Here is a 134,223-nt window from a genome sequence, read left to right as displayed (position 1 = left end):
TATATATATATATATACACCATTCCCTCCTTTCTTTCCCCGATAAAAGCCATTTATCTTTCAAGACCTGGTTTAGGACTCTAACCCGAGTCAGGTTAGAGTGTTTCTGTTTCCCTCGAGCGTGTATCCAGGGGACCCACGAATGTCTCTAGGTCACGACCTCTGCTTGGGTGTCTGTCTCCCCTCCTGGACTTACAGCATCTTGGGGACAGACCGGGCCGCATCCGTCCTTTTCGTCCAACTTGAAAGAGAGAAGTTGGGCGCTTCCCGTCCGGCTGCCCCTCACTTCTCCTCTCCCCACAGCACGGCTTCTGGACCCGCTGCTTTTAAGGGCGGTCCCCGTGCGGGTTCTCGGGCCGCTCAGCCTGCTCCAGGGGTGTCCCCGTCACTCCACCAAGAAGGCTCCCGTCAAGGTCACCGTCACCCCTGTGCAAAGCCTCAGATCACCTTTCCTCCCTGGACCCTCTCCCTCAGCTCCCAGGACACCGTACCCACCCCACCCCCCCGGGCTTCTCTCAACTGTCCTTCAGAGCCTCCTCTGCTGGCTCCTTGCCCTCCAAACCGTGCAGTGTCCCCAGCTCCGGTCCTTGGATCTCCTCTCTTTTCTGACCCACACTCACACACGTCTTAGGTGACCTCATCCAGTCTCCTGGCTTTAAATACCATCTATATGCTAATGACTCCCGAAGTTACGCCTCCTGCTCGGAATACTCTCTCCTGAATTCCAGATTCCATCATCCGAGTCCTTACGGGCTCTCCGCTCGGCGTTCAGCACACGCCTCACGCTTGGCGTGTCCGAGCCCAAGCTCGTGACCTTCCCCGGTGCCCCCACCCTGGCCCGCCCAGGCCAGCTCCCTCTGCCTCCCTTCCTGCCTCGCAGTCAACAACAGCCCCTCAACCTTCAGTGGGGCCTGACCCTCGGGGTCACCCTGCTGTCTCTGTCGCCCCTCGCACCTAACCCAACAATGAATCGCGGCCGTCCCACCTTCAAAACAAGACCAGAGTCCGTCCCTCCCTGCACACCCCCTGCTCTGCCTGCTTCCCACAGCAGCCAAATGTTCCTGTGCAAACCTGTCAGGCCGTATCATTATCATTCCTCAGCTCAGAACCCTCCACTGGCGACACATCGTGTTGATATTAAAAGCCCCGAGCCTTTGCGATGAGCCCTCAGGCCCCAGGGGCCTGACCTCTGCGCCCTGCACTCTCCTCCTTGCTGTTCCTCAAACACATTGGACATGTTCCCCCCTTGTAGTCTCTGCACCTGCTGGACCCAAGCGGTCCCTGGATCTCTGTATGTCCAGCTCCCTCCCCTCCTTCCTGCCTTTATTAAATGTCACCTCCTGGGTGGATCTTTCCCTGGCAAACCCACCCCCTCCCTAGCATTTCCCCTCCCCTTCCTGCTTTATCTGTCTCTGTAGGACTTATCATCACCTAACGTGCTATGTATTGTATTTATGCATAACGTTGCCTGTTTTCCTCCCATAAAGGTAGGGTTGTTCTGTCTGCGTCTATCCCTGCTGTTTCTCTAACGCCCGCTGCTATCCTCAGCACATAGTAGGCACTCCGTAAGTACTGGCTGCATGAATGGATGAGTCTCCGTAACCCAGCACCTAGCCGCTCAGTAGTGCGCATTCGCTGAACCCAGCAAGTCCTTCCAAGTCACCCGGTGCGGTGGCCGCCACTCCACTCACATGTAAATACAGAAACGTAGCCCCGAGCCAAAGAGAAATTACTTTTGTGTTCTCCCGTACATGGATTGCAACGCCTCGGTCCCATCCGTCACAGAGAACGGCCGTCCACTGGAATGTGGTTCACCCACAAACAGAAGAAACGACTTGAAGCCCAGCTACTTGATGAGCAAAGTCCTGGAAAATGCTCTCTTCAGAAGGAGACAAGCAGTTTCTCGCTCACCTGGGAAGACATTTCTGGTTTGTTGTGTTTCTCTCCAAAGTTACGGCTTTCCAATCCTGCCAGCAGCCACCAGGGGAGAACTGCCTTTCAGAGCAGGGTTTCCAATTCTGAAAAAAAATTAATTTTAAATAGAGACACATTACACCTCCCCGCAGAGCACTTTGCGGGAGAGTGCTGCTTAGGCTGAGCTTGGCCGCCAAGTCTGCCCGGGCTGGGGCCCTGCCGGTGGGTCGGTGGCTCCCTGGCCCAGCAGCCGGTCCCCCGAAAGGCCCTGCCTGGCCCCCCTCCCTTCCAGGGTGTCTGCACACAGCCCGGACTTCCCTCGCTCCCCGACAGCCAGATGCATGGCACAGAGAAGCATCACATGCCTGGTTTTCACCTCGCACCTTGCTGGGTACTGGGAGAAGGCCTGTGGACAGAATGAATGTGACGTCACTTCATTCCCTGGACTCGGAGAAGCCAGAGTACAGACTCCCTCAAGGACCATATCTTCGGGACCTTGCATCCCCTGAGGGCAGGCACTGAGCCTGGGCTGTGCCCAGGCCAGCACATTATGCACACACACACACACACACACATACTCAACAGATTGGACACTAAGGAAACGCATTAGTCGCCCGTGAGCCGGGAGGCGCTTTGCTGTGGCTGTGATAACACACCGTTCGGCTTAGGGCCATCGCCACCTCTTCTGTGCTCCAGGTGACTTCACTTGGTTTCCTCATCCGTAAATGGGATGATGACCCCTCTCCTGCCCGCTTCCCAGGCTATCGTTTGTAAGGACAAAGGTGGCATCATTTAAATCCCCGTTGCCTCTGGTACAGCTGCTGCTGATGGACACAATCGCTGTTCCGGAAAGGGACAGGCCAGCCTGAGCACTCCCGGAAGGCTTCTTGGAGGAGGTGGGCCTTACCTGGAGCCTGGGGTATTGTGATCATCTCCTAACTTTGCCCATCTGCAGTCTGACCTTTGCCCACTGTCTGTACCACAAGTCTGCTGGTTCACATCTTTGTCGTGACACGGGTCACTCCCCCGAGTCTCGTGGCGTCTGTGGTCTGGGACACCCTGCCCCATGTCAGCTCCTGCCGAGGCCTTGCTCGAACCCTGCATGCTGGCCGGGCGGACGCCCTCCAGGCTCCCCGCGCTCCCACGTCCTGGCATACACCTGCTGTTCTGTCCCGTGAGGCACCGGCAGCCGCTCCATTCACGCATCTCACGTCTAGTCCATCTACAAGGTAGAACTCAAAAACCACCTCCTCCAGGAAGCCTTCCGTCACGCCCAGGCTGACTTTCTTGCTCCTCCTCCGTTATCCCCCTGTGTCCTGTGTCCTGCCATGTGCTTCGGCCTCTGGCTCAGCACTCGCCCTGCCCTGTGCCTCCCAATCCCTTCCTCCAGCCTGCAAGCTTCCTGAGGCCCTAGAAAGCGCCTTCTCTCTGTGCCGCCCCAGTGCACGCAGAACTCTCTCAAACAGATACTTGCTAAATGACAATGCACGCAAAGGAAGAGAGAGACTCAGAGGGAAGACCTGAAAACCACCTTCCAGGCAGAAATACAGGCACAGGAACTGGGGTGGGGGTGAGGGAGGGGGGCACCGAGCACACCAGCGCCCAGAGCCCCTGCCAGGAGCTGACCTGAGGTGGGATGGGGGGGACTCGCAGGGCCTGGCGAGGAGGCTGCGCTCCGGATGTGATCCCACGGGTGTGGACGTGACCGGGGCTGGCCAGGGAGCGGAGCTGGGAGACACTTAGTCCGGGGACAGGGGGGATGGGCCCCGGGGGCCTGGCCTGTGTGCAGAAAGGGGGTCCGGAGGAGAAGCCCGGCAAGTGCTGGGTAAGAGTCAGTTGGGCAGTAATGGGGGCGGGTCAGACACGAACTTGGCGAGCAGGTTTTCCGGATGTAATGAAGGGCCTCGAGCCGTTGGTTTCGAGTTAGTCAAAAGGGAGACTGTCCTGAGTGGGATGTTCACTCAGATGAAGCCCCAGAAGGGGGAGCTGGGCCTTTGAGGAAGGAGCAACCAAAGGCAACAGAAAATCTGCTGCCTTCCAAGCCAGCGCCCCTGCTGTGAACCGCCTGGAGGGCTGGCTTCCAGAGCCAGGGGCCTCAGTCTACCCCACAGAGGGCAGAGCCGAGAACGCCCTCCCTCCAAGGAGCCCAGGCTCCAGACCCGCTGGTCCCTGCCCACCTGCCCCCAGGACCAAAGCCTTCCCATCTGCCCAGGCTTCTGACCTACAGAGCTGTGAGCAGGTCAGCGTGTGTCACGTACAACTGCTCAGTCCGGGGCACTTTGTCACCCAGCAGTAGATGACTGACACAGAGTGGGAACCAATGGCATAGCCCCTCTGTCCGGGGGTCCCCGACGTGACAGGCCTTGAACGGGCAAGGCCGCATCAAACCCCGTGTCTAGCGCGGGCTTCTGTGGGTCCTTCTGCATAGACGCCTCCACGGAGCACAGCCGCCCCCGGCCCCCGGCAGTTCCAAACCCTCCTCCCTTACCTTGCCCAGGTGTGGGGACACAGCCCAAGGGTCCCTCTCGGAGGGGTTAATAAACAGTGTCACAGCCATGACGGGGTGGCAAGCAGGTGGCCCCTGAGGGCTAAGGTGGAAGAAAGCGAGTGAAAACAGTGAATACGCCTGCTGTACAGGAGCTGAGGAGTGTTAACTGGGGTGTTCGTGTGGCCTGGCAGAAGCTGGGGAGAAGCGGCGAACGCTAATTCATCGGTTCCCTCCGAGGGCGGGGGAGGGGCAGGGTGCATGAAGGTGGTAACAGTGAGGGCCCTCAGTAGGGTCCTTGATATCCTCTTCTGGACCTATTCAAAATGGATCGATAATCCTGAAGAGCCAGGGTGTGCCTCAGACAGTCACAGAGAAAGCAGCCTGAGGCCAGGTGGGGTGATTGGACCAAGACGGTGACATTTGCTGGGAAACCGCGGCCTGCGTGTGATGGGTCCTTCCAAGAGGTCCTGAGTATGTGGGGGGCACGTGAGGGAGGTGTTAGCATGTGTCGTGCAGCTGAGTTTGGGGGGCGTCACAGTGCCTGGTCAAGGGCAACCCTGTTACCTGCGGGATCCAGGGGGCTCCCTGGGCTCCCGGGGAAGGTGTTATGGGCTGGACTATGACCCCCAAAGGCGCATGTTGGAGTCCTAACCCCAGCACCTCAGAATGTGACTGTAATGGAAATAGGGTCTTTAAGGACGTAATTAGGTTAAAATGAGATTAGGGTGGGGCCTCATCCAATGGGGCTGGTGTTCTTGGTGTTGTTAATGTTTATTTATTTTTGAGAGAGAGACAGAGACAGAGAGACAGAGGGCAAGCACGGGAGGGGCAGAGAGAGAGAGGGAGACACAGAACCCAAAGCAGGCTCCAGGCTCCGAGCTGTCAGTACACAGCCCGATGCGAGGCTCGAAATCAAACCGTGAGATCATGACCCGAGCCGAAGTCGGACGCTTAACCGCCGAGGCACCCAGGGGCCCCAGGACTGGTGTTTTTATAAGAGCAGGTTAGGACACACAGGCCCAGGGGGAGACCCCGGGAAGGGAGGGGAGGGGACGGTCACTTGCAAGCCGAGGAGCTGGCCTGGGTAGAAGGCCTTGTTGCTGACACATCGCTCTGGGACTTGTAGCCTCCGGGCCTGCTGGAAAGGCCAGGGCCACCCCGTCCGGGGACCGTTTCCGGCGGCCCTGGCCCACTAACAGGCGACTGGAGCACAGGAGGCCAGCTCTGGGGGGTCCTGGGAGAACTGGAAGACGGAGGGTGCCTGTGGGGAGGGGAGGACGCCTGGGCAGAAGGCAGCAAGTCTCCCCTTTCTCTCTCAAACTCCCGAGTCCCCAGAGCCGTTGGGAGCCCTTTGCTCAATGTCCCTCTGTTCTGCTTGGGGACAGGACTGTGCAGAGCTGTCTCCGCCCCTCCCCACCATCTGACGGCCCATTGTGCCCGAGGGGCTGGTGGGGCACCCTGAGGGGATCCCTCCCCTCCACCCAGGGAGGGGGCGCAGCCTGGGAAGGAGGTGCAGACTGGGGAAGGGGAGCAAACCTAGGGTGCTAGGGGGAGGGGGGCACAGCCTGGGGAGGAGGCCGGCCGTCTCTGACCCCCACCACCCAGCCCCACGGCAGCTGGGCCCGCACCCTCCCAGGCCCCAGGCCTTTGTGGCTCCAGTTTATTTGCCAGTTAATGAACCCGGGGGAGGCGGGGCCACTGCGGCTGCCCAGGGCGACGCTGCAATGCCCAAGGCATCTCCTGCAGGCTGCAGCCTGTGCCCCAGGCTGCCCCAGGTCACACCTGCCCCACCACCTTCGCAGGTGGGCCTCCCTCGCCTTCCCGCCCACCCCCTCCAGGACCACGAAGGGGCCTGGTCGTGGCTGGTGCTGGATGGGGCGGCGGGAGGTACCTAATGCCTCTCCCCTCCCCCGCCAGCTGTGTGTCCCCCAGCCAGTCATTCAAACTCTCTGAGCACAAGAGGAGCTTGGGAATCTGGGGTCCCCGCTCTTCCCCCAGGGCAGGAGGGTGAGGAGGGCGACAGGACGTAGATCAGGACAGACAGACAGGACACAAGCCTCTGTGTTGTGTCCGGGCTTGGCAACCTCCCACCTGTGCAACAGCGGCCAGGTTACCCAGCGTCCCGGGGCTCCGTTCCCTCATCTGTAAAAGGGAGGAAACCACAAGTCGCTGGGCGGGGAAAGCAGATAAATCACGGAGTTTGGAGCTGCAGACACGGAGCGAACTCCAAGCACCATCCACGTTACTCAACAACGTCTTACTACAACACGGACGCTGCGCCCAGGGTGAATCCAGTTTTGTGGGGCCCGAAGCCTGTCCTGTTTGGGGGGGGTGGGGAGAAGACCCCCTTAAAGGAAGGGAAATACAAAATTACAAAATGCAGAACTAGATAAAGAAGTGAAATTGTATTTTAAAAACGAGAAAAAGAGGGGCGCCTGGGTGGCTCAGTCGGTTGGGCGTCCGACTTTGGCTCAGGTCATGATCTCGCGGTCCGTGAGTTCGAGCCCTGCGTCGGGTTCTGGGCTGACGGCTCGGAGCCTGGAGCCTGCTTCCAATTCTGTGTCTCCCTCTCTCTCTGCCCCTCCCCTGCTTGCACTCTGTCTCTCTCTTTCTCTCTCAAAAGTAAGTAAACATTAAAAAAATCAAAAGGAGGGGCGCCTGGGTGGCTCAGTCGGTTAAGCATCCAACTTCGACTCAGGTCACGATCTCGCGGTCCGTGAGTTCGAGCCCCACATCGGGCTCTGGGCTGACGGCTCAGAGCCTGGAGCCCGCTTGGGATTCTGTGTCTCCCTCTCTCTCTGCCCCTCCCCCGTTCATGCTGTTTCTCTCTGTCTCAAAAAAAAAATAAAAAAAAAACAACTTAAAAAAAATAAATAAATAGAAATAAAAACGAGAAAAAGTTACAAGTTTTTAAAAGTTGGCAAAGGAAGAAAAATCCTTAAAAACCCAGAGAAATAACATTATCATTTTTATTACCTGCACAACACACCGTGTCCTATTTTTTCTACTTTTTTAGCTGCATACCCTGATTTAGGAATGTTTTGTTTTTAAGTTTATTTATTTTGAGACAGAGAGTGAGAGTGGGGAAAGGGCAGAGGGAGAGGGAGAGAGAATCCCAAGCGGGCTGCACATTGTCAGCACAGAGCCCGCTGAGGGGCTCCAACTCGCAAATCGTGAGATCACGACCTGAGCTGAAATCAACCATTGGACGCTTAACCGACGGAGCCACCCTGGTGCCCCGGTTTAGCAAAGTTTTTTATTGAAAGAGCAAGATAATCCCATCTTCCTCTGGTTTGGTTGATCGAAATTTATCTTTTTATTATTGACAGTGTCTAAAAGTGTCTTTCAACTTTAAAATTGCTATATAGATAATACCATATACAATCTTAGGATTATTGTCAAATTTGGGGGGAAATAGACACTTTTTTTCATCATTGAGTTGTGAGATTTCAGGACCGTTCAAGTTCTGTGATGTTATCATGGGTCTTGTTGTGAAGGACACGGGCCACTGTTAACCAGATTGCCCCTTGTCGTCATGGCCTTTTTGCAAATCTCATGCTGTCTCTGTCAAATCACCAAGAAACGTACAACTTTTTCCAACGTAATCATGTAAGTTATTCGTCGCTGTTAACTGGATTATTAGAAATCTATCTCTTCTTCTTAATGCAGTATCTCTTTGGAAATACTCTGAGTGTTGCCTTATAATTCACTTTTTAACATCCAAATAATGTGTACCTAACAATTTCATGTAAGAATACACAGGAGGGGCACCTGGGTGGCTTAGTCGGGTGAGCGTCCAACTCCTGATTTCGGCTCAAGTCATGATCCCAGGGTTGTGAGATCGAGCCCCATGCTGGGCTCCGAGCTGAGCCTGGAGCCTGCTTGAGATTCTTTTCCTCTGTCCGCCCCTCTCCCCAGCTTGCGCTCTCTCACTCTCTCTCTAGAACAAAATAAGACAAAACAAAACACAAAACCAAAAACACCCAAAAGACAAATACCGGGAAACATCTTTGTGTGGCGTGTAATTTCTACACCGCGTCACCAGGCGTATCCCTAGCAGAAGAGCTTGTGTTTTGACGAAGCATCAGCGAGGACCAAACCCACCACTTGTAGCATTACACGTCTGGCGATTAGAAGAATTTCCCATGGACTAGCTTCTGCCTCTATGTGTTTCAAATACTGCTTCCGGATCCAGGTGGCCCTTGCCACCCTGAGCCTTTGGGTCCGCACCTGCCTGTCCCGGTCTTGCCCGAGTCAGCCTGGCGGCCCCTGGCACAATCTTGAAGGCCCTTCCTGCGCCAGGAGACTTGGCATGATCGTATGTTGCAAGTTCTGTGAGCCACACCACACAAGCCTTTCATCCAACCTATATGGACTCTCAGCTCCATTTCCACTTGGGCAGAGCCCCTCAGAACGCCCGGGGTTCCTCCACCACCTGCCATGAAGGAAGGTGGGGTGGAGGGGAAGTCAGAATGAAAAGAAACAAGAGACTGCATCACTTGTGATTGTAATAGCTCACTCTCGCATCGTTTCTGCAGGGCCACATGGTACATCAGCAGTTGCCACCTGGAGCCTTAGAAGGGCCCCGAACAGGGAACATCATTAATTTCATGGTAAGTCTACCTCTGGCTGTGGACTCTTGGGAACATCATTAATTTCATGGTAAGTCTACTTCTGGCTGTGGACTCTTGGGTTAGGTGTCATTTCAGAAGGTTCTAGAAGGTTCTAGAAGGTCTTTCTATTGTACCCCCCCCCCCCGGCTGCCTATCAAGTATAAAGGTGTCTATAATTACACGGTCAGAAATGTGTGCTTTCGGTTAAAGCACGGCCCCAGCACTTGCTCTCTTTGAAAATACACCTGGGGCTGGGGTGGGAGTGGCAGGGGGTAGGATATATAGTCCTTCACGCTTTAGTATAAACTCATTCCCCAGAGGAAGTTAAGAGCAGTAGGAGAGCTCTTGAGATTGTGATACGAAGATTCAAGACAGAGAGACCGTATCACCGAAGGCTAACTTCCTTCCTTCCTTCAGTCCACGCTGTGCGTGAGGAATGAGTGTACTAGCTTCTGCAGCCAGTTTGGGGGTCACAAGTGACCCGTGGGAGAAGGTGGAAAGGGGGAGATTCCCTACAGCACCGGAGCATCATTTTTACTCAATTTTCAACCCAGAGCAATGATAGGAAAGTTAACAATTATTAGTAATATTAACAGCAATTTTTCAACAACATCACTCTGCTTGGTAGGTATTTTGGATTTAACCCAGCGTTTCAAGCCCCATGCTGGTGACCGAGCTGAGGATGAGCCAGGGAAGACACAAGATTTTTCTGCCCTGCCCTCGCTCGAGTCTCCCACCGTGACCTGCCCCCCTACTTCCCTCGGGGGGCACGTCTGTTTTCAGGAGACCATGACTCGGGCCCAAGCCCAGCTGAACTGTACCACCACCAGCTACCCCACCCACCTGGGGTAATTTCTACCTCTCACTTGCCCGGAGGTGAGCCTTTGGCGGCTTGTTGGGGACAAGGAGAATCTCCGTTCACCTTCGCTTCTCTTTCCACTTTGGCTGTAAACAGACGTGGTGGCAAAGTCCCAGAAGAGAATCCAGAGCAGAGGAGGGGAGAAGGGAGCCAGCGCTGTGAGGGCGGGTGGCTGCAGGGTGACTGTCCCTCTCGGTGTCTCCGCGGCCTCTCGTGCAGGTGAGGGCTCAGCCTCCAGAACACAGGCAGGGCCCCGGGCTGCTTCTTTGACAGCAGTGATTCCTGATGAGTGAGCCACACTGGCTACTTTTGAGGAGGCAGGCCGTCAGCGGGCTGTGTGCACTCTTTCGGGAGAGGCTACAAGTCCTGGGATAGTAGACAGAAGCCAGGCTGCAGAGCACACAGCCCAAGGTCTCCGGGAACAGAGCAGACACGGTAGAGTTTTGACATCCTGGTTGAGAATCCTATGGTCACCTTTACTAGCTGTGTGCCTTTGGGCATGCTACTGAACCTCTCTGTGCCTCAATTCCCCTACACAGAAGGGGAGTGGTGATGCCCTCCTTGTCATCCCGAGGATTGAACATAATGGCGGTACAGCTTCCAGCTCAGTGTCCAGACACATTGTAGACGCTCGAGGGGGACCAGGCTCACGGAGGGGACAGATGTGTGATTGAAAAAGCCTTCTCCAGGGGCGCCTGGGTGGCTCAGTTGCTGAAGTGTCTGACTTTGGCACAGGTCACGATCTCACCGTTGGTGGGTTTGAGCCCCTGGAGCCTGCTTCAGGTTCTGTGTGTGTGTTTCTCTCTCAAGAATAAGTAAACATTAAAAAATATTAAAAAAACAAAAGCAAAAACAAACGAAAGACGAAGAAAAAGCATTCTCTGAGCTTCTCCCCGTGGGAGGTTCTGAGCAGACCCTGAGGGAGAATCTCAGGCTAGTTTGTGGCAGAGCTGAGCCGCGTGTTGTGTGTGCCTGCCTGCGACGGTGAGCGGAGAGCCGGGAGCCAGTGGCATTGGAAAGAGGACGGCCAGGGACGCGTCATCCCCGGGGCAGGTCAGTGAAACTGCTCCCTCTGAGCTGGGCTTCGGAGGAGGAGTTCTGCTTGGGGATTTATGGCAGAAAAGGACACCCCGTGGAGGGGACCAAGGAGCCCGGACACCGGGGCAGAAACCTGGGGCGCTCTTTGGGGAAGGTCCCAAGACTGGAGATTAGGGACCACGTGGCATATGAATAAGGCTGGAAGTCTGCCCGTGGAGCTCGAAGGTAGGTCGGGACAGGGTGGAGGGGCGCAGGGGTGGGGGGGGGTTTGCATGTTTTCAGTGCCCGCCTAACCGCTCAGCATTCACAAACCTCACAAGCGGGGACCCTCTGCAGTTTTCAAATGCTGGTGTGCACAGAGACCGCTCCATTCTTCAGGGCTGGCGAGTGCCCAGAGCCGCGGCCTGGCCCAGCCTCGCCAGACGAGGACCGTGGTGGCAGCGAGTGGGGGAACGAGGGAGGGCAGGCGGGCAGGAGAGGCACGAGTGAGTTACACCATTATAAATACACTTTAGGGCCCTGTGACTCGGCCGTAAATCTCTGCGCTGTGCTCAGGTGATGTCACCCGATGCTCGACTGTATTTATAGCTTCGTTCGCTGTTCCCTGGGTTGTTGTTGTTTTTTTTTTTTTTTTTTTTGCCCCTCCGGGGGAGCATGTGTCCCCCCCCCCCCCCCCCGCCCCCACTCACCCTGAATGAGAGGAGGTGAACTTTCAGGCCACTCCCAGTGCCTCGGAAGCATGATTTCTCAGAGCCGCTTAAATGCCTCGTTGGCGGGGAAGTTCCTCCTGTGGTCTGATTGGCGGCCCCGCGGCTCTGTAGTCCGCACAATGCGGCCTTTGCACAGTTCAGCAAAGGGACGTCTCTCTCTTTGTCTCAGCTCGGGGAGCCCACTCCACGGGAGGCGCTAGGGTCACCGCCATGGACGATACCGGGGCCGCTCTGCCTGCACAGGCCTTCCGAGTCAGCAGGGGACAGACACTGAATACCTAATTTCACGTGTGATTGATGCTGCGGTGGAAATCGAGGGTGCTTGAGGGCAAGAACAAGGTGACCCGGCCTGTCGGAGGAATCAGAGGCTTCCCTGGAGAAGTGACATCTAGTGGGAGGGCTGAGGGAGGAGGGGGTGGGGTGGGGGCAGGCCCGGTGGGAAACAGTCCCGTGGGCGGGGGGCGCAGGGAGGAAGCCCTGGGACCCCTTCCAGGTGCCGGAGAGAGCCCGAGAGGTGCAGAGAGCTGGAAGGTAAGGGGCAGGAGGCCCGGGGGGAAGAGTCTGTGTCCGATCCCACGGGCAGGGGGAGCCACCAGGGAGGCTTGAGTAGAGGAGCGAAGCAGTCAGACTTGAGCTTGAGAAAGAGCACGGACGGGGATGTGGAGGACGGCTCCGCTCGAGGAGCCCGGGGCAGACCCCAGGGGCTACTGTGGGGGGCGACCCTGCACACAGAAGGAAGCGAACCCTGCCCTCCAGGAGCTGGAGACTGAGGCGGGGATACGGACCCGGGGAGGAGCCCTCGAGGGCAGACCTGCGGGGCCTGGGTTTGCACAGGATGGCCGCTGGTGTCTTCCTGGTGATGCTGAGGTGTGACCGACCCACAAGAGGCTGTGCGCATTTAGTGCCTGCCGCCTGGTGAGTTTGGAGACGAGCGTGCATCCACAAAAGCGTCTCTGCAGTCGATGCCAGAAACTTTCGCATCACCTCCAGGAGTTTCCTCCCGCCCCCTTCGTTTATCATTGTTTTATTTTGTGATAAGGACCCTTGAGCTAAGATGTGCTCTGAGCAAACGCTTACCAAGAGGACACGACACCGTGCTGTTAAGTCCGGGTGGGATGCGACACCTGTCCCCGGTCCTCCGGGGCCTCTAGGACTTACTGCTTTTGTGTAAAGGAAACTTCGTACTTTTGACTACTGCGTTCCCTCCCCCTCCCTGGTCCCCCGGCAGCCACCGTCCTCCTGGTGACATCCTTGGAAGGAGGACCCTGAAGGAGAAGCCAGGTTTCTGCTGTTGGTTCTTTTTCATGGGAGGCCGGGGAGGGGGAGGCAACATTTTCCTCTGGACTTGTGTTTTCCTAGGGCTCTTCCCAAAGCCTAGACTTGGGCTCTAGGTGGAGAGGACTTAGGGATGGGGCCGGACGAGGGTGGGCGTCGGGAGGGAGGGCTGCAGGAGGAGGCAAGCCTGCCGTGGCCCAAAGGGTGGGCACGATCCCAGGGCCCCACTGTTGGCCGTGTCTTGGAGAGTGGAAGAGAGGCACTGGAGGGACATCAAATCGACATCCTCTATCTGTCCACTTAGGAAATGCCACCAAAGCCAGCAGCCAGACCCTGCCTGGGAGGCGAAGCTGGGAAGCCAGTGGGAACACGCTCCAACAGACCGCACCGCCCGCCCCGAGGGAACCCCTCCAGGGAACGGCCCCCGACTCCTTCTGAAAGGCCAAAGCGCCACAGTGTCATGGGTGTGTCAGCTGTGGCAGGAAACTGAGGCCTGGAGACGAGAAGGGTCTTGGGCCACACCTCTGACTTTGCCTGGGGATTCCCAGCTCTCAACTCCAGGAAACTTGCGGTGCCTCCAAGGCATGTTCCGTTGCTCCTGGTCCGCACTGGTGAAAACCGGGGGCGTTTTTCTCTCTTGGCACCTCCCGCCCCAGCTCTAATGACCTGTCCCTCTTTCCCCCCCCGAGAGCGGCTCCCGGAGAACAAGGGCGTGAGCCTTCCTCATTTCCGCGACCCAGCGCTTAGCCTCCTGTTGGACACAGAGTCGGCTCGGGACACGTGTTTGTGAGGTGAACAGACGGGTGCGTGAATGAGCTCGTCGTGACCCAAACCCTTCGCAAGCCTGTCCAGGGCGTGTGGGGCTGCAGTGGCATGGTTAAGGGTCGTGCTCTAAGTGAACGGCCCCTCTTCCAATAAGGGTACAGTGAGCCTTACCTTTCGATTCCATTCCTACGGACTCTAAACCAACCACGATGTCCGGTGACCTTATTGCAACTTCGGGCCATGATGCCGGCTGCTGGCATGATCTCCTCTCTAGTTCGGGTGCAGACATAAGCCACCGTCCTGTGTCCCTGTCTTGTGTAAATGGATGTGATGATGTGGGGTTTAAGTCTTTGAAGGAGCCTCGGAGAATGCCAACGGTCCCGGGTCTGTGGGCTTGGGACCAGCATCCCCACCAAGCTAAACCAAGGGCCCAGGGGAGATGCGGGATCCCCCCTTCCTCCTCGGGATCACCCACCTTCTGCTCCCTTCGTTCCCATTTTGAGATACCAACGGGAGACCAGAGCTGTCTGGACGCTGGGGGTTCCGCTGATGAAGCATCTGGAAGGGTTCTGGGGTGCAGAGGTGGGAGTTAGCGAGACACATGGGGGTGAACCCTGGCCTGGGCTCTGGACCCAGCCCCGCTGGAACCTGCTTGGTGACCTTGACTCAGCATCTCACCAGTCTCCAGCGAGGACTGGACTCCCAGTTGTCTGGGGCCCTCCTGGTTCTGAGGCTGGGTGTTTGCGTCACTGGCTCACGTTACTGTTTCCATTTTTTCCTAATTAGTCTCTTCCCTGCTCTCCCTTCCTCGGCGCCCACACCCCCTCACCCCGCTCAGTGCCCCCGCCCCTGAACCTGAACCTCCTTCTCCTTTCCCCGAGCTGGTCTCAGCTGGGCTGCTCATTTGAAGCAGGGGGTCTTTCGATCCCTGGGAGTTCAGGCCATGAAATCCTCATTACATCTAACATGAGATAACCGGTCCATTTAGCACAAACTGTCTCCCCACGTTGGAGCTGCAATCTGAGGGGCCGGAAAGGGAAGGGCTGAACGGCTGGGAAGGGATGGGGCGCAGGGGCTCGCCCTCGAGGCTGGCGGGCGGGAAACAACCCCTGGGAGCCTGTCTCTGCCAAGGTCACCCTCTCTGAGCCCCGCCTGGGAGCAGCTCCCAGCCACTCAGACCTGTCCCTCGATACTGTGGACATTGCTCCTCAGCAGGCAGTCCCTTCTGGGTCTGGCCTTTAGTCCTGCTTCAAGGGGAGAACTGCTCCCTCAGGTGCCCGCTCACACCCTAGCCCCACCCGCCAGCCTGACCTCCTTGTCCACCTCCCCCAAGGGTCCCCTGAGGTGGCCCTTCTTCCTGCCCTCACGGTGCAGATCGGAGTCTCTCCCCACGGCCGGTGAGGCTGTCCTCAGGCTCTGCTGTTATTCTTGTACCTCTCAAATCTCATCCTACGGAGAAAGAGAACAGGAGAAAGTGGGCCTTTGTGTCGGCCGGAAAGCCAAACCCCAGGCCTGACACCCGGAAGGGTTTATGCAGCCACTGGGGCCGGAGGGCGGGAAAGTGGGGAAGGGACCCAGAGAAGCCTCTGTGCTGGGAGCAGTTTTGGAGGAGGAGGGGGGCTGCGCTCGCGGCTCTGGGCTCCAATCTCTGCCAGGGGTGCGGACATGACGGCCCCTGGCTTTGGGGCCTCAGGTTATTTTCCAGGCTGAAAATCAGGATCTCGGCCCCTCTCTTCTGCGTCTCTGGCAAAAGCAGCAGGAACGCCATCCTTTGCCCCTTCTAGGGGGAAAGAGGACAATTTATAGAATTGTTCTGCTGTCCTCAGCCCTCATTGAGACAAAGCATTCATTTCTGTCTCTCAGGGTGGCGTCTCCTGTGGGTGGTCATAAATTGCCTTCCTGCTCACTCTTTCTGACCCCCTGAACTTTTTGCTTTTGTGCTCAAAAAATTATTAATATTTCTCTTAACTCCATGTATAACCTTGGGCCGCTTCTCTCCTTTCTCTGGGTGAAGGTGCGTCCTCGGGGGTTATTCCCACCGCCTCCAGGCGGCACACTTCTGTCCAGGCAGGGCCCTGTGTCCGAGGACAGACACCAATCCAGCAGAAGGAAGGTTCGAAAGTCCCCGCTCTGGGAGCTCCCACAGAGAAAATAGTCACAGCCAGCGTCTCCTTTGCGCTGTGTGCCTAGCGCTAAGAGCTGCACAAATACTGACTCACTTAATCCCTCCAACCCCCTCCGTGGTAAGTGCTCTTATCCCTGTTTTCAGACGAAGAAGCCAAGGACGTGGAGGTTAGGTAAGTAAACTGCCGAGATCACACAGAAAGTGAGGGACAGATCTGGATGAGGATCCTCCCGGGCTGGTTTCCCGGTCCATGCGCTGTCCGTCTGTTGGGGAGAGGGGCTCCCCAGTTTCTTCCTTGCCCTCGGGAAATTGCAGGCTGAGGGGACACGCACAGCCCTTGCCCCCAAGGGGGCCCTGATGGGGGGGGCCGATATGCAGTCCTGGGGAGGTATGTCTAGTCTGATGGAAAAGACACAGGCTTTGCCTTTGGGAACATCCGCCTGTTACTGGGGGCTCAGCCCCAGGATGCCCCCAGTTTGATGCGAGTTATGTGATTAGACTCTAGGAGACTCAGTTAATTTAATTAAAATTGTGAACACTGGTGCCAGAGAGAAGAGACTGGAACAAAGGTAGGGGGCCGAAGGGGAGGACGGTGATGGAGGACCGTCAATCAGCAGCGATGCTGGAGGGTAGGGCCGGTGCCCTCGCGGAACGCCGGCTTGCAGAGGGCATTGCTTCTCAACCCTGGCTGCCCGTTGGATTCACCTGGGGAGATGTTTAAAAATACCAGTGCTTCGGGCTTCACCCTAGAACCATCAATCTTTGGAAGTGAGGCCAAGGCACTGCTGTGTTTAAAAAGCTTCTCAGGAGATTCTGTCACCGCTCGCGCTGAGGGCCACTGGTGGGAGCTGGGGACTTCAGCACTGGAATCTGGGATGCCAAATGGCTTACGTGGAGGGGATTCTGGAGAAGCGTGTTTGCTATGAACTGAGCTGGTCAGGATTTGAGATTGAAGAGAGAGGTGGAAGGAGGGTTAAGGGGCTGGGCAAGACAGGTGACGTTACTGCTTTGGCTGGGTGAATTTGGTTCTGCTGCTGCTGGGGTTTCGAGGCAACAAAGAGATAAGTTTTGAAAACTCGGGCCCTCTTCACGCTGAGGCTCACCGTCAAACCCGAACAGAAGCCAGGAGAAGGTGGGCAAAGAGAAGCTGAGAATATTCTCTCCCCTCACTTCTGGGCTTTTTCTTCTCAACATTGCCCTAAATAACTACCACCGGGGGCCTCCCTTTCCTGCACCTTTATGCAGACTGAAAAGGAGAAAAGGCAGCCTCACTGATAGGCCCAGAATACCTCTACCTCAGGGCCTTTGCATCAGCTGTTACCACCTACCTGCTATTTTCTCCCCCTCAGATGCCTGAATACCCGAATCCCTCAATTTCCTACAGCACAGCAGCTTTTCCTTATTACTGTTGGTCTCCCACAGCATTTACTACAACCTGCTATATTTTGTATTTTTCTACCGCCTCTTCCTCCCCTCCAGAATGGAACATGATGAGGGAGGGACTGTGTGTGTGTGTGTGTGTGTGTGTGTGTGTGTGTCATGGTTGTATCTCCAAGGCCTGCAATTCCTACTGCCACACAAGCAGGCACGAAAGAAATATCTGTGGAATGCATGATTAATGAGCGAGTAAGTGAAAAGCCCTTATGTGTCTGCACATTGGTGTGTGGCCATTTGAATGTATTTACGATTATACGCCTATTTCTTTGGGCTGGGTATGGCTTTTATTAACACTGTGGGTTTGCCTGTGCATATGTGCTTTTGCGCACACGAAGGATTCGCTGGGTCTGTGCACAATACGCTTCTGAATACGAGCTCGCGTGTCTCTCTGCCTGAGTATCTGTGCCCTCCAGTTGTGTGCGGATGTGTCTGGACTGTTCAGCCCGGGGTCAGGTTCCTGGAAGAAACCGCCTCGCGCCGGCAGAGGGCACCGGAGAGCCACGCGCCTGCGTTCAGGGGGCCGAAACGGAATTCTTGGCGGGTAGTTTTAGGGACCCAGGAGACCGAGAATCTGGTGGAAAGAAGTGGAAAGCTCTCTAGACCAACAGAGCACTCTAAAGTTGTGCGATTCCTGTGCAACTTCTGTGGCTTCCCCTCAGCTCCTCTCTCGGGACCCAGACGTCCAGGCACCCCCAACGACACTGTGAGCAGAAGCCTCTGTGGTTGGGGTTGGGAAGGGAGCTGGTCGCCAAGCTGGGCTCATAGGAAAGAGGAGGCGCCTACGGGAGGCCCCCCGTTCCTCTCACCAGGAGCTCCCTCCCCTCCCAGTTCCCGCATCTCTCAAGCCCAAGGATCTCCCAGCTCCTCCGTGCTTAGAGATCCTCGCGTGGCTGCCCTCCCCGTGGCCCTTCCCAGCCGTGGAGTTGGCTACTTCTCCCGCTGGACGGTACCACCCAGGATGAACAAAGGCAGGAGGCCCCTGCGCCCCTGCCCGGCCGGCTGCGGGCTGCGACACCGAGGCTGGCCCCACTGTGTGCCGGGGGAGGCCAGGGCAGCGCTCCAGGTGGCCCCGGGAAGCGGCTTGCGGTGCCCAGCCCCGGGTTTTGTAGGTGGGGAGAGGAGCGCTTCGCTCCCCACCCCGGGATTCATTAGCCATTTGAGAATTCCCAATTTGGAGAATCTAGGGCTTAGATTCCGGGTGTGGGATCAACAAGAGAAAAAAACAAAAAACAAAAAACAAAAAAAAACCCCCAAGGATTTTGTGCTTTTTGACTCCGTGACCCACCACCTGCCCATCGCGTCCCCCCGCCCCCCCGAGACACACACATGCACGCACACGGCCTCCCCATCAAAGCCATCCCCCGGCCCACGGGCAGGTCCTCGCCCGGCCGCCCCCTCGGCAGCGGGGAGCCCCTGCCAGTGAGTGTGACGGGCGGGGCGCGGTGGCCGGTCCCGCGTCCCCTCCCCCCCACCCCGGGTCCCGCGCCGCGGGCATCTTCGTCCCGGGGAGGGGTGTGCGTGCGCGCCGGGGGCCGGAGGGCTGGGGGAGGGCTGGGGGAGGAGACGTCAGGAGGGGCGGGGAGGGAGGGAGGGGAGGGGAGGGCCCGGAGGAGCGGAGAGCGGAAGAGCCCCGGAGAGCGCGAGCTGGGCGAGCGGCGGCACCGGGCGCGGGAGGGCCGGGGCGAGGGCGGGACCGCGCGGGCCGGAGGGGCCGGGAGGGAGGGGGCCGCGGGCCGGGGAAGTGAGTTGGTGCGCGCGGGGGTGCGCGCGTGCGAGTGTGTGTGCGCGTGTGCACGCGCGTGTGCAGGGCCGGGGGCGGGCTCCGGCCCCGCCGCCTCCTCCCGCCCGCGCCCCGCGCTCCGCCGCCAACTCGGGGCCCCGGCGCGGCGGGCGGCGGGCAGCATGCTCAGCCTCCTCGTCTGGATCCTCACTCTCTCCGACACTTTCTCCCAAGGTAAGCCCCTCCGCCTGCGCTCGGCGACCCGCCGGCCAGGCAGCCCGCCCCCCCCGGGGCGCGGGCCCGAGTTTCCCGCGGAGGCGCCCAAGTTGTCCCCGGCCGCGGGCGCGGGGGTCGGGCCGTCGCGGGACCCGAACGCGCACGGCGCCCTCCGTAGCCTCCGGCAGCCTCCCCGCCTCTGCCGGCCGAGGCCCGGAGTCCGCACGCCCGGTTCCTGCGGGGGATGGGGGGAGGAGGAGGAGGGTGGGATTTCAGATTTGGGGTGGGAGGTGCGTGGAAAGCTGGGGACCCGGCTCCCGAAGATGCGGCGAAGGGAATCCCGACTCCAGATCAGCCCCTGAGTGTGTGTGTGGCGGGGGGGGGGGGGGGGGGGCTCCAGACTGCCTGGGCCGCCCCTTCTGGAGGAGGGGAGGGCTGCCGGAAAGGGGGGGCTCTGCTGGGACCCCTGCCCGCGGAGGCGCCGGCTGGGGAGCGACTTCCAAAGGCAGCTTGGGTTGGCTGGAAATGCCGCGGGGGGGGGGTGCACTGGGGGGGGGTCACATCCCACTTGGGGTCGGGAAAGTGTTGATGTTGGGGGGGCTTCTTTGGAACTGGCAGGGGAGAGGCTGGGGGAGATGAGAATGGTCGTGTATCTTGAGGCTGGGGGTTGGGGGCACGGCAGGGCCCAGGCTTCAGCCAGCACCGGGGTCTGTGGGTGTGCACCCTCGCCTCCTGGGTCTCACTCTAAGAGTCAATCCTGCCAGAGCTAGCCGCCCCCTGCCAAAAATAGAGCTGACACCCAGGCACCAGAAACCAGTCATAGACCCGGAGACAGACTGCTCACCTACTGAGACAGATACACCCACAAGCATCTCCCAAGCCGAGACAGACACACACACAAAGACACTGACACCCTGGGGAACACACATTCCTCCCCCGTGTCGGCTTGCACATTCATGCACCCAAACATATCAAAACTCACCCAGACACGCCGCGTGTGTGCAGGCGGGCATTCACAAGGACATGCCACACACACGCTGAAGCCCTTCTACAGATACCGGCCCTCCAGCAAACAAAGAAACTTGAACAGACGTTCATATAGGCAGACACCTATGGGGATGTACAGACGACATCATGGAGGAGGTGGTCTCTTTTCGGGTGGAGGGGAAGTCAGCTTGGGCAGAATCCCCTCAGGCTTTGCCCTGTTCTCAGTTCCCTTCCGGGGCTGGTGTGTGTGTGTGTGTGTGTGTGTGTGTGTGTGTGTGTGTGTGTTTAGGGGTGGGATGTGGTGCTGGACCCCTCCTCTCCTTACCAGGCCCCTCCCCAGCTCCCAAGGCAAAGCCTGGCCGACTTAGTGGAGGGCTGGTTTTGATTCATCTTTCCAGTAAGGGCCCCCAAGCCCCCCAACGCCAGCCCGAGACCCGGGGAGGGTGTGCATCCTGGGTGTGAGTGGGGTGGGAGGCGGTGCTGGGGAAGGAGGCCTGGCCCTGAGGCTGGCAGGCCCAGCAGCCACTTGGCAGAAAGTTGGGAAGATGACTTAAGTTCTGACTTTGTTGGGCTGGCTGCTAGGGGGGTGGGGGGGGGGCGGAGGGCGGCTGGGTCAGTATCAGCGCGTGTTGGGGGCAAGCGGGCATCTGTCCCCGGTCCCGCAGCCCTGTGGCATGTCAGCAGTACGGAACAAAATGAGCTTCAAGGAACAAAAGGTGCGGTTAGCAAACAGGAGAGCCTTGTGGATTGAATCGGGGACTAAACGGTCAGAGACTGAGGGGTATGCTGTGGGCCTTTCTCCCTCTGGGGAGGGGGAGGGTCGGGCGAGCTGAGCTCCCACCTCCCGCCTCCGAGCCTCCGACTGGGCTGAAAGCGAGACCCGACGACGGAGTGTGCAAAGTATTTGTGTGGGGGAGGGGTGCCAAAGAAAAGGAAGGGGGAAAATGGACAGAGGGGAGAGGAAGTCACCGCTGGCGGTTCCTGGGGGGAGGGACTGGGGGGCTGGCAGGGAGGGAAGGAGCGGGGACCTGGGGACACGGAGATACTCACAGGGTGGGTGACCTCTCCTTGGCCTCCATCCTTAGAAAGACAGAGGTCCAGGTCAGGGACTAGGGGAGGTGGAGACGGAATGGGGGAGAGGGAGAGGGGTGCAGGGTGGGGGGAGGCTGGTGGGGAAAAGGGGAGAAGGGAGCAGAAGGCAGTCATATTGAGGGGGGGCAGGGGGGTAGGGAGAGACTCAGCCCAGGCAGAGAAATAAAAATCGTATTTTAAAGAATTTCAATGGGCTTCATCAATCTTCATTTTTCACTAAATAATTTTCTGTATCTTATCTAAATGAAAACCATTATCCTTCCCCCCGTTTCCATCATGTGCCGGCTCCTCAGACTGATTGCGCCGAAAATTGAAATATTTATTCCTTTTCTGGGAGATTTTCTCGCTCCCCAGTCTCGGGGAGGAGAAATTGAAAAAGAAAGATTATAGCTAATCAGAGCAATGTGGGCTGACAGGCCGGCTCGGGGCGGGAGCTGCCTCCAGGGGCTGGAGGGGGAGGTAGGAGGAAAGTCAGTCCCTCCAGCCCCCAGAGGTCCCCAGGGCCCCCCAGCCCCCTTGGCAGGGGGGTGAGGAGCAAAGAGAAGAGTGCCTCAGTGCTGCTCCATCCTGGCGAGAACAGGAGTCTGGAAAGACCAGTAGTGGGGAATCCGCTGTCGAGGGGACAGCTGCACGCAGGCTCCAGGATGCCCCACTTCTGCCTGCCCAGCCCAGAGCAGGCCCTGAGGGTGGGGAGACAGGCAGAAATCAGGACGCCAGGCCCCCCTGTGACCTTGATTGGATTCCACCTTCCACTCACTTGGAGCGGAAGGGAGGCTGTGAACCCACTGCTCTGGGCTTGGCATCACCCTGGATTCCAGAGAACCTCGGACCAGAGGAGGAGGCCTGTAGGCCCTCGCTCCCACCTCCTGCTGGTCACCAGGCCGCTGACCGGTTGTCCTGCCCTGCCGTTGGTTCTCCGGCGGGGAGGGGGCGAGGAAGCCGGTGCTGTCTGCCACACTCCTGTCACCCCTTGTCTTGAGAGCCCAGGGCTCTGATGCGAGCTCCTCTGGCCTGCGTACCCTCGGGGACCAGGTCTTCGTCTCTCCTCCATCTCCCGTCTCTGACACAGCGCTCCGCCCTCAGTAAGCGCCCTTGAATGTCTGATCAATTGATTGGTCTGATGCACGTGTCAGGGTCCGAAGGACGCAGTAGGAAACGGTGATTACGTCGCGGGCTCGGCCCCTTGGTGGACGCGTCACGTCAGCTTGAACCAGGTATGCGCCTTCTCTGGGCCTCACTCTGCCCGTCGGTAAGGCGAGGCCAGAAACTGCGCCTCGAGGGGTCAGGATGGCAGTTAAATGTGCCGTGCGTGCGCGTCAGGGCGCGGACCGACGTCTGGCCCAGACAGAGGTGCTCAGGAGGGCAGCCGTCAGGGGGACGGCAATGTCCGGCAGGTGGGCTGTGTGTGCCTTCCTCGGGCTCCTCTTTATGCTTCTCTGTGCTCCCTCCAGCTGCTCGGGCTCCTGTCCTGACCTTCGGCGCCCCCTCGAGGACCTCTCCCGGAGAGGACTGGGCTGTGGCCGACCCAGGAGGGGGACCCGCAGCCTCAGCTGGCCAGAGACCTCGGAAAGCTGTGGGGCTGGGAAGAAAGCAGAGTGGAGCAGGAGGCCGGCCTTCGAGGGAGAAGGATGCAGGGCTCTTGAGGGCAGTGGGGAGTGGACACTCGGCTGAGGCGACCGCATTTATGAGGCTGGAAATAACAGCGATCATTTACGGAGCCCTTGTGCTAACTACCTGCTATGCATTATCTAATTTAATCTGTGCAGCAACCCCTGAGGTCAGCTCTGTAATTATCCCCCCTTCATGGATGAGAAATTGAGGTTTAACAGGTTAAGTGTCTTATTGGTAGTTGTGGGAACCAACTGACCTCAGAGCCTGCACCCTCCGCCCTGCCCCTGCCCCAGTCCAGGGACCCCACGTGGCCGCAGGGACAGAGGCTGGACCGGCACAGGTCTTTCCTGGTCCTGAGTGGAATGGGAACTCGGGAGGAAAGAGAATGAGCATCCCATGAAGGTAAACTCATTTACATTTTAAGAACAATCCTTCATTCGGCAATTCTGTCTTTCCACAATTTTTGGTATTGAGTGGTTTTTCTTGGATGGTACGATGGTGTTTATAAGTGGCTCTTTTCAAAAGGATTTTACTTGGCAGATAAAGAGGGTTGCAGACCTGTGTTTGTTTCTAATATTGAGCACAGCCTTGCAGGTAGGTCTGTGAACTACACTGGGGGGCTCCGTGCAAGGCTGACTCCTGAGAGGTCCAGGGTCATACAGAGGCAAGGGCCGAGCACTGAGCGAGGGCACAGGGTGGGATCCCAGGTAGGCCACCTCCAAGCCAGGCCCTTCCCGGCAGGCACGGAGGCTGGGGTCTGGGGTGGCCTGTTCCGGTCCGCTTCGAGATGCCTGTCCAAGCATGGGTGAAAAGTGCTTGTGGGAGTGGACCCCACACCACAGCATCAAAATTACCTTTTATTGAATTCCTACTGTGTGTTTTGCACATTATCCCTTCTGCCTTTTAACGGCCTTGTGAAGTTAATGTCCGCCCCCCCCCCCCATTTTAGAGATAAAGCAACCGAAGCTGAGTTTAATTAACTTGTTCAAGGCCCTACCTTAGGTGTTAGATCCCAGATTAAAACTCTCTTTGTGTCCCTCTGCCAGGCACCTGCACGTGCACACGAGTGCAGGGGGGCCCCTTGGAGCTGGGGCAGCCCAGAGGGACAGGCGGCCTCCTCTCCTCCTGCCCTCAGTGGCGGGCGGGCTTCTCCTGGTGGCTGGCCTCTCTCCATCTCCCCGCCCTGCCTTGATGGCTCTCCTGTCTTATTCCGTGGGGGTCACAGCTGTGCGCACCCTCTGTCAGAAGGAGGTTTTCCATCTGTCCTACCTCGAGAGTCTTTAACTGTGGGTTTGTGTTGTGCCTTCCAATTTCAACGTTTTCACATGTACTATCTCATTTAATAGAGATATATGACCAGCCTGTGATGCGGGCAGGGTAGTTCTTGTTCCTCCATTTGATAGATGAGGAAACAGACTGAAAACTTAAATGACTTGCTATGAGCAGAGGTTGGGCCGGACGGAAGGATGGGGCAAGTTCCGTCATCTCTCTAATTTCTAGGGGCTCCTTCCAGCTGAGGGTAGGGAGATCCCTCTCCGTTCCCCCCTGAGCTGAGAAAGCCTGGCCCTTTCCCGATCTCCCTGCTCCTGCTTGGTTTCTCCCCCAGCCTCCAGGCCGTTTTCCTAGGGGCTCTGGAAACGGCTGGGGGTGTGGGGCTGGGTGGTTCAGCAGTGGAGGAGAAGGACGCAGCCCGTGTGGTTGATCCTGAAATGTGAGAGGCCAAGGAAAAGGCAGTCTCGGGGCTCGGGGCTCACCCCAAGTGAGGGAGAAGGCCATTCACCTCTGTGGCAGACCCACGTTGTGTTTTGTACGCGTTAGCACCTAACCTGACACCGACAGTCTGTTAAAGGTGGGAGCTTCGTATCCTCGTGTTATAGACGCACGAAGAAGTTAAGCAGATTGTCGGAGACGACAGAGCCCGGGCCCCAGCAGGGAAGTTGGGGTGGGGTCGGGAATATTCTCAGGAGAACGGTCCCTGAAGGTCAGCGCTTTGCAAGTCTGGGGACGCAGGCCCGCCTCCACCGTGTGTGCCGGTCCGCACGTGCGCGCACGCACCCCGCCCCCACGTACACGTGTCACGGACCCGTCTCTCGCCCCCAGACGCGTGTGGACACGGCCTGTCCGTCCAGCAGAGCGCTGGTGTGCGACGTGGCCACGTTTCTGGGTACCACGCGCGTCCTTGAAGGCACTGCAGCTCGTCTGTCCGGCGTGCTCTGGGTCCCCCGTGATAGACGCCCACGCTCCAAGCAAGGTTAAGCGTGTCAGGACCCCGCGGTTCCGGTTCTGTGGCTCCAGCCCCTCTACCCCGCAGCCCCCAGCTCTGACACCTGCCTGTGCCGCCCCGGTTAGGTCCTCTGAGCGCCCAGGGTGAAGGCCGCTCTAGCTCCGGGGCATCGCGGATGTCAAGGTTTGCTTCTTCTCCCTCCGGCTCGCCACCCCCCCCCCCCCCCGCACCCCATGGGCTCCCCGAGCTCCCACTTTCTCCCTCCCTCCACATTTAATTTCTCCACCAACTTTTATTAACCTCTGTAGTCTCGGGGGACTGCCGCCTCATTCCTCTCTGCCCTCCTTGAGCCCATTTAACAAAATTGGGATCATATTGAAATAAATGGGCCTTGCAGCCAGCCACCCTCCTCGGAATGAAGGGTCTTCAATCCAGGGGTGGAAATCTCTAGCCCTCTCTAGCAAATTCTGTTCGTGCTCAGGCTTCATTCCTGTTGGGGGGAGGTTGGAGGCTGGCTCTGGGACAGCGTGTGTGTGGGGTGGGGGGGGGGGGGGGGGGTTAGGGTATCTCCCAGAAGGCAGCTGGGCCTGGTTTTGAGACAGAGAAGGGACAGCAGGGTGGGGCTGTCCCAGGAGGCTGTCCCACCCCACGCCAGGTGAGGGATGCAGATTCTTCTGGACTGGGCGTCTGATGCTCTTGTTCCGTGCCCTTTATCTCCTGCAGCAGTGTGAGAGCTCACCCTCGCTGGAAGGTGTGCGTCAGCCCTCTGTCCCTTCACGCAGCAGAAATGTGTTCTGTGCCTACTGTGGGCCAGACACCGGTGTCACAAACCAATAAAGCCCTATCCCTGCCCTTAAGGTCTCACATCAGGATTTAAGTGCAGATGGCTTCACTTCAGTAGGCCTCAGTTTCCTTTTCCATCAAATGGGGAGAATTAATTTTTTTTAAATCAATGAATGTTTATTACTATATCCAAAACATACTGGGAGGCATTATGGAAAATTTTTAAAAACGGACATCATGGGGCGCCCGGGTGGCTCCGTCAAAGTTAAGCGTCTGACTCTTGATTTCAGCTCAGGGCATGATCTCATGGGTCATGAGTTTGAGCCCCCCCATCAGGGGACATCCTGCTTCGGATCCTCTGTCTCCCTCTCTGGCCCTCCCCTGCTCGTGCTCTCTGTCTCTCACGCAAAAATAAATAAAAGCATGTAGGGGCGCCTGGGTGGCTCAGTCGGTTAAGCGTCCGACTTCGGCTCGGGTCATGATCTCGCGGTCCGTGAGTTCGAGCCCCGCGTCGGGCTCTGTGCCGACATCTCAGAGCCTGGAGCCTGTTTCAGATTCTGTGTCTCCCTCTCTCTCTGCCCCTCCCCTGTTCATGCTCTGTCTCTGTCTCTCAAAAATAAAAATAAACGTTAAAAAAAAAAAAGCATGTAAAAAAAGTGACATCATGTGGTCTCTCCCCTCCAGGAGGCTAAGATGTGCACACAGCCGGATTCCGGGTGCCGGGAGAGCAGGGTCAGGTCAGAGCTGGAGCGTTCGGGGCAGGGGAGCCGCGTGGGCAGACGAGGCCAGGAAGGGATCCAGGGAGGAGGTGGGTCTAAGGATGGACAGGATGTGGATGTGGCAGGAAGAGGGAGAGCATTACCAGACCCGCCGAGCTTTGGAGCCAAGGTGTGGCTGCAGAATGCGCGAGGTCCGTTGAGGCTGGTTGCAGCTGGGTGTCTGGGTTGGGGAGAAACAGGCGGGGTGATCCAGAACAGACCAGGGCCGGACCCGGAATGTCTTGAAAAGCTAGGCCGGAGACTGTCCTGTAAGAAGCGCGGGGCCAGGGGCTTCTGTCGTCAAGTATGATCCCTACCTCACTCCTCACCAAATCGTCCCCTTCTCTTAGACTCCTCATCTGCTGGGGCGGCCCCTTCAGTTCAACGAAGAGGTGAAGTAGACAGGTAATCAGGGTTTGACCAGTCAGAAGTGAGCAGAAAACCCGGGGGAAGTCCCTCTTCTGGCCTGGGAAGTCTCAGATGTGTGAGCTGAGTTGGGGAGCCTCCCAGATGATGAGCAGAGCCCTCAGGTTTAAGAGATGCGTGGGGGCAGAGTTCAGTGGAGGTAACCAAGGCCAGCGCCCTGCCGTGTCAGGGGGCCCCCTGTGCCTGTCGGTGGGCCTGTCTTGAGTCTGGGGGTCCCTTCTGCTTGCAGCAGAGGGCCAGGCCCAGGCTGTTTCCTCTGGTGGCCTCAGATGTGTGTGTGTGTGTGTGTGTGTGTGTGTGTTTGGGAGCTGAGCCTAGAGATTGTCAAACCTCTGGGAGCCCCTGAGCTCCTTTTATCAAATGGAAACCTTTGAAGAAGGTTCCCACCAGCGGGGAGGGAGCCTGTGTGCAGCTAAGCAAAGTGTTGTCTTCATGGCTGGGCCAGGCCTGGCTCTCGAGGAGGCACCAGGGTAGAAAGGTAAGTGGAGTGTGGTCCCTGTCCTTGGGGCTCTCCGGTCCCGGGATAAACACAGTGACAATACTATATGACCAAGGTTGTGAGGCAGGAATGTGAAAAATGCTGAGGTCTGAGCGCGGGCTGGTGGCCGGGAGCCTGGCCGGGGGAGGGGACAGCCCGCCTCCACAGATGTGAGGCTCAGGGGCTGCGGCCCGGAGCTTCGGAGCTTCTGGAATGCAGCGCCCTGGACAATCCCCGATTGTGCCCCCCTGCTCCGGATGGAAGGAGCCGAGGAATCTGAAGGAGGGAGCCGAGGTCCCTCCCAAGGATTATGATTTCCAGGAACAAAGGCTGTTTCTCTAAAGCCCACTTTCCCCAAATCTCCTCACCTCCGGGGTTCAGCTTCCTCCTCCCCACCCCCACCCCACCCAGCGGAGCTCATCTCTAAATTAACTTTGTCCTTGTAATCAGCTTAGCCGAGTTGTTCCCCCTCCTTCCCGAATTCTCCCAGGAACAGCCTGGGGCCCTGCCCGCTCCATTACCCAGCATTGTCAAGCCAGGAGATGCTTGCATGGCTCTACCCATTCGATTCGCTTAACTGGGAGGTTATTACTAGGAAAGGAGCTGAGATGGGCAGATGGGGGCAGAGAGAGGGACCTGGGAGTGGGGTGGCCGTGGGGGCGGGGGGAGAGGCATTTTCAAAGGAATGGAAACCCAGGGACGGGCAGGCTGGCAGGGTGGAGCCCCTGAGGGAAGGTTGAGGTTTTCGCCGCCTGGGTGCCCTCATCCTCCGGAAGGACTTTCATCAGGACAGCGGGACTCCTGGGTTTTAATCCCAAACCCTGAGCAGTTGGCTTGCTCTGCGCCTGCGACCCAGCCTCCCTGGGAACCCACCAGCTGCCCTCGGCGGGACGGGACGGGGTGCCTGCGCTCCCCGCACGCTTGTGGGTCACGGCTGCTGCTCCATAAGCTTGCCGCACCCACCCCTCCTCACCCCTGTGGATCCTGGACTCTGGTGCCTATCACCCTGCACGCACCCGGAAAGTCGCCCCTCACCAGGCGGTGGGTGCAGTGGGGATACACGCTCATTTTAATGTCAGTTTGAGCCAAATATAATTAGAAAGGAAAATCTGACTTTGCAAAAAAAAATCAAACGCATTGCAAAGCCAAGTTGAAATGACTTCTGGATTATCTGCACCACCGCCGCTCTCCATTTGTGCAGAAAATTGAGAGCAAGGCTGCAGCACCCGTATCTAGGGGATTTGGTTTGTGCGCCCAGGGTCAGGTCATGGAGACTGGCCCCTTTCAACACAACCCCAGACTTGCGTGACCCCTGGAGTGCCCCGGGGCTTCGGAGGGGGGATGGCCGCCCCAGTGGTCGGGACCAAGCCACTCGGCCGGGAGCCTCAGTTTGCCCCTCCGTGCAATGGGTACAGTAGTGCCTACTAACCTCAGAGGGTTGCCGTGAGGACTGAATGAGGGAACTGTGTATTAAGGGGCAGAACGGGGAACACAAAAGCTATTCAATAAATCAGAGTTATTAATATTGCACAGTGCCTGCTTCTCACAGCTCACAAGAGTGAAGAGGACAAGAGTAGTTCAAATACAGAGACGTCCCCGGGTTCTGTGCCGAGGGAGGTGAACCGTGATGCCAGAAATTCCTAAGGTGATGGTCCCTGGGGCGCAGTGCGGTGGGAGCTCTGAGGCAGTGGCCGAGCGTGATGGAAAGCGCCCTGGGTCGGAGTTGTGAGCCTCAGTTTCTGCATCTGTGAAATGGGGCGATGGCCCTACGTGAAGCTTGGAAAAGCACTCCTAACGCGGTGCCCAGGAAGCAAGCCCGTCGTCTTCACCCCTGTCTCTCTAGCAGGTTTCAGCTCAGCGTATTAGAACGGATTCTCAGACTTGGGCGTGCTGGCGGGACACCCGGGGATCTTGATAAGGTGCGGACACGGCGCCTTGTGATTTGGAAGGTCTGCGGCAGGTGGGGTTTCTGCCTCGGCACCGAGCTCCCAGATGCTGCTGGTGCTGCCGGTCCTGGGACCGCTTTGGGAGGTGTTGGAAGACGCTTTCCCCTGGAGAAACAGGCCTTCGGTGTTCTACTGGGCGGCAAGGGACAGTAGAATCCTCCTACGTGAATGAATTCACCTGTCAGCCTGCTTTGTTGTATCACGGAGCCTGGATGGGTCATTGATTTAGGAGCTCCCATAGGTTTGTTTCAGGGAAGCAGGCTGTGGGGCAGGACAGGGGTGGTGCCCGCCAGGGCTCCCTGAGCTGCCCAGCCCCCTCCCTGCACCTCACCAGTCCCCAGCCCCCCTCCCATCTGCCCTGGACAGCCGCTGCCAGCTGCAGAGTTGAAAAGCAAGCAGCCGGGGTGTTGTTGGGAAACCCTCCATGCCAGAGTCAGTCGGTCATCTCCACTCCATTTTTTTTTTTTTCTCTTCTACGAAAAAAGTCCTCATAATCCAGCTCTTGGTTTGGTGGAGATTTGGGGGACACAGTTCGACAGAGATACCAAATGGGACCTTTGGCTTTGGCTCAAGCATCGGGTCACGAGCGAGCGGTGTGATTTGGGAAGCAGGGTGGGTCGTGCGTAGGCTTAACTGGGGGCATGTTTGGGGGCCCCTGTGTCTGGGCAGGTCAGTTTCTCAGCAGACCTGGTGGTGGCTGGGCCAACATGGTGAGCTTACTCGCTCTCTCCCGCCTGCCCGTATCCGTGTGCAGAGCCCCAGCTGTCGAGGGAGATCCTCAGGCCGGAGCAGAGAGAATCTGTCTCTGCCTTCAGAGTTCCGATTCCCTGGGTGAAGCTTAGTCCTTATGTCTGGGGAATCCCGGCCACTAGGGGAAGCAGGAATGGGCACTGATTCTCCTTCCTCCTCCCCTCTCCCCAGAACCACACACATTCTGCCATTACCCGTGCACACAGGGGTGCGTGCAGCCTGTATTCCTGGAACAGAGAACTGGGTTGGCAGTGAAAATGGAGAGAAGATTCTTTACGAAAGCGCCAGGTGTTTAGACTCTGTTCAGGTCGGACTCACCTGACTCCACCTGGACCTCAGGGTCCGTACCTGTCGGAGGAGAAAGGAAATGCCATAGCCTTCTGTGATCGCTCACTTTCACAGCCAATAGGCCCTGACAAGTGGGAAGTTCCTCTCTGCGTCTAACCCGAAGCCTTCCTGCCCCCGCATGGAAAGCTGTCTCACTGGGGGCTGTAACTGAATAAATGCCCAGCATTCTCTCCGTGTGGATAAATGATGTCTTCCCCTGGCAGGTTCATCTCCTCACCTCCAGAGAAGGCTCCTCGTGCTGGAGAAGCAAGCCCAGGGAGGTCACTGGTGAGCCAGAACAGGCTGTCTCTTCAGGGGTCAGATTTGTTTTCCGGGGAAACACCAAGGCTGGTCTCCCGGTGTCCCCAATCAGGGCCAGAGCCGCCATGCCCTGACTTGTCTAGTGTCCCCCCCCCTCTCTGCAGCTCAGAGCAGCTGGGGGCTGGGGGGCTCTGGCATCCTTCCCACTGTCTCTAGCTGATGGTCTGGGGCCCCCCTCACCTCCACGGGGGGCCAGGCCTCTGCTGCTGCAGTGGGGGTGTGGAGGGGAAATGGGGTAACCCCCCCCACCCCCCGGCCGGGGCAGGACCTGTTGTAGCTTCAGAGCGGGAGCGGTTTCCTCTCGGCATCTCACGGGGACATCCTCGGCCCAGCCTAGCCTGGGTGGATCCCTACGGAACTCCCTGTGGGTAGAGAAGGAAGGATCGGGATCTGCCTTTGGAGATCTCCCTGGGATACTGGGCCATATCTGACAGGTGCAGACTCTTAGCTCTGTACTTGGACTTGAGGGAGGAGCCGTGGTTTCTGCTACGGGGTAACTAATTACAGTAGGAGACATAGGCTCCCCATCTCCCGGGTCTAAACACGTACGAAGATTGTCTAAACGGGGGGTTGAACCCTGTTGTGTGTCTCCCGGGAAGAGGCAGAGATACGGGTGCCGGAGGGTCAGTTAGGAAGGTTCTCTGGCGGGGCAGAGGGAGGGCCAGACTCGGAGGAGCCTGCCAGAGGCTAGCAGGCTGCAGGCTGGGGGGGAGCTGGGAGCTGTGGCGTCACCTTGTCAGGTGTGACCGCTGCAGCATTCACACCGGAGGGCCGCTGACACACCCACGGAACAGGCAGCCAGCACCCCGGGAGGGGGCCCTGCTCCCCGGTGGACAGGGCTGCACGGCCCCCAGGGGGAGGAGCCCCCCGGGGGGACAGGAACAAGGTGTCTGGGGCACTGGTGCTGGGGCCGCGGCTGCCCTTTTCCGAGGTAGCCAGCCCGGTGTGCCTGGCACGGGCCAGTCTGCTGGCCGGCCTGTGGGTGCCAGCCAGCCACGGGCTCATCCCGGCCGGTGCTCCGGCCTCTTCCTCCTGCTGCCCTTCCCCGTCTGCAGGTCTGTCACTCGGCAGGAGTGAAATGTGCCCTGGTCCTGGAGCAGTTGGCGCTTGATAATTTGTGGATTATAGCTAACTCTCGATAAAGATTCCCCTAATTGCTGGGCTCACCTCAGGTTCTATCATCAAAGCAAAGCCGCAAGGCCCCCTCTCGCCCTCCTTTCCTTTTTATTATCTCTTAATTAATCACTCTGGCTTTCACACTTAGCAGATAATTACAGTCTCCTGGGCACGCAGCTCATTTTCATAACCTCCTGCTCCACGCCGGCAGCAGAGGGGTGGGAGGAAGGGGAGAGACATGCTGAGAAAGGGGGGGAGCGGGTGGGATGAGGCCTGGGGCAGCAGCAGGCACCCCATGGAGCAGTTGGAGCCCTGCACCAGGCCCTGAGGAGGCTCTGCCAGGGCAGGGAGGCCATATGCTCCCTGGGGGCAGCCTACCCGGTCCCCGACGCAGCTCCCCTGAACTGTGCATGGCTGGCTCCTTCAGCCTCCCTGGGTGGGGTAGGGTAGGGGTGTGGTGGGTTGGGGTAGGGCTTCAATGGGGGTAGGGGTGTTGTGGGGTGGGGTAGGGTAGGGGTGCGGAGGGGTGGGGTAGGGGTTCAGTGGGGGTAGGGGTGGGGTAGGGGTTCAATGGGGGCAGGGGTGTTGTGGGGTGGGGTAGGGTAGGGGTGCGGAGGGGTCGGGTAGGGGTTCAGTGGGGGCAGGGGTGTTGTGGGTTGGGGTAGGTGTGCGATGGGGGAGGGGTACATGGTGTGGGGTTGGGGGTTCCGTGGGGGCAGGGGTGTTGTGGGGTGGGGTAGGGTATGGGTGCAGTGGGGTAGCGTAGAGTAGGGGTCCAGAGTGGAAGGGGTATGTGGTGTGAGGTAGGGTTCCATTGGGGGCAGGGGTGTTGTCGGTTAGGGTAGGGGTGCGGTGGGGTTGGTTAGGGGTTCAATGGGGACCGGGGTGTTGTGGGATGGGGTGGGGTAGGGGTGTTATGGAGTGGGTAGCGGTGCAGCCAGGCAGGGTATGGTGGGGTGGGGTGAGGCACGGCATGGCAGGGTAGGGTAGAGGTGGGGTAAGGATTCAACTTGGTAGGGGTGAGGAGGAGTTCTGCAGGACACATGCACAGGTTGCTGGGCAGAAAGCTGAGTGAGGAGCATGAGTTGGTCCCAAGTGAGGTTCCTTCCCCGCGGGTGGGATCGAGCGGCCATGGAGAGGCGACTGGGGGGCGATGGTCGAGCAGAGTCGCCATCCCAGCAGGACCCAGGTCTCGGGAAGTGTACGTTTGGAGGTGAGCAGGGACACAGGGCCTGGGGCTTAGCCCAAGCCCACGGGGGTGACTCGGCGATGATGAGCCATCTGGTCGGGTGGGGAGGGATCGGCCCAGGCCACGTTCACACCTGTAGCGGGGGTCGCCGCTGTGCGAGGTGTCCACCCTGGGTGCCCACCTCCTTTCCCCCGGCTCCACCCCACAGACAAGCAGAGAGGAGCGGCGTCTGAAGGTGGATTTGAGAGGCTCCAGACACAGAGGCGTTTCCCCTCGGGGCCTGGACTCGGAGCTCCGGAACGAACCGCGTCTGCTCTTTGTGCGTCCGGCCGGGACTCCTGCAGGTCTGCAAGGAGGTGACGGAGGACGGGAGCATCCGTCTGTTTTTCCCTCTGTGTTGAGTTTTCCTTTGGGACCCTGGCACCCTGTGCTTGGTCTTTGGAATGAAAGACACTGGGCCGTTCTCCTTTTCTGCCTTCAGCTAGTTGTGAGACCTTGGAGTCATCCTAGAACCTGGGTCCCGGTTCCTTCTTGGACGAGTGGGCATCTTTGAGAAGCTCACAGGCGGCCTGCGTCAGACCCCATCCCTGGCATGTGACCGTGCTTGGCAGGTGCCGGTGTTCCCATACCTCTTACCGCCGTAGTACACGACAGCACCTTGCCTGTGGCCACGGAGCCACGCGAAACATGGCGTTTTGTTTACAGACTGGGGAGAGGGGAGGGGAGGGTCCTTTCCTTCACCTTCAACCCGTTGCTCCTTCTGGGGTGCGTTCTTGAGCAAAGCCTGCTGGCCTGGGCCCGGACGGTTTCCTTTCCATGAATCAGCTGCGTGCTCAGGCTGGGGCCTGCTTCAGCTCAGAGCTTCTTGGGGTCCAGCTCCAGGCAGGGCCGATCCACCCCGTGGCAGATCCCTAGGCCTCAGGCAGTCACCGCGCCTGCTGCGGGCAGCACAGCCCTTGTGCCGAAGGGTTAAATGTGGCGCGTCTCAGATGGCTTGTCACTTCTTTTTTAATGGAAAGTCTATTCACTGGTTTTTGGTTGTTTTTTTTTTTTTACTTTATTATTTATTTTGAGCCCCCTGGGCGCCCTTGGCTTGCTACTTCTGACAGTCCTCTGGCTTCCTGGGCCTTATAATAGGAATGTCTGTATGGGAGGGCGGGCGGGGGACACTATGGAAAGAGCACTGGCTTGCGAGTCTGGCTGTGGATGGTTAGCCCTGTTTGTGACCTTATGCGGTGACCTAGGCCTGCTTTCCTGCTGTAAAATCAGAAGGTTAATCTCCCAAGATTCTTTCTGGCTGCATGGTTTCCAACTCTTGGCCATGCTGTGGGAGTTCACAAAAAGGACTGATTGTTCCTGAGTGAGGTCCTGGATCTCCAGTTTGGTTTTGGGGGGTACTGGTTTCAGAAGGCCAGAGCTGGGGTACCCCCAGATAGTAGGGTGGAGCTGGGGGCGGGGGTGGGGGCAGGAAGCACACTTTGTCCCCCTTGTTGGACCGGGTCTGGACCTGGGGTAGGAAAGCATGGGGTGACCCCACCCCCCACCCCATGCACACACCGTCCACTGTCGTGGGGATGGTCTGTCTGGCTGCTCTGGGTGGGTGGGAGGCCCCGGAACAGGGCTGTGGGTGCTCGGGTGTGCATGTCTGAAGGGCAAGCTCTGGCTTCGCCCTGAACTTCAGCTTTGGTCTATGAAAAGATTTTGCAGAGTCTTGTGGGAACATAAACATTTGGCAGATTTCTTTCCCTGAAAGCTATTTCTTCCCTTTTCTTTTTCTGGGAACTTTCGCCAGCAAGATCAAGGCCCCTCCACCCTTCCCTCCTCCCTCCCCTCTGCCCAAGACACCCCACCCCGCGCTCCCCCCCCCCACAGTGAAAACAAAGTGGTCTGGTGGGGGCACTGGGAAACCTCCCCGCAAACTGGGCCAGAAGAAAGACGTGAGGCAAACAGCTGTCCCAGGAGGAGAAGTTAGCAGAAGGGAGGGAGGTGGAGGGGAAAAGGCAAACGGCATCAGGCATGGGGGGGGAGTGCGGGGGGGGGGGGGGAGTGCGTTCCCGACATTTAAAATTCTTTTGGTTTTAATCATCTCAGCCCTACCGGAGCCCGGCTGTGGGGGAAGGGAGAAATGAAAACCAGCTCCGCGGACTGCAGGACAGCAGCCTCCGCTGGGACCCGCCTCCCTAGCCTCCCCTACTGGGCTGCTCACCTCCCCGCATCCGAGGTTCCGAAGGGCGCCCTCCTCCAGGGGCCTTTCCTGACTTACCTCCCCTTTATCTCATTTCACAGGCTCCATTTAAAGCACTGACCTTTCAGTTTTCCGCCAGAGTGCAAGTTCCCCAAGGCCCTGGATTATGTTTTGTTAAAAACAAAACAAAAATAACAAATAACAAACCCCAGCCTCTTTCATAAGTCATGCCTGGGCCTCCTCTGCGGCGAGGGTCAGGGCCCTCAGAGAAGCTTCTGGGCCTGTTTTCCTCCTCTGTGAGCCGATTTGAAGCGATGGGCTGAGCCCCGGAGAGGCTCCAGGGGGGCGGGGAGGCTGGGAGGGCCCCGGGCCGTGTCGGGGTCTGCCCTGTGAGAGGCCTGGGGTCCTGGGCCACCTTCTCACCCCCTCCACCCCCCACCCCCGCCTCTGCCAGCCCAGGCCCCTGATTCTGACTTCTCTATCTTTTTTTCTTTAATTTTTATTTTAAGGAGGCTCCACATTCATCACGGGGCTTGAACTCACGGCCCCGGAGATCTGGAGTCACATACTCCACCCTGAGCCAGCCAGGTGGCTTGAGTTCTCTATTTCTTAACCCATCGGTAGGCAGCTTTTTCCACTCTCCTGACCCCCTGCCGTTTCTCCCCCTTGCCCTCCAACCTCCATCGCTGGGTGTTGGGACTGTGGTTCCCATATGGGCCCCACTCACTCCCTGTCGCCAGGGAGACGCAAACAGTGGGAGCTCCAGGGTAGTTGGAGCTGATCTCAGGTGGGGGCCGGGTGACCCGGGGTTTCCGCGTCTCTCTTTCTGGGGTTTATTTGGCTGTAAGACCGGGAGCTGATGCGGTGGCGCCCAAGGCCCCTCGCGGGTCCGAGCCCGGCCCCTCGCGGGTCCGAGCCCAGTGAGATCCTGTGCCGGGCACCCCACCTGGAGAAGCGCGCCCTGCTTTGTGGGTGTGGCACACACTGTGTCACAGCCCCGTGGGGACACTTGGCGGGGTATCCGGGACGCTTGAAGCACGCTGTGCGTGGCAGCTCTTACTGTGAAATCGAATCCTCACGTTCTGGGCGTGTAGTCAGGAGACCCGCGTTCACATTCCAGGGTCCCTCCCGACTTTCTGTGTCACCTCACACACGCCCGTTTCCCTGATTGTAGCCTAGGGCTCCTAAACCCTGTCTGTGAGTACACGTTAATGTGACGTCCTGGGCGGGAAGGGCCCACTCCGCCTTGGTCTTGCACCCGTACCCCCACCCCGCGCTCGGGAGAGTGCCAGCCGCTGATCCGCAAGGAGGACCCTGAGACTCAGGACCTGTGGTTCCCCCAGTGGCACTCCCCACCCGCAGGTGCGACAATAACAAAGCGTCTGGATGTCTGCAAGTGTCCCCTGGGCTAAAATCGCCGCCCTTGGGGGGGCGCCTGGGTGGCTCGGTTAAGCGCCAGACTTCGGCTCAGGTCATGATCTCACGGTTCGCGGGTTGGAGCCCCGCGTCGGGCTCTGTGCTGATGGCTCAGAGCCTGGAGCCTGCCTCGGATTCTGTGTCTCCCTCTCTTTGCCCCTCCCCACTCACACTCTCTCTCTCTCTTGCTCTCAAAAAAAATTAAACATTAAAAAAAAAAAATTAAACTCACTGCACTTGGGAAGCACGGAGCTGGTTGGAGGAAGAGCTGGATAGGATAGACCTGGAGGTCCGGCCTCTCTGCTTGGAGCCGTAGCTGGTTCTAAAACGCCACTCGCCTGCCTTCGCCCAGATGTTTGCCTTTGACCCACAGCCCGGACAGCGAAGAGAGGGGCTGCTGTCTGTCACCCAGGGGGAAGGAAAGTGTTCGGTCCCCCGCCCACCGCAGAGATGATTAGGTGTCCCCCCCCCCCCCCCCCAGCCACAGCCTGCCTGTTTATCCAGGATTGGGGCTAGTGAGGGGGCAGCAGGTGATGGGAGAGCCACCCGGGCAGCCCCCTAGCAGGGAGTGGCCAGAGCTCCTGGCTTCCTCCAGAAGCACCGCAGTGTCTCGGCCACAGCCGATGACAGCCCACGGTGCCGGACGGTGGTGCCAGGCGGTGGTGCCGGGCGGCAGGACTGACCAGGTCTCAGGTGTCCCGGCACCCCGCTCCCCCTCCCCCACCCCCGTAAATGCTGAGACTTCTCAGGTTTGAAAACCGCGGATTTGAGTTAGCAGTGAAAACCGGGACTCAGGAAGGAAGGTGACCCACTGCCCCGAGCAGACAGGGCAGTGCGGTTCCTGCCCCTGCCCAACACACGCCTCCCTCTCCACTCCCCCCTGCACACACCAGGAGGCCCCTTCTGGGAGGAGGGGTGATGAGATCGGGGACCCACTGCTCACGGAGGCCCAGAGAGGACTGGGGACACTTCTCTGGGACTGCTCCCGGATCCCCACGTCCCCAGACACCCTCCAACCTCCACCTGGAGCCCGGGGGTCCAGGGAGGGCTTAGGGAGGAGACAGGTGGAAGGAGGAAATGAGGGAAGAGGTAATGATAAGGAAGCAGCTGGGTGGAGGGCGCAGGGCAGAGGAAGGTGAAGGGGAGGGCGGGGATGAGAGAGAAACCTCATCCATCCAGGAGAGAAAGGGGAGGGAGGAGGGGGAGGGAAGAGAGAGAGAAACCTCAACTTTTATTTAAAATCAGAGAGCGCTTGTACGCCTGGAGTCGTTGCCATGGCAACCGCAAAGAAAAGGAGATAGAGGCCTGGTGAAGCCGAGAAAACCCAATAGGGGTAAATGTTTAAAGCCAGGAACAAAAACCATTCAGAGATAATTAAGTAACAGGCTGCAGGTTCCAGACTCCTGCCCATTGTCGGGGGACTCGCCCGAGACTCCAGCCCGCCCTGCTCTCCCTTCTCCACCCGGTGTCTGTCCTCCCTCGGAGCCTAGTCCTCCCTTACTCAAGGGGCTCCGCCCCCCAGTCTCCTCCCCTCTGGCAGGGGGCTGCCCTTCTCCGTCCTGCCCCAGATGAGGCTGGACAGGCTTTCTCCACTGTCAGGAAAGTACAGTCTCGTAGGGGAAACAGGAGGGACTTGGGTCAGATCCACGGAAGAATTTCTGGGTCACTAGATGGATATGACACCTAAGGTGTGGGCTTTCTTCCCTCTGGTGACCTCGAGGGTAAAGGGTGCAGGCTGACCTCTGTGTTGACCCTCGCCCTCCAGGTCTGAGGTGCTGGGGTCCCCCGGGGCTCTTCCTCCAGAAGGGGGGTACGTCCTAGCTGGGAGCTTTGCTGGAGCTGCTGACCTGAATGCTTCTTAGGGCTTCTCCAGCAGGACTTAGTCTTCCCAGGCCTCAGGATGGCTGAGAGCTGAGCTGGTGTTTGGGGGTTAGGTGTGCTCTGCAGCCATTTTTTTTTTTTTTTTTAATGACAAAGTACTTTTGTATGTTTTAAGTCAGTTTCACTCAGTCACCTCACCCCCCACCCCAGACATCACAACAGCTGGCTGGCCCCTTGCCCCACCTCCTTGGGACGATAATCCTCAGTTCTGCCTCCCAAGACATGGTGACTCTGAGAGCAGGTGGCAGTCTCTCCTCCCTCATCCGTAGAAGCCGCTCGAACTGAAGGCCCGAATAGCTACGTCGGAAGAGTCCCGTCTCCTGTCTGCAGCCCTCCTTCCTGCTGTTATGACCCGCTTCCGGTCCTTGCCTCCAGATACCCTAAATTTTATCCTTAGATTGCACCAGACCCTCGGAGAGTGGTAAACCGAGACCGAATGGCTCTGGCCTCTCAAAGAATTGCCTTCACTGAGCTGAGCATTTGGCCCCGTGCCACCGGCATGCACTGAAGAATGTTCTAAGGAGTAACCCTTGAGCATATTGTATTTATGGTAGGGATGTTGCCCACGTTATGGTTCAACACATCGCAGTATTCGTTATGTGAGGATCCTTGGAGAAAGTTCTGTAGCGGTGCTACAGATGGTTTTTATTTTATGGATACTGTACATTGTGTCGCTGATTTTGAATTTTTCCTTTTTGCACTTGCTGCTTGGAAGCTCTAGGCTAGCCTTGCAATTGGTCTCTGATGAAGCATGGAAGAGCTTGTGGCATGTATCGACTATATTAACTTTAGCCCCATCTCGATTTACTTCTCCAGTCCTTATTCTCTTTCCCTGCTTGCCCAGTCACCCCCACCTCACCCAATGTCGGCTTTCTTATCAAAATTTATTGGTTTTTTTTTTTTAATTTTAACGTTTATTTATTTTTGAGAGAAAGAGAGAGAGAGAGAGTGGGGGAGGGGAGAGAGAGAGGGAGACAGAGAATCGGAAGCAGGCTCCCAGCTGTCAGCACAGAGCCCGACGCGCGGCTTGAACTCACGAACCGCGAGATCATGACCTGAGCTGAAGTCGGATGCTTAACCGACTGAGCCACCCAGGCGCCCCTTGAAATTTATTGTTTATGTCATTGACGAAATGTGCACGTACTTTGCCTCGAATCTTTTATGCAGTAAGTAAATCAATTGAGTTAAGATACATAAAACATACAGCATAGTGTCCAGCAAATAATAAGTGAGCAGCTACTAAAACGTCAGCTGCTATTTTAAGTAACAAAACATCCAAAATTTTGGTCATCTTCCTTTTCGAGGTGGAGTCCCCCGGATTAAAGACCTGCTGTAAACATAGTGAACTCCCAGCCGCACCATGGTAACACCCAGCCACTGCTCTTTCTAATCTTTTTTTTTTTTTTTAACTTTGGAATACATGATGGTGATAATGACAAAGGTAATAATCAGATTTGCCTTGCTCATTACTGCTGACCGGGACTGCTATTTACATGAGGTCTAATTCCCTGCTTGCTCCAAGACTGACAACGAGAACATTCTGGGTGACAGAGGGAGGCAGCCCGCCCGGGATTAAGATTTTTCCATGGCTAATCTCTAAAGTGAGAAACCCAAGGGCCAGTAATTGAGAGCTGATTGCCTGTCTTTGGATCGGTTGTGCCTAGCCAGACGGGGCAAGAACTGAGCCCGCGGAAGGCAACAAGGTGAGAGCAGAAGCAGTTGACAACACATGACCTCTGGGAGCCTTGCAGAACCGTGTCAGGGGAGGTTGGCCCGTACTCGTTGTTTCTTGTCTGTTTCTTTTCCGACCAACCCTTCATTTGGCCCGGGGGAAAAGAAAAACAAAAGGAACCCATGGCAGCCTGTTTTGTTCAACCCTGCATTTATTGAGCATTTGCTGTATGCTAGGCCCTAATAGACACTGTGCCTGTGCACAGAGGAGGGTTCTTTTTACTGCCTCGGAGCGGGCTTCCGCTTCTTTCTCTTCTAAGTGGGAGAAACTGTCTCGTGGATATTGCAGCCCCATTGATGCAGACTCGAGTGCTCCCAGGGATGCGCCCGAGTGCTCCCAGTGATGCGCCCCTGAGTGCTCCCATTGATGCCCACCCTAGTGCTCCCAGCGATGGGCATCCTGAGTGCTCCCAGTGATGGACACCCTGAGTGCTCCCAGTGATGCGCACCCCAGTGCTCCCAGTGATGGGCACCCAGGTGCTCCCAGCGATGGGCATCCCAAGTGCTCCCATTGATGCGCCCCTGAGTGCTCCCAGTGATGTGCACCTGAGTGCTCCCAGTGATGTGCGCCCGAGTGCTCCCAGTGATGTGCATCCCAAGTGCTCCCAGTGATGCGCCCCCGAGTGCTCCCATTGATGCCCATCCTAGTGCTCCCAGCGATGGGCATCCGAGTGCTCCCAATGATGTGTACTGGAGTGCTCCCAGTGATGCGCCCCTGAGTGCTCACAGTGATGTGCCCCTGAGTGCTCCCACTGATAAGAACCTGAGTGCTCCCAGTGAGGGCATCCCTAGTGCTCCTAGGCAACAAACATCCTGAGTGCTCTGGGGCAATGGGCATCTTAAGTGCTCCCAGGGAGTGCTCCGCCTCGTGGGTGCCAAAGTGCTCCCACTGACAGGCGCCTGAACACTCCCCGAGTGCTCCCACTGATGGGCGCCCCAAGTGCCCTGTCACACGTCTCCTCACCCCTTCCTGCTTCTGCACTTCTCCCAGCCCCTCTCCTCTCTTTTCCTCAAGGTCTTTCTCTTGTTTTCCCTTAAACTAAATTTTTTAGAAAGAAAATAGCTCCATATTGGTTTTTTCTGTCTTTTATCCTTCAGGCTTTTTTCTTTTAAAAATTTTTCCCCAATTACTGACGGGGAAAAAAAAAAAAAAAAGAAAGCAGCCTTTCCAATCCCTCCGTTCTTTTGCTCAGAAGACAAAAGATCCTTCAGAATTGGGGGTGGGGCGGTGGGGAAGGATTCCAGTTAAAAATCTTCATCAGGGTCAAAAACCTGACAGAAAAAGCTTTGTTTAAAGGGAATGGGAAGGAGGAGGAGGGAGCTGGCAACCAGCAACTCTCAACCTCAAAAGGCAAATATCTTGACAGTTGAAGGAAAGCGGGAGAAGGATGCACATTCCCATGGAAGTATTGGAATAGCTCTGATTTCCTTTTGAACCAGAGTCGTCTCCTTCTGAGGCTTGTGGGAAATGCCAGGACTGGGGAGGTGCAGGAAGGACTGTTTGAATTTCACCCTGGGTCAGGATTACCAAGAGTCAGAGTCATGGAGATTGCAGAGGAGGCCCAGGCCCTGGGACCTTGGGCCCTGGAAAGCTGTGCCCCTGGGCCTCGGCTCCCCGCTCCCCACTCTCCGAGAGAGGGGACAAGAGGAGCACGGGGAGGGCGGTGGCAGTTGATGGGAGAATCCCGGGCCGGACCTGTGGGCAGTGGAGGCCACGTGAGAGTGTTGCCACGGACCCGAGATGGGGAGATACAGACGGGTGCCCTCCTGGGAATGGGGTGTGTGGGGGAGTGTGTTACGTGCAGAAACGAGGTTCCAGCTTCCAGCCAGGTCCTAACTTGGCAGAATTTGGGGCAGAAAAGATTCAGAAACGTCCACTGAAGAAGAATGAAGCCAAAGGGTAGCATGGGGCATTCGTGAGGGGGTGTGTAGAAGGGGGAAGGGAACACAAAGCCTGGACAAGAGGGAACACTGGACTCGAGAAGGAAGGGGAGAGGGGGCAGGAACCTGTCACTCACTGAGTCCATGTAAATACCTGCCTTCCCGGGAGGCCACGCTGAATGCAAGGCCCTGCCGGCCTGAGAACTATTTGTGGCAAGTGTTTAATTCCCAGGCCGCTCGTCCCCTGGCACCTGGGATCCAGCCATCGATCGATGTGCGATGGGGGAACGTGGGCCAGTTTTAATATGAGCCTGAGCAAAACGTAATCGGGAAGAGAAATTGTCTCCTGCTGTTCTGGCCACTGCAGAAAGAAGTTACGTAAGGGTTCATTCAAATGACAGGGGGGAATTCCCCCATTCTGGGCCCTGTGTCTCTGGCCTGAACCAAAGAAGTAGGAGCCCAGACCTTCCATTCTGTGTTCTGGAAGTCCCAGCCACAGACATGCTGCTAGGAGGGAGCCTGCAGACAGGCCTGGGGTTGCAGGAGTTTTGACCTCAGTACCCAGGGTTCCTTGTCTCGCCGCTTCGAGGAACGAAGGAGACAGAATGAGCAGCAGACAAAACGTTGGAGTCTTAGCAAGTCAGAGGAGTAGGAAAGCTCGCTCTGCAGAGAGGGGGCTTTCGAAGGTGAATGCCCACGACGGGAGGGGCGACGGGAGGCGCGACGGGAGGCGAGGGTCCTTGTTTTACAAGGTGCTGGTGTCCCTCCCTTCCCTCCCCCCGGTCCTTCTCAGGTGCCTCCCTTACTGGCCGGATGGCGCTGGGTGCTGGGCGCTGGGCGGGCCACTCCTGATTGGCTGGACTCCACTGGGTGAGGACTCAGACTGTGGTCATCCTGTCCCTCGTAGCACATAAATTTTATGGTTTACTTTTTTTAGTTAGGTATTTTGATTGTTGAGGGGGAGTAAGTGGTGTTTTACATTCTTAAGAGGGACCTTCCGCCCGCCGGAGGGGCTTCCAAAGTATGTTTTTCTCCACCCAGACACCTCAGGTCCTAACCTTTCCCTCTCTGCTTGTTTTGTCCTATCTTTTCCTATCATAGTCTCCTCTCCGAATGCATGGCTCCTAACTGCCGTTAGGAACGGGGATGACGACCGATTTTTTTTTTTAAATGTTTATTTATTTTTAAGAGAGAGAGTGTGTGTGAGCAGAGGAGGGGCGGGGTGGGGCAGAGGATCCAGAGTGGGCTTTGCGCTGACAGCACTGAGCTGACGTGGGGCTCGAACCCGCAAACCATGAGATCGTGTCCTGAGCTGAAGTCGGACACTTACCGACTTGAGCCACCCAGGCGCCCCACGACCCATCTTAATTAACTACTTCCTGCTGAAGGGGGTGATGACGGGGGAACGGCAGGGCAGGCAGAGGTCGATCCAGAGGTCCGATATAGTGGGAGGGTGTTTGGAACAGCTGGGCTAGCAAAATTTTCTTGGATGTCTTATTTTTCTGTTATGTGTGATGGCACCTACGGATGACATAGAAAAAGCATATCAGACCAACGAGCGTGAATATTCCAAAGGCAATGCCTCTTAGGGAAGAGGTCACACCATGGGCAGGAAAGACACATTGTGATCATCCAAAAAATCCCTGGCATGTCTGGTCATTTTTTTTTTTTTTTTTAAAGCAGTTTAACGGTAGTTTTTCCTCCCCCGTCCATATTTATTTGGATAAGCACTTGAACTAGTTTATGGTCCTGAATCCTCAGTTTCTCCTTTGGCCATCCAGTTTCCCTAAGAACAGCTCCATGAGGCATATTTAATTTTACCTCGAGCAAAGATTGATCTTGGATATCCAGATCGCTGTAAATTCAGGCAATTGTTTATCCGTCCTGGGGCGAGTGGCCCCGTTGTCCCAAATTCAGTCATTAATGTCCCTTCCTTGCAAGGGCGCGTTGCTCTCTGGCATTATCAGAGAAGAGTGTGGGAAAATCAAGTCTCCCCATATGCACCCCAGGGGCTGAGAGAAAAATTCAATCAGAGGTTTTCCGGAGATGCCTCTGATAGTTATGTGCATTCGGATGGTTGGCCGGGAGTGGGAAGGAGGACAGAAAGGGCGGCTCTGGTTTCAAGAAGGAAATCAACCGGTTTTCCTTCTGTTTCCAGTTACCCGAGGCTCTGGGTTTCCGATAGGTGGTTGGTTTGGGGGGGCCACCATCAAGAGCCCCGGGCCCACCAGTCCCTCTCAGGGACACTGGTTATCTGAGCCCTCACAGATTGAGGTCCCCGAGGGCATTCAGATCTCCGGTGACTGTCTCCACACAAGGGGCCTGGCTTACAGTAGGGTTTCAACTTCGGTTGTCCTCTCCGAGGACCTTCTTGTTTCCAGAGCCCTGAACGGCCACGTAAATGGCACCGGGTGCCAGGGCCTCGGGAAGTCCCATCTGACATAGTACGCAAGGCCGCGAGTAAAGCCTCAGATTTTTTCTTAAGCCTCCTTTCCTGTTCTTTATTCTTCTCTTGATCTCGGTTGTAATATACCCGATTGGCAGCTCGTAAGAGCTCCCCCAGGGTCCCTTTCGGGCCAACAGCCAAACTTTTGCAGTCTTCTCAGAATATGTGGGGCCGAGTGAAGGACAAATTCGTCCTTCAGAATCGTCTCGGCCTTAGGGGTGTTAGGGGAGATAGCCCTACATTTAATGAGAGCCTCCCTTAACCTTTCCAGGAAGGCCACCAGGCTTCCATCCTGTGTCTGTAAGATAGTGGCTAATTCAGTGTAACTTAAGGGCTTCACCTTACTCCTTTTTAATCCTTCCAAAATACAGGCTTGAAAATGGCGGCAACACCATTCCCATTGGGATTATCGTAGTCCCAGCTAGGATCTTGGGGCGGAACTGCCTGAGCTCCAGTAGGGAATTGGAAGTTCCCCATAGGACCTCCGGTCCCATGGTAGTTAATGAGTTGCTGGTCCCCATATCTCTCAGCCAGTGCCAGAAGCCCACGTTCCTCTGTCTCGTTAAGAATCTGATTCAACAAGGGATGCCTGGGTGGCTCAGCCAGTTAAGCTTCCGACTTCAGCTCAGGTCATGATCTCACGGTTCGTGGGTTCGAGTCCCGCGTTGGGCTCTGTGCTGACGGCTCAGAGTGGAGCCTGCTTCAGATTCTCTGTCTCCCCCCCTCTCTGCCCCTCCCCCACACTCACTCTCTCTCTCTCTCTCTCTCTCTCAAAAGTAAATGAACATTAAAAAATTTTTAAATTAAAAAAAAATTTTTAATTAAAAAAATGATAAAAAAGAGTCTGATTCAACAAAAAGCATTGTATCTTTCTGGGTCAATTCAAAAACATACGTAATGTTCCGAAAAGCCTCTGTATACTTATCTGGATCATCAGAAAATTTATATAGATCTCCACTTATCTGTCTTAAATCTCCTAATGAAAAAGGTACTTATAATCTTATCATGGTGGTGCCTCCCTGTGTCCCCCCTTCCTGCACCCTAGCTTCTTGTAGGGGAGACATGCCTGTCACATTGTGGGGAGGGCCTGGCTAAGGTAGGCCACAGGGAGAAGTGCATGTTTTTGTTTTTGTTTTTGTTTTTGTTTTCAACATTTATTTATCTTTGAGACAGAGAGAGAGCATGAACGGGGGAGGGTCAGAGAGAGAGGGAGACACAGAATCTGAAACAGGCTCCAGGCTCCGAGCTGTCAGCACAGAGCCCGACGCGGGCCTCCAACTCACGGACCGCGAGATCATGACCTGAGCCGAAGTCGGCCGCTTAACCGACTGAGCCACCCAGGCACCCCAGAAGTGCACGTTTTAACGTCTGGATGCACAGATCGAGGACTTGAGGAGGAGGAGGAGAAGACTTCCCTTCCTCCTTCTCTGGGTCTGCCTTGGGTATAGGCAAGGAGCCCTTAATCGTTTCCTCTCCTGACTGCGGGACTTTAGAAAGGGTGGCTGTTAAATCAGGATCCACCTTACGTTGCTTACACATATCTCGATTTTTTCTTAAGGCCCCAAAACATCGAACACAGGGGACTTCTCCCCATCTCCCCTCACGTTGCAAACCAAGTCCAGTCGTAGGATGGTATTTTAATTGATATTTCCCTCTGGCGGCCAGGCTTCCCCCTGCAGCTTGTATTGGGGCCAAGCCTCGGTGCAAAAGAAAATGAGTTGCTTTTTCTTCAGGGTTTGTGGATCAAAATCATCCCAACTTTTCACAAGGCATCCCAAAGGCATGTTGGCCTTGGTTGGGGAACTGCCTATCTGTAGGGAAAAGGAGGAAAGGCATCCCTTATCTCAGTTTCCTATAGCTGGCCAGGAAAATCCTCATCTCCTGACCCCCGTTGTTGGCCGGCTCTGAGACTGGCAGACGGAAGCCCGGTCAGTCTGGACAGGTGCAGAGAGTGGTCGTTCTTACCCAGGCTTGACCCTACTTCTGAGAGCTGACCTTGTCTTCCCCGATTTCTCCTACCTCTCCGTTTCCCACCTGTGGGACTTTGGGGGGTATCGACTGTGGCCAAGTAAGGCTCCCCTGGTGATAGAAGGATGTGTAACTTTATCTTTGCCTGGACAGTAGTTTACGTATCGATCATCGGCTGTTGCGGGGGGGGGGGGGCGGCTAAAAAGGCCAAAGTCGAGGTCTATTCCTCTGCCTTTTCCAGCAATGCCCACATAAATATGTTCCAGCCGTGTGGGTGTCCATTTTAAAGTCACTAGATTGGTACGAGTCAGCATACGCTGGGGTAAGTGTAGCACAATGGCTCCCGTGTATCCCAGTAAAAGCCCTTCATGTGTCATAGTCATCCACCCCTCATGGCGCGTCCCTCCATCCATCCATCTGCCTGCAGAAACAACACAAATGCGGAGCGTTTGGAGGCCGGCAGCAAGGACATGGCCACCATCTCCCCGGCCTTTTTTTTTTTTTTTTAAGTTTAAGTTTATTTATTTATTTTGAGAGAGAGAGAGAGAGAGCAGGGAGGGGCAGAGAGAGAATCCCAAGCAGGCTCCGTGCTATCAGCTCAGAGCTCAGTGTGGGGCTTGAACCCACGAACCATGAAATCGACCTCAGTCGAAACCAAGAGCCAGATGCTTAACGGACTGAGCCACCCAGGCGCCCCTCTACCCACGTACTTTTAAAATCCATTCATTTTAACCTTAGTCCCTCCTGACCATACATAAAATTCGTTTCCAAAGATTTCCCCTCATGAACCTTCTACCACATTCCTTTGTACTCAGATTTTGTCCCAAGTCATTTCTCTCCAACAACCAGTCTCATGTAGGACAAAAATTACTTTTTTTTTTTTTTTTACCGTCGCCAAAAACGTATTTGCATTTCTTATATCTTTCTTACACGTGTGCTTTTCCACATACAAAGCTGCTTTCCTTATCTCCATCAGTCTTAACTACATGTAGCAGAATTTTAACTCTTAGAAAACTCCGGTAAAGACTAAGTAGTAAGTAACTGTGAGCCGTTACATCAGAATTCCTTAGATGGCAAACGTATGAATCAATTAAGCATGTTTTCCAACAGGCCCACATATCCTTAGTTTCTCTGCAAGAAATCGGAAGCACAGACCTGTGTTTAGTAAGTAGTGCTTTCGGCATTCCATCGGATTTGGAAAAGGCCTAAGTGTCCAAAAAGTGTAATCCAGCTTATCATCCCAGCAAAACTTCACAGTTCCAGGTCATCAAAGGCCCTGAAAGCGAACTTAACAGTTGCCCGTGAAACCCAGGAGACAAAAAGAACCATCATGTGAAGCCATCATTTTGCGGACAACGCGTAACAGAGATATTCATGGGCTTATTTGGTTCTGTAAACCGAGGTGGGAGAGTTTCATATATTGAATGCTGGTAACTCTGAAGACGTGTCTCAAAATTAAACCAACAGGCTTCAGTGAGTTTAAATACGGACCGTGTTCCACACCTGCGTCCACTTATGAGTCGATCACTTGGTTCTCCGTTGTCAACTTTGCTGGGGCACCAGTGAGGAAACATGAAGCGGGCGGCGTAAGCCTGAGGGGGTGCTCTTTGCTCCTCGACAGCGAGGGGAGGAGGAGCCCATGGCTCCAGAGGCCCCCAGGTGACATAGGAGCCGGTCATGCTGGCCGCACTGAGGTGGTGTAGAAACAGGAGGAGTTAGGAGAAGGCAGAAAAGGTGAGGTGCAGCCAGGAAGGCCGGAGGCAGACGAAAGCCCAGAGGGCAAAGAACCAGGTCTCCGGGTCCTGAACCCTGTCAGCTCGGACAGGTGAGCAGATGCAGATTCCCCGCCCACCCCCCCTCCCCACCAACAAGTGGCATTCGGGCAGTCCGTGTCGGGCCAGAGAAGACTGGGAAGTTCTCCGGAACAAAAGGCGTTTCGGCAGCTGCTTGGGAATATTCCTTTACGTCCCCGTCCCGAGGCGGACTAACCAGGCCATCTGCGTCTCGTGGGGAGCCTGCCAGATGTCTTCTCTCCCATCCCCCCGTGGGCATCAAGGGCAGGAGGAGGGTGCTGAGCCCAGAGGGCATCGGAGTAAGTCCGCAGGAGATGTTTGAAAATGAAAATGAGAGTCCAAAAAATGGGAACCTGGGAGGTGAGCCATGCCAGAGGGTTGGAAATGGAAGCAGGGGGCCACCTTCCACTGTAGTTGGGAAACCTGTGAGAAGGGCGCCTCGGAAGTCACCCGCATCACTCCTAGAAGGGTATCTGAGGGATCAGTCTGGGGCTTTCCCACTATTTCCCAAAAGGAGAGGCTGGCCAAGACGGAAAGAGGAGAATTCTACCAGACACCCAAGCGGGCGGTCAGGGACCAGGTTCTGCTGACGGCCTTCAGGCCTCCACCAAAGAGTAGCCTCGATCAGGACCCTTCGGTTGCTGAGTCCGTGCATCTGGGCGTTCTTCTTGAAAGGAAATTGGGGCTCCGCCACACCGACGTCCCCAACTGTGTTGGGGGACCAGCTGGGAGGACACCCAAGGAGCCTGTCACCCAAGGCTGGAGAATGGCCGCCACACTCTTCCCTCTTAACTGGCTGACGGGTGCCCACTGTTTGGTCTGAGAGCTTTGTTCAGGATGGAAAGAAAAGAGGGGGTGCCAGCTGCTCTTTCCTTATAGTTAGCGTGGCTATCCTGGGATGAGCCCCCAAAGGCATGTTGCAGGATTTTTGACCTCAGTACCCAGGGTTCCTTGTCTCGCCGCTTCGAGGAACGAAGAGACAGAATGAGCAGCAGACAAAACGTTGGAGTCTTAGCAAGTCAGAGGAGTAGGAAAGCTCGCTCTGCAGAGAGGGGGCTTTTGAAGGTGAATGCCCACGACGGGAGGGGCGACGGGAGGCGAGGGTCCTTGTTTTACAAGGTGCTGGTGTCCCTCCCTTCCCTCCCCCCCGGTCCTTCTCAGGTGCCTCCCTTACTGGCCGGATGGCACTGGGCGCTGGGTGGGCCCCTCCTGATTGGCTGGACTCCACTGGGTGAGGACTCAGACTGTGGTCATCCTGTCCCTCGTAGCACATAAATTTTATGGTTTACTTTTTTTAGTTAGGTATTTTGATTGTTGAGGGGGAGTAAGTGGTGTCTTACATTCTTAAGAGGGACCTTCCGCCCGCCGGAGGGGCTTCCAAAGTATGTTTTTCTCCACCCAGACACCTCAGGTCCTAACCTTTCCCTCTCTGCCTGTTTTAGCCTATCTTTTCCTATCGTACTGGGACAAGGGCACAGATGAAACAAGTCAGTGCATCCTGAAGAGAGTGAAGGGGGAGAGAGGGGGGAGGAAGAGGTGGGGAGAGAGGGAGAGAGTCAGGAGAGGAAGAGAGGGAGGAAGAGGGGTGGGGGGAGAGAGAGGGAGAGAGGCAGGGAGGGAAGGGAGGGGAGCCGGGGAGGTAGGGGGGAAGGAAAGAGGTAGGGAGAAGAGAGGGAAGGGGGAGAGAGAGGAAGACAGAGAGGGGGAGGGGGAGAGAGGGAGAGGAAGAGAGGAGGAAGGGAAGGAGGAGGGAGGCAGGGGTGAGGGGGGTGGGGGAAGAGCAGCAGACCTGAATGGGAAGGAAGAAAGAGCAGAGGTGCCCTGTGGCCCCTGGCTCCTGGGTTGGGAGAAAGGAAAAGAAAGCAAAAACAGAGGCACAAAAAGACCAAATGACCCCGAGGCAGATGCAGCTGAGTCTGGTGTGTGTCCCGCATTATTACGGGCTCTGAGAGGGTGGAGGAAAGGGTGTGGCACGTTTTGGCCGAGGCCCTGGGTGGCTGGCAGGGGGGGTGAGGGCAGGGTGGCCGAGGGCGGCCCCGTGGGGACAGTCAGGGCCGCGGACCCCTCCCAGGCGCAGCGGAGGGCCCCTCGGAGCCTGGGTGGAGGGAGGCAGGGGTGGAAAGTCCAGGCCTAATTGCCGGGTCCCTCTCCGGCTCGCAGGGAGCGCGGGGCAGGAAATTCCTCGGATTCCAGGCCCGTAGGATCATTGCCGAGCGTAACCGCAGAGCCGGGAGGGAGGCCGAGGGCGGCCTCTCTCCATCTTTTCTGCAGTTTCCACGCCGGCCCACGAGGAGGGCGGGCCGAGGGGCCCCGGGGCCGTCGGTCCCCGGTGGGGGCGCCCCGGGACCCAGTGCGGGGCCGGGGCTTCCCGGGCACACGGGCTGCGGGTGCGGGGTGAGGCTGGGAGGCCCCGCCGTCTTGGCCGCATAACCGACTGTCCCTCCCCCAAGACCGACCGTACACCCCCAAGACCCCCCGCCCCCGCCAAAACGACCCCCCCCCCACCCCCCCTCCCCCCCCCACCCCCCCCCGCCCCCGCCAAACCTGTCCCAAGCCCGCCCGCCCCCCGCCAAGACCACCCCCTCAAGACCGACTGCCCCTCCCCCAAGACCGACCACCCCCTCCACCTCAAGACCGCCCTCCCCCCCTCCCTCCCAGGGCAGGGACCTGGTGGCCCTCCCTCTGCTCCGAGCTGGGCCTGTGGAATGAGGCCTGCCACACCGCGAGCGCACACAAGCGTGCGACACACACACCGACGCACAGTAACGAGTGCGTGTGCACAACTGCCCGCGCACCGTTTCTCCCACTCTCTCGCAGACGCGCCCCACCGTCACAGACACGCCCACTCGCAGACACACCTCACGCTCCGAGGGACACACTCACACAGACATGCGTGCTCACACGCACACACGCGTTCTCTCTCTCCCGCAGACGCACAGTCACACGCCCCCAGACACGCGCTCACACACAGAGGCGCACACAGTGCTTGCCGAGCGACCATCCGGGGGAGCTCGGTGGGGTGTGTCCGCCGCGCGGGTCCCGGTGACCGAGGCTTCGTGCCGAGCCCCGTTCCTCTGCCAGCTAACCTAGCCGCTTCTCACACTGGCACTTAATATCTGCTCGGAGAATGCAAACAGGGTTTTAATATTATCTCCGGTAGAACATAATTAGGTGCTGCTAAAAATTCATTATCACGCTTTCTAAAGCCGAAAGAAATGACTCGTGCATCATCCGCCCCACTGCCTTTCCTCGCCGGTGCCGAGAGCTGCGAGGGAGTGTTTTCATCATAACTGGTTGACGGGGGTGATGGGGCCTCCTTAAAGGGCAGGGGGGTTTCCTGGGAAGGGGGAGGGGGAGGAGGGGTGCCCCCTCAGCGCCAACCTAAAAATGGCCAGTGCAGGCTGGCCTCAAGGAGGCATCTCCAAAAACCCCAAAAACTCACAGTCAGAGGTGCCGTGTCTGGATTCGCTCCAGGACTGTTACACTTTCTTGGGACCGGATTATAAAATCTTTTCAGTTCTTCCTGAGACCTGCGTGTCCCCTTTTGTTACCAGATCTCTTTTCTGGGAGACCAGGACAGGTCTCTTCCTGAACTTTAACGCGGATTCTGCCCCGATAACACAGAATTCGGCCGGCCTCACAATGTTGAGATCACTCCCGGGTCTGGCTAATTCCATCAGCTGGGAAAAGGATGCACGAGGCCTTACCCTCACCTTGGTTTCCTTCCTGACTGCTAAGTGAGCCGTGTGGCTTGGGACAAGTTGCTTAACCTCTCTGGGCCTCAGTCTCCCCTAATGAGGAAGTCGGGCTAGGTAAAGGCAGAGGTTCATTTTGGCTGTAGCTTTGGGTGTTTCTATGTAAAAGGATTACGTTTTTCACCACTGTCCCTTACCTGGGGGACCGAGAGCCGGCCCCTTGAGGTTGTGTGGGCATGGCAGGTGCGGTGGACTTTATGAAAGGGGGCTTTCCTCAGTCCCTTCTGTTCCCTCCTCGGGTTTCAGGGGTAAATTATGCCTGTACTTACTAGGATACGTACATAAGCAGCTGAGGCGTTAGGAAGGGGCAGGAAATAATACGGGGTGTGGTGATAGATGATGCTGGTTTGGCCAGGTTTCCTTAAAGGTGTAGGTTTGGAGCAGGGCTCAGGAGGAGGGGACTTGGGTAGATTGCCAGGGGAGAAAAAAAGCACCGCAGTGTGTGGGTGGGTGCGGTGGGGAAGGAGGAGGGGCGCCGTGGGAAGCCCTGTGCACCTGGGTTTGAGGTGCGCCACTCTTACGGGTTCTCGAGAAGTGGTCAATGAAATGAAGTTTAAGAAGCTGCGTGCAGATTGCTGGGCATATGGAAGTGAGGGGACACAAAGCAGGAGGGAGGCCGAAGGGGCCGTTATCCTCTGAATGAGACCATACGAGCGGCGTGGAAAAAATATCTGGGGAGAAGGACGTCTCAGCACTGTCTCCGTTTAGTCATCTCACTTGTGCTAAACCCTCACTGTGTTCTGGGGCATCAGTTCTGGAAGGGTCTATTGCGAGAAGTAGGGACCAGATAGGGGATGGGCCCTGCCCAGTGGCACACAGCTGTTTCCTAACTCCCAGGAGAGCTAAAGACCAGTGCATTGCTTGACCTCAGTTTCCCTGTTAAATTTGCACCTAGTGCCTGAGGACTCCTTCAGGAGCCACCTTCACACACCCCGGGAGCTCTACTGTAGGGGTGTGGCTCCGCCCGCCCCACCCCCGCCACAATCAGAAGTCAGGACTTGCCCCAGATCCTGTGCCAGCTGCCCAAATCCCCGCCGGAGACTTAAACACCCCCCCCCCCCCCACGAGGCCTTCCTGTGCAGATTTCACAACAGATGCATCCGAAGGGAGAAGGTGAAAGTGTTCAGGCAAGCGTTGCTCCCCTGGGCTCCTCCCTGGCCTGTCCCCATTGGGACCCCGGTGCACGAACAGTGGAAATGCACCTGCTGCAGGGCACGGGCCTTGGCCAGCTTGCTGCCTCCCCTGTGGACTCCTACCTGCATGTACCTGGCATGGGTGTGTGCGGGAGGAAGCCTAGGATTTGGTCCAGGAGAGGCCGGGAGGACCCAGGAGCGACCACCCTAGGTGATGTCAGGGTCCATGGGTGCCTTCCAGAGTCCTCCGTGGAGCCCATGGAGCCTCTGCTCTCTCCTCTCCACGGGCTTGGCCCGTAGCCATGAAGATGACCAAGGGCGGTGAGTCTGCAGCCTGGGAGGCTGTGCCTGGCCCTCCCTGTCTGGAAGGGGCAAGAAGTGCGAGCTGTGCCCCCAGGGGCAGTGCCTGGTGGGAGCGGGCCCAGGGGGTAGGTTTCTGCTCTGACCCTGGGCTACAGAAGACCCCGTCACCTTCTAACCGAGGGTGCGGGCTCGGCAGGATTACCTGGTCAACAGAATGTTCTCCTTTCGGTTAGGTTTAGTTTGGCAAGCACTTACCGGGTGCCAGGCGCTGTTAGGTGCTGGGGAAATAGGAACGCAGTAAGGCTCCCTACGTCCAGGAGCACACAGTTCAGTGACTTTTTTTTTTATTAATTTTTTTTAATGTTTATTTTTGAGAGAGTGAGACAGAGCACAAGCGGGGGAGGGGCAGAGAGAGAGAGGGAGACAGAATCCAAAGCAGCTTCAGGCTCTGAGCTGTCAGCACAGAGCCCGATACGGGGCTCGAACCCACGGACCGTGAGATCGTGACCTGAGCCGAAGTCGGACACTCAGCCGACTGAGCCACCCAGGCACCCCGACAGTTCAGTGACTTTTTATTTGAGACCAACAACACCTGTGTCAGACGTGGGAGGAGAGTGACTACAGGGAAGGATATCTGGCGATCGAGACAGAGTGGCATAGTTTCGGAAATCCCCGGCCACCACATTGGACCATCCGTTCTCCCTAACGGACTGGGGAGGCAGCGGGGACGAGGGGACGGGCACAGGACGAGGAGTCCGGGGACAACAGCGCTGCCGATGATAACATTCCATCTGGGCCAGGCAATGCGCTGAGCGGCTCTGGCTCTGTGTCCTCTAAACTGAAATCATTTCTCTCCATCTTTAAGATAGAATCAATCCAGGAAGGCTTCCTGGAGGAAGTGCAGTGTTCGAAGCACGGGAAAGAAACATTAAATTATTGTGCTAGGAAAGGCATCGTGCTGTGCGGTGTCCCCTGGGAGAAACAGAGGCAGGAGTGAGTCGGGGGGAGGGAGGAAGTGGAGACCAAGGGTTTTGAACAGACGCTGTGAACAGCAGCATAAGAACTGGGGAAGCCGGTGGGGGAGAGCGTGCGGTCTCTGGGCCCAGTGCTAGCAGATGGTGCTACCTGAAGGCATACTGGTTTATAGAGGGAACCACAAATGGACCTGCTGGAGGGAACCAGATGTTTCTGAGGCAGGATCCTCCCTGACCTCAGAACTGGAGGCCACTCGCTGCCAGCTGCAATTTTAGGACAGAGTGGCACGGCAGAGGCCCTCAAAGGTTGGAACTGCTTGCCCTAAGTTAAGGAAACCGGACCAGAAAAGGGTCCTGCCTCAGATTTCCGCAGCCGTGGGCGGCCCGGGTGTGGCTGGCAGACGGCCCGTCCCAGTGGTGGGGACTCACTGTGGTCCTGAGCGCCGCACCAGTGTCCTCCCCCAAGCTACCCATTCCCTCCTCCCACCAGGAAGGGAGGCACAGGGCCCTCAGAGTACAGAGCCTTTCCCTGGATGGAGGCACCAGTTGTGGGGGTGGGGGAGGAGCAGAACCAGCCGGAACAGGTGGGAGGAGGGGAGAGAGAAATGGGGGCTAGGGAGAAAGGGGGAGCAGAAGGAGAGGCGTAGAACAAGAGAGGCAAGAAAATAGGGTCCTGGGGCCAGGGACGGGGGGCTGGGAGGAGCAGGAAGGACAGGTGGCCCGAGAATGAGGTCAGGAGACAAGGAGAGGCCTGGGAGAGCCAAGGGAGGGAAGGCGGGGGGGGGGGGGGGAACAGGATGACAGCACAATGCGGAGGGAGGTGCAGAGGGGCCAGAGAAGCAATGGGGGAGTGAGGGAAGCAGGGGATGGGGAGATGGGGGCAGTGTAGCTGGAGGAGAGAGCGGAGACAGCGGGGACCTGGGGGGCCCCACTTCCCTCTCCCCGCTCAGCGGGGAGGGGGAGAAGGGCAGGAGGGGTGCTGACCTGGCAGGATGGCAGACGGATGGCAGACAGGGACCCGCCAGCCTCCCGCGCACGGGTGGCATGCAGCCCCGTGGTGCGGGAGGTGTCGGGGGCGCCCCTACCCCCGCCTGGCACAATGGAGCCCCCGGCCTCCTGGAGAAGCCGCGTAGCCAAAACCAGGGGAGGAGGAGGAAGGAGAGGAAGGAGCTGCCGGCAGGGGTTTCTTCTCCCCAGGCCTTCCCCCCCACGGCCCCCCGCCCAGCGTCACCTACTCCAAATCTCAAAGGCGCAGGAAGCAAATTCGGGGCAGGCCCAGCATCCTCCTCCTCTTGTGCTGCCTGGTTGACGCGGGTGACGCATCAGCGGAGTGTACTACACGCTCGCCCTGGCCTGACTTGTCGGGGCTCACACGGTCCAACGGCCTCTAGGGGCTGGGGAGACAGTGGGGGGGGGGGGCGGGAGTGCACCCGTGTCTCTCGAGCGCGTTCTAACCCAGCCCGACTCGTCGCAGACGGGGACAGTCTGGAGAAATGGACAGAGAGTGGGTTTTAAAGTCAGACTAAGGGCGCCTGGGGGGCTCAGTCGATTGAGCATCCGACTTCGGCTCAGGTCATGATCTCGCGGTCCGTGGGTTCGAGCCCTGCGTCGGGCTCTGTGCTGACGGCTCAGAGCCTGGAGCCCGCTTCGGATTCTGTGTCTCCCTCTCTCTCTGCCCCTTCCCTGCTCATGCTGTGTGTCTCTCTCTGTCTCAAAAATAAATAAACATTAAAAAAATAAATAAATAAATAAAGTCAGACCTACTTGGTTAGCACCCCAGCTGGGTAGCATATCGGGTGCTGGGCGAGTTTCCGAGCCTCAGTTAGTGGTGTGCCGGCACCTTTCTAAGTGATGGCTGTGCATTTATGCCTGGTTCGTTAATGGCCTTCACAGTGGCACCGGGGGTGAGGTAAGTATTTGGCGTCCCCATTTTACAGAAGGGAACTCTGAGGCACAAAGATGTTAAGCGACTCGTCCAAAGGACAGGGCGTCTGGGGCTGGGGTCACGTGTCCCGCCTGGGGACCGTGCGACCGATGACCTTGCTCCAAGGCCTTTCTCTGAAATGGGGATGATGTGACTGAGTATGGGGCCGTGGGGAGGACTAGATCCATGGGGAGCACTAGGCACATAGTAGGTCCTCAGTGTGTTCGTATCATCCCAGAGCAAGGCAGTGGGTGCTAACCTGCCAAGGAGTAGCACAGCCAGGAAGCTCCGAGTGAGGGCAGATCGCCTTTGTCCAGGTGCCCAGCAAGCCTGAGCGTCCGGGAGAAGTGACAGCAGTTCAGTCTTAGACACAGAGTGGGGGCGCCCCGGGGAGGGAATGATCATCCAGAGACCACGTAAAAGGGGGCCAGCACTGCGACCTCCCCGTTACAGCCCCGTGACCTGCCCACTGCACCCCTGTGACCTCCCCAGTGCACCCCCATGACCTCCCCACCACACCCCCACGACCTCCACTGCACCTCCGTGACCTCCCCAGTGCACCCCTGTGACCTCCCCACCGCACCCCTGTGCCAGTCCTACTTCCTGGCACTGGTACTGCTTCTCCTCACTCCTCTGCTCCTCCATCCTGTCCCCCCAACTCCCTCCAGGTCCCCACCCAACACCTGCTCACTTACTAGTGGCTCAGGCTTGGGACCTGCCCCCGTCCTAGGGTGCCTTCTCACCCCACCACCAGCCTTGGACCTTCACCTCATGAAAAGCAGGCTCAGCGCCCCCGCAGGACTGACCCTGGCAGCCTTGTAGCTGCTCGGGTCGTCCCCACCCCCCCACCCCCCCAGTCCTTGGGGTCCACGGCCGCGTGTCCATTTGCACTAGTCCGTCTATGCCTGGAACAAACCCTCCCCAATGTGGGGAAACGTGTGAGGCGTGCTGTGATCCATCCAGGATGGCTAGAGGGCTTAGTGGGACATAACGGGATTGGAAGAGAAGCTGGGCTTCTTCCCTTCTCTCTAGCTGCTCCCAAAGGTGGGTGCAAAGCGACTTTCCATCGAAGCAGCCAGCTTTTTGCAAGGCTCTCTGGTGCGCCCGGCCGCTCGCCGGGATGCACCAGGCCCTCCGCCAGGCCCAGGGGATCAGGTGGAGACCGTTTCCGCTGCTGCGGATGGAAAGCTCGGGAGGCATTCCTGGTAATAAGGCGCCGGATGCTTGGACATCCCAGGCGCTGGCTCGGTTGTTATTTTTTACTTCTTCCTTTTTCCTGAGCGGCAGATTCATAGTGCTTTTCTGTTCACTAAGCGTTTCTCAGCCCGTTCGCTTGACTGCACCCCCGCCCCGCGAAGGGGCTGTTATCGTCCCCATTGCACCGAGAGGGGACCCTTCTGTTCTGGAGCCGGGTGGCGCCGGGGAGGGCCGAGGACGCAGGTCCGCACTTTGTCCAGGTGGTTGTGCCCGTTCCACTGCCCAGCGCTGTCCGCTGAAAGTTGCCCTGCCCGGAGGGCTCGCCCCTCTTTAAGTTGGAATAATGGAGTTGCATCTCTGTGGTCATCTGCTGCAACCTTTATTAAGCACATGATTGTGTCTGGCTCGGCGTGGGCGCGGGGTACGAGGTCCGTCCGGCCATCCCTGCCCTCTGGGGCCTGCGGTCTCAGCCAAAGCGCAGACGTGGATGAGCCCGTCCAGGGCCGTGTAGACAGCAGAGTGAAAACAACACCCTAACGTGGGCCGACAGCACAGTCTTCACAAGACTGTGCAAGGCGGGGGTAAGAGCGTTTTCGGGGTGGGGCGGAAGCTCTTGCCAGGCCACGGGGGTGCGTTTTCGGCAGCCACCCCGATTCTTGCTCGTCTTGCTATCACAGAGCCCGTGTGCGCACGCGTGCGTGCGTGCGTGCGCGTCCCCCTTCCGGCCGCCAGCGTGCACTGGGCTGGCTGTAAGGCAGGTGGTGACGGGCGTCCTGTGTTCAGGGGGTGATGGGGAAACGTCACCCTCCGGCAGTAAGATTCGCTGTCCTCCAGCACCCATCAAGTTTCTCTCTTAACGCTGAGCCCTTATGAGATGGAATGAGCACCTGTAATGTAGGGAGAGAGAGAGAAAGAGAGAGAGAAACCCAACAGCAACTTCAAAATCAGAGCGATAGGGGTTTTCATCCTAGACCTGCTAATATTTAGTCACATCCGTGACATCGGGCCACTTATCTGCGCTTTGCCGAGCCTCGGTTTTGTCGTATGCGGTTGGGAGAATTATCTGTAGCTCGCAGGGCTGCTCAGAGAGCGAGGTGAGGCTGTGTGTAAAGCGCTCTGTAACCCGATGATGTCATGTGTCTTTGTGAAGTTTTTTTACATTTTTTATTTTTAGCATGTAATGCACGTGGTACCAAATTTAAAAAAAAAATGCAGACGGGTACGTGGTGAAATCTCTCTCCCGTGGCTGTCTCCCAGCCACGTTTTGGGCCTCACAGGATCGCTCTGTGGTCATCCCTGTGTTTCAGGAATGGACACTGAAGGCCGGAGAGGCTGAACGGCTTACCTGAGGTCACCCAGCCGGAAGCCCGGCTCTCACTTCCCGCTGTAGGCTGTGGTCAGAGTGGACCCCGTTGCTGCGTCCTGTGCTTTGGGGGCTGTAATCTCTCTAGAATCTTATGGAGTGCCATTGATTCCCCTGCCCCCCCCACCCCCACCCCCATGCCATCCAGACCCACGCATAAGATTTCATGTGGCTTCTCCACCACTGGATCCCCAAACTATCCATCCCAGGCCTCTGTGTCCTCTGTGGGGCCCCTCTGGAGAGCCACGGCCCGCACACCATCTGCTCCCTGAGAAGCCCAGGGTTCTGCAGCCGGAAGACTTCACGTCTCTGCTCCCCGCCACAGTGTATCTCAGCTTCGTGACCTTGGACACGTCCTTGGGGTTCGAGTTTTCTCTCCCCAAAGAGTTGTCAATTAACATTAAGTCATTTTGGGGGCGCCTGGGTGATGCAGTTGGGTAAGCGTCCGACTTCGGCTCTGGTCATGATCTCACGGTTCGTGGGTTCGAGCCCCACGTCGGGCTCTGCACTGACAGCTCGGAGCCTGGAGCCTGCTTTGGAGTCTGTGTCTCCCTCTCCCTTCCTTTCTCTCTCTGCCCCTCCCCCCCCCCCAAAGATAAATAAGAAACATTAAAAAAACCCATTAAGTCATTTTGCAGCCTCTGAAAGCATAAACAAATCTAAGATGTATTACCCCCCACAAGGCCTGGAGGGAGTGAGAAACAAGAAGGTAGCTTCATACTTGGAATTTCCCCGCCTCCGGGCCTGGCCTGGAGCCTCTCCTGCCGGGTGGAGGCCATCCGGCCACCAGCCCCTCTCCGATCCTGCACCCAGAATCAAGGCCCCGGTACTGGGTGTGAGCACGACTCACACAGCCTCACGCATCCTGTCACCAGACCTCAGTGCCATCTGCTTGGCCTGGGCCAGGGTGAGCGGCGATCCCATCGTGAAGACGCGTCTCATTAAGAGGACCGGAAGATAGAGTCCCCAAGCCGCCTGGTGGGACCCGCGCTGCTGCCTGGGCAAGCGTCCCCTCCCCTCCCCCGTTCATTAATGATCACGGGAGGTTTTATTCCCCCCAACAAAAGTGTTAATTAGACATCGTTCAGAACAGGGATATTACACAGATGAATTAAACCCAGACCAATCAACAAGCCCGCTCTGTGCTTCGGGTCCCCCGAACGAGAAGGGAATGAAGGCGGTAATGGGAGGCAAGCGGTAGGATGTCTTCCCTAATATGGAATAACAGGGAGGAAGGTTCTCTTGAGTTCCACACCGCTTCTGTGACGGCAGGCACCTTTGTCCTTCTGCAGCTCTGTCTTCTCACCGCTTTCTCTTTGTCCCTTTCTGCACCACGCACACGCACGTGCACACACATCATTAGGATCGTGTTGTGTGCTGCTTCCCTGGTGTCTGGGCCTAGGGCTGGGTTGTCGGGGTGGGGATGGAGAGGCCACCCCAGTCAGGTGACTTCAGTTCCAACCCTCCCTGGGCCGTCCCTCGCCACCTCTCACTGCGGGCGAGCCCTCGATCGTTTAGAGCCAACCGTTTGTCTTCTGGTCAGTAGACCGGGTATATCTTGCTTACACGTTCCGTGGGTATGCAGTAGGTACTCAATAAATACCTGTTGCGTCCAGATGGCTGGGCGGCACCCGGAAGCACTTTGTGGCGTGGCAGTGAGTCCCTGGTATTGATCGCCCTCTGTGGGCAGCGTGGGGAGAAGCGGGGGGCAGGGTCCCGCTCCAGGGGGGTGACTAGCGAGGCCCCGAGTCTGTTGACATGAGGTTCTTCTCCCTCCTTCTTCTCTTTGATTCTGGATGCCTCAGTCGCCCACAGGCTCCTCTCTGACAGTTTCCATCCGGGTTCGTACCCAAGTTCTTGACCTTCTTCGTGTCACTGAAACCCAAGCTCTGATAGGCTCCTGAATGATCCCGTTCAGGTTTGACCTCTATATCCCTGAAACCCAAGCTCCGATAGGATCCTGAGTGCATCCCAAACAGAAGGTAATTGTCCAGTCTCTGTTACCTGGTCACCTGGACGTTTTACTCTGTGGTGTGTGTGCACATGCAGGTAAGCCACAGGCACGTGAGGTTGTGTCCCTCCCTTGTGACCTGCATGTATTAGAAGCCAGGCGGGGTGCCTTCAGACTCACAGTGTGCTCTCACCAGCTGTAGGAGCTTGGGGAGCTCGCCGAACCCCTCCGACATTCAGCCTCCTAGCGCTGAGTTTTATGGTTCGGAAATTAAAAGCAAGAGGACGATGATTTCTGAATTATGAAGCTGTTTGTCAGATGTCAGGGGTGATTACTCCTTGCCAGTTCTGTTAGTCCCTTACCAAGGCAGTCGGGGTCGAGGGAAGGAGGTCCTCGTGGAGGATCCACAGTGACGCAGCCGGTGTGAACATATTCTCAGGTCACGGGGGGCCGCCCAGCCGCTTAACTGCACATCACTCCTTGGTTTCTTATCCCACCGGGTATGGGTGAAAGACATTGAGGAACGCTGGGGACAGGAGCGTTTAGATCGCCTCTGCTCGGTGTTTGCTACCCGGCCAGCATTTATCTGAACTCTGTGTGAGGGAGGGTGTGTGTGCACCTGCGCCATTGTTTTGTCTGTCCTCCTTACATCCTTTTCTTCCAGCTCTTTGGGTGGGGATCCTGTTTTGGATCTGGGAGTTGCAGTGGGATCTGGTAGGAGCCACGGTCCTGGCCTCCTGGCTCCTAGCTCTCCAGGTGCCCTCCCCGCCTCTTGGCAGGGATCAGTTACTGACCATCCGTCAGTTTCTTTTGTCTTTTGGGAGGAAACCTGTTCAGAGCGGCCCCCTGGGGACTGGGCCCCGGGCAGCGAGTGTCACGGAGAAGGGAGGTCCAGATGCCTGATGCTGGCACACACCTGCCCGTGGTGAAGGCCCGAGGCCAGGATTCGGGATCCTGCCCGGTGTCTGGCGCCCTCCATGCACCAGAAGTGGGGGGCGGGGGTGGTGGTCCCAGGAGGGACGCAGGAGACCCGGGCCTTCACGCTGGGAGGGCAGATACAGAGCACGGACGGAAACCAAGGGACAGAATGAGTATGTAGTGGGTCCTACCCCACACTAGACATTCTGCTAGGTATCCTACTTACTGTTGACCCACTTAATTTAATTCTCCTGGAGCCTTGTTAAATAAAATGACGAATTCTCTTTTCTGGAAGAGGTGTGAAGGCCCAGGGAGGTGACGGTCGAGGTGGGATCAAACCGACCCGTCTGAGCCCTGCTGTGTTCCTCAGTCCTTGTCTCTCTGGCCTCAGGGAACCGCGCTGAGGAGGGAGGGAGGGAGGCCCGTTCCCGCTCCGCAGCGACCGCGGGGCCATCAGCCGTAACTGGGCGGTGCGGGTGATGCAGCACCGTCTACATCCCAGCCCGGCCTGTGACTCGGGGCGGGGGGGGGGGGGGACGTCCCCGGAAGAGACTTGCTGCCACCCAAACCATAGGTGTGGATCCCACAGAGCCCCGCGGAGCCAGGGGTCTGGGGCCGCACAGGTGGGTCTCTGCGCCGAGAGGCTACCGTCCGCCCAGCCCCGCCACCGCAGACACCCCGCTGCGGACGGACGCTTCCCTAAGGGAAGCGCCAGAGTCGGGGCTCCTGCGATCGCCGGGAGTGCTCCGGGATCGCCGGGAGTGCTCCGGGATCGCCGGAAGTGCTCTGGGTTGCTCGTTTTCCTCCCGGGAGGGAGGCTCTGGGGACTTTGAAAGTGGGGGTGTCCGTGGTGACAGTGTAGACGGCGCCCCCTGGAGCACAGAGCCGGAAGAGGGGGACTCAGAACATTTACCAATCCATTCGTTTATGAATCACTGTTCCAGACTTACTTTCTGCCTAACTTATTGGGACGGGCACAGGGGTGAACACAGAGCGCGGGCGTGCGCATCAGCCGGTGGCATCCTGGGCAGCCGCGAGGCTGCCGAGGGGGCTCGGGATGTCATGCGCTTCATGCCCAGGCAGCGGGGCACTCCACTGGGTAACCTGAATTCACACCTGGACCCCTGGTGACGGGCCGTGTTAGTCGCTAGGGCTGTCGTCACAAAGCTGCACTCACGGGGAGGCACAGGGGTGGCTGCGTGGGTTCAGCATCCGACTTTGGCTCAGGTTATGATCTCACAGTCCGTGGGTTCGAGCCCCGCGTGGGGCTCTGTGCTGACAGCTCGGAGCCTGGAGCCCACTTGGGATTCATGTCTCCTTGTCTCTCTGCCCCTCCCCTGCTGGTACTCTGTCTCTTTCTGTCTCTCTCCCTTAAAAATAAATAAACAGTAAAAACAAATTTAAAAAACCAACCAAAACACCAAAGCCCCACAGATTGGGCAGCTTGGGACGCAAATTCATCTGCTCACGGTGCTGGAAGCTGCAAGTCCAAGATCAAGGTGCCAGCGGACCTGGTGCCTGTGCCGGAGGCAGACGGCTGCCTCCTCCCCGTGAACCCACGTGGTCTGTCTTTTGTGGGCACACCCCAACACCTCCTCTTCCCACGCGACACCCGTCAGATTGGGCTAGTGCCCTCCCTCATGGCCTCATAGACCTTAATCACCTCTTTAAAGGCCCTCGATGGGTCACGCTCTGAGGTACTCGGGTCGGGGCTTCCGCCTGGAGTATGGGGGACACCTCAGCCCAAGCAAGGGGCACAGAGAACAAGAACAGTTGGAAAGGCTCCTGGGCCCGTCCACATGTGGGCAGGCCCCCCAGGGGCGAGAACGAGTATGTTTCGGGAGCGGCAGTGGTGCAGACTCTCCCAGATGAGCCACAGCCTGGATGGCGGGCCGGGGCCGGTGCCAGTGCGGCCTGGGTCAGCCACTGGGGCGGATGCCCCCCACGTAAAGGGAGGGTGGTGGCTCTCGCGTCTCCCGGTCGGAGCTTGAAGCGGGGGAGCCGGGTGGCTGGAGGGCTATAGGGGCAGAGCTGTGAGCCCGAAGCAGGGAGGCCGCGGGGAGGCCTCTGAAGGCTGGCAGCCTCGGCAGGTGCCTCTGAGAAGCCGTGGCCGGTCTGCAGTGAGCCTCCACGGGCTCTGGACTCCGAGGGGGCCTCGGCTACACACAGTCTCAGCTCTGTTGTGGGAGCTGGCTTTTCCCACGACAGAAATCCCAGAAGATGCCATGGCATCCCGGGGGCCACTGGTGCCGTGATGCCCACTGACGCCATGATGCCTGGGGACCCACTGGTGCCATGATACCCGCTGATGTCTGGGGACCCGCTGACACCGTGGCAGCAGCAAGTTCCGACGTGGGGTCTTCAACACCTGGGCTCGAGTCCCCGCGTTATAGGACCTTAGCCAAGTTACGTCACATCTGAGCTCCGCTTCTCCATTTATGGAAGGACTCCCTCATATCTCCTTCCCTGGAGTCGTGGGCGTTAAATGAACCGGTGTCCGCAAGAGGTTAGCAGGGTGCCCAGTATGCTCCGGTGTTTAATGAGCGCGCGCTATGTTAAATGATTAGCTCTCAAGCCCTTTCTCTCGTTCCAAACCCTGTCTGCAGCCCCCTCCTCCAGGAAGCACTCTGTAAGCTCACACGACTCCTCTGCTGAACCTGGGCTCCTGAGGCCTCACTTTGGTTTCCCAGGTAGCTTTGGCTTGTCATCCCGAGCGTTCCAGAAACACGGTCTCCAGAGTGGGGGCCTGTCTCCCGTCCTCCCCACATCTGTCCCTGGAGTCCAGCACAGATTCCCCCCTGCAGGGCCCACGGCTGAGCCGGCTGCCCCTCACCCCCGTTGCCTCAGCAGGAAACCGTCCGGACTCTTGTGTCAGCTAGACGCCGGGCAGGACCGGCCTGCCAGCCGCTCAGAAACTCTGGTGGAGTCGTGGCCTGGCTCTGTGCCCACAGACCTTCCCGGGAGGCTCTCTTCTACCGGCCCCCCCATCTGCCTGGCTGGCGGGGGCGGGAGGCCGGCCCCCTCTTTCCGGGGCGGGCGGCGGAGCCCGAGGACAGAGGCCTGTGCAGAGGCCATGTGTGAGCCGAGGCTTGTGCCTCAGTCCACGTGGTTGTGAACTCGGCAGATGTTTACGTGTCTCTGCCACGTGCCAGGCGCTGTTCTAGGCCCCAGAGATGCGCGGTGGGGAGGCGGATGAGGCTGCCCTGGCGTGGCGGGAGGGAGCCGGCTGGACGTGCTGGCAGGAGGTACAGGACGCTAAGCAGACCAACCAGGAACAGGGGCCGTGATGCTGGAAGTAACCAACTTCTGGTCCTTCTGTAGCTTTGCCTCCCTGGGCGCTAGGAGAGACCGCGCTCGGCCCTCCGAGATCTCACAAAGGGAAGACTGAACCCAAACGGGGCGCCCAGGGTCTGGGGAAGAGGGAGCACCCATGTCACACAGAGGAAGCCTTAGACTGGCCCACTAGATAGAAGCACCCCGAGGGACATGGTGCGTTCGCGGCTGTAACTTCGGAATCTCCAACAGCCGTGCGAAGTAGGTCCAGCTGGTGCGGACCGGCTCCAGAGGGCCCGGCGGGGGGTGGGGGGCGGGGGGATGGATGTGGACGTCGCAGAAGCGACAGAACTTCTGGACAACCTGAGCGTCCAGCGAATGAGAAGGGCTGCTTCACGAGGCAGCAAGCCCCGCGGCCCGGGAGGCTTCCGGAAGAGCCCGGAGGGCCGTGGGCTGGGCACGCTGGACCGGGGACTTCTGATTGAGGAGCACGTTGGCCAAGGTGACCTCCACCGTCCCTTCCAACACCGGGGCCCTGCCATTCCACGAGCACCGTGCGCGGGCCCAGCCTGCCTGGCCTCACATCATGAATGCCTGGACTTTGCTGACGGTGTCTGTGTCTTGCTTGCAGTAGGGCTGTCCATGACGAGCCCTGACGGATCAGCATTAAGAGGGAAAATCGCTTGGAAACGGGCTTCCCTTTCCTGACCCTGCAGCTCCGTCCCCGTTTTATTTTTCCGTATCCGATGGCCAGCACTGAAAGTGCTGGACGCCTCTCATTCCCACCAGTTGGCCGGTGGAGAAAACGATTAGCAGCATTGGCCCCAGACGCGAGAGGCGCAAGGGGAGGGGCGTGGGGAGGGCGGGGGTGGCGAGGGGGCCGGGACGAGCGTGCGCTCACGTCCCCACATGCCAGGGACCTCCCAGCCCGTGCCCCACACCAGCTCATCAGGCTGGTTTGCCTCCCAATTGTTCTTGGACACAGGGGCTCGGGGTGGGTTGTGCCTCAGCATTGTTCCCCTTGCCTCCCCACCCCTTCGTGTCCCCTGATGGGCCCGGGTTGTAGATACAGTCTGGCCAACTCTATCGATTTTCTGTTTCGAGGCCTTCTTGCCGAGCGACCTGGCGTTACCACCCCTGGTGGTGTGGGTCTCAGAGGCAGGTCCCAGAAGGCGAGGGATGTGTCTGTCTTGTTCTTTGTAGGGAGCCGTGCTTGTCACCTGTGGGTGTTGTTGTTATGTTTCGTGGTTTGTTTTGATGTGTTTGGTGTTTGGTTTTCGGTAACCATGCCGTCTCCTTGAGGGCTGTTGGTTTGCTTATAAAACAGAGCTCCGAAGAGAGCATCCGGTTGATGCTGGGAGCAGGAGGCGGGGTCCCCCAGGTGGGCCTCCTCTGGACAGTCCCTCGTCGCGGCTCACGCCTGGGGAGTGATGTAACCCCCAGTGCCTCCGTTCGCTCACTTGTGTGTCTGTTCGATTAACCATTTACTGGGGACCTTGTAGGAGCCCACTCCTGGGCTTGGCCTCCAGGAACGTAGATCTGAGTAGCCGTACGTGTAACAAGGGGTGTAGACCGACGCGTGCCGCAGACACAGCAAGGAGGCCCCATAACGGAGGTAGGAGGCAGCGGGGTGGAGGAGAAGGACCAGGGACTCCAGAGTCCGACAGACTGGGGTTCGAATCCCGACTCTTGCTTTCACTAGTTCTGTGATCTCCTTGAGCCGTGGTTTGTGGAGAGATTAACGTCTGTCTTCCAACACTGTACTGAGGAGGAATTAAACTAGATCATGCAGCAGCATCAGTGCCCCATAAATATGGGTCCCCCCTCCCCTGTCTGGGCGAGTATAACAGGAGTGGCTCATTTTGCCTGGAGGGCTTCACGGTGGGGGAGGCCGTTGAGCTCAGAGCAGGGATGGAGGGGATAATCGCTTCAGCATTTCCTTAACCCAACCCGGTACCGGAAAAGACTGGGCCGCTTCCGAGAAGGAGGGCTGCTGCGTGCTGGGGGTGGGTGGCCAGAGGCAAGGCGGGGAAGGGGGCGGGGGCCTGGCTGTGAAGGGCCTTGGGTGTCCAGCTAAAGATTTTGAATCGTATCGTGAACAGCAAGGACGGAATGGAGTTTAGAAAGCAGTGAGTTATGCACTCGATTTCGTGTTTTGGGATCATAACTCGGGGCGGGGGGCAACATGGAAGCCAGAAGGAGGTGTGGAGGAGGGGAGAGACAGCAGGGTGATGACCGACAGTCAGTCAACAAACGCTTATTGAGCAGTTATTATGTGCCAGGCACTCTACAAAGCTGAGTGAGGTAGGATCCCCGAGGGAGAGAATAGAGGACACGCTCTGGAGAGAGGCACGGGTTGGAGGGAGCCTGAGTGGGGACAGCCAGTGAAAGGCTGTGGACAAGGCTGGCATTCCTCTGTGCAGATGTCATTCACGCCGACAGTTCACGGTGTGGCAGGCGGTCCTGGGACTGAGATTGTCCAGGAGACCGAGTGCCAGTTAGAACCAGGGACGCTCAGGAAAAGTATTTTGGAGTTGGAACTGATTATGGATTTGAGGCAAAGATTGAGGGGAGGAGGAGATCCAGGCCCCCTAGGGAACGGCCCCTCGTGGGGGGGGGGGGAGGGTGACAGCAGGCCGGGGATCTAGCAGGGGGAGACTGCTGTGGGCCGGGCTGGGAGTCTGGGCTCTCCCCTCCACTGTCTGGGGTGGGCCTCTCCTCTCGGGAACCCAGGGCCTTCACAGAGGCTCGGAGGACTTGCTGCACTGCCCAGCGCGGCCAGCGCTCGGGAGGTAGGGGGCAGGGCCGGGGACAGGAAGAGAGCTCTTCACAAACCAGAGACCGGAGAGGTGAGGTCCGGGCAAGACCGGTGGTGGTAGGGCCTTTCCCCGGGGACAGGTGAGTGAGGGTGTGTTCAGTCAGATGGTAACTGAACAAGGCTTCCAGGTGAGGGGGGCATCCAGGGTGGGGGGCAGGCGGCCCCCGTGCCGCCCAGCTGCCTCCCATTTCTTGAGGGGGCGGGACGGGGGGCCGCAAATGTTCTTTAACACGGGCAGCAGGCTGCGTCCTTGGTTGTGCGTGGCGCCCCCTGTAAGCTGGGCCTCGGTCGCCCACGTGCTGCCATAGGGGAGGCGGCCCCTCCCTCCGGGTGCTTTGGGGACAGAAGCAGCTGCCGTGTGCAAGGGGCCACCCGCTGGGACAGCGGCCAGCAGCGTTCTCTGGGTGTCCCCCGAGTGCCGGGCCCTGCTCCGGCTGGACCCGTGCGCACGGCCTCGCCACAGAGTCACCTCCACCCGAGGTCAGCTCGTGTGCCCCTTCTTCCTGACGGGCTGTGCGCGGGCCTGTTGCCTTACCGCGTGTCCTGTGAAGGACTGACATTCGTCGGTCGTGCGGGCAGGAGGATGGTGGGGAGACCGCGAGCTGCGTGCAGATCCACGGGGGGAGAGTGCGTGGAAAGTGCCTTTGAAACAAACACGGGCACAGGCAGGGCACCAGCTGGCACCGCTCCTCTCACGGGGGGAGGACCGCAAGCGGACTCCGGGCCGCCCCGTACTCCTGTTGGCCTCCTCCCTGCCCCGGGCCCCTGCGCACTCCCTTCCCCCCTGCCCCACGGCCTCGCCCCAGCCAGGATCAGATATGGCCTTTGTCTTCATGCCTCGCCGCTCCCTTTCAGGGATAAAGGCCTCCGTGTCTGGGAACACTGACAGTCCAGGGGACCCCAGGGGGCAGGGCTCCCGCCTTTTCTCTGAATCTGTTGCCACTCTCCTCTGCCACCTGCCCCGTGCCTGGGCACCTCATCGCGGTGAAATTGCAGGGGCCACCGGGGAGGCTTCTGCCTTCTCGGGTCCCCGCCTTCCGGGGAGGAGAAGAAACAGAGCGGAAAACGTGCCTCCTGGAGAGGCAGTGAGGAGGCCGGGCGGGGGGCCGTGAGCCTCAGGAACAGGGTGAGGCTTCCTGGCCGGCTCCCCCCAGCTGCCACCAAGACCAGCCGTGGGGTGCCACAGGGCGCCGGGGCCCCTGGCAGCCCGTGCCCGGTGGCTGTGGCCACGTGGGCTCCGTGGATCCCCTCCCAGGGGCGGGAAGGTGCCCTGCCAACTAGGGTAAGGCGAACTGCGGGCCTCGGTGTGCACGACAGAGGGCTAGAGCAGCTTCAAGTCACTCTAACACCTGCCTCTGACGCAGCGTGCTGGATGGCTAAGCACGCGCCCGCCTCTACCCGCCTGGTCCTGGCAGTCGCGGGTGAAGACATTGAGGCCCCGAGGGGCGGCTCGCCTGTGCACAGCCACGTTGCCGTTGAGGCGGTACAGCCCGGATGCTAGGAGGACGCCCTTGGACGCCAGAAGGCCCAGAACTTAATCCTGTTTTCCCGTCGTAGCGCCGTAAGTCGCCAGCTTTGTGACGTTAGGCAGATTACTTCGTTTCTCTCACCCTCCACATTTCCATGGTAAGACGAGGCTGATTGCTGGCCGCGTTGAGGATTCTGTGAGACAGTCCATGTACGGTGATGCGCGGCCTGTCTGGAACGTTCATTCGTCCGTTCAGCAGGTGTGAATCGGATGCCGCCTTGGTGCGGGCACGGTGCTACCTGCTGGGCCCACAAGAGTGGGTGCGGCGGATGGGGACCCTGTGCTCCTGGAGCAGGGACTGTCTGCACGGCCCGAGGGACACCCTGTGCACAAAGCATCATGTGAAAGGCGGCTAGAAAAAAGTGGCAAAGGGGCGCCTGGGTGGCGCAGTCGGTCGAGTGTCCAGCTTACCCTCAGGTCGTGATCCCGCGGTTCGTGAGTTCGAGTCCCAGATCGGGTTCACCGCTGTCAACGCAGAGCCTGCTTCGGATCTCTGTCCCCCGTCTCTCTGCCCGTCCCCTGTGTGTTCGCTCTCAAAAATAAGCTTAAACACGAAGGGGCATAGCCGGAGGGGAACCCCCTGCTGTCTGCCTCCAGTGCTGGGTGTGAAATTCTCCCTAGAAGAAGAGGAGTTCCTCTGCACCGTCCTGGGGGACCCACGCCAGGCAGCATCCATCCTTTCTGGATACCCGGCTCGATGGGAAGTAGGCCAACTGGACGGTAGTAAAGCTTCTAGAAACCGTAACACTCACTGTTATTCATCTCGTATCCTTAAAGTACCAGGCACTTTTTCTGGGCGCCGAGGATACAGCAGTGAGCAAAATGTGTGTGTGTGTGTGTATTTCTACCCTCACAGATCTTATAAGGCTTCATGTCAGGGAAGGAGACGATAAACAAATTAATACATAAGATAAAAGGTAACTTGGATGGTGATATGCGCTATGGGAGTAGTAAAACAAGAGAAGGGGCTTCCGGAATGTCGTGGGCAGTTGTGCAATTTTAAGTGATGTGGTTCAGCAGGAACTCACTCAGAAGGTGGTACTTGGCACAAGGTCTGAAGGAGGGAAGGGAACAGACATACCAGGGGGAAGCGTTCCCGGAAGAAAGAAGAGTAAATGCAAAGGTCCTGAGGTTGGAGGGTCCCTGCTGCGTTTGAGGAAATCCAGTATAAATGTACCAAAGTGAGCAAGGGAACGAGTGGTAGAAACAATGTGTGTGTTTGTGTGTGTGTGTGTGTGCACGCGTGTGTGCACATACAACATGCACGTGCATGCAAATCGTGAGGGGCCACACGCACGCCCTGTAGTTCTGATACTAACCATCCAGTGTTAGCTCAGACCCCACGTGTTCAGGGCACAGCCCCAGCCAGGGTGGGATCCCAGGCCACCTCCTGAGCGCCCTTCTGACCGCGGCCCCTCAGGGGCCAGGAACGACTCTAACTTGGCAAAGTGCCTTCCTTACAGCTCCGCTAGAAAGGACGCAGATCGGGACCAACCCGATGAGGAGAGGAGCCCCCACTGCCCTCCCTGCAGAATCAGGCCATCACCCTCCCGGCACACGGAAGACTTCACCAGCTGGAAAGTTCCCCTGAGCCTCAGTGTCCAGTGTTTATTGGGGTTTGGTGAGTGAATCACTGGCCCTACGATGGAACCCACTGAACCCTCTTCCTCTCCCGGGTCTCAGCAGGTCAGGCCCGTGTCTGTGGCCCGGACCCCAGCCCACCGACCCCGTGGCTGGTCCACCAGCAGTCCCAGCCCCCACCCAGACTCACTTCCTTAGCACAAACCCAGGTGTGGTCCAAGAGCCCAAAGACACCCATATCACTGGGGAAGTTCCAAGGCTCGAGAGCCTCTGTCCCAGGAACCCAGGACCAGGACCGGACAAGTGGTTAGGGGACAAGAACCTTGAAGGAATCACAAGGACCCGGGTTTTCACTTCGAATGAGACGGGAAGTCAGTGCTGGGTTCTGAGGCCTAATTTCTGTGTTAACAGAGTCACTCCAGCTGCTGTGTTATGAACAGACTGTGTGCGGACAGGGGACCCATCCGGTGGCTCCTGCGGACGGGGCTCGTCTCTGGAATTATTTGAGGATTAGAACCGGCAGGATGCACTGATGGAGGGGAAGCAGTGGGAGAGAGGAAGGGAAGGGCAGAGAACAGAGCTTGTCTTGAGGACCCGGAGGAAGAGGGTGGTCTTTGCTGCGGGGCCCAGGTTTGGGGGAGGAAGATGGGGAGCTCCGTTTTGGAGGGAAGTGGGAGACGCCCGTGGGACACACAAGTGCAGCCGTGAAATAAGTGTCTTGGCCGAAGCGGCCGGAGCTGGGGGAGGAGGTCTGAGCTGGCCGGAGGCGGTGGGTGTGCGCCCGGTGAACTCGCCAGGGAGCGAGGGCAGAGGGGACCACAGCAGGCACAGGACCAGGGTGAGCCCCGGGAGAGCACCAGGCCGCCAAGCCCCGGGGGCAGCGGCCGGCCGTGCCAGAGGCTGCTGGTCCGTGCAGCAAGGTGGGAGCCAAGGTGAGGGTAGATGTTGGATTTAGCCGCTTGGAGGTCCTTGGTGACCTTGACCCCGGAAACCGTGGCGTGGGGCCCCGGGAGGAGAGCCCCGCGTGCAGGAGCTCGTGGTTCGCTGTGAGTGGAGAAGCGGGGCGGGAGCCGGGCCAGGGGAGGACACCCAGCCGGCGTGTGCGCAGGGCCCGTGGGGAGGAAACAGCCGTTTAAGAACGCGGGCTGTCTGGTCACGAGAAGAGGAGACTCTGGGGCACGTCATAACTCTGCTCACATGCTTGAAGCCCTGTCATGTGGAGGAGAATTAGATTCATTTTATGTGACTCCAGAGAGAGGAACCAGCCCAGGCGGTTAGAGGCCGCGGACGGGGGGGGGGGGGGGGGGGGGGGGGGGCCGCCAGGGGGGGGTTTTGTGCACCCGCTCGTTGACTCTCTGAAGATAGCCACGGTGCGTGCCTACTGTGTGCGTGACACTGGCCTGGGCGCCCGGGGTCGAGCCCTGCGGGAGACTCAGCCCCTCGGGCTGGCGGGGAGGGCGACCCCCCCGGGGTCCGCCTGGGGAGGTGGTGCGGAGAGAGGTCAGGCTGTGCGGGGGAGCCGTGAAGGCTCGTGGAGGACGGTCACCTTCCGATGACTGAGAACCTGTTTGGCTTAAATAAATGAGGCTTAAAAAGGTACTTGAACCTCAGTTATCAGGTACATTTTCTGGATGGCTAGGCTGTGTAGTTACAGCCTTAATAACAACGAGGGCTGAGAGCTGGGTGCCGCTTTGTCATTTACTGAGCACACGTGATCCCGCCCAGATCGCTCTGCTGTCCCTGTTTTCTAGTTGGTGAACTGAGGCTCAGCGCAGTGAGCCCTGCCTGAGGTCGTAATTACTACAGAGCCGGGGCCACAACCACGTTCCCGAGTCCCCAGTCCCCTGTGCACGTCCTTCCCGGAGCGGCCAGGGGCTCAGCCACACTGGTTATAACCTGCCCTGACCCGCGCACACAAGTGTTTCAGGGCCAGGGTTCGGGTGTCCTGTGGAATGTTCCATAAGCCGTGCCCCCTCCCCGGTGTGGCTCCCACAAAAAATGAGCTGCTCTGAGGGAGCTGGCAGGTCCCTTCCTCTGCCCAGGACTTTCCTGCGCCTCCCCCGGCCCCGACCCTCCCTTTCTCTTGACCAAGAGATCTCTGGAGCCCAAAAGCAACCTAGCCCTGGGCTTCCGCGGGCTTCCTCCACCAGCACTCCCGTCCTTGGCTCCTTGGTGCCGATGACACTTACCAGGTCCCCGAGATCAAAAAGGGTGAGGAATCCAAAAATGAAATAAGAAAGATGGAAGGATCAGGCAATCATCATCATCATCATCATCATAATCATAACAACTAAAACTTACCTGGGGCTTAGTCTCTGTAAGGAAATACTAATATCACGTCCCTTTTATAGACGAGGACACTGAGGCACAGAGAAGTGAAGCACATGGTCCCAGGCTGCACAGCAGAGCTGGCTACTGAGCCAACTTAGCTCCTAGAAGTGCCTACCTCCCGTGAGAGGAAGAGGGGAGAAGCAGAGACCAGGAATGGTTTCCATCCAGCACGATTTTTCCAGCCTCCGGTGTACGAAGCCAGGAGGGAAGAAATAGATGTAGTTCCTGCCCCCAGTGAACCCACAGCTGCAGACTCACCCAGCATCAAAGCGGGAAGGGATCTCGGAGCTGTCGCCCAAAGTGGGACACAGAAAGGTGCAGAGAAACACCTAGAAGGAAAAGGGAACACACACCTTTGCTCGTGTACAAAAATAACATAAAACACACACGTCAGCAGTTCAACACAGGCCCTGAACAGCCGTGACCGGGCACCTGTCACAGCCAATACACGTGCGGTGGGGCTGGGGCACAGTCCTCGCCCCGCGGCTGGAGGAGGAATTGCAGGGGTAAGAAATCTTATGACGTTGACCACAAGCGCAGGAAGCATTTACTGCCTTTGAGAAAGAACGAGCGGGCTGGTTTGGGAGTGGAGCTCACTCTCGGGAGAGAGGCAGCAGAGGTGCTAAGCCGTGTGGCACAAGCTCAGGGGTGGAGGGCGGCTGTCAGGGAGACCTTCTTGGAAGAGGGGGCATTTGCGTGGCACAGAAGAAGAAAAACTTGGGTTAGCAAGTGAGGAGGCAGAAGGAATAAAATGTATTTGTAGGGCGAGGGAGGAAGAGAAGATTAACTCTGGGGTTCAGTTCAATTCCACAAGCGTCAGTTGAGCGTCTACGAGGAGATGGGCGTCCTTGCTCAGTACAAGGCTGGATTACAAACAGCGTCTGTCCTGAGGTGCTTGTAGCTCAGTGCTTCTCAGTCCTAGGGCTGTAAGTACCCTGTGAGCTCAGTGCTGTGCGGGCTGGGGGTCCGGGAAGGCTCCTGGGGCCCTGAGCCTGAACTGCTCTTGGAGGAGGAAGAGGGGGGGAGCCCGGTGGCAGGGGAGGGGAGCATGCTAGTTGGAGGGCTGAGGCAGGATGGGCACGGAGACCCCTGGCATGCTGGGGTCTCTGCAAGGCAGAGCGCATGTCCTGGAGAACAGAAGACTGTGGGAGCAGTGAGGTTGGCCGGGACCTAAGCTAATTTGAGCTTCGTCCGAGGTCACTGGGGAGCCACTGAAGGTTTCACACGGGGTGGCGATAGATTTGTGTCTTAGGAAGATCATTCTGGCAACTGTGTGGAGAATGGATTTAAGGGGCGCGAGCTGGAGGCGGGGGAACCAGTCAGGGGTGTTGCCATAGTCCAGGGAGCAAAGAGGGGGCTTCAGCGAGGGAGGTAGGTGTCGGGGACAGGGATGACGGAGACCTGTTGAGGAGGCGTGTCCGGTGCTGGCTGGTGCGAGGTAAGCCAGGAGGGGTCCGCGGCAAGTGCCCGGTTTGGGTGCGGGCGGAGAAGTATTGGGGTCAGTGGGCAGAAGGACCAGGAGACCAGGCTGAAGGTGCTCGGGTCACAACGGCCACTGCCCGCTTGTGACGAGGGCTGGAGGCGCAGTCACAGCCCTCCCGGACTGAGCTGACCTCATGTTCCAGTGAGCGCTCCCTGGGAGCCCCCGCTTGGGGGCCGTTGGCCGTTTTTGAGGTTTAAAGCTGAAAATCGTGTCTGGAGGTGGGGCTCGGGGAGAGGACTCTGTGTGGCTGGAGAGAACATCCAGAGCATCTGTCCGAGAGTTCCCGGGCCCCAGGGCCGTCGGCACCTGCCACGGGCAGTGCTCCTGGGCTCCAGCTCAGCCCCACCTGCAGCCTCCCGGTGAGAGTAGAGGCTGAACCCCAATGCCCTCCGCCCCAGGGTTCTGCAGGGGCCAGGCATGTCAGAGAAGGGGCTCGGAGGCTCCCGGAAAGACGGGACTGGATCACTGATTACAGCAGGAGCCACGTGACCTTGGGAGGCCGCTCAGCCCTCAGAGTGCAACACCTTCAATGTTCAAGGGACCTTTCTGGTGACAGGCTGGGGTAGAGACTGCACCCGAGGCGCCCAGAGACGCCAGAGCTGTGCTTCTGGCTTTGCTGGTGACGGTCACTGCACCTCTCTGGGCCTCGGGTTCCCCGCCTGTGAAATGAGAGAGTTGGTCTTTTCCGGCCGTGAGGTTCCGAGACTTGGGAATGCGGTCGGACAGCGGCTGTCCAGCTGGCCCATCCTGCCCTCACCATGTTCGCTTTCCCAAAATGGTACCTTCTCCTGATTCCTTCCTGGCTGCCTCCCCTTCCTCCTGCTTCAGAGATGGACATGTGCTCAGCAGTGCTCAGAGCGGAGGCCTCTCTCCAGCCTTCAGCGCTGGCTGACGGCCCTCGGCTCTTTGATGGTGGCCCTGGGGGGGCCCGGCGGGGCCGGGGCCCCCAGGCAGCCCGGTGCGGTGGTGAGGTTTGCTCACATTCACATTCTCCTGCGTTTGCAGTCGTCCTGCCTCTGAGCCCCTGCTCGTGCTGGTCCCTCTGCCTGGAAGGGCATCCTCTCCTTCCTGCAACAGGGAAGACACCACAGCCCTGACTCTGGCTCCTCCCCCCGCCCCCGTGCCCCACCTCTGGTCATCCACAGTTGCAAACGACAAGCTGTTCTTATCAGGGTCGGGTCACACCACAGATAACCTATTTTAGGGAGACGAGGAATGGCTGGTATTTTACGGTGTTGAGTGTGTGTGCCCCTCACGTCTGCCTCACAACTGAACACTGCCAATACCCGCCACGTGGCCACTGGGGCACCGACACTGGACTTCGGTCACCTCCTCTTTGGGGGCTGCACAGACGCAGACTCTCTCTCCTCCCCCCTCCCATCCTCCCCTCCCTGACTCAACCCCTCTCTTGCCTGCGCTTTCCCTGGGTTGGGTGCACAGCAGCCTTTTCTCAAGTCCACCCTTGAGGCCCCCCCACCGTCCGGAGGATCAAGTCCACGTGCCTCAGAATGACCTTGGATGGCCGCCAGGCCACCCCCACCGCGCCTGCCTCTCCGGGATTCCCAGATCGGGGTCCACTGCCTGGCGACCCACACTGAGGACCGTCCCCCTCCGCTTCACGTTCTCCCAACCATTAAATCCTGCTGATTCTGCCTCTCTATGCATTTCCGATCTGTTCCGTTTCTCTTTATCCGCTGTCTTAGTTCTGCGTGCTTGTAACTTCTCTCCAGGAGCCGAGCCACAGCTCCCCCGGCTGCCGGCGGGGCTCCCCAGGCTTCACCCCTCTCAGCCGCTGTCACCGAATCCCAGGGCTGCCCTCCAGCCGGCAGCTAGGACGACGCAGGGCCCGGCCCAGCCCGCTGGTGCTCTCTGTCCCGTCAGAACCGCGTGGAGAGGCCACGGTCCGGCAAAGACCCTGCCTCCCGGCCTTTGCTCACGTACATGCTCTTCCTGGAGGGTCTCCGCCACCCCCCGCGGTGGGCTTCCCCATGTGCTTGGTGGGCACCCCCCACTTTGCGAATCTTAGTGCCCCGTGAAGCCTTCCTGGTGGCCAGCTGACCCCCCTCTCTCTCTGGGTCCGTTGCACCCCTTCCGCACTTTATCACTGCAGGCGCCCGTAGCCCCGTGTTGCATTCACGTGTGAAGGTCTGTGCTCCTCTGGACATTCCTTGGGAGCAGGAGGCGGGTGGGATTCTGCTGCCTGCCTGCAGCCCCCAGCACAGTGGCTGACGCCTGGGAGGGTCAGGGTGCATTCAGTGTGGAGGGCGGGGGTGAACGAGTGCATTCAAGACCTGCCACAACCTGATCCCACTCTACGTGGCCTTTAGTGTCCCACAAGCCGTACGAACGTGGAACCTGATAATTGCCACGCACATGGAACTTGCAAGTACGTTTAAGGGGATTATCACTTTTCATCCTGACAGCCCTGCCCTTCGACAAATGCCCAGAGCTCCAGCCACCCCGGACTGGCCCCCACACACACCGAGCACTGCCCGGCCTTTGTCTTCGATGTTCTTTGTGCCCAGAATCGCTTTGTCTCTGTGCCTGCGGGTACGAGGCTTCATCTTGCCCCCTACGCAGTCTCTTCCCCAAATCACTCTTTCCTCTTCCCCACGATCAGGATTAATCATTTCTCTCCTAAGCACCAAAGCCGATGACTGGCCTGAACCTTATCTTTAGCAAAAGCTATTTATTATAAATGCCTCAAGAGCAAGGCTGTGCCCCGTTAATCTCCTTATCTCCGTGGTGCTTAGTATAAACTCTGGCACACAGTAGGTCCCCGAGACTTATTGCTGATTCGCGTGGAATAGAATTGAGCGGAATTGTCCAGGCTTCAAAGTTCTTCCAGGTTTGGCCGGAAACAGAGGCAGAAAGCCATCAAGGTGGCAGGAACGGGCTGGAGGACCGAGGGCGGGCTGCCTCGGCTCTACAGGACCCCTTCCGCAGAGGCCGTTGACGAGATTTCTTGCCGACCAGTTGCCTGTGGGTGTTTGTGGAAGCGTCATTATCGCTATGATTTAATTTTTGATTCCCCCGGACGGCGTGCTGAGTGCTGTGCCCGTGGCCGAGCTAAGCCCGTGCCGGGAGCTTGTCTTGAGCGGCTCTCAGAGCTGTTCCTGGTCCCCAGAGACTCACTTGCTCACTGCTCCAGCCCCAGAGGCTGGATTGGGGCGCTGGGGGGGGGGGGGGGGGGCGGGGGGGGGGGAGACCACAGAGTGGGAGCCACACCGGTTCCGATTTCCAGCAGGAGTGCTGCTGTCGCTACCGAAACCCGCGCCCGCCTGTGCCGTTCACAGCTGACGTATGTTTCATCGAGAGGTCCCTGCAGAGAGGCCCGTGCCCGGAGGCTGGGCCTACACTGACGGGGAAGGCAAGGCTCCTGGCCGGTTTGCTGCTTCCGGCGTGCGTGGAGGCAGGGGTGATGGATGAGGCTCCCCCCGCTTTCGCAGAGTGCCTCCCCGCTCCTTCGTGGGCCCTCTCGATGCCCCCTGTCCCGTGCCCCCCGCCTCCCCTGGCTCTGAGAGGGGGAGCTCGCCCCTGACTGTGCCACCTGCCCTCCCTTGAGTGCATGGGAAGGGGAAGCCCGGTGGTCGGCCTCAAGAAGGTGGGAGCAAGAGAGGGCTGGGCTCAGGAGCGGATGGAGACTTCTCCGTTTCCTTCTGCACACCCACAGCTCACGTCCTTGGCTTGTGGGGCTCTAACAGAGCTGGGTTTCAAGGGACGGGCGGCCCGGGGCCCTGAAGGCAGGGGTCTGCTGAGCAGCCAAGGAGAAGCCCCCTCCGCGGGCAGCCACCCCCCGAGGCAGAAGCGGCCGCCCCTCCCTGTGCCCTGGCTGCCCAAGCACCGTCTCGGGAATGCCAGCACGCCGTTCGTCTGTGGGCCTGCAAATACTTTACTGGCATCTCGTGGTGTTGAAAGTCATGTAATTATGAGTAGAATTTATATGTCGCCAGGGTTGCCCGGGCGCCCTCCCTCCCTGTGCCTCCTTCCAGGCACTGCAAATACCGAAGGCTGGCTTAGAAAAGAATCAGACATACCCGCCTTTATGTCTATGCACCCTGTAGATAAGGTTTTAATTGAAAATTGGTTCCTCCGGTCCCTGTGCCTAATTACAAGCTGCCCACCCTGGCCTCGAGCACAGAGACCAGCCCAGCACCTGCAGGCGAGAGCGAGGCGGGTCCCTCGAGGGGGCGGGTCCGAGAGGGGCTGGGGGTGACTGGCAGCCTCCCTGTCCCCCCCTGTCCACCACCAGCACCTTCTCGTTTCTTACCCAAGAGTCAGCGCTGCCCTGGCAGGCAGGGCTCTCCCTCCCCTCCCTCCTTCCTCCCGGTCCCGTGGCTGGCGACCTCGAGTGGGGACAGGACCCAGCTCAGCTCGCAGCTGGCTTCCTCCTCCCTCTGCCTGGGCTGGGCCCGCCTGGAGGCCTCCCAGCCCACCCGGGACACAGGGCCTCATCTTCCCCAACCTGCTCTGGACCCTCCTCTCCCAGGAAGCCCCTGCAGCAGTGACCTTCCGGATCTCCTGCCCCTGTGTCCATCCTGTGGTGCAGGGGAGCGGGGGAGGGGCTCGGTCACGGGCTCCGTCAGCCTTCTCTGCTGGGGGCTCCTGGAAGCCCATCACCATGGGGTGGGAGAGGCAGGGGCTAGCTCGCTGCCCGGGTGGGCGCCCCTGGCCTCCGCCCCCACCCACCCTCTCAGCCGTGGTCACACGTCACTGCTGTCACATGTGGCTCTAACAATAACTCCCCGCCCGAGAGCAGGAGGAAAGATTCACTTCCCGGCTCCAGCGGGCGGCTGTGAAATATGATTTCTGAAGTGTTAATAATGCATCACGTTTGGATAGCACTTTACATCTTGCCGAGCGGCTGGCTGGGCTGCGGGGCCCACTGCTGGCTTTGCTGCAGGCCTTCTCCTCGGCAACACGGGCCCGCGCCCTGCTGCCTCAGTTTCTCTTTCTGCCGCAGAGAAGGAAACCTTCGGTCTTGGCCTTCTGCGGGAATCTGGGGGGGCCTCCCCTTGCCCTTTCCTTCGCCCGCGAAGCCCCCAGCACCGTCCCCTTCACTCGTGAAACCCTCATCAAGTGCCTGTTTTGACTTGGGGGGTTGGTTGGGATGGAGATGTGCATCCCTGCCCCCCCCCGCCCCGGCTTTCTTGTGTGTGGGGGTGTTGGCAGGCTGCCGGGGCTCCCAGGGGTCCCAGCCTGCTCACTTCTGTGGACCTGGAGGGGGAGCCCTGCCCTGTCTTTGGGCTGCTCAAAGCCACTAAGCCTTTAATGCCCCTGACCTCCCAAGGGCTGGAACTTTCAGCCTGCCCGCTGCAGCCTCCGCCTTTCACACGTGCGTATGATAAGGACCCCATCTCTTCGTAGCTTCCCAGGGCTTCTCACAGACCTAGAATATTCCCCTCTGTTCGTGTCACCGAGGCCTTTTCCACCGGCCATTCCAAAGGCTTGGGAAATCTCTCCCATTTCCCAGCCCGCGTTCACAGCCACCACTCCCGGGAAGCCCTCCAGGAGTGATCCGAGGGAGAGAGAAGACGGGTAATGTTTCGCTGGGTTACCCCACGTTCCGCCACCGCTCCCACCCCTGACCTGCTGGAGAGCCTGTTACTGCCGGCTGTGCAGCATCCGCCCCTGAAAAGTATATGGAAATTCTATTTTTGTGAACTTACATTCATTTTTAGGAGATCTGGATTTCGGGTTTCTAGGGACCCTGCTCCACCACCACCGTCTGTCTGTGCAACATCTTTGGACCTCGGTGTCCTCGTCTGAAAACGAGGCTGTCGGAAAGGTGGTCACCAGGGCTTTCTGTAACACTCTTTGATGACACGCCTACTTCAAACAATTCCCTGGTGAATTATTAGGTAAAGAGAAGAAGCCCTTTGATAAGCATGTAGTTGCCTTCCAGCTGACTGAGGCCATCGAGCAAGTCGGGGGCTGTGTTTTCCGGGGCGGGGGGCTTGCCCGTGCTGTGATGTCCTCACAGATTGCTCCTGTCTTGGGCTGAGTCTGTGGTCTGTGGGTCGGGCCTGGAGTGGAAGCTCCCGGAGGGGCCGGGCCCGGGGCTCCGTAATTCTGTTTGCACTTTGTCCTGTACCCTGGGTGCTAACTGAGAGCTTCGAGGGGCTGGGGGGGAGGCGGGCGCTTCCCTGCCCTCGGCCCTTCTGACTCCCCTCACTTCTCGCTTCCTGGGAAGACAATTCCTCGCAAAGTTTTCCCAATGGGTTGTGCTGCTGCTGCTGCTGAGCTGACACCGTAGCTGACGAGTTATTAAAAATTCTTCATTATTATTCTGCACCGTTTCTCTCCCTCCTCCCTCCCTGCCCTGCCCCAGGCTTGCGAGGCCCGTGGCTGTCACTGAGAGATGCCTGGAGGCCCCTAGCCAGGCAGAGGCAGCCTTTTCCAGCCCCCGCCCCCCACCAAAGTGCCATCCCCCCCGACCCCCCGCCGAAGTGGCAGCTGGCCACAGGTTCGCAGCTGGGTTCCTGATCCCCTTGAGGCAGGGCTTGGGGAGCTGGTGCGGGTGTGTGGGTGCTCAGGGGTCCTTATGTCAGGGAATGGCTGGAGAGGGATCTGGGCTCTGGAGACACCTCCGAGGTGGGCACGTTCCAGATGCCACCTGGGACCTGATGCTTCATCCCGGGGAGAAGGAGTGACAGGGCAGCTCCATCATCCCACTGCCTGAGCTGGGGGTCCAAACCGAGCTCATCCATCACATGTCCCAGTAATCAGATTTGGTTGCAGCGAGAACAGAACATAATACTCAGCTCCTGTCCCAGCCTCAGTGATGGGTCCTTGGAGGAGAGCAGGAGGAGGAAGTAAAGGAAGAGGAGGGGGAGGAGGAGGGGGAGGGGGAGGGGAAGGAGGGGGGGAGGAGAAGCAGAAGGAGCAGGAGGAGGAGGTGAAGAAGGAGGAGGAGGAGGGGGAGGAGGGAGAGGAGGAGGTGAAGGAGGAGGGGGAGGAGGGGCAGCAGGGGGAGAAGGAGGAGGGGGAGGAGGAGGAGGAGGAGGAGGAGGAGGAGGAGGAGGAGGGGCCTGGAGGGAGAGGCCCTGCTCCAGAGTCAGGTGACAGATAGGCAGGGTCTCCAGAGCAGCTCAGCGCCTCCACGGCCCCCTCCCCACTGCAGCACCCCACCCCTACCCCCCCACCGCCATGGGCACCCACGAAGGGCTCCTACGGCCTGGGTCCGGGCCAGGGATCGGGGATCAGCGTGGCGTGGGAAGGTGCTCGGGCTCTGCCTCCTGAACCTCATTCGCTTACTCGCTGTGGATTTCGGTCTGCTCAAGCTGGCGTCTTCACATCTGGCTCACTCCTCCTGGGGTCTCGGGGTCGGGGTCCCTTGGTCCTGAGCCTCAGCCTTGTTCAGCCCCACTTCCTAGGGCAGAAGGCTCTGGGCAGCTGGCTTGGAGACAAGAGGAAGGAAGCACCCGTAATTAGCCTGAGAGCTCGGGCCGGCACCCCCACCTTGACTTGGTCCCCAGGTCGAACTGTAACCATCCAGCCGGAGGGGTGGGGCAGGAACAAGCTGAGATCCGCCAGTGAGTGGCGCTGCCTTAGGGACGGTGACTCTTAGGACCGAGGTGGCCGCCGGCCAGAGCCGGGGCTTGGGTTTGCCCGGCGCCCAGCACGGGCATTGGCGTCGGCAGCGGGGGGTCAGGCCTGAGCGCGCTACACTTAAGGGTAGGGGTCGAGGTGTGGTTTGCGTGCTCCTTTATTCGATCGGCATCTGTCGATCACTTCCGCTGAGCAGGCGCTGAGGGAGTTTGCGGTGCTGGCCGCCTCGAAGCTCGGCTCAGTCGGGACTCGGGGTTGAATGACCGTTAGGATTAGGTTCCGGTGGGAATTCGCGTTGGCGTGGAGGTGGGCTGGGGGCCACGTGTGGGGTTGCCGTGGAAATGGGAACACAGGCTGGCATGAAGCTTCTCCTCCCCCCCCCCCCACCCCGGGCTCTGCTCCTTGACAGCCCCTCCCCTGGCGTCCCTGGGCTCGGCTCTGCCCCCCTGGCTTACTGGAATCCGTTTAGTGACAGCAGCCATCTGCTGGTCCTCCCGGTATCAGCCCTGCTCCTTCCCTCTTCCTCCTCCGTCCGCCCTCCCTGCATCCCTGCCACAGCTGAGCCGTCCCGCAGCTCAGTCCTGGAGCCTCCGACCCTTGCGCCCCGCTTCTCCGTCTCCCTGTCCTGGGCAGGACAGGTGAGCCGTCTCCCACCCACCCTGCCCCGCACTTCTGCACCCCTGCCCCAGGCTCGCTCCCATCTTCTGCGTCCTGCACCTTCCTGTCTCCGTGTAGCCAGGGCTCCAAGTGACGTGACCGTATCTCTCCTTCCCTCCTCCTTTGGTCCATTTCCCAAGGCCCACCCGTCTGCCCTTCCTCCGCTGACTGCCTTCGGAGAACCTTCTGCCCCGTCCCTCCAACTCACCTCACCACCTCTCGCTCCCCTCATCAGTCCCGTGGGGCAGATGCCTCATAGGACACCTGTCCCTTCCAGCGGCCCAGCTAGGAGCTGGTGATTTTGTTGAGAAAAGTCATTTCCGCGGGAGACGAGGTGTCGGGGATGCTGGAGTCAGGGCGCTGAGTAGAGAGTGTCTCCCCCTCCCTGTTTCATTCCTGGGTGAAGCAGTGAGGCCCCAGGTCATCCCTCCCCTCCCCCGACTAGCCCCATGCTGAGACATCAGGGGGCGGCTGGATGAAGTGCCAGGATCTCAGAAGAGGCTTGGGAAGGAAGGTCTAGAATGATCCGAGCAATCTGAGTACAGCAGACCGTACTCACCGCCACCTTCCATTTCGGAGAACCTGCACACACACCTGCTGAGGGCCGGGTTTCCAGAGGCTTCTCTGTCCCCCACTGTCCTCCCTGCCCCCCTCCTCTTCCTTTCCCTGGCTCTCGGAGCCCCCCTGTGCTCCTGTGAGGACCTCCTCCCACCCCACCGCATCCATCCTTGGGAGGACGGTGAGCTTGATTGACTCTGATAACCAGGGGAGGCGTAAGCTGCTCTTTGGATGCACGGCGCCCCGTCCCCCTCGCAGGGAGATAATCGAGGGGGAATATTGGCTCATCCGGGAAATGAGGTGCTAAATTTGTTGTGAGATCCGTGTCACAAGCAATCAAAGGGAAGTTCTCTCCATTGAGGGCTGGGCAGCGAAATGAGCAATCATTAGGTTGTTGCAGAGACTGGGGACAGCGGAGGTGGAAGAAGGAAACCCCCCCCCGCCATTCCCCTGGTGGGGGGCACACAGGACCTCAAATAGTGAAGGAGAGAATCAGATGCAGGGAGGGTAGGAAGGAAGAGGCAGGCTGCCTTCTCCAACGTTCCCCCGCACCTGGACGTCTGACCCTCTTTGCCACAGACCCCCAAGCCCCTCTTCGTGCAACCTTAGTGAGCACCTCCGTCAGCCACCTGCTCCTGGCTTCTCTGGTGTCTGGGTGGCCCCGAGACTGACAGGGAACACGGGGTGAGGGGACAAGCGAGCAGGGCTGGGCGTCCCCAGATCAGTGAAGATATCGGTGAACAGAAGAGTTGAAAAGGGCGCGTGCGGGAAGCTGATGGGGGCTCAGACCAGAGCGGCCGGCTTGGGTGGCACCGGGAGGCCTGCCTGGAGGAGGGGGATCTGAAGGTTGCGAGGCCGTGGCAGGGTGACTGGCACGTACACGTGTGAGTTGCTCTTCCCCTTCTGTTCACCACCGGCCCCCGTCAGAGCTGCCCTGGCTTTTGCGAGCGTCCGGGTCCCAGGAAGAGTCGTCAGCGTGCACAGGCTTGACGAGAAGGTGTCTCCATGGACCCTGGTCGTGCGTCCGCCGCCGATGTCCCGCAGACCCCCGGCCGTGGTTCGCGGAGTGGTCTCCACGTCCCCGGGCCTCCCCTGTTCTTGGGGGGTTGTGATCCAGCTGAAAGGAGACTGAGGCGGGCAGGACGGGAAAGATGAGCAGACAGAGCCCGCCCTTGCAGCCCCACCGTCATCAACCCCGCAGGCCCACCCCTGGGTGCCCCCCGCCCTGCGGGGTGGAGTGCAGCCACGTGGGGACCCGCGCCCACGGCGCTGATTACAGAGCCCGCGCCTCGGGCTCCCTGGGCTCCTGCAGCAGATTAACGTTCCACGCCCCTTGCACACGCAGGATGAACCGAGTCAGATGGATCGATTCAGCAGCCGGTCGGAGCTGCTTTACTTTATGCAGGATTGATCCAGGTGACCCCACCTTGGGGCCTCCAGAAGTGCCTCTGTGGGAAATCTTCTTAATGGAGACTAATTGGAAAAGCCTAGAATGTCCTGGCTATGGTGGCTACGTCTCAACACTCGTGTACGGATGCCCAGTAACAAGCTCACGAGTGGCGCGAACGCAAACAAGGACACGCGCACGCCCCCCACGCGCACACACGCACCGAGTAGCCGCCTTTCTGCTTCCCACTCGCCCGGCGGGGCCCACATGTTGCAGCTCTCCCTGCCCCTTGGATCAGCCACCTGGCCTCCACTTTGGTCTTTCTGAATCTACACCTCTGTCTTGGTCTGTGTCCAGTGTCTCTCAACAGCACAGAAGTTTCTGGAAGGTGGAGACTGAGGAATATGCCCACAGGGGGAAAGGGTTTATTTTTCATTTTACTTTTTATTTATTTATTTTGTTCTGAGAGAGAGAGAGAGTGTGTGTGTGTGTATGAGTGGGAGAGGGGCAGAAGGAGAGAGAGAGAGAGAGAGAGAGAGAGAGAGAGAGAGAGAATCTCAAGCAGGCTCCATTGCCAGTACATAGCCCGACGTGGGGCTCGATCCCACGACCCCGGGATCACGACCTGAGCCGAAATCAAGAGTTGGATGCTCAACCGACTGAGCCACGCAGGCGCCCCCACAGTGTTTAATTTTTAAAGAGCTATGACCTTAGTTCCAATTTCTTTCTGCACCTGGTTTCCAGTGGCTTCCCACTGCTCACTGGTCCTTTATGCCTCCATGTCTTGGCTCATGCTGTTCCCTTTGTCTGGAATGCCCTCCTCCCACTCTCTGACTATTGAAATCCTGCTTGTCGTCAGGCCTCAATGCACTTCTCGTCAGTAAGTGTGTATTTATTGAATATCTACTGTGTGCCAAGCAAGGCCTCCAGTGTCCAGCCTGCACGAGTGGAGGAGGCCAGAACTAGCAAAGGCCAGCAAGATCCGGGTCTCGGGCCAGGGGAAGACCAGTATGGAAGTCAGACGTACGGAAAAATGCAGCCTTTTCACTCATCTAAGGTACTTTGTCCTCCGTTGCTCCTACACCATGGCGCTCGTCGTGCTGTGTCGCCCGGATCGTTGGCTGTGTCTCCTAGACTGCGCTCTGGGAGGCGGGACCAGCCCAGCGCCCAGACAGTGTTTGCTCTGCATTCGGCACCAACAGCGTATTTATCGCATGAGTGGATAAATATTGAAGGGAGCTGACTTCCTCTGGGTTCAGTTGCTTTATCCATAAATTAATTCAAATAGTCCAACAGCAAGCATTTGTTGAGCACCTACTGTGCGCAAAGCACTTTTGCCCTCGCCACTTAGGAAAATGCACCTGTATGATTACATCTGTTGTCTCAAAGAGTTTACGAGTCTTGTGGAAAAGGAGCCCTAATGAAACACGGTATTGCTACAGACCAAGCCGTGGGTCTAAATTGACACGATGCTATGCTTGGGCCCCATCGCTGACGTGTTGAGTTTCATGATTAATTGCCCGGAGACAAAAGCTTTCCTTATATCTCTGCCTTCTGTCCTAGCCCGGTTTTTGACCTGTTCTTTTTCTCTGCCCCTGGGCTCCGTTCAGAATTTCTTCCTTTAAACTTTGGTCCCGCAGACCATTTCAGTCCACCTTGATCGAACTGTTACAGACTGATTATTTGATAGGCGCGTGTCTAAGTAAGAAGAAAGTATAGGAGGTGTGTAAATAGCATCATAAAGCACGAGCACTGAAAGAAAGAGACCTTAAATATGACCCCGAGCCCTCTGGCGCATTATCTGAACACCTCTGGGGCTGGGGAGTGCGCTGCCTTGTGCTACTGGAAAGTTCTTATATGGGTAAAAACCAGCCTGGTCCCTTCGGGGCCACAGTCACTGCTGTCTGGCGTGGAGGCTTGTAATGGAGGCCAAGTGATGGACCCTGGGGATGCCCCGGTGCCGTGGGCTTGCAGTGTGTCTGCGAAGTCGGCCTTTCTCAGAGACACTGCTGGGGAGCTGGTGCTGGGCTAGAGCCCCCCACCCCCACCCCCGTGCCTCCCTGTGTGGCTTGCTCACCTGGCTCATAAAGCCTGTTAGCTCCATCTGGAACTTCTAGAGAAATCTTTGAGGTCATCTGTGACCTCCCGGCCCCAGAAGGAGATAAAGTCTAACACCTAGATCTCCTGGGCTTTTTCTTTTTTTTAATTTTGAGGGGAGGGGGGCAGGGGGCAGGAGAGGGTGCAGAAATACAATAAAGCTCATTCAACTCAGAAACGGACAGGTGTCCTTAAGAGCCACTGCTTGGCAGGAGAAGACCCAAGTCTCCTGACTCTTTTTTTTAATTTATTTTGGAGAGAGAGAGAGAGAGAGACAGAGCGCGAGCAAGGGAGGGGCAGAGAGAGAGGGAGACACAGAATCCGAAGCAGGCTCCAGGCTCCGAGCCGTCAGCACAGAGCCCGACACGGGGCTCGAACCCACCAACCTCAACATCATGACCTGAGCTGAAGTCAGATGCTTAACCGACTCAGCCACCCAGGCACCCTCCCCCCCGCCCCCAAGGCTCTTGGTTTCAGGGTGAAGGCAGGAGAACGCATCCTTACTCCTGCCCACCTCCATCTTCTGGATTTCTGAGTTGATGCTATTCATTCTGGAGACTATTCCTAAAGGTGCCAGGAAACCAATCCCGAGAAGGTCTGGGAAGCAGCCTGCATTTCTTCCTGGCCTTGCAGCCTGCGGCAGGGGAGACTCAGGGGTCCCATTCTGGCCGCTGCCAGACCGTACACGGAAGCCACATCCCTAACGGGATAACTGAGAAAAGGTTTCCTTGAGCTGAGAACTCGCACTTTCGTGTGCTGGAGGGAGTGGGGCTGGGCCCCGGGCCGGGCAGGCGGGTAGCAGGTGAGGCTGGTGCATGGACCCCTCTGGAAGGCCTCCCCCAGGACGCCTGTGGAGGGACCCGGCCAGATGGGCCATCTGCTCTGTGAGGGGGAGACCAGGCCTGGAGTTTCCTCAGACGCTGCCCCACCTCACTCTCTCCTCCTGGCCCTGCCTGGCTAATCCTTTCTGAAATCCCTTCCATTTCTCAAGGATTTCACTCCTTTCCCTTGACCTAAATGCTCACGGCCTGGCCAGAAGGTGGCCTCAGATCCCTGCCCCCTGCCTGCACCGCCCCGGGCCTCCTTCTCTCTGTCCCGCTTTGTCCATCTTCCCGGCCTTCTTTTCTGTAGCCTCCCTCTCGCTGTCCCTTCCCCTCCCTCCTTTTGGAGAAGCAGGGTTTCTGGGTAAGGACTCGTCCTCTCCTCTCTTGCCGCCTGTGCAGGATGGGCAGGGCTCGGGCGGCCTGCCGACGGGGCGTCCGCGGTGGGGAGGCAGGCCTGCCCCGAATACGTCTCTCCTTTACCGACCCTCAGTTTCTTCGCATAAAGGTGTTGCATTAGTGATGAAGGCCCTGTGCCGCTCTGACCTTCAGACTCTCTTTCTAATTGAATTTTCTTGTTTCCCTTTCCTGTCTTGTTTCCTTCTCTTTCAGCACCTCAGCCAAGGACGCCTCAGCTCCTTCCTTCCTTCCTTCTTCCTTCCCTTCCCTTCCTCTTTCTCTGCTCCTTTTCCCTGCCGCTCTGCGGGCATGGGGACGGCTGGGGGGCAGCAGGTACAGGGTCGGGCGGTGGCAGAGGGCCCGCTTCCTTTGCCGCCCCTCCCCGCCCCCCACACCATTCCCAGCACCTGGCCCCATCTCCCAGGCCTCTGGCTTTGTGACAGTCCTGGCCCTGGCCGCCCCCCTCCTCCCCTCTGTGTCCCCTGTCTGCACTAAGTCCTTGCCAGCCACCTGCCTCCTCTCCCGCGCCGCCCTTCCCTTCCCACGGAAGCCAGATTGAAATTCGGTTTTTCAGCAGAAATGTCCACCATTCCTGCCACTCCCCTTCCTGCTCCCGCTGTCATACCTGCTACGGCCAACCCCACTTGGGCTCACGGTGCCCTTGTCCTTCCCAGAAAACATTCTCAGGGTCCCCTGCCAGGACACATTTGCATAGAGTTGTCAGATCAGGTCTGGCCCGGGTGTCGTTGGGCTGGCAGGGCGGAGGGGGCTGGAGGTCCAAATGGGAGCCGCGGTGGGGGAGGGGTGCATGTGTCTAGCTGCACCTGCCAGTGTCTTTTAGTTCGGGAGATCACAGTCCTTGTGAGTGGGCCTGGGCTGACAGGTCACCTCCGAGACCGGGACTGCCCGCCCTCTGCCCCCCCTTCTCCCATCCTGAGCCTAGCGCAGGGGATGCGGGGAGGACTGGTGGGGCGTGCCTTGCAGAGGAAGCAAAGAGTGGTCTTCCTTCCTGTGCTGGGGCCCCATCTGGGTCTTCTGCACCACGGTCCTAGTGTCACAAAGCCACAGACTGCCCTCTACACCCCGTGGGGAGGCTGCCAGACTGGCCCGGCTGCAGGTGCACCAGCCCTCTCCCTCACAGTCCAAGAGGGACGGGCACAGAGCTGAGTCCTTGGAGCGTCAGCAAGGCCTGGCTGAGGCCCCGGGACAGCAGACGACGCTGCAGAATCTTAGAACATCACAGCGGGAAGGCCCTTGGGGTCCAAGCGTTCAGCTCCCTCTCTTTATAGTTTAAGGAAGCTGAGACCCAGACAAGTGAAGTGACCTCCCCAAAGTCACCCCGTTGGGTGGGGGCAGCGCCGGGACCAGACAAGCCCCCATCTCCTGACTTCCGGCCCACAGCGCGTCTGTCCCTCCCTGGCAGGGGCTGGGCTAGGTGCCCTTGTCTCTTTCAAGTTTCTGTCCTGCTTCTCCGTGACTAATCCACTGGCCCAGACCAATAAGCCCATGCTGCCCATCACTGGGAGTACCAGCCGGGGCCCTGGGGCCAGCCTCTGCAGCCGGCCTCTGTGGTCTGCTCAAATGCAAGGAAACCAGGCCAGATTGTGGCCACTTGTAAAATCCCATCTGGTCCCTGGAAAGATTCCCCTTCGGCTGTCCCTACCATACCCCGGCCTTGGAGATGGCATCAGGCTGGCTTGCCCAGGCAGACTGGGGGGAGGGAGGAGAGACGGGTTCTTCTGCCTGTGACTTGGCATGGGGGTGGGAGGGTGGGGGAGGTTGGTGGGGAGGTTGAGTCAAGGCACCGAGGCCCCTGCTGCCCAGGGTGACTTTTTCAGGTCAGACCGTGAAACGAAGGCTGGCAGACAGCAGGGTGGGGCCGCTGATAGTCTGAATGTTTGCAGACTTGTCTGGGGGCTCACCCGGAGGTCTGCTCTCAGCCACACTTGAAGTTACCTGCTGGGAGCCTCCTGACCCCTGGTTCATCACCTGTCAGGGCCTCTCGAAAAAGCCACATCACATCTGGACGTTTCTGATTGTGGGCTGGACTCTGCGTCCTCCAAATCGGCAGAGCCACGGCCCTCGTGCCCCGGCAGCGGGGAGCTCCTGGCCCCAGGGTCCCGAGCCCCCTTCTGTCTGCATCCGCGTGTCTCTGCTCCCCGCATCCTCGCTCTCTCCGCCCCATCCGGCACCCCTCCCGCCCTCCCCCTCTCCCTCCCTCCCTTCGGCTGCCTTCTCTCCTCTATCAAAGGTGCAAATCTGCCTTTCTCCTCTCCTTTCCCCTTGGCTGGCCCGGCCCCGGAGAATCATGATCCTCTTTTCTCCGTGAGATGAGAGAAGCCAACGGGAGGGCCCCCCCCCCGCCCCCGGCTGTTGTATTTTTCATGGAGCAGGAAGGGAACGGCTGGGGTTGGGGAGAGGGTCTGGGGGGGACGGTGGGCGAGCGAAGATGTGAGAGCAGGCAGCGGGGCCAGCGGGGCTGGAGGAGGAGTGCAGTGTGGAGAGATTTAGTTCCATCTGAAAGCTGTCGGTGCGAATCAAAGGCTTCCCTTTGAACCAGCAGCAATCTGGAGTGCAGAGCTCGGGGACGGCTCCGCCCAGGGGGCTCATTACTGCATGTTTGATAAATCCGGGGAGACAGGGCCCGGCCTCCGCCAGCCCCTCTCCTGCAGCCCAGCTTCCTCGGCCTCTCGTGTGCGTGGCCCACTCCCTCTCTGGTTCCTGGCTGGCCCGGCAGGCAGGGCTCTGGGAACACGTGTGCCGAGGCTCGGGCGCGGACAGGGGCCCGTGGGGTGCAGAAGCATGTGCCTGCATGCAGTTGTGTGAGAGGGCTGTGTGTGCACCGTGAACATGTGTGCAAGACGGTGTGTGTGTACCATGAACATGTGTGTGAGACGGGTGTGTGCGTGCCATTGAACGCGTGTGTGAGGCGGGCGTTTGTGCACCAGCGAACACATGTGCGAGAGGGCTGTGTGTGCACTGTGAACATGTGTGCAAGATGGGTGTGTGTGTTCACCATGAACATGTGTGCAAGACAGGTGTGTGTGCACCAGCAAACACGTGTGCAAGAGGGCTGTGTGTGCACACCAGTGAACATGTGTGTGAGTGCGCTGTGTGCACCGTGAACATGTGTGCAAGATGGGTGTGTGTGTGCACCATAAACGTGTGCAAGATGGGTGTGTGTGTGTGCACTGTGAACATGTGTGCAAGATGGGTGTGTGTGTACACCATGAACACGTGTGCAAGACGGGTGTGTATGCACCGGCTAACACGTGTGCGAGAGGGCTGTGTGTGCACCGTGAACACGTGTGCAAGACGGGTGTGTGTGCACCAGCGAACATGTGTGTGAGAGGGCTGTGTGTGTACCGTGAACATGTGTGCAAGACGGGTGTGTGTGCACCGGTGAACACGTGTGCGAGAGGGCTGTGTGTGCACTGTGAACACGTGTGCAAGACGGGTGTGTGTGCACCAGCAAACACGTGTGCACACGTGCTCCGCACGGGACACACGTGCCCACAAGGAGAACGTGGTATGTGTCTGAGAATCTGTACGCTAGAGGTCACTTCCTAGCTCTGAGTCAGAAATGGGACTCGACCTCTGTCCTCACCAGGCCCAACGGGAACGGGAGGGGACTCCGGGGCAGGTGGCCTCTCCTGGCATAACTACCTCTGGGGAAGGCAGTGTCGCCTGGGAACGTGAGGGCTGAGGAGGGGTGGGGGAGGAGAGGGTCTCCCAGGGGGCGGCATCAGGGGGGAGGTGCAGAGGCACCAGGGCCCCCTTGCACGATGGCCAGTCTGTGCCAGGAGGTCCCAGCGGTGGTGAGAGTAGGGAAGACAGCAGTGGCCGGGTGGGCACGGTGACAGTCCGGGAGCCAGGTGTCCTGGCCCTTTGCTCTGCTCACTGGCCCCGCTACTCACCAGCTGTGTGGCTGCCGGGAAGTTGCTCTTCTCTGAGCCTCAGATCCTCACTGGGGAGAATATCGGCGCCCGCCTCATTGGGCGGTTTTGTACAGGAAGCGAGCTGGCCCCGGGGAGGTGCGCGGCCCGGGGAGGGGCGCGGTCCCGGGACTGGCACTTACAGGCAGGGGCTGTTTGTTATGACGGCTGCTGGTGGACGTTGGGGGCTCAACACTTAGCGTTTTGCAAATCGCTGAAGCCTCTCTGCGTGCCGCTGATGTCCTTCCAGCCTTGGGAACCGCTGCGTTCTCCGCGCAGGGGTATGCACGCGAAGCTTCTCCTGTGGCTGGTGACAGCGCGCAGACCAAGGCCCCTGTGGCTGCAGGGTGCTGGCCAGCCCCGCGTCGAGGAGCACGGCCCTCCCCAGAGGCTCACGGGATGATGCTGGAAGTCTGAGGCGAAACGTGAGGATCGGAAGTCGTGGATGGGCGCAGAGGGTCTCCGGGGCGGGGGCCGTGAGTCACGTGCATCCAGGAAATGCTTCTTGCGTATTCCTGTGGCGTGGCACGGTGCCAGCGGCAGGGGCCGTGCATCTGAGAAGGCCGAGTTCCTTCTCGTCTCTGCCACTAAGCAATGTCTGGGCCATAAGCGCCCTGAGCCTCATTTCCCTTTCCTCGAAAATGGAGATAGCAGCCACCGCCGTGCAGTGGATTATCAGGCGGGAAATGTCTGTGAGGCACCTGCCTCGGTGCCTGGTGCCTAGCTGGCATCTCATAATTGGGAGTTATCGTTATGAAGGGACATTGCTGGGACTGAAGGGACAAGGAAGGTAAATCAAAGCGTCTCTTTCTCCAGGGGCTCCCAGGAGAGTGGGAGAGACCGAAACGCACACACCAGTAACTTGTGATCCAAGGCAGGCTGTGAGAAGTGTTGTAGCCAGAAGCCCAAACAATGCGGGGGCAGAATGGGGGAGGGGCTTGGAGGGGGGGGGCAGGGGGGGGGGGGGGGGGGGGGGGGGGGGGGGTGCCCAGGGAACCTGAAAGGAAGAAGGCCTGGGAGAGAGGGGGGCAGGGAGGTGGAGGGATAGGGGTGCATGCAGCTCTGAGCCCTCCTCAGCTCGGGTGAGAAGCACAAGCCCCTTCCCCCGCACCCCTTGTGCTCCGCGTGTCTCCCCAGCTGTTCACCTGCCTGCAGACCCCGGCGGGGGGGGGAGGGTCTCCTGTCCCGGGTCGGGGCACCTGCCCAGCCTCTCGGCACACACGTCTAAGGGGAAGAAGTGTGCAGAACACGAGAGGCCCTCTGCCTCTCCCCCTCCATCTCCGGGACGCTCCCCTGCCTTGGCCTGGCTCCGTGACTCTTGAGGTCTCTGTCACCGGGTCCTGCCTGCTGCCTTTCCCTGCAGACCCCGCCTCGGGCCTGTCTTTCCCTCTCCTGGCCTCCTCCTCACCAGGACCAAGTCTGCCCCTCGCTCCCCTCGGCCTCCGTGTGGGTGTCCTTGCCAGCCTCCCCCCAGTCCGTGTGGCCCCACGCCGGCCCCTCCCGTCCCCTGCCCTGTCTCTGCCTCCGCAGGAGCCTGACCGACACAGACATGCTCTGCCTCCCTTTCCTTGATGGGGTCAGGGGGTGGGGCGCAGGGCGAAGAGTGCTTACTTCTTCGGAACACCTGCTGTGGGCCTGGCAGCCAGGCCACTGTGCTGGGACAGCACGGCAGGGGGCCCTGAGGGACACAGTCCAGCCTCCAGGAGCCCCCAGGGCTCAGGCGCAGGGGTGGGCAGCACAGTGGGAACCACACGATAGCAGAGGTAAGAAGTGAGCAAGAAGGGTTCTGAGGGCGAGTGGGGAGCCATGGAAGAGAAGACTTCACAGGAGGTGAGTGGGAGAGCAGGGTTCCCCCCCCCCCCCCGCCCCCGACCAGGCAGGGTGACAGAAGCCTGGAGAGGGCGCAGGAGCTGATGGGGGCAGCGTTCAGCCAGGTCGGGACAACCCGCGGGATCCAGCCTCTGTCTCAGACGCTGTCTTGACTGCAGGGGCTGCTTTGGGGCAGGAAAACGTGCGTGTGCTTTTCACAGGTTCAGGACCCAGGCTGCTCTCCCATTGAGTGAGATTCCCAAGACCTCTTCATCTTCCCTCCCCTCTGACTCTTCAGGGTCATTGCTTCCATCCCTCTGTCTCCCGGCTGAGTTGCTTCAAGTAGGCCTAAAGCAAAGCAGGTTTCACTCTTAGATCCCCGAATCGATGGGTGTCGCCTTCTCGGTCATGTCCCTGCTCCTGTCTCTGGGGTGCCTCTAATTATCCAGCTGCCAAGGGGCGGGGAGGGCTGTAGCCGCAGTGAGTGGGCCCATGCAGGGGGAGGTACCGGGCCTGCCTTATGCCTCACCCACGAGCCTTCACAGAAGGCTGGAGGCAGGCGTTATCACGCCTCGGTTTACCAGTGAGGAAGGGAGGCTCAGAGAGTGACTCGGCCAAGGTCGCAGTTAGGAAGTGTGGTGCGGGCACTGTGCAAACCTGCCTGTGCTCCTATGACCCCTGTGCTCCTAAGAGGGACCCTGCAGTCTGTGCCCAGACTTGTCAATGTGCAGGCCAGCTGGGCTGGGGGGTGGGGGGGGCACGCCCAAGCCACGGGCCCCTCCCTCCAGCAAGGTCCCCATCTCTGCACACGGCTTCACACTCCATCCTGCCGCAGCGTCAGCTTCTTAGTGTTTCCTGGAGACCTCGCTGGGAGTCCAGGGTGTGTCCGGTCACACAAGAAAGCTGTGAATACGAGTCCCATCTCTGAGGCAGGGTGACTTGGGCTCCGGGGCCAGGGCCGTGGGAAGGAGAATCGTGCGTGGGGGGGGGGGGTGGCTCGCAGCGGGTAGCAGCACTAGGGAATGCGCAAAGATATGAATAAATTTGAGTAATAATGAGGGTAATGCCTGAATTAATAATGCTCGCTGCTCACCTGACCAACCCCCTCCCCCAGGATCTCAGCACCTGCCGCTGGAATCCCTGGAAATGCGAGATGGATGGCAGGTCGGCAGAGTCGGGGGCTGCCCATGGAGTGTGCAGAGGGGCCCCGGTTCTAAGTTCCCAGCCCCTGCGGACCCCGGGAGCTGAATTTGTACACTAAACCGAGAGCAGAGGCTGCCTCGTTGTATTAAATCATATGCTGGCCATCACTCCCAGCCCTGCCCCCTCTCTCTCTCGGTCCCCTTTGTGTACTGCAAACAATGTGGGTGTCAGATGTCCAGGGGGACTCAGAGGGGGGAGATGGCACGGCCCTTGGCTTTGGAGGAGAGGTTTCCTTTCTGGTAGAATCGGTGGGTCATATGCCTCCACCCACCAGCTGCCTTCTTCCCCACGACAAAAACATGGGCAAAGACTCTTACAGTTTGGGACAGGAACGTCACGGACAGAGCTGTGACAGCAGGGCTGGGCGATGAGACAAGCTGTGTTTGTCCAGGGAGCTATGGGATCAATCCAGGAGGACTTCCTGGAAGAAGAGAATGTGGGGCCGGTTTGGAAAGAAGGGGAGAAACGGAGCTGGAGGCGGAAACAGAAGGGAGGGGATGAAACCTGGGGGGGGGGGCCTGTCTCTGGTGGCTTCGAGGGAGGTCTCAGAATGAGGAGGGACAGGTTCCGTCTGCTTCCACAGAGGAGTGGAGAAGAGAGAAATTTTGGAAAGGGTTGGATGCGGGGAACCGTGGTCTCTGCGGAGACCTGGGAGCTGGGGAGGGAAAGGAGAGGGAGGAGTCCCCTGAGCTCTGGACCAAGCTGACAGACTGGGGACGAGGCCCGGAGGCCCCAGACCTCAGCCTCTGCCATCTCCCCTCTCCGCACAGCCCGGGCAGCCGGAGCGAGGTGCCCAGGCCTGCCCCGCCGGCCGGCGGGACCAGCGCTGGCTCACGGGGGAGGGAGCCGGTGGGGGGATGGGGGGGAGCAGCCGCAGTCCGATTCCCTGCTCCAGTTGGGCTCCACAATTAAAGGCAATTACGCAGCAGCTTCTCTAATCAAACGCTCCCGGCCGGGCGGCCATGTGTGGCTCGGCAGCCGGAGGGAGAGCGGGACAGTCACACGCGCGCTCGGCTCCCCCACGGCGGGCGGCTCAGCACGGGGCGCCGCGTCCGCGTGTCCGCACCCGTGCCCCGGAGCTGGGGGGGGAGGGGCAGGGGGCAGCCACACGGGGTGGGGCAGGCGAGCGTGCCGAGAACTGGGCTCCGAGGCTCGTCGCGGGCCCCCGGAGACCCAGGCAGCCTGTGGCCGCGCCTGCCCTCACGCGCCCACTGCGTGCGTCCTCGGGGACGGTCCTGCGTGGCTGCGCCCGTGTGCTACCTCACCGTGCCTCCTATGACACGTGCAAGGGTGCTGTGGCACATCCACGCCCCGGGATTGAGGGGGGGTGGTATGACCCCGTCGTGGACGCGGCACGTGTCGAGGGGGGTGGAGGGAGGCAGCAGGTGGCGGGCCAGTCCCGGGAGCTGGAGGGCCGAGCCTCAGGGTCCAGTCTGCACTCTGCCGCTCACTCCCCCTGCCGCTCTTTCCCCTCCACCGCTGCCACTGCCACCCACCCCCCCCCCCGCCCCCGCCGGCACCCTCGGGTAATTTCCTTGCCCCTCTTTCCTCGCCCCTCGGACCTCAGTGTCCTGCCTGCAGCACGAGAGGGTTGGCCCGGCCCCGTGCCAGGCCCTTCTGTAACACCGCGCCCCTCCCTCTGGCGGCTGAGCCTCGGCTCCCGAAACCCAGTCCTGTGGGCTGGGGAGGGGGCAGGGGGAGGAGGGAATCGGGGGGGCGAGCGTGTGCATCTTGGAGGGAAGGGCTGGGCTGCAGTAGGGCAGGGGCTGCAGGGTGGCCGCTTGCTGGAACCCCTTCCCTGCCGAGTGGCCTTACCCCGTGCCCGTTTATCTCCGCCAGGGACCCAGACCCGCTTCAGCCAGGAGCCGGCCGACCAGACCGTGGTGGCAGGACAGCGGGCCGTGCTCCCCTGCGTGCTGCTCAACTACTCGGGCATCGTGCAATGGACCAAGGACGGGCTGGCGCTGGGCATGGGCCAGGGCCTCAAAGGTGAGTGGGCTGCCCCCGCCCCCTCCCGCACAGCATCCAGCCTCTCCTGTCCTTGTGCCCCGTCCCCAGCACACGCTCCTGGGCAGCCACCCTTCTCTAGCTCCTCTCCGAGTCCCCTCTCTTCCCTCTGCCCGGGCGACGTCTGCTCAGAGGCCAAAACCCATTTTGGTGTCAGCCTGGGCACGTACTTCCCTACGCATTCCGGAAGACACAGCCGGTGCTGAAGCATACGTGACGATTCAGGAAAACACAGCCAACAGCCTCCTATATGACGGAGCAAGGGAAGGCGCTTTGGGGAAGGCCTCCCGCCAGTGGACGAGCAGAAAGACACCTCGGTTCTTCTGCCTCTGCCGCCTGTGAGCTGGGCGGCCTTAGGAAAGCCGCTTCCCCTCTCTGGGCCTCAGTTTGCTGCTGTGCAAGACTAGGCGTCGTAGTCACGGGCTTATGAGTGGCGTGTGTGACTTTTGAACCAGATGAGAGAAGATGCTTCGTGAAGAGTCAGTCACTGGTCGCCGTAAGGCAGCATCATGACACTGGCACAGGAGGGGCCATGCATTTCTGTTCTCTTTGTCGCGTCCGGGGGCTGAGGTTGTTGGTGGTGGGTTTTGCACATTAGTACAGGGAGGGGGGTTTGTCCATGCAGAGAGAGGGGTGGGCTGGTGGGTCTACTGGTGATAGAAAAGGAGAGAAACTGGGAGAGACAGATCAATAGATATGGACTGAGAAGGATCAATGTTCCCTGGACAGAGGGAGATAATGGGAGGGAGCCGCTGGGGAGCCCGGGAGAAGGGTGCCTGGGAGGGGGTGGGAGCCTGCAGAGGAGGGGGTCCGGAGGCTCAGGGGCCCACCTGCCACAGGGACCGTGTGGGTTAGGGGCTCCTTCAGGGCGCCGGAGGACCCTGCCTCGTCCGCCCCTCGCATCACGAGTGAGGGTGCGGCCTTGGCTCCCCCTGGCCCCAGGGAGCCCCATCTGTGCTGCGATGCCCTATATTTCCAGCACCCACATGCCCTCCCCCTCTCCCTCTCCTTTTCTCTCTGCTTTTTTCCCGCTCTTTTTTCCCTATTATTATGAGAGACATTTGTCCGCCAACAGCTCTGGAGATTTCTTCTCATCTCCCCCTTCCGGTGTCCCTGTGGCTCCTGCCCCAGGGGTGACATCACAGTGTCCCACGTGGGACCTCATCCGTCTTATCCGCTGTGTCGAGTTCCCAGGCCAGGGCGGGGGGGAGGAGGACCGGTCTGGGCAGGTGCGGCCCCCGGCATGGGGAGGAGGACCCTCGTGGGCCCGGGCGGTCCAGGCTGGTTCCCAGGCCGGCACGGGGTGGGGGGGGGCTCACCTCGCTCGACCTGTGTGTCCCTGCAGCCTGGCCACGGTACCGGGTCATGGGCTCTGCAGACGCTGGGCAGTACAACCTGGAGATCACGGACGCCGAGCTGTCTGACGACGCCTCCTACGAGTGCCAGGCCACGGAGGCCGCCCTGCGCTCGCGACGGGCCAAGCTCACCGTGCTCAGTAATGCCCCGGCTCCCCCTTCCTCGGGCTCTTTCCCCTGTGTCCCCTGGACTCCTCACTTCCCAGCCTCATGCCTGTCCTGCCCCCCCACCCCGGCCCCCAGATCCTTCTCAAAACTTCTCCCAAAGCCCAGTCCGGCAGAGGAGAGCAAAGCAGGCACGTGGGCCTCCCCTGGCGGGACTGTGGGTGCGTGAGGCCTGGTGCCCGGTGTGCCCGGCCGGACTAGGCTCTGCCTGCTGGACATAAGGCCCTGCCAGGGCAGAGCCAGGGGGGTGGAGACAAATCCCCTCCTGGCCCAGGCGTGTCAGTGCTCCCGTCCTCCCCCTGCTGCCTCCGGCCCCGGCAACTGCCCCTTGGGCCCCTCCTCCTCCTCACTCAGCCCCTACCCCGCTGCACCACACCGTCTCCTTTCCTCCCTGGGCACTGAGAAGCCCCTGGAGGCCCCTCAGGAGCCCCAGGGAGCAGGACTGGAAGGAATGAGCCCCGAGGGCTGAGACCTGGGGTCGGGGGGGCTGGGTCCTGCTGGAGCGGAGCAGATGTCCCTCTGTGGGCCTCCCCGCTGGGGCCCTTTGCACAACGGGCTCCCTCCAGCCTGGTGCAGCCCAGACCCTCCCTCTTCCCTTTTGCCCTCCGTGCTGCCCCTTCCCCTTTTCCTACTGAAATCGCTGAAATGGGGGAACAAACCCCCAGGGAGGGGGGAGCTGAGACCCTGAGCTTGGACACGAGGAGGGTTTTACTTGGGGTTTGGGGAGGGCATGAGAAGTCTTCCTTCTGTCAGGGAAAGGCTGGGCTAGGAGTCGGGACGCCTGGGCCATTTTGGCACTGTGACCCGAAGAGGTCACGACCCCTGGGGATCAGTCTGCCCGTCGCTAATGCGTCACGGGGCCACCAGCCTCTCCTTAGCAACTTCTGCTTTGCCGCTCCTGCCCCGGGGAGCTGTGAACCGGGAGGGCCTGGGCAGTGAGGTGACGGGGTGTCAGGGCCCCGCAGGGCGAGGACTCAGGGCTGCAGGGGGCTCACTCTTCCTGTCGGATGAGCAAAGCATGGCACTGACGTTGGGGAGACTTAGGGTGGCTCCAGGGATGGGCGTGGGGTGCCATCATGGCGTCTCCCGTCCCTCGCTGGGGGTGTGTGTGAGCCCCGTGCCAGCCCGGGCCACCTAAGGGACGTGGAATTCTTGGGAGTCCTTGTCTCTTCTTTTTTCCCTCCCTAAGGGCCTGTGTTTGGGGCCCTGGAGGACTCCCAGCCTAACGAGGAGGCCCTGATACTCTCTTCCCTCTCCCACCCAGACCCCCAGAGACAGAGAAATAAAAGACAAAAGGCCAGCCAAGCTTCTGGGCATCGCAGGAACAGGGCTTATAATGGCGTCCAGTGTCTTGGGTCACCCAAGGAAGGCTTCCTGGAAGAGGAGGATATCAACGGGGACCCTAGATGGAGGAGTACCTTGTTAAAAAGCTTTCAGGAGACTGAGGGGGAGCGCACAGTGGGGCTGTTGGGTGGCCAGTTTGGAGGGTACGGTCCGTGTGTGGGCCTTCCCAGGCTATCTGGGTGATTTGGGGAGCACGAGGCGGGGGGGCAGGACGAGGCCCCAGGAGGAAGAGAGGTGAGAGGTTAGTGCGGATCTCCTTGCCCTTGTTCATCTCTCGACCCCCCCTGCAGCTGCGTGCAGGCTAGGGAGGCAGGATATCTCTTGCGCGCTGCCTGCTCACCTGCTCCCGTCCAGCTTTGCTCGTGGAACCGGGGACTGGAGACTGGGCAGGGCGGGGTCCAGCGTGGGTTGCGTCCAGTGCCTGGTAGATACCCCCCCACCCATCTGCAGCCTTGCTCCGAGGTGGCCTCCCCGCCCCCTGCCTCAGGCCAGGCCAGCCTGCGGACCGAGACACAGACACGGGATAGACTTGGGAGGCCTGTGGCCCCCCATCATCGGCAGCCACAGCTGTACCCCAGCTACCGCGGGACGGGCTTGGCTCCAGGGTCAGTGGGCCCGGTCCCTGCCCTGGCCCCGCTGCTTAGCTCACTCTCCTGCCTCTGGGCACATTTCTGCACCTCTCTGAGCCCCAGGACCTTGTCTGCAAATTGGGGTTACTGGTATTTATCGCAGAAGCGTTAACGCAGGACGCCCCGTGGTGAGGGCTGCCCGCAGCCCGCACGCGGCCTGTTGCCACGTCGGTTGGCGCTCCTTGAACGGCGGAAATGTCGCCGATCACACCACAGTTTACAGCTGGCTTCACATCCACGATCTCATTCCGACGTCACAGGGTGTCAGTGTTATTTTCTAGAATTTCACACACACACACACACACGTGCATGTTGACGGCGGGCAGATTTGTCACAGTGTGTTCGTAAACAGGCCTGCACACGGACACGTGCCCTCTAACTGATGGCCAAGCAGACACTCCAACAGCTCTATTCGCCTTTGCCCCAGAAACGGAGAGAAAGATTAGTGACAGAGGGATGCTCTTTCCCTGAACGAGGGGAAAGTTGCCAGCGTTCTGGGGAAGGGAGGGCCCATGGGAGGAGAAGCCTTCCCTCCGGGGGGCTCCTGCGTCCGGACACGGTGGCCCGTGTCGGCGTGCAGGGCCTCTGCTCGTCCAGGACCTTCTTCCTGGGTGAGACAGCAGGCATGACCTTGCAGGGGTCCACGCAGACCAGCAGACCCCGAGTGGTGGCTCTTGATCCGTTTCCCTCCACCTTTAACTCCTTGCCGTCCCGCTTGCAAACGTGCACCTGTCTGGCCCCAGCCCCGGGTCCTGCAGCTAGCAAAGGGGAGGAGCCAGGGCCCCAGCGGGCCGGGAGCTGGCCATCGTCCGAGCAGCCGAGTGAACACATGTCACGTGTCACTCGGGCCCCGCACATTACAGGCCAGACCCGGCACCCCAGGTGACCTTGACGAGGGCCCCTGGCGAAGAGACTGAGACTCTCAGCCAAGATCCCACGGCAGGTAAACAGACGTGCTGGGGCTGGAGACCGGGGCCTCCTGCTTGGAGACCCCACCGCTCTGCGTGCACGACGCGGATGGGCTGCAGGCGGTTTCCAGGCTCGGGACCTGCATTTCCTACACTCCAGGACGGCCCTGCCCGCCGCCGGGCTCCACGGGCCTCCAGGGCCCGCGCTCAAGGGCTGTCTCCCGAGAGCCCCCCTGGGTCTTGGTGGTCGTTCCCAGCACAAGGCAAACACAGCCCTTTTGCGCCGCTGGCCCGATGAGCGCGGTACAGCGGGAAGATCATAATCGAAATTCTGCCTCGATCTCTTTGGTCCCTTCCTCATCCATTCAGCTAACACCCCCGAGGGCCTGCTGTCCACCGAGCTGTGCCGGACCTCGGGCTTTCGGAGAGAGAGGCCGTCCTACCTGCAAGGAACATGTGATTGGATCGCTTGAGCATTTAGGAGCCTGTGGGGACGGGGCACAGAGAGACCCCCTCTTTCTTGGCGTCGGGAATCCGATCCATTCGATCCCTTAAGTTGTTAGCGAGGGCCTACTCTGGCCGCTTCTAGGTGCTGGAGACAGGAGAAATGCCAGGGAGACTGGAAGGGGTGGTCCCTGCTTCTCTGGCGTGACAGCTTAGGCTGGGAGGAGGGCCCAGACCGTCCTCCCAAGTGACCCAAACAGCAGGCAGGTCAGGAGCTCAGAGCCCCCGCCTCTGGGTCAGGAACCACCCAGAGTCTGGCTGGCGGGTTGTGGCGGGGGAACGGACAGCAGGGGCGAGGAGGCAGGAGGGTGCAGGGCTGGCTGGAGGAACGCCGACCGGCTGAGATGCTGGTGACGGTGCCCGCGGCAGTTGGCGGCCATCGGAGGTGTCTGCTCAGGGAAGTCGCACGGTCTTAGCAGTGCCGGAGAAAATAACCTGCCAGCGTTGATGGATGTCGACGGCCGGGGCACTGGAGGCAGGGGGCCCACTCGGGAGGCTGCTGTGATAGAGCCGGCTTGTCAGGCCATTCCAGGGCACAGGGCACTCGGGACGGCACAGATTGAGGAGCCCCTCCCGTGCCAGGCTTCCCCGGGTGTGCCCAGATCTTCCCTGGTTGAGGCCACCCCCCCCATCCACCACAAGGGCTGGAAAGAATGGGTGGCCGGTGGCCTGGGGTGCAGCCCCCCAGGAACAGCAGCGCCCTGCCACGGGGTGGTCATGCAGAGGGAGGCACGCCTCCAGGGGTGGGGGCTGGCCGCGCCTTGACCGGCCGCTGTGCTCGCCCCGCAGTCCCCCCAGAGGACACCAGGATCGACGGCGGCCCCGTGATCCTGCTGCAAGCGGGCACGCCACACAACCTCACGTGCCGAGCCTTCAACGCCAAGCCCGCCGCCACCATCATCTGGTTCCGGGACGGGACTCAGCAGGAGGGCGCGGTGGCCAGCACGGTGAGACGCTGCCTGCCCCCTCCCGGGCCCCTCGGCCCTGCTTCAGGGCGCCTTCCATTCCCACGTGGGCCCGACCCAGGCTCGGGGGCCACAGACGTGAGAGGAGACCTTGGAGGCCATTCTGGTCCAGCCCTCTCACCACGTGGTTGGGGAGGTTGAGAGCCACAGAGCGGGCGGGAGCTGCCAGGTTCGGGGTGCAGTCAGTGACTAGTGGAGCCTGAGTGCCGGTAACACCAGCTGCACGGATTAAGCACCTACTGCATGCAGGCACAGTGCACGCCGAGCTCCTAGTGGACAGTCCCTCTTAAGTCCCTGCAGCTTCGTGAGGCAGGTGTCCTTTCCTACTCACCACGGTGGTCAGAGAGGTCGCTGCCTTGCCCGAGGTCACACGGCCAGCAGGCAGCACGGCTCAGCTGTGCTGTCCCCTGGGCACCTCCACCTTCAGCCTCTAGTGGGTGCGTGCGCCCAGGTGGCACAGGTGAGGCGTTGACGTGGCAGCGCTCACCTGTGCGTCGCGTAGCGAAGAAGCTGCGACCGAGAAGCCACCCAGGGACCTCCTGGGAGGAGCTGGAATAGGGTCCACGCCCCCTGTGTGGGGTCCCTTCAGCCAGCTGTGGGCAAACACACAGCTTAGCCCTTTGCTGGGTCCTGGGGGACACCTGCCCGCCTGTGTGCGGTGCAGGGCGGCCCCGGGGGCAGAACCGGGTTAGCTCTGCCCTCGACGGGCTGTGTGACCTCGGACAGGTCTCCGCTCTCTGGCCTTGGCTTCGCCACTTGACCGAGGAGAATTCGGCCTCCCAGGTGTTTAGCTTTCTACCACCAAGACACCTGCTATTTTTCTCCTTTAGGGCACCTATTTGGAGATAGTTTGGCGACCGAATAAGCCGACTTGTTAATGGCCACTTGGGGTCCAGCTCTCCTCTTACGTTTACTAAAGGCAGCGGGTCCCCAGGAAGCAGCAGCAGCGGCCAGTGCTAACGAACCACGCTGGTGCTGCTCCTGCCCGGGAAAGGCGTGGGTGTGGCTGTCAAAGTGCAGGGCCCGGTGCTGGCAGGCAGTCCGGTTTCCCTTAGACAGCTGCAATGTGGAAAACAGCCCTAGGGGTCCTGTGACCACGTTCAGGGGCCTCAGGTTGGCCACCACGGAGCCAGTGGGACAGCCGGTGAGGACTCCCTGCCCTCCAGGGGCCTGCGGTCTAGCCGGAGAGCCCCGGAGCATAGTACCTACGAGGCCAGGATCCGTGAGCCCGGAGCAGAGCCGGACAGACCGACTGGGAGGGTCCTGAGGGCCGGGATGGCCACGGAGACTTTGCAGAGAGGAGGAACTTGCCCTGCGCTCCACAAATCCCAGGAATGGGGCTGAGAACCACGGGGCGCAGGAGGACGCACACAGTGGGCTCCAGTGGCAACCGTGGCCTTCCGTCAGGAGGGATGCAGGGCCGCGGGTTCATCCGCTTACGCCTGCAGTGTCCTCGTGTATCACGTTCATCAGGGGAAGCTGTGGGGTCTGGGGGCAGGGCCTTTGGGGACTCACCGTATTTTCCCTTGGGTTCTGTAAACTTAAAACGTCTCCAAAAAATGGAGTCTGTCGATTGAGAACCAAACCAAAGCCAACCTGGGGGAGAGGTTGGGGCCGGGGGGTTGAAGGCTGCTTCTGGTAAAAGTTGATGTGCCCCTCCAGCGCCAGCCCGTCTCTGGGCCGGGCCACCGTGACCACAGTGTTCGAGGGGGGGGGGGGGCTTTGGCTTGACCTGGCCTCCCACCTGTCCCGCCCCAGGAGCTGCTGAAGGATGGGAAGAGGGAGACCACCATCAGCCAGCTGCTCATTAACCCCACAGACCTGGACATCGGGCGTGTGTTCACCTGCCGCAGCGTGAACGAGGCCGTCCCGAGCGGCAAGGAGACTTCCATCGAGCTGGATGTGCACCGTGAGCGGGGGTCCCACAGCGGAGCTGGGGGGAGGGGTGGGGGGAGGGGGCCTTGGGTGCCCGTCGGGAATCCTCTGGGGATCCCAGGGCAGATGCTTGCTGTCACCACCCCCTGGATCCCCCGGCGGGAGCACCCAGAGGCCGTGGGCACCGAGGGTCAGGAGGGGCATCGGCTGCGAGCCAGGCCGCTCCTGGGTCTCATCCAGCGTGTGACTTGGGCTGTGCTTTAATCTCTCCGAGCCTCAGTTTCCAATTCTGTATACTTGGAAGAAAATCGAATACGGACCTCCAATCGCTTCTCTGAAATTCCAAATTAGAAGTGATTTCCTGGCAAGACGTGAACTGAGGCTCTTCATAGTTTACTTATCTATCCCCTACGTCACTGTGGGGTGTTGCCCAGACCCTGCGGGATCCTACATAGTCCGTGGTCTGTGCATGCCAGTCCCTTTCCAGACTGTGGGGGATGCCAAATTCTGAAACACATCCCAACCCATGGGCTTCAGAGAAGGGACTTTGGACCCATTCCTGCCTCTTGGGGCTGGGGGGGGGGCGCTTAAATGATAGTGTCAGATTATCCCCAAATGCAGGCTGCTACTCAGGGGATGCTCAGCGTGGGGTCCCTCCGCCCACAGGAGGGAGGGAGCTGGGCAGAGATTGGAGGCGCCCCTCCCCCACCCCTTTCAGGGAGCCACGCAGGGCCACCCTGACGCCTCGTGGCCACAATGCACCATTACATCCCCTAATTGTCCCTTCAGCGGCAGTCTGGGTCCCGCACCCTGGCCGGCCCCCTGGAGGCTCCACGGGGTAAAGGTGAGGGAGGTGGCTTATTTATCGGAGCTGATGCGACGTGACCTCCGACCCCCAGGTCTCCGCACAGTGGGGAAGGCTGGGTGTGTGTGGTAGAGGGAGAAAGAAGCTTGAGGGACAGAAAAGCCCCTCCCCATCCCCTGCTTTGCAGACCCTCCCACGGTGACCCTGTCCATTGAGCCACAGACGGTACAGGAGGGTGAGCGCGTCATCTTCACGTGCCAGGCCACAGCCAACCCCGAGATCCTGGGCTACAGGTGCGAGGCGTGGGGGCTGGGGGCACCCTGGGCCTGGAGTGGGGTGGGGGGGTGCCGGGGGTTGGGGTAGTGCCGCTGGACGTGGCGGACCGGGCCCTGATCCCCGCCGTCTGCCATCTCCCCAGGTGGGCCAAGGGGGGCTTCTTGATTGAAGATGCGCACGAGAGTCGCTATCAGACGAACGTCGACTACTCCTTCTTCACGGAGCCTGTGTCCTGTGAGGTTCACAATAAAGTGGGAAGCACCAACGTCAGCACCTTAGTAAACGTCCACTGTGAGCAGCCGCAAGGGCGGGGCTGGATCGAGGGCCTTTAAAGGGTCCGGGTGGGGGTGGGGAGCGGGGACAGGCATGGGGAGGTGGGAGGGCAGCAGAAGGGAGACAGGATCGGTTAGAGCTGACCCCCGATGAGACTGAGACCCTCACTAGTGTTCCCTTGTACGCAGTTGCCCCCCGGATCGTGGTTGACCCCAAGCCCACGACCACAGATATTGGCTCTGATGTGACCCTCACCTGTGTCTGGGTGGGGAATCCGCCCCTCACCCTCACCTGGACCAAAAAGGATTCAAACATGGTAAGACGCCTGCTGCCTGTCTTGAGTGCTGGGGTTGGCTGCGGGGGAAGGACTCTGGCTCTGGCGGGAGAGCAGGGTTGGGGCAAGGGAAGGGCAACAGTGCTTTTCGAGTCGAAGCCAGAGTGCTTCTAGGGTGCTGGGATTTGGGGGAGGAGGAGGAGGCCAGTGCTTGAGATCAAGACCCACTTCTCCCTGCAGAACAGCTGGCCGGTTCAGTGGCCGTGGGAGGGACACACGGACCTGTGCTGGGGGGAGAGATCTGGTGGCCGGACCTACACAGGAGGGTGGGGAGGTTGAGTCCTGCAGCTGTACGGACACCTGCGTTAGATAGTTCGGGCCAGGATCGCAGAACAGGGGTTCCAGGGTGAAACCTCCTACCTTGTTTGGCGGGAAAAGCCCTAGAACAGACCACCCGAGAGGCTGCGTCCTCTGTAAAACCACCACAGCCTGCGAGGCCCTGTTGAGAATCAGGGGACGCACGCTTTTCCCTTCTGGGAATTCACTTGTGGCCCTTCCCGCTTTCTTTCCAATGCCTCCAATGCGGGGCCCCACCCGGACCCAGGGGCCCAGGCCCCACGGCTCCCCACCCGAGGCTGCTCTCTCTGCCCAGGTCCTGAGTAACAGCAACCAGCTGCTGTTGAAGTCAGTGACCCAGGCCGATGCCGGCACCTACACCTGCCGGGCCATCGTGCCTCGGATCGGAGTGGCCGAGAGGGAGGTGCCCCTCTACGTGAACGGTGAGCGGCCCTCGGGGCTGGGGCTGGGGCTGGGCCTGGGCGGGCAGGTGCCGCCGTGTTCGGCCGGCCCTGACCGCGTCTCCCTGCTCGCAGGGCCCCCCATTATCTCCAGCGAGGCGGTGCAGTATGCCGTCAGGGGTGACGGTGGCAAAGTGGAGTGTTTCATCGGGAGTACGCCACCCCCCGACCGCATTGTGAGTGCCGGGTCCGCGGACAGCCAGCCACCTGCTTCGCTGCCAGCTCCCCACGCAGCTCTGTCCCTCTGCCCCCCGTCCTCCCCTCGGATGCCACCTCCTCTCTCACTTGTTGCGTGACCCCGAGCCACATGCTTAGCGTTTCCAACCTCGGGTTCCTCATCCTCAAAACGGGGGCGGTGTCCTCGCCTGATAGGGTGGCTGTGAGGTGACTGTAGCAACAGGTGTGAAAGGTCGGGGCGCCCCGGCTGCTCTCTGTCCGTCGTCCCCTTCCCTTTCCTGGGCGTCTCCCATCTTTTCCCTGCTCCCTCTTCCCCTCCCTGCCCTGCCTGGGCCCTGCCCCTCCGCCCCCTGCTTCTGCCTCCTCCTCCCAGCTCCCCTCCACCCTCCTTTCTCTTCCCCACACCATGAGCCATTAATTCCTTCCATGCCCATTAACCGTCAAACCCCTCATCACATTTAATGACCATTTGGCTAACTCCAGGGCTGCCCAGGGACACTTCATTACCACGGCCGCCTGGGCAGCCGGCGGCTCTGCTCCCGGGGGCTTTCCTCGCAGAGCTGGGAGGATTGATCCCTGGAAAGGAGCCAGTGCTCAGTGGTTCCCCTTCCCTCAGGCTGCATTCAGGGAGGGGACCCGGGGGGGGGGGTGCCCTGAGCTGGGAGGTCAGGGAGGGAGGAGCCTGGGGATACCCCCTCCTGGGCAAGGGATCCTCCCCATTATAAGGGTCTGGGCAAAAGAGCAGTTCATCGGTCCAGCCGCACCTGCGTCCTTGGGATGGTTATAAAGATAGAGACTCCTGGATCTCTCCCTTGGAGATGCATAGTTAGGAGTTAAGCCCCAAGAATCTGCACTTTAAAGAACGTCCCTGGGCACGTCCGAATGTTCCCGGCATACATCTCCATCATGTCCAGAGCCACTTTCCTCCTAGGCTGGAGGTTCCAGGCCGAGGTTCCAGGCAACAGGGTGAACTCGTGTTTGTTGCAGGGCGAGAGCTGGGCTGGGCCTAGGGACGCACAGGGCTCGTGGGGCGAGGGTGCCTGGAGCCCGGGTCGGGTGTTTCTGCCGCCTGCCCCTTCCTTCTCACCGCCTGCCCTCCCCACCCCAGGCCTGGGCGTGGAAGGAGAACTTCCTGGAGGTGGGGACGCTGGAGCGATACACGGTGGAGAGGACCAACTCGGGCAGCGGGGTGCTGTCCACACTCACCATCAACAACGTCATGGAGGCCGACTTTCAGACACACTACAACTGCACGGCCTGGAACAGCTTCGGGCCGGGCACGGCCATCATCCAGCTGGAGGAGCGAGGTGACCGTGGCCGGGGCGCAGGGCAGCCGGGGCCGCGGGGGGGGGGGGGGGGGCTCCGTCTCCTCTCCCCCAGTGGGTCTCGTGGGGAGACAGCTCTCCCGGCCCGCCCTCCGCTCGGCGGGGGACAGCCACTCCCTTTTGTAAACATTCATTGAGCATCCACGCTGCGCCCAGCCCTGTGCTAAGGGCTACAGGGATGCCTGTGACAAGACACAGGCCCTGCCCTCCCGGAGCTTTTGGTTCCATGGAGCAGTGCTCAGAGTAGAATGATTTTTCGGGAGGGCAATCAAATGCTTTGTGAAAGGGCATAATACCACCGGCCTCACTGGGTCGTCCTTAGGATTAAATGACACGTGTGTATAAAACACTGGGCACGTAGGAGGTGCCCAGTAGTAGGGTGTGGTTCCCCACCTCTTTGAGAATCCTTCCGCCCTTAAGACACTTTGCATGTCAAAGGAGGCACTGCCTTTGACTTTTCCGGAAGCTCTGAAATCTGAGGAGGAAAAGCTGGGCCTCCCATCAGGTGTGTCTCAGCTGAGGGTCCCGGCCAGGGGTCAGTGGGGAAGAACGGAGCAGCGGGAGGAAGGCCGGACCCACCCATCGAGGAGGGGAAGAGCTCCCTGCAGATCTGATCCATCCAGGACCCCCAGGCAGGGAGAGAAAGCCTGAGGGGGGCTCCCCGGATCCTCAGCTCTGGGGAGCGGGGGAGCCAAGGAGAACCGTGGGAGCCCTGGGAGGGTAGGTGCCCATGCCACTCTGACAATGGTATGGGGGGGAAGGTGGTGACAGATCGGGAGACAGCTGGCCTCAAGAGCAGCCCGGCCCAGGAAGCAGAGGCCAGACCTCACAGGCGCACGGGCTGCAGGGCAGGGACGGACCGACCGCCAGGGCCAGGGTCACGTTGTGCCACACTGCGGGGTTGACACATGGCTGTCCCCCAACTCACCAAGCCGGAGCTCGGGCCTGAACCCGGACACAACGCAGACCTTCCTCTCAAACTCCTGGGCTTGAAGCAGACAGTGTGCCGTCCCTGTCCCTGGATGCGGGTGGAGTTTGTGGTGCCTGGCCTCAGGTCAGGCTGCCAGCCTCACCCTCGCCTGTCTTTCCCTCTGAAGAGGTGCTGCCCGTGGGCATCATCGCCGGGGCCACCATCGGAGCGGGCATCCTGCTGACCTTCTCCTTCATCGCCTTGGCGTTCTTCCTCTATCGCCGCCGCAAAGGCAGTGAGTAGGGGCCTCCCACCGCCCAGAGCTCCCCGCCTCCCCGCCTCCAGTGCAGGCAGACCCGAGGCGCGGCCAGCGGGTTGGCCTGCGGGGGCTGGCAGAACGTGTCCAGGGCCGCCCCTCCCTGTCCCCAGGTCGCAAGGACGTGACCCTGAGGAAGCTGGACATCAAGGTGGAGACGGTGAACCGCGAGCCACTCACGATGCATTCCGACCGGGAGGACGATACCGCCAGCGTGTCCACTGCGACTCGGGTCATGAAGGCCATCTATTCGGTGAGGGTCCCGCTCCTCCTGGCCCACTCCCCTGTTCACGTTCTCGGGACCTCCATCCCCGCCCCCAGCTCTACTAACCACCTCCCCTCTGTCCCCCCTTTGTCAGCCTGCCTTGGTCCTGCCACACACACACACACACACACACACACACACACACTCACGCGAGTACACAGGCGCACACACGCTCACAACTGCACACACAGGCGCACAAAGGCTCATGCGTGTACCCACGAACCTGCGCGCGCACGTGCTCTGCCCAGCGGGTCTCCCTCCAGCCGCAGCACAGGCGGGGGCGGCCCTCCGTGGGTGCGCGCTTCGCCGCACCCTTCCCGCACAGGGCTGGAACCCCCTAGAAGTTTTCCGGTCCAACTCGCCCCCCTGCTCAGATGAAGAGACAGTCCTGAGAGGGGCCGCCACACTCCCAAGGTCACTGTGCGTCAGCGACAAGGACCAGGGCCCCGCGCCCTCTCCTGGCCTTCCGACCCCAGACCCTGCCAGCCACCGGGGGAGGGGGGGGGGCCTGGGCCTGGGGCGGGCCCCGCAGGGGGGCGACGCCGGCCCGGCGCTGACGCCCACCCCTGCCGCTCCGCAGTCCTTCAAGGACGACGTGGACCTGAAGCAGGACCTGCGCTGCGACACCATGGACACGCGGGAGGAGTACGAGATGAAGGTGCGCGCGCGGGGCAGGCACGGGCAGGCGTGGGAGGAGGGGCGCGGGCTCCCCGCGGGACCCAGCAGGTGCGCCAGGGCCGCGCCTCCACCCCGCCCCTCGCCCCCAGGACCCCACCAACGGCTACTACAACGTGCGCGCCCACGAGGACCGGCCGGCGTCGCGGGCCGTGCTCTACGCCGACTACCGCGCCCCCGGGCCCGCGCGCTTCGACGGGCGCCCGGCCTCGCGCCTCTCGCACTCGAGCGGCTACGCGCAGCTCAGCTCCTACGGCCGCGCCCCCGCGTCCGACTTCGGCCCCGAGCCCGCGGCCCCCGGGCCCGCCGCCCCCGCCGGCGCCGACTCGGCCGGCCCGCTGTCCTTCGAGAACTACGACAAGTTCAACCCCCACCCCTTCCCCGCGGCGGCCGGCTACCCCACCTACCGACTGGGCTACCCGCAGGCGCCGCCGTCGGGCCTGGAGCGGACCGCGTACGAGCCTTACGACCCCATCGGCAAGTACGCCACGGCCACGCGCTTCTCCTACACGTCCCAGCACGCGGACTACGGCCAGCGGTTCCAGCAGCGCATGCAGACTCACGTGTAGGCCCGGAGCGCCACCGAGCGGGGGCGCCTCTGCGGGGCAGAGGACGAGGCTCTCCCGGCCGTTCCCTGATATTCAGGGGCGTTGCGCGGCGCCGCGGGGGCTGCGGGGCCCGGACCGGCCTGCCGCCGCCCGGGGCAGGTGGGGAGCAGGTCTCCCGGAAACACCCCCTCCCGAGGATGGTGCTCTGTGCATGCCCCAGCCTCCTGGGCCTGCCCTTCCCTCTTCTTCGGGAGGACGTGTGTCTTCTGACGCGCTCTCGCCTGACCCCGGCACGGGGTGGGCCAGGGAAGCGAAGGTTGTGGAGAGCCGAGGGGGGCACTTTTTAGCATTCCCATTCTGTCCCCACCCCACCCCCCCTCTCTCGGCCCCCCCCTGAGTGGACAGGGCCGTGTGAGGATGAGCAGGCCTGGGCCGAGGGGACACGCGGCGTGGGGTGGGGTGGCTCTGGCCCAGACGGGTGGGAACGGGACAGCCTGGCCGGCCCCTCTGCTCTCTGCACTCGTACCCTGGCAGCGTCCCTCCTTCCGGGGGACTGCGGAAGGCTTTGGTGGGTTTCTTGCGGCTGTGCACACCACAGCCCTGGCGCCGAGTTCAGACCCAGCCCTCATTCGGCTGAGCCGAACGCAAGTGCCAGCCTTCCGGCTGCTCCCCGTGGACACCTGTGTGTCAGCCTTCGCAGGACCCACGTTTTCTCCAGTAGCGCCCTCCTCCTTGCCCCTCCGTGCAGGGCCAGCCAGAGAGGTCAGGGTCGTGGTGGAGACAAGAAAGGTGGGGACCCGTGTCCTGTTTGACCAGCAAGAAGGCTATGTGCTACAGAGCAGTTTCCAGAGTCCCCTCCAGAGGGGCCCCTTCCCTCCCCAGCGGGCCCTGCGTCCTGGCTTGAACTCTTGAGCCTGGTGCCATGAGGGTGGGATGCTATAGGCTGTTTTTCAAAGACGACAACAACGACGACGACAGAAACAATAAAAACCTCATGTGGGGAGGAAAAAATAAAAGCTGTAGGGATTCCCCCACCCCAAGTCCCAATGGGAAGGAAAGGGGGCACCCGCTCACCAGATTCCTAACACCGTCCATCACTCTCGATTTCCAAGCACTTTGAATCCATTTTTAAACATTCAGGTGGTAAGACCTGTCGCCAGCGGGCTCTGACAGGTTTAGGGAGGGGGCCTGGCTCTCAGACTCGCTGTCCTGCCCACCAGCTAGCTGGTCAGAGAGGCCACTTTCTGGGGGCACCGAACTGTCGACAGGTTTTGGCTTGTTAAGTGTCTTTTTTTTTTTTTTTTTCCCTTGGACCAATCAGATTCCTTCTTCCACTTTCAGTGCCTTGAGTGTCCAGCTTTGGTTGACCAACCCTGTGTGGGTGGCCACAGGGGACAGGTACTGCGAGCCCCAGAGACACCGTCAGGTGTTGCAGAACGTGGGGAGGGGGGCGGCGGGTGAGGGACCTGGAGAGGAAGGAAGGGCTGACCCAGTAAGGTAGCACAGGGAGGGCACTGCAGGCTGTCATGCCCATGCTGTTCCCACACACACATTCCACATGGCCATTCACAGCCACCACCTTCTGACCAAAGAGAACTGTGCCCCCGCCCCCGGCCTCCCCTTCTCCCGACGGGCAGGGCCTCTGGGGCGATCCCCAGAAAGCGCTTTGCCCTTTCTCGCGGTCACCGCTCATTAGTCATGTTTGTTTTAATGAGTTACATGCTCATCAGCCACGGGCCATCGCCACCTTTGCGGATGGGTCTGTGGGGTGACATTCCTCACCGTCCCTGCTGGTGAGGACCAGCTAATGCCCAGGAAGAAAGTGGCTCAGTTCCTGCGTAGCAGGCTGCTTCCGTGTCCCCCTCGGCTGCAGCAGGGGCAAATCCTGGGTGGCTCTTGGCCGGCTGGGGGCCTTGTCCAGGCTCCAGCTGTATTCTGTCCCCTCCCCGTGGGGTCTGACACCTCCCCACAGAGTCCTACGTGAGCCACGCGAGAAGATCTGTTAAGGATACAGGTTCCTGTGCAGATGATTTCGCGTGTATTTTGATTCTCTTTGCAGAAACACAAGCCATTCATGATGCAAACAAAGTCTAAAGATGGCAATGGCTTTTTAAACTTTAGGGATATTCCAAGAAATGCTCCGTTGTGTTTGGGGTTTGGCCACATTCTGTTTCCTCCTTTTTGGTTTTAGTGCTGGGCCCATTCTGTTGAAATGATGGAGAGGAGGGGCCCAAGGTCACTAGCTAGCTCAGCTGACGCTACAGGGACCGTTAGTTTTCAGAAGCTTGTTAACAGAGCCACTCACCGTTCTCTGTTCTTTAACACATGAACCAGGGCCTCCTGGGTGTTGAGTTTGCACAGTGCAAGGCACAGACAGACACCAGCAACCCAGGCCCTCTCTGCCTCTGCAACTTGCACGCTGGTCTGATCACAATCTGAATTTGGACCTGCCTGTTGGGCTTAAGGGGATTGCTTTTCTGGGGAGCTGAAGGTGCCCTTCCTCGAACATAGAGCTTTGCTGTCTGAGGCGGGGGGGCCCTCCAGCAGGGTGCCTGAGTACTTGACGTGGTCACCTTGGCGATCCTGATCCCCTTTCACATTCTCGTTTTGGTGGGAGAGCACGGCACTAGGGGTCAGGACACCTGGGACCCTGTTCTGAAGCTGCCATTGACTGAGTGACCTTGGCCTAACCTCTTTACATCTATTGCCCCCGATTTTCTGGCCTTAAAAGTAGGGTGGCGGATTGCACAACCCTAGAATTATTCTCTTCTTGCTGTATTCGTTTGGTGAGGTGAAGGGCCCAGCCACCCCTTGTAAGGAGCTGGAAAAAGTGAGCCGGGGAGGGATGGGGAGTAGAAGATTCTCTCTTGAAAAAAAGCTTGTACTGTGGGCCTCTTGTTGGAAGTGTCGTGAATGAGTTTCCATCAGGGTCCCCTGGATCTCAAATGGCAGCAAAGCGTACCCTAAGCCTCGGTGACATTGGTGTGGGGGGTATCCTCTGACCGTTGGGAACGGCCACTCATGGTTGGGGACCCACTCGGAATGCTGCCGGTTTGGCAAAGCCACCTGCCGGTCTAGGGCAGGGCATGGGGACTTTCTTTCCTTGGTGCCCTGGTTCCAGGCAGCTTTGACTCGGGGAGAGTGAGAGCAGCCACCCCCGACCCCGTCCTCGGGAGCCAGGGATGCTGCCTCGTTCTCACTGAGCGGGGTGAAGCCTCTGGGCCCAGGTATCTTGAGCCGCAGGGCGAGGCGTGAGCTTGGCCAGCCCGTCTGTGAAGCGGCGGGTAGGAGGTCAGCCAACAGAAGCAGGTAGAGCAGCTTTAACGTAAACTCTGGAGCTCGAAGAGGTTCTTGTGATTCTGGCTGAGCCGCGGTCTCTTTCCTCATGGGGGGGGCCCAGCCTGCACCCCAAATCCCGGATCCCTCTAAGCCCAGCCCCAGAGTCCTCGGGAGGTCAGGAAGGAGAGCCACAGGGGACAGAGTGGTGTTCCCCGGAACACCAGCCCTGGGATGGAAGAGGGCTTGACCCCTGTCCTGGAGCCCCTCTTGCCCCCACGCTCCGTCAGGAGCCACAGGTCCTGGGCTCCTTAGCGAGAAATCCAGTGGTCGGCTGGGTGGTAAGAAAACCACATCAAAGCCCAGCCCCCAGCGGGACTGAACTGGCTCAGTCACTGCCTTGCTCCTTGCTGTGTGGACGCTTCTGTCCGTGGACACTGCACTCCTCGGCCACCCCAGTCCCGGAAACCCTGGCTTCTCTGCCACGTTAGCTCAGGTCTGTCCTGAGAGGGTCACCGCCCTGCGCCCCTACAGGCCCTCGTGAGGGAGGCCCCTGAAAGGCGACCGTGTAGCTCCTGACTCAGCATGACCAGCAGGGAGATGGCCGTGGGACACTGATGCGCACAGACCAAGGGGCACAACTGGAAAGACATTTATTTTTGTGAAGAGGCTATAAAACTAGCATTTAAATACCCCACTTCCTTGTCCCTGCCTTCCCCTACCTCCCGCCATCCCCCATAGTCTCTGTCCTCTCCCGGAGGCCAGCCTCGTTGGCCTGCTCTCCCGCCTCGGGCTCGTGGCAAGGGTGGAGATGTGTGTGGCCCCCTGGGAGGGTCCAGAGAGTGGGGGGTGGGGGAGGGCAGGTTCCCGTTTTCTTGCATCACTGTGAGGGAGCTCCAGGCCCCGTCCCTGGAGAAATCATTGCTGCGCAGAAGTCACAGGCCATATGGGCGGTTCTGGTACAAGCCTGCCCTTAGAAATAATAACGGTGAAAATAATAATAATGAATAATAATAGCAAGTCCATTTGCATAGAACTATCACATTCCCGCCAGCCTCCTGCCCCTGTTCCTGGCTTTTCGCTGGCTGTGACCACTGGCCTTTTCGAGGGTCGGTGGGCCATGGGGCCACCTACGTGCTTCTGGAGATCAGATGCTGCCCCCCCCCCCCCCCCCAACCCCCCCCCCGGGGGAGAGAGCAGCCAAGCTGCCGTTTCGGTCATGCTCGACACCACCTTGTAGCAGCCGTGACCCCGGAGGCCTGGCTGTTCCCGTGTTGGCCCAGAGGCGCCTGGGGCCCCGGTGGTCGGGTTGTCCACCCTGTCCACCCTTGGGGTCCCAGCCTGCGTTTCTGGCTCCAGTTGAGTTTTCTGCTCCCAGACCCCGATAATAAATGGATCCATGATGACAAGACAAGAGGAAAAAAAAAATATTATTTTTGTTAGGACAGACCATCGTAGGTTTTTAGCAATGTGTCTGTGTGTCCTCACGCCTTTTCCTATTCTGCCTGTTTTCATTTTCCTTTTTTTTAAATATTATGTACTATATTTTTAGTCTCAAACACACTATATATTATATATATTTAATTTTTTTATATATATAAATATAAATGTTTTAAAAAGTACCGTGTTTTGTGTTACTCAATCACGAGCAGCTTTAGCTACCTAAGAGCTTGCCAGATTTGGGGTGAAATGGTCAGATTCGGGGAAAAGGTGAGAGACTGGGTTGAGACCACGGAGCCGAGGCATTTGTGTCATCTCCGGGCCGTCATTTATGTTTGTGGCTGTAGCGGGACCCTGAGACCTGGTAAGGCGGGCAGTTTGCAGGGGGCGTGCAGACAGCTGGGGGGCCGGGCCGTGGGAACACCGCACCTGAAAGTCTGGTGCTAAGTCCGATCGCGGGGCAGGAAAGGGGGTGACTGGACCTGGGGTCCAGATCCCGAAGGAACTGGCAGGGGGTAGGAGCCGGGTTGGTCCTCCTTTTACGAAGATGCAGAGCTTTGGGTAAAGAGCGAAGTTACCAGGCCTGCGGCCTCTGGCTGGGAGTGAGGAGGTGTGAGCAGGTGCCTGGAGGCCCACACGCGGCCATCCCACTGGGAAATTCACAATACTGCTGTCTAGTGGCCTTCGTGAGGGTTTCACTCTGCACGCTTCCCTGGAGCCTTTGAAGATCACAGGGAGAAAAAGGTCGCTTTCAGATAATGTGGGGTTTTTTTTAAGTTTATTTTGAGAGCGAGAGAGTAGGGGAAGGCACAGAGAGAGAGGGAGAGAGAGGGTCCCAAGCAGGCTCCACGCTGCCCGCACGGAGCCCGGTACGGGGCTTGAACTCACGAACCGTGAGATCATGACCTGAGCCGAAACCAAGAGTCTGATGCGTAACTGACCGAGCCACCCAGGCGCCCCCAGATAATGCTTTCTGAAAGCTATAAATCACCAGAGAAACACAAGGGTTTATTGTTTGCATCATCCATGTGCCAGCCAAGCAAACTAAAGCTGGTCCACAGCAGCCATTCTGTGGCACAAGGGACACAGGACACAGTCGGGGATGGAGGGAGGCATGGGGAGGTTGGAGGTCACGGCCCAGAGCCCCGCTGAGGGAGAAGCTGTGCCCAGGACCAGTAGCCTGCAGGTAGCCTGAGGCGGGTCCCACCTGGGCGGGACCAAGAGGCCCAGGGGCAGGGGGACGCGGAGGTGGCAGCCGGGTAGGTTGAACTGGTGCAGGTAAAACATGGCGTGATAGTTGGGGTCCAGAAGCCAACAGCATAGACTGAGAAGAAAAACAGAGGCGAAGAGGCACGTGTGTGCAGACAGGGAGACCCAGGTGAATTCCCTTAGGCCCAGGAGCGTTCGGTGGCCGCTTGCCGTGCTGTGGGTCGGCGTGGGGTGCACTGTCTTCCTCTCCGCATCCCCAGAGCCCAGCTCGGGGCTGGCGGGCCGTTGGGCACCAGCCTGTGAGCTATAGAAGGCATCACTCTGCTCCGGGCACAAGACAGGCCAGGCCTCTTCCGGTGGTGACGGGGGCCCAGCCCTCCCTTAAGTCATCCCCAGCCTGAGGACAAGTCATAATCACCAAGCTCTGCGGCTTTAAAAGCCACTCCCTCCTTGTGAGGTCTTCTGCCTCCGGCCTGAGGCTCTGCCCTCCCTCTCGCCAAGTTCAGGGTCCCCACTGGTCTCCATCAAGACCATCTCCCCAGAGGATGCACCTGTTCAGCACTTCCTCCCTCCCTCCCTCTCACGTCCTGGTAGCTGGAGGGCTGTCCTGGGGCCACGCTCTGCACACCCTGCCTCTGGGCTCAGGTCCCAGGTCTCGGCCCAGTTGGTACACGTCCTTGCCTCCTCATTTCCAGGTTTTACTCATCTTTAGGGCCCAGCTCAAAGGCCCCCTCCTCCAGGAAGCCTTGCCTGACTCATTACTTATCCACCTTCTCTCCCTCCTGGGAAGTCCCAGGCCTGGGAGCTCTAGCTGGCTGGTCTCATTTGCACCCGTGTGCTCTGACGGCAAGGTTACATGTGGGACACATCGGCACCTTCCTCTTAAAGTAAGGGCACTTGGGGGCCCCTGGGTGGCTCAGTCGGTTGAGTGTCCGACTTCGGCTCAGGTCATGATCTCGCAGCTCGTGGGTTTGAGCCCCGCGTCGGGCTCTGTGCTGACAGCTGGGATCCCGGAGCCTGCTTCGGATTCTGTGTCTCCTTCTCTCTCTGCCCCTTCCCTGCTCATGCTCTGTCTGTCTCTGTCTCAAAAATAAATAAACATCAAAAAAAAATTTTTTTTTTAATCAGGGCACTTGAAGCCCGAGATCATGTATCATTGATTTCACTATCCTCACCCAACAGAGCATGGGGAGCAAGAAAGGAACATGAGCAGCCCTGTGAACCCCGAGGGGACCTCACCCAGGACAGCATGGCCGCCCCCAGCACGGGCTGTCGCGTCAGCCGGCCGTGCGGACGGATGCCGCCAACACTAACGTTGAGTCTCTCCGAGACCCCGGGCCGCTGGACAAGGCCACCCTGACCTGTGCGGGCCAGTGCGTGATAAAGCAAGTGACCTGTGGCTTCCAGACAGAAGCACTTCATTGCTAGTGTGAGACTCTCCGGCTTTCCCTCCACCTTCCTGGCCAACAGGAGCTCGTTTATTCCAGACGGCCCGGTCGGTGCTGGTGGGTCCCTCTCTGCCCGGGGCCCCCGGCGGCTACTCAGAGCCGAGCCCCTCCGCCAACCCAATGTAGCTGGAGGGAGAGAGGAACCTTTGTTTTGTTAAGATGACGAGATTGTGGAATTGCCCGTCACCGTGCCGTCGCAGGGCACGTCGTGATGGATGTGGGACCTCACTGCCTGCCCCCTCGCACCTCGGGGAGTCACTGTGCCTCTCTACATCTCACTTTTCCCCTGCGGGAGCTGAACTGACGGCTCCTGTCCCCATCTCCGAGCTTAACAGAGTTCCTAGCGCAGGACCGCTCGGTAAATGTCAGCTTCCGTCGGCCTGGCAAAAGGGAAGCGGGGGGCACCCGCCCCTGTCCTTAGAGACATCGTGAGCAGTGGACAGTTGCACCCCCCACCCCCCAGCACTGCCTCGCGCCTCCACAACTCCTGGCAGGTCAGCACGCTTTTCTGAGCTACCTTTTCTTGGCCTGTAAAACATCGTGAGTCCTCTGTGCAATGGGATACACAGAACCCCTCGCAAATTGCTCAGTGCTGTTCCAGCGAGAGTTGATTACCTCGGTCCACTGCCCCCGCGGCATCCCACCCCCGCTCTGCAGCATCCCGCCATACACCTGACCGCCACCAACGTCCCCCGGCCCCACACACGCACGCCGTGTACTGACAGCTCGAGCAGCGACCTGATGCCAGGGGATGTGCCTCGTGGAGCCTGTCCGGCCGGCCCCCGGGGCTCTTTGCAAAGCAGAAACCTGGGGGAGGAGAAAGATGGCTTCCTCACTTTTCCATTTCCTTTACTCACTGCAATTAGCTGCACAGAGGCAGCCTCCCGGGGAGAGCAGAACCATTAGCTCCCAGGATTGGACGGGGAGTTTTGTCTTTTTGTTCCTCTCCACATAATACTGCTCTCTTGGTGGTCGCTCTGCAAACACATCCTGCATTCATTTGCAAACTGGGGGATATTTCATATTCTGAGGCTCAGATGCACCGTCCGGGTCCCCAGAAGAGACGCTAGTCGGGACTTTTTTTCAGGCGGCGTCATGCCCACACTCCTGGTCTGGCCCCCCCCCCCCCCCGCCCACTGCTTCATGGGGACCTGGGAGATGACCAACAACACTGTTCCCCTCAGAGCCTCCTGACATACAAGCCTCATACACTCAAGAGTCGAGGGCATCTCTGGGGCACCTGCTCCAACGACATAGCCAAAGCAGGAGCCCCTTTTCGGTCTCAGAGACAGATAGGCTCTCCATCCAGACCCTCTGGCCCAGAAAGCAGGGAATCTAATGCTGGGGCTTCCCTCTGGCTTCTCCGGGCACCAGCTCCGTGCCTCTGGGAAAACCATGGGACCCTTCCAGGCTTCAGTCTCCTCATTCACGCCAAAAATATGTATCGAACGTTTACCGTGTGTCTGGTCCCGTTCTGAACCTTGGGGATACGGCGGGGCAACACTGAGTGCCCTGCCTTCATGGCCCTCACAGGACAGTGAAGGGGGTCAGAGGATAGACCGATGTCAGTGGCAGGTAGGAGAGGGAGACAGAGCAGGTGAAGGGGGTGGGCAGCAGGGCTGGTAGGAGGAGGGGGCCATACAATAAGATGAGAGGAAGGGTAGGCTTGGGAAAAGAATATTCCAGACAGAGAGGATGGCAATTGCCAAGGCCCTGAGGCAGGAAGGAGTTTAGAGGGTTCAAGGCCCAGCAATGGGTCTGCTGTGGGCGTCCCGAGAAGTGGTAACAAATCCTGCTGGAAAAGTGAGTGGAACAGATCTTGGGAGGATTTTCAGGCCATTAAAAGGACTTTGGGAATTATTCTGAGAGATGCGAAAATGTAGCAAGTCAAGCCGTATGAAATTGCTGTTTTTCTAGGTCAGAAATGGTTGAACATCAGCAATTTTATATGGTTCAACCTAATAGATGTAAACGTGCAGTATTGCTAATTTATTATCACCACTTTAAAAAACAGCCTTTTCTATTATTTTGGCAGCATTAATTGGAAGACATTTCTTCCTTGTATTGGGTGTGATTCTGCCTCCTTGCAGTTTTTACCCAGTGGCTGTCATTCAGCCTTCAGGGCATTGCTGTCTGGGGAGCCAGCCCCCCCTTCCCCGCGTGGCCTTTTTGATATTGAACCGTGGTGGTTGCCATGACGTCATGTCTCTTCTGAGACTCCTCTTTCCTGAGTTAAACATTTCGGGTTCTGCAAACCCTCTCTCTTGCAAACCCTCTTGCGACGTGGTTCCCTGACTCTCCTCTCCCGCACCCCCCTCCCCGGCCTTCTGAGTGCGTTCGCAACCATGGGTAGGAAGGCAGTGTTCCTGCTGCACCCCACTAATCAGGGAGAGCTCCACACCTCCATCCGTGTCCCTTTGCCTCCTCCCCTTCAGTAAATACAGTGTCTTCTGGCTCTTCCCCAGGAGGGACTGGTGGCCCCCTAACCTCCCTCTGGCCTTGAGAGCCATCCTGTCCACCTCAGTGGGAGAATGTGCCAGATTCTCAGACAGAAATCCCTAGGACATGCTATAAGAGGACTGACCGGCCCCTGCAGCTCGGCCATGGCAACCCCAGTCCTCCCGGGTGTCCTGAGACCTGCAGTGTTCTGTGCGGTCAGCCTACTTGGAACTTTTTTTTAAAGTTTATTTATTTATTTTGAGAGAGAGAGTGAGAGTGTGAGAGCAGAGGAGGGGCAGAGAGAGAGAGAGAGAGAGAGAGAGAGAGAATCCCAAGCAGGCTCTGTGCAGTCAGCACAGAGCCCAATGTGGGGCTCGAACTCACCGACTGTAAGATCATGAACTGAGCCGAAACCAAGAGTCAGATGCCCAAATGACTAAGCCGCCCAGGCACCCCTCTACTTGGGACTTTTTAATAGGATGGCTGACATCAAAATGACCCAGATCTGCCTGTGGGGTCTGTTTGCTCCCTGGTTTGAGCGTCAGGAGGTAAGGACTCTGGTCCATGCTCCATTTTTAGCCACGTGATTTCAGACAAGTTCCTGAAATGTTCCGAGTGTAAATTTTTGTGCCTGTAAAACGAGAATAATGATGCTGCTTCCTTAGCTGGACAGAGAGCTAGCACAGCTGGGTGAGCTAGCACAGCTGGGTATTAAATGAGCATGTGTCCCAATCCCACTGCTCCTTCCGGGCAGCCTCCAGCGCCATCACTTAGTCGAGCAGTGCCCTGACTGGACTGCCCTGACTCCTACAGTGGCTACATCATCTCCCCAGTTCCATATTTTGTGCCTCACAGTCTGTCTCCCACAGCAGGATGCCAATAGTGGCTCCCTAAGGACTACTTACCCCCTTAGGAAAAAGAACCTGGTCTTCATTCCTCCATCAATGCTGGAAAACTAGGCTTTCCCTAAAATAGCACAGCCTCCGTCACTTCCCACTGTGGCCTCACTGACCTCCTTGCTCTCTGGATGATCTGTCCCGAGTGAAATGCTAGACCCCTTCCTTCAGGGAAACCACCTGAGGTTTTAGGGGTGCTTCTGGTAGGGGAGAAGTGGCCATATATTAAGTAAGTGCATCAGGCCTTTCATACATGTGATCACATGCAACGTTCAGAGGAGTGCGCCCCTGAAGCTAAACCTTAAAGAGAACAGCCCCTCCTCCATGCAGCACCCGCTGGGCCCACTCAGAGAAGAGCTCAGCACGTGAGCCCCGGAAGCTTCTGGCCTCAAAGCCCCCAGGGCTCCGGTTCTCCTTCTAATAACCTAAAGGCTATTAACAGTCTCTTCAGTTATTAAAACAATTTTCTGATGCCTGTCCCTTTGGTCCTGGCCACGTGCCATGAAAAGAAGCTGGAATCCCAGATCCCTCTTTGAAAGGGCAGCCCTTCACCAGGGTACGAAAGGAGACACAGACCTCAGTGCTCAGGCATTGCCCTTTCTTTCTCATGGGAGGACACGGACCTCGGCGCCGGGCACAGGTGCCTCTCAGATTTAAAATCTCCTTGGGGGGTAAAAAAAAGAAAAAGAAAAAGAAAAAAAAAAAACCTCAAGGCAAGCATAGAAACCCTGGCTCTCTGGTAGATGGCAGAGAAAAGCCTCGGATCTGGGTTCAGGTGTGTCGGCTGATTGCATGGGTCTGATTCAGGGATTGGAGGCCCATCGATAGGGCTGACCCCCCCTGAGGACTGGGAGACACCCTCACACTTTTGGTTGGGCAGAAATCAGGGAACAGATGTGAGCAGAATGGGATTTGAAAAAGGCAGGGTGTTGAGTCGCTGATCCCTGAGTCTCCTTCTAGGCACTAACATCTAGGGGCGTGAGATCCTGAGGTCCCTTGGGGATGCCAAACTGGCGGTCACTGAGCAACCTGGATTTTCAGGAGCAGACACCTTCAACGCTCTGCACCAGCTCTCCATTCAGAACACGTGGCTTCTGTATCTGTAATGGTCACGGCGGATCAGTGGCAAGAGCCAGGATCTGGGGTTTGTGACCTGAAGGCCTTCCCACCACGGCTTGTTTCCCTCATCCTTGGCATTGACTCAGGGAAGCACCTCAGATTCCTTCCGGGCCTCCAATATCACAGAAAAAAAGACTTACCTGACTCTTATTTAAAGACTCAAATGAGGGGCCACCTCCTCCAGGAAGTCCTCCACTCACCATGCCAAATTAAGTGCCCCTCCTTGGAGGTCTCACAGCGTCCCCTCCCACCCCTTCATTTGTGGCATTGCTTTTATACCCAGCACAACTTGCCAAGGTACAGACAGTTGGAAGAGGAATGTCCTTCTTTCCGGAGTAGGGCGCCCCCTTCCCCCCGCCAACACCGATCTTGCCCCCTCCGGTCACACCCAAGCACACTGCAATCCACCGTCTGCTCCTGGCCAAACCTTCCAAACACACCATGCTTTTCACAGTGGTCACTTTTCAGTTACTCTGTTACAGGATTCTTTTTTAAACCCACGTTAAATCATGACTTCCCTACAAATATAAAGTGAACATGTGTCAAAAATTGTGTTTAACCCGTTAATTAATGAGAGATCCGGTAAGATGTTACAACTGGTTCAAAGAAAAATCCCAAAGGCCTCACTTAAACATGGAGCAGCCAGGAATTCTGAGATGAATTTACAAATAGACGCAAACCTGGCATGTGCACAAAGCGCTAACCCACCGGGCACGGCTCGCCTGCATTTGCACAAACGAGACCTCTGCATCATCAGTGCTCTAGAATTTCCGGGACCACAGAAGAGCCGAGAGACGACGAAAGGCAGAGATAACTTTGATGGGCAAGGCAGGACATCCAGTGACCCTTTTTGTCATTTTAGGAGTTTGTCGGGACACTTCACTGACCTTGTGTGCAGCAGTGAGCACGGTCAGCAGTCACTCCTGAAACTCCCTCTTTCTCTCACTGGGTGGCATCGCCTCGGATTTGCCCCATCTCTCCGACCACTTTCCTGAAAAGGGCTCCTCTTTTTCTACCTCTTTTTCTCTCTCTTAACTGTAGGCCTTCTCCAGGGTTCTGTCCCGGACCTCTTCCCCCTCGTCCCACACCACAGAGGGAAATCTCATCTAATTTCTTGCCTTTAAGCCCCCCAGGTTAGGCTGGTGACTCACAGACCTGTCTCCAGCTGGCTTCCTTCAGAGCTGTTAACCTCCATGTTTCCATATCCTCCCCAGCACCGGAATACAACAGTCTTGTTCCGTAGTTTCGTGACTACGGAACCCACCTTCTTCTTCCTCGAATGGCGTCACTTTTCACCCAGGGGCCTCCGCTACCACCTTGGGGGCCCAGCTTGTCTCTCTCCCCTTCCGCATCCTCCCGGATTCACCTCCCAGACCTGCCACTTCTGCCCTCTTTACCCGCCCTCCAGCCTGGCTTCCCCTCTCCGCTTCCATCCCACCACGTCGGTTTTTGGCTTTCTTCACTCCTGTCCGTGTTAATGTGACCCGGTCCTACCTTCCCGTCTCCAGCCTGACCCGGTCTCAACCATACTTGACTCTGCTGCTGGAATAATCCTTCTAAAATTCAAATCTGCTGTGATACTATCATCCCCAAAATCTTCCCATGGCTCCCTGTCAAGGTCGGGACAGAATGAAGCCCATTAGCAACTTGGTTGGGGGCCTCCATGGCCTACCCGACCCCTCTGTCTCCAGCCTCACATCTTGCTGAGTCCCTTCGTGGGGTTTAAGGAAACACCTTTGAGTCCACTTTCGGTTCCTGGGGGTGATGGACATGCCATTTCTTGCCTCCTCGGAACGGGTAGTTCTTTCTTTGAAACACGCGTCCATCCCCCTGTATCTTTTCCTAACTAACTCCTGGTCATCCTGCAAAACCCATGCTGGGCTTTGCTCCTCCCTGGTGATCTTATCACTCCTCCCTGCTCCTGTCTAGTTATGGGCTCTGCCCACGTGCTCCTTCCCTGTGCTTCCAGCCCTGCGCTCACGGTCACAGACACACTTGTGACTGTCGCCTCATGGCAGGAGAAGCTGGTGGCTCCTTGCTTTTCTCTGTGACCTTGGTGTTGTTCATTTGCCTGGCTTCCTCGTGAGCCTGGGAGCCCCTTTCAGGCAGGGACTGGGCTCAGTGTGTCCCCTTTGCCCCCTCAGTGTCCTCTCCCTGCACACTTCCTGAGGATGGCTAGCCCCCTGTGGGTAGCCCCTGCATGCAGCCCCCTCCCCTCAGGTAGACTCTCAGGGGGAACAGGAGGTGCCCGAAGCCGGGAGGGAGTGGAGGAGAAGGACGCGTGACAGGCTGGTGACCGGGCCTCTGGTCTCATCTTTTAAACCTACTCAGCCCTTCAGCGTGGGACTCTGTGCCCAGTTCCCGGGGTGTGGAGACACCTGCACGATGGTCTCTGTCCTTCGGAAACACGCCGGCTGAGAGCGGAGATACACCTGTGTGCAGACCCACGCACTTTCGAGGTAACCTGCAGACCCTGCACACGCTCACACGGGGAATCTGAACGCAGCGCGGCTTTAGCAGGAAGAGAAAGCCATCGCTTGTCACTGCTGAGGGTTCAGAGTGAGGGCAGTGCAACCTCTGAGCAGGGACCTGAAGGCTGAGAAAGGCAGCCTCCTTGCCTCCCTGGGGAAAGAAGGCACCACGGGCAAGGCTCCCAGCACCTGCTGTGGTTTTCCGGGAAACGCCTCGGTCGCCCACTTGCGTGTGGCCTGGGTGCGGGGTGGGGACGAGCAGCCTGGTGTTCCACGGGCGAAGAGAGCCCCCTGCCCCACCCCCTCGGGCCCCAAGACTGCTCGTCTCCACGCCTGGTTTATTATGCACGAGGCAGGCAATTTGCTTCCCGCCCCGGGGACCCATCACGGAGACAAGAAGGTAGTTTGTTCTCTGTAATGGCTGGTATTGGACTGTGCATGGCGCGGCGGGAGGGCTGGGGGCTGGGGCCTCGAGGCTCGCTCTTTCCTCTTCAGTGGCTTCTTTCCTTCCCCCACTGCCCCCATCCTTCTGCTTTGCGTTCTTGAGCCTAGTGGTTCCTTCTCCCCATCACCTTCTTCTTTGTGCGGGGACGGGGTGAGCGAGGAGGGGCGTAGGGATGACAGCAACCGTCCCTTCCCTGAGAGGACTCAGCTTCTGGGGACTGGCTCCCCCCACCCCTCCCTAGGCCATCTCTGTCCCTCCTTCTCCCTCCGGCTCCCTCATCATCTGTTCTTAGCTGACTCTAACCTTGATCCCTGTGCCCACAGGAAGATACCCTAGTACCCTCCCGTCATTTCCAGGTGATGGAAATTCCCGATGGATCCCAAGGGTAGGCACCTGCCTCACCTGGGGCTTGCCCACGGCCTTCTCATTCACCAGAGGTGCTTCCCTCATGAAGTTCAGAGTCTACCAGGAAAGAGACAGACGGACAGACAGGATTATCCAGAGATTGCCAGGCTGGGGTCCCCTTGGGGTGGGGGGTGTCAGATCTACCAGTGACCGTGGCCGGGCTGGTGGGTTTCTGCACGCACTCAGAAGGAAGCTGGGCGGCGTCCCTGCGGTCCCCACGCAGAACTCTCCCCAGCTCTGACCCCTGCCCTGCCCTGGGCCATCGGCACCATGAGGCCAGGCTGTGGGACTTGTGTCCAGGGCAGTGTCCACACAGCGGGGCCGAGTGTGAGTGCGGACGAGCAGGTGCACGCCGTTCGCAGTCTGCTGTGTGAGCTGCGTGCGGGCGATGCCTCGTCTCTGAGCCTTCGTTCTCCCCTCCGCAAAGGAAGGGGGCTGCCTTGCATGGACTCTGAGGCCCTGCAGACTGTTTCCATGTGAGGGTAGAGGCTATCCCAGAACATCGCAGGCAGGGGAGTGTCCTCTGTGCTCACGGATTCAGGAGGACTCCCGGTACAAGGCAGCCCATGAGGAGCAGAGCAGAGCGAGGAGTGGCCGGGGAGGACGGGATGGGGGCGTGGGGGGCAAGAGGGATTTGGGGCCCGTGTGTGATGGAAACAGGGCAGACGCTGAGCTAGGACACAAATACGGCTGAAGCAGAGTGGGGGGATGGGGTGGTTAGAATCAGGGGGCGCAGAAATCCTCAGGTGATGTCGTCGGGGAGCAAAGGGTGCAGGAGAGGAGCCAGAAGGGCGGCTGGGAGGAGAGCAAGAGAAGCGTCCGGGCCAGGACCTGGCCAGGGCTCAGCGGCCCAGGAGCCTGGAGGGCACTTGCCGGGAGTGTTGTGGGGACCCGGGCCTCCCTGAATCTCTCCTGAGCCTCGTCGTCTGAGAGCCTGTCCCCTGCGGTTTGCTGAACTTCCCAATAATGTGGGGGCACCTCCTCCGAAGAACTTGGGGGTTTATGGTCAAGGGAGCCCCACTTCTCAGGAAAGGAAGGGTGGCTGGCTGCCGAAAGGCTGGAGCCCCTGGGGCCCGTGTCGGCGCGGGGCGGTGTGCGTGGCGAGGCCTGTGCCGCGGGCGGGGATGTGTCCGGGCAGGAAGGTACGCACCGGGGCGGCTGAGGGACTGAGGGGGCCTTGCGTGCACCTGCCGGGGCTTGGCCACTGCTGGGGAAAAGACGGAGGAGGCGAGGGGAGGCAGAGAGCCCCGGGGGAGGTGAGGGATACCCAGGGAGCTGGCCAGGCAGGAGGCAGGACGAATGGGCCCGACAGGGAGGAGGAACCTTTCCTGGGCTGCAGATCTCAGGAAAGAGAACAAAGGAGCAGGCCCGAGGCAGAGGCAGAGAGAAGGGTGAGCAGGAGCCAGACGGAGGAGGAAGGTGGGGGGTGGGGGGAGGGCAGGAGGATGGCAGAGCTGGAGGAGGCCAGTTCCCTGGGTGTGGCTGGGCACCTGCTCCGAGCCACCGCGGGCCGGCCCAGCCCGGGAGCAGACAGAACCTCCCGTCCTTTCTCCGCCTGGTGGCTCCTGCTCGGGGAGCGATGCTAATCCCGCCGGGTCAGGGAGGCCCAGGGAAGGACCCGCAAGAGGCTGCGGTACAGCTCAGAGCGTTCGAGGGGCCCAAGACGGCCCTGCCGGTGGCAGAAGCCCCCTCATGGCAGCTCCCCACACCCCTCCGTGGAGGAGGGGGATCCCTCCTGCCTTGGCGGGCCCCCAGAGGACCCTGCCTCGTCTGCTCCTCAGGGAGGATACGGGCCACACCAGGTCACAGCCGGTGCCAGACGTGTGCTGGGCCTGACGTGTCACACGGGTGCTGAGTGGACGCTGCAGGGACGACAACTCCCTTCCGCGTGCAACGGTGTGCCTTGCGCCCAGCAGGACCCCCCGGGAAGATCATATTTTCCCATCGTATTGATGGGCGAGTCAAGGCTCTCCTCCTTCAGCTCTGGGAGCGCTTAAAACCGAAGTCGTAGCATCCCTAGGCTTGAGCAGTCTGTTTTTCTCTTTAAAAAAAACCCCAAAACCACGCTTAATATGTTTATAGGTTTGATTTATTTTTATTAGCTTCCTTGCTGGTCAACATAACATAATTATAAATTCAAGATTACAGTGAAAATCACTACCATTTTAATTTTAAAAAACAGCGTAGGAGGTTCGTAGGCTATATATACTGTCTCCCGTATTTCTCCTGGGAACATTAAAAAAAAAAAATCCTGTCACGTAATAGAAAAGGTTTTAATCGGAAAAAGAAGGAAACAGGCGAGGTGGTGGGAGTGGGGAGCACGGGGCAGGAACCTGGGAGGGAAGAGAGCCTCCCCCCTCCACCTCCCGCCGCCCTGGGAGGGACTGGGATTCCTGTCAGCTCCCAGAGCCGAGCCCGGCTCCCTCTGGGGCCCCTCCAGGCTCTGGGGGTACAGCAGAGAACCCCGAGTCTGTGGCCCACAGCCCCGGGGTCTGGCTTCCCACAAAGCAACCAGGTTTGGGCCCGCACAGGAAGGCCCCTGTCCCTGTGTCCCACCTTGTAGGAGACCAGTCCTCAGTTAGGGCCCCATTGTCCCCCCCCCTGGCACGTAGGTGAGTAAGGGGCCACGGGCCAGGCCTCCTGCCCCCCATGCTCCCCAGCCGCACCCCTCCCGGCACGCACAGGGGGAGAAGGGTAAGGCAGCCACATTTGCCTTGGCGCAATTATCTGTCAGGTACAGAGAGGGATGCCTCAGCCACCACGTGGGCCTGGCTGGACACTGACCGGCCCCCTCCAGCCTGGGGTCCTCGCCGGGCAGGGCAGGAGCTCCATTTGGCCTTTAGACGTGTTGGATGCCAAGAAAGAAAGCAAACAAAATTCCGGGCCGTTTCTGATGACAGCAGTTGCAGGTGGGAGGGAGGCCTTAGGACTGGCCCACCATTCCCGAAACGGACAGGAGTGTATGTCCAGATGCCGTGTGCTGGGCCCCCGTCTGTGACAGTGAGGACGGCCACGTTTTAGGATGTAGCCCGCGTCTAGGACCACGTGAGGCTCTTCACACACATACTTCCCTCGATCCCCATGACGAGGCCTCGCGGACCGTGGACTCAGGCTCTCAGAGGAGGGACTGGCCCATCACACGGCTGGTGGGGTCCCGCCAGGGCCCAGCTCACCACGTGCCGGGACGGGGCTCCGCGGAGGGACCGGGAGGCCACACAGAGGAGCAGAGGGTTAACACTGCTAGCGTGAGCTTTTGCGTGTGTCCCTCTTTAAAGTACGCACAGTCTGTCCCGCTTCTCTGATTCCTTGTGGGGATGTAATGAGCAAGTTTGGCACATGTAGGTGCTCAGGAAAGAGGCACCTCACCCTTCAGCCTCGCGCCATGAGTCCCTCTGCACACAGGGAGCTCCGAGCCAGGAGCCTGGCTGGACACAGACGCCCTGGAGGACCGTTTGGGGTCAGGGGTCCCCAACTTTTCTGTGCCCAGGACCCTTTGGGGCATCTGCTGAATCCTATGGACTCCTCCGCACTGTTGGAGAGCAAGCATTCCTGTCCCCTTCAAGGTCCTTCTGCCAGACGAAGAGTTCAATTGGCATGAGACAGATTCACAGGGGGAAATCATATTTAATAGCGTTTATATGGGGACTCCACGAAGACACGGAAATTCCGAAGACAGTCGGGCAAAATGAGGTCAGTATGCCACCCTGAACTAAGGAGAAGGGGGCAGGGGTCTGGGACTTCCGAGGGGAGGCAAGTAGTTCACAGGGCGACAAGGAGAACAGATGTTTGGCAATTAGATGTTTGCCCTGCCATACAGATGGGTCACTCAGATCGAATTTATCTCTGCTCATAACCCTTATTCTGGGAAGGACCCCAATTTAGACTCTTCTGGGTGGTTAAGGGAGGGGCAAAAGTTTCTGAATAGTCCTTATGCCAAAGTGGCCCATTTGGGGGCGGCCTGCCCTTGACTCCTACATGGCAACGTTCCCAGATGCAGAAACTGAAACGTGTAGCGTTGCAAAGGAAGCCAAGTTTACTGAGATACCGTTACTGAAAGAATCAAAACAAACAAACACATTCATGACACGGTAATCTACCACCTTCTTCCATAATGCATTCAACAGCCAGGTCCAGCGGCGGGTCTAATAACTGTCATAATTTCCAAGGTGGGATGAGCGTGGATGGCATTCCAGGGGGCCTGCGGCCACGGGTAGAATGTGAATGCTCCTTGGTCTCTATGAGAGACAGAAGCCCAGGTATTGCTAACACCAGTGGGGGTTGTAGGAGAGAAATCCTTGATTCGCTTAGAGTTAGGGAAAATGTGTTTCCCTCACCCACGTCCCCAGAACTCCCCCCAAAGCCTGTCCCTGCATCTCAGGTTGAGAGTAGAAGCGACAGGCTAAAACGCACGTTGACATGAATGAACAGCAACTTAGGGGTAGACCACTGGGGAGGCCAGCACGCACGACTTCCTTCTGCGTGGCTCTACCCAGGAGGGCTTTCTGGAACATACAGGTGGTTTTATGAGCGAGGCAGCCGAGGACCTGGAGGTGGAATGAGCCACCTGAGCCCCCGAAGGAGTGGGCGGCAGAGGCAGGGCTCACACTCTGGGGGCCCCTGCCCGTGATCCCAGCTGACCTCTGCCTCACCGTGCCCCCCCTTGGCCCCTGCCCTCCTCTCCTGAGAAGAGCACAGCCTCTGTCCAGCCTGCTGTCCCCACCCCTCCACACTGCATGTGGACGTGGCTCTGCATGGTTCCCCGTAACCCCGCATTACTCTGCATGGTTCTCCATGGCTCCACGTGGCTCTGTGTGGCTCACGGCTGCACATGACTCTGCTTGTTAGGACTCGGGCCAGATGGCAGGAAGGAACAGGCTCAGAGGAGTGGCAGTGGCTCCTTCGAGTTGAAGAGAAAGGTTGGCTTGCCATTCAGGCGGGACATGGGAAGGTCACTGGCACTGACTGGGGGTGAGGGAGTTGGGGCCAGAAGCCCTTGGCTCTGGATAGATCAAAGGAGCCACCCACGTAATTCCCTGGGAGTCAAGGGCCACCCAGTCTTTGGGGGGCACACAGAGCAAAGAATGGCAACCTCAGACTCCAAGATCTGCCTGTGCCCTGACTTGCTGTGGCACCTCGGGCCGTGCGTCCCCACTTGGAACCTGTTTTCTCCACTGAGAGAGCACGAGCCCCTCCCTCTCTGTTCTCGGGGGCGACCCGGGAGCGCTAAGGTGCTGTGCACCTGTTTGTTATTATTAACAGGAAAACACAGGGTTTCCCGGGTCACGTGTGTGTGGTCCTCTGGAGCCGTCTTGTTTGGACGGAGCTTTAAATCCACAAGATCTGTGGAGACGGGCGGTAATGTAACATTGAACTCCTTGTTACGTGCGAGAAAACTGGCTGGAACTCTTCACAGGTGTTTCCCTTATCCTCGATTTATCGTCCCTGTTGCTGAGTCGGCCGCCCTTACTTGCTCGTGGCTGGGACATGTCACAGCTCCTAAAGCAGTGGCTTCAGGGAGACGCTGAAGTGACTTCTCGGTGCAGAGAAGCTCCAAGAGCTCATTTTGTGTCCTGAGCCCTCTCTGCCGGGGCCCCGAGGTGACGCTGCCCTCAGGTGGTGAGAGATGTGAGCTACAGGCGCACAGACCCCTGAGGGTCTCACCTGTGTCCCCAGCAGGCGTCTGATGCTCAGCACTCCAATCTAGTAGGATTGTCATTCGTCGCACGGTGACCTTGCCCGAAGGGCACGCCCCGGGCACAGAGAGGGACTTTGTGCTGGCCGACTTGGCTGGCAGCAGCTCAGCACCTTCACACCCCACAAAGCTTCATCTCCAGCCCCCCAGCCCCTGGCTCTCCAAGCCCCCAGCCAGCCAAGGGCAGCCCTGCGGGGATACTGGGGAGGGCACCGGCTCGAGAAACCCAACGCCTGTTCCTAACGCAGTTGCTAAGTAACCACGGTGCTTGGAGCAGGCCTTCTACATCCTACTTGAGGTGTCAGACCACCCCGCCAGATGCGTCATGCCCATTTTGCAGAGGAGGAAACGGAGGCACGGTTTAAATCAGCGGTTCTTAAACCTTGTAGTTTCATGATCCCTTTACACTCTTACAAATTGAGGAGGACCCCCAAGGAGCTTTTGCTGACAGGGGTTCTCGGTATCCACACCTGCTGTATTACAAACGGCAATCAAAAAAAAAAAAAATACTTACCAATGCATATAAAAATAATAATTGGAGCCCCTGGGTGGCTCAGTTGGTTAAGCGTCCGCCTTCGGCTCAGGTCATGATCCCAGGGTTGGTGAGTCCGAGCCCCGCGTCGGGCTCTGTGCTGACAGCTCAGAGCCTGGAGCCTGTTTCGGATTCTGTGTCTCCCTCTCTCTCTGCTTCTCCCCTGCTTGTGCTCTCTCTCTCTCTAAATAAATGAAAAGCTTTCAAAAGAATAAAAAATAACAATAATAAACTTATTACATGCTAACACAAAAAGCACGCTGAGGGGAAGAATGGTACAAGTTTTGTAAATCTCTTCAACACTTGGCCTCCTGGACTCAGGTCACACCGCCGCTCAAACACTCCCCTGGGCGCTCATGAGAGAACAGTAGTGAGAAAGGAGAGAATAAGGGGCGCCTGGCTGGTTCCCTCAGTGGAGTGTGCGGCTCCTGGTCTTGGGGTCATGAGTTCGAGCCCCACGTTGACAGTAGAGATTACTTTCAAAATAAAGTAAAAGGAAAGTAACATCGTAATGTTTGTATGGAAGTAATTTCAGCCTCGTGGACTCCCCGAAAGGGCCTTGGGGAGCCCCCAGGAACCCCAGGGCGGTACTTTGAGAGTCACTGGCTTAACTAAGGTGCCCCTGGCTGCACAGCGAATGAGAGCTGGTGAAGCTAGGTTGGCGCCCCGGGTGGCCCCTCTGGGCATCAGGGGCTTCTCTGTAACATGTGGGTGGACTTCTCCACGGCCCAAGGCCGTCTGCTTCTGCCGCTCCCGACCCAGCTCTGGGCAGCTCTGCGTTCGGGCCCGCGGCCCGCACAGGGGTGTCTGCGTGTCACTGGGCCGGGACTGCCAGCTACAGGAGCGGAGAGAGACCAGCGGGGCCTCCTTCTGCTCCACCTCCTCTGGCGAAGACAGCTCTGAGTCCTACACCTTTCCAGGAGAAGAGGTGCCCCTCCCACCCGAACCAGTGGTACCACCGGGTTCAGCCGGCACTCAGCCTCCAGCCCTCAGGGCCGGGGCGGGGCCGGTCCAGGGGCGGGGCCGAGGGTGGGGGGCGGA

General features: G+C 59.0%; 1 protein-coding gene across 1 annotated transcript; it reads left to right on the top strand.

The window, feature by feature from the left end:
* Positions 1-18,919: 18,919 nt before the first annotated feature.
* On the top strand, positions 18,920-112,895 carry KIRREL1 (kirre like nephrin family adhesion molecule 1). The gene is made up of 15 exons (XM_049634736.1): positions 18,920-19,177; positions 97,257-97,406; positions 98,770-98,919; positions 103,119-103,276; positions 105,053-105,203; positions 106,162-106,267; positions 106,393-106,541; positions 106,712-106,839; positions 107,450-107,576; positions 107,670-107,770; positions 108,880-109,078; positions 110,194-110,301; positions 110,436-110,575; positions 111,168-111,245; positions 111,355-112,895. The coding sequence occupies exons 1-15, from the start codon at positions 19,126-19,128 to the stop codon at positions 111,829-111,831; spliced, it is 2,274 nt and encodes a 757-aa protein (XP_049490693.1). The 5' UTR covers positions 18,920-19,125; the 3' UTR covers positions 111,832-112,895.
* Positions 112,896-134,223: the final 21,328 nt, after the last annotated feature.

This window comes from Panthera uncia, chromosome F1, assembly GCF_023721935.1.
Source record: "Panthera uncia isolate 11264 chromosome F1, Puncia_PCG_1.0, whole genome shotgun sequence".
NCBI lineage: Eukaryota > Metazoa > Chordata > Mammalia > Carnivora > Felidae > Panthera > Panthera uncia.
The sequence above is the reverse complement of the archived record's forward strand: the minus strand, read 5'-3'. Positions and strand labels throughout refer to the sequence as shown.

Excerpts from the sequence above, each read along its gene's own strand:
- KIRREL1 (XM_049634736.1), top strand. The coding sequence starts at position 19,126 with ATGCTCAGCCTCCTCGTCTGGATCCTCACTCTCTCCGACACTTTCTCC. Across the intron at positions 103,277-105,052 it reads AGGGCGCGGTGGCCAGCACG|GAGCTGCTGAAGGATGGGAA; the intron begins GTGAGACGCTGC and ends GTCCCGCCCCAG. Across the intron at positions 111,246-111,354 it reads GGGAGGAGTACGAGATGAAG|GACCCCACCAACGGCTACTA; the intron begins GTGCGCGCGCGG and ends CCTCGCCCCCAG.